This window comes from Panthera leo, chromosome C1, assembly GCF_018350215.1.
Source record: "Panthera leo isolate Ple1 chromosome C1, P.leo_Ple1_pat1.1, whole genome shotgun sequence".
NCBI classification, from domain to species: Eukaryota; Metazoa; Chordata; class Mammalia; order Carnivora; family Felidae; genus Panthera; species Panthera leo.
This window is the reverse complement of record NC_056686.1, coordinates 19,361,775-19,470,360: the sequence shown is the minus strand read 5'-3', so window position 1 is coordinate 19,470,360 and position 108,586 is coordinate 19,361,775. Positions and strand designations below refer to the sequence as shown.

Genomic DNA, 108,586 nt, shown 5'->3' with positions numbered 1-108,586 from the left:
ATATTGCTTGTTCAGTTGACTGAAACTGGTATTCAACATGAGGTGTATTTAGGGAGGTTGAGATGTCGGCATATCTCTGGTGAATGTGTCTCATGTCTAAGAAGATAGGAATGTTGCAGAAGATTTATCATGTGAAATTGTATATGTTCCCTAATCCCACTGAGTACATCCCCCTACCCCCTCCCCCCACCCAGAGGGCTCAGAGGGTAGTTCTTCACCTCCGTGTTGAGATAAGCATAAGTGAGAACACCAGGATCCTTGGAAAATTTCATGGTGGATGTGCTCTGCCGTTGGGGTATATTGGGAGAGGAATCACTGAGATGGGTTCCCCTGATTTCATTAGGGGTGATGGGGTCCTGGAGGAGGAGAGGCCAAGTGGCAGGGCTGAATTGCCAGACTCAAGGTGGATGCTTTCGCTACAGGATAAAGTGATCACCAGCATGTTTTGACTTGCCAGGATCTTTGATCAGAGTGTCCTAGCAGTGAAATAGACGAGCAGCTTATTCAATTGATACCACTGACTTATATAACAGAAACACCTCCAGGTCTTATGGCCAGAAGCCAAAGGTGAATTGTCACCATGGAGCATCTCAGCCTTGTGTCCTATGTCCAGATCCAAGCCAGTTCACAGAGCTGATGTCCTGATTGAACAGGAGGCCAGGTCCCTTAAGGGAGGACCCTGTAGCACTGCCATAGTGTATAGTGTGTGTCTTTCTCCAAGGAAGGGGGAAGGAAAAACTCAGACCTTGCAGGAATTACTAGACATTGACTTTGAATTGACGCTAACATCTGGGAACCCAGGATTGAACATGTCTAAAACTAACCTCCTGATCTATCTCTTATCACCCCAGATCCATTTCAGCATCCTTCCGATTGCTCAGGCCAAAACCTTGGAGCCCTCTTGGACACATGTCTTTCCATCACATTCCACATTTAATCCATCAGCAACATCCGTTGGCTCTATCTTCAGAACACATCTGGATTTATGTCACCTCTGTCCCACTGCACTCCTACCACCCCGGTCCAAACGGTTGTCCTCTCTTGCCTGGATCGCTGCAGTGGCCTGTAAGGCTCCCGTCTAACCTCATCCCACTCAGCAGCTAGATGAGTCCTTTGCAAGTGGAAGTTAATTACCTTATAGCTTCTCTGCTCAAGTTCCTGAAAAGGACTCCTCCCCGAGTGAAAGCCAACGTCCTCAAAGGCTCACAAGGGTTTACATAAGCCCACCTTATCTCTGGCTGTCCTCCCTCTCAGCCACTCTGCCCCAGATACTTTGACCACACGACCTTGTCTACCTTAGGGCTTTGAGCCACTACCTGGAATGTGTTCTCTTTAGATCTCTGCTTTGCTGACTCCTTCACCTTGTTTTAAGCCTTTGTTCAGCTCTCAACCCAGTGAGATCTCCCCTGACCATTTTATTTAATAATTCTCCAGCATCTTTCTGAAGTATTTGCAACACATTTTATTCTGCTCTTTTTCTTTGCATCTACTTATTTTTTTTTTAACTTAGCACATTCTAACATACTAAATAATTTACTTATTTACGTTCATAAATATCTCCCCCACCTAGAGTGTAAGTTCAGTGAGGGAAGGGACCTTTGTTTTATTCACTGATATATCCTGAGTACCTCGAATCAGGCCTTGCACTCAGTGGGTGCTCAAGATACTTGTTTCGTGGATGGATTTTGAAGAAACCCTGGAGAGACTGTGGAGGGGGCTCGAGAATGTCCCTTGAGAGGGTAGGTCTTGGGACCGAGTGATGCAAAATTCAGGTCCCAGAAGGCCTTCTAAAACCATACAATTTCCCCTTCTGGCCAGTGAGACTCGAGGGAAAGTCTGCTGCAGGAGCCTAGGGAAGTTTTCCCGCTCTCAAGGAGACCCAGGGAGAAATGGTCTCTATCCTCCTCTAGGTGAGCTGTCTAGATGTGATTCTTATAACTATTTTGGTTGTCTGGGGCCCTGAGGAGAGCAAGTCTAAGGAAAAAGCAAACAGTGGGTGTGTGTGGATAATCTGGGTCCTTTCCTCATAATGTGCCCTCAAGGAATGGCTTACTGTCCCCACCTGTGGGCGGTGCGGTCAGCCAACCATCGGTGCTTGTCACCTCCTTCAGGGTCTGCCTCTGCTGCTGAGAGCCCCTTTACTCAAGGACAAGCCCTTCCTAGGGTGGCCCCCCAACTTGCGATTGAGGAAGGGGAGGGTATCAAGATCTGGCCTTTTGGCCCCAAGTGGTACATCAGTGACACTGATGGGCAATTTTATTCCAAAGCATTGACCAACTCAAAGACTTTTACGTGACACTGTGTCCCCATAGGAAGAAAACAGGAACCGAGGGGTGAAAGCAGGAGCTATCCCATTTGCTATTATTCTAATAACCCAGTGAAGACCTTTTACGTCCCAGCCCTGCCACTCTGGGCTATGCTGGGTGAGAGGTCCTCGTTCTCAAAAGGATTTGCAATCCTTTTGCCAAAAGGATTTGCATTGAATTATAAGCTCCGTCTGCCTCCTGGGTGTTCTGAGCTTCTTGTATCTAGGAACCAATGGTTAAGAAAAGGGGTCACTCGGGGCGCCTGGGTGGCGCAGTCGGTTAAGCGTCCGACTTCAGCCGGGTCACGATCTCGCGGTCCGTGAGTTCGAGCCCCGTGTCAGGCTCTGGGCTGATGGCTCGGAGCCTGGAGCCTGTTTCCGATTCTGTGTCTCCCTCTCTCTCTGCCCCTCCCCCGTTCATGCTCTGTCTCTCTCTGTCCCAAAAATAAATAAAAAACGTTGAAAAAAAATTAAAAAAAAGAAAAAAAGAAAAGGGGTCACTGTCATGGCAGAGGTGTTTGACCCTGTTTATAAATAGGAATAAAGCTGCTGTTCCATAATTGGGACAGTCGATTCCAGGTGACCTACCTGGGCGCTTCTTGGTGGTCCCCGGCCCAGTTGTGACTGTAAATGACCAGGTAATGCAACCCTGGCCTGAGAAGGCCCTGGCGACCAGGGGTTCAGGCTCCTTGAGGATGAGGGTCTGGATCATGCCACCAGGTGAGCCACTGAGACCAGCAGAAGTGGCAGCTGGGGGCGGGGGGCAGTGTGGGCGGATCTAGAATGGACAGAAGAGGAGGGACATCAGGAGTCTCCATTGTGGCCCTGAGAGCAGCAGTGGGGGATCTAGTTCGTCCCACGAAAATTCCTCTTCCGAGTTTCTCCTCCTGGGACTCCCTGGCCAGCGGACTCCCGAAGGAGCTGCCTTTCGAATGTTTATGGGGAAGTGGATTCAAGCGGCTCCACGATGGTCTGTGGTAGACCCCAGCGTTCTTTCTTTTTGTATTTTAAGTTTATTTTGAGAGAGACAGAGACAGCGTGAGCGGGAGAGGGCAGAGAGACAGGGTGAGAGAGAGAGAATCTGAAGCAGGCTCTGCACCGTCAGCACGGAGCCCGATGCAGGGCTCGAACTCATATGAAACCGTGCGATGCCGACCTGAGCCGAAACCAAGAGTCAAAGCTTTAACCCACTGGGCCACCCAGGCACCCCGACAGTAACTTTCAAGAAAGGGCTTGCTGCCCATCTGTGGCAGGTGCAGTCGGCCTGAAGCTGTCGCCTCCTTTAGGGTGGGCTTCGCCTGCTGAGAGCCCCCTCACACAAGGTCATACCCTTCCCGGGGCAACCTGTGTGTGGTGACCAGAAGAGATGGGGTGTGAACGTCTGGCCGTTCCAGCCCGATGCAGGACACCGACTGGCGATGCTCACGCCAGAGCTCTGTGCCAGGACCTCAGAGCGAGGTCTCGCCAGCCTGCATCGCAGTTCAACTTCTTCCCCTGCCTGAGCCTGGTTCCTGCCCCTTCTTTCATAGGGGTTGTTGCCGAATAAACATCTTCTGCCTGAGCTCTGTCTCGAGGTCTGCTTTCAGAGAACTCAGCAATGTGTTATTCTTGGAACACACCCAGCCTCCAGGAACAATTTGCTGTCTCCAGCCCCCTCCAGAGTCCACCTGAAGGGGGGGGGGGGCTTCTGAGCAGCTCCCCCAACACCTCTTTCTACTCTATTTGAAATTTAGCTCTACTCTGAAATAATTAAGCACCCACTAGTTCCAGAGCCTTGATAATTTTTTAAGTGCCTTCCAGGGAGACTGGGAGTAAATATTTTCTCCATAAAGGGCCTAGACCCTGAGTGGTCGGTTCCCCCTCGGCCTCCTGAGGTTTCAGCCACAGGTAGAGTGGCCATCCTTGCCAGCCCTAGTGATCTGAAAGAGATGGCTTGTCAGGAGCCTAGGCCAAGTCCCTTCCATGACATCTGTGGTTAGTCACTTAAAAAAAAAAAATTGTTTTTTAATGTTTATTTATTTCCCGAGAGACAGAAAGAGTGTGAGCAGGAGAGGGGCAGAGAGAGAGGGAGTCACAGAATCTGAAGCAGACTCCAGGCTCTGAGCTGTCCGCACAGAGCCCGACGCAGGGCCGGAACCCACAGACGGTGACACCTGACTGACTGAGCCACCCAGGTGCCCCTGCGGTTGGTCACTTCTTAGAGACTGCCCCCAACAATACTCTGAGATTAGGTGAGCTTGGCACCGTGAGACACAGGCCACAGTGATAATTTTGTTTCCAAATTATCCCACTCTACCCTCCAATGTTTACAGGAAGCAGGTCGGTTGAGTCAAGGAGATGTAGAGGCTCAGACTGGGGAGAGGTTTCCCAGGGACACGCACAGGGCACCTTGCCTTTGAGCAAAGTATCCCAGGCTCATCCACCAGAGGGCAGGCTTCACCCTTCAAGGAGCCTTTCTGATTCGCCTTCACCTTGGGACTCTCTTTTCCAACCTCCAATCGCCCCAGGGTCCACACGGCTGCCAGGCATCTCTCTGCACATCCTGGACCTCCTTAGCGCTGCTGTTGCCCCTGGTGACCACTCTGATAGTTGTTTACCTGGACGCTTGGTGTTTTGTAATGCCAGTTAACCGGTAAGAGCAGTAATTCCTTCATTTCTATTTTTTTTTTCCTGTAGTTTATGAAATATCTTCACATACATTATCTCATTTGGCTTGCAAAGCAACTTGGAAACATAATTTATTATATGGTCACTTAAAAAATGTTTATTTGGTTTGAGAGAGCGAGTGAGCGGGGGAGGGACAGAGAGAGAAGGAGAGAGAGAATCCCAAGCTGGGTCTATGCTGTCAGCCCAGAACCAAGGCAGGGCTCAACTGCACGTGAGATCATGACCTAAGCTGAGCTGAACTCAAGAGCTGTATGCTTACGCGACTGAGCCACCCAGGGGCTCCTGTATATGGCCACTTTTTGGAAGAGGTAACTGAGGTTCACAGAGGTGAAGCGGCTACACTTTGTAAAGTCACATAGTGAGTTTCTGGTGCTACTATAATTGACATCTGTTAAGCATTTGCTATGTGCCGAGGATAGTATACAAGCTGGCTTGTAATTTACTTAATTACTTAATTTAAATTTAAATTAATTTACTTAATTTACTTAATTAATTGAATATATCAAGGTTATTTTATGTTGTGTGTCTGATGATCCCAATATCTTTGAAGGTCTGTTTCTACCATCTCTCAGTTCTATGTGTTCTCCCTCGTGGTGCCTTGTTACCTTGTGTGTTTGGTTATTTTTCACTGTGAGCAGCTTGCATTTCCCTAGAAGTTTGTAGGAATTATTTGAAGCCTGTGTTGACATTGACAATATGCATTTATTTCTGTCAATAATGTGCTGGTACTACCCACCCACACCACTTTAAATTCTTTGTTTAAGGATTTTAGGATTACATAAGTAATGTGATTTGACTTCGGATTTCAGAAAGGGGTTGGCTTGCAGATTGTGAATTTTTTTTTCTTTTTTTTAGAGAGAGAGAGAGAGAGAGAGAGAGTGCTTGTGTGCAGGAGGAGAAGAAAAAGAGAGAACCTTAAGCAAGCTCCATGCCCAGTGCAGAGCCCAACACAGGACTTGATCCCATGACCGTGAGATCATAACCTGAGCTGAAATCAAGTCGGATGCTTAACCAACTGAGCCACCCAGGCGCCCTGACAATTATGAATTAAAAAAAATTCTTTAAACGTTTATTTTTGAGAGACAGAGAAAGACAGAGCATGAGTGGGGGAGGAGCAGAGAAAGGGAGACACAGAATCCGAAGCAGGCTCCAGGCTCTGAGCTGTCGGCACAGAGCCCTACAAGGGGCTCAAACTCTCAAGCCCTGAGATCGTGACCTGGGCCAAAGTCTGATGCTTAACCGACTGAGCTACCCAGGCGCTCTGAGCCTGTGCATGAGAGCAAATGCTAGAACAAAAAGACACAATAGTTTTTTTTTTTTTTTTTTTTTTTTTTTTTTTTTAGCTCTGATCACAAATTTGTATTCCTCTGCTTGTCTTTGAGGACCTTTCATAATCTGATCACATTGTATTCACCCACTCTCTTTTCCCTGACATACGTGCCCCGAAATAGTCCTTCTGGGCATCTTCATGATCTCTTTAGTTTGTGACTTGCCACAGCACAGTGAAGAAGCAGTGACCACCGTCGTGGGCCCTCAGAGCCTAGGCTCAGATCCTGAGAGAGCTGTAGACCTCCGGCAGGTTACCCACCCTCTCTGGGCTTCTGTTTCTTTACCTGTAAACTGGCAAAGAACAGTAGGCACTTTGCAGGGTTGGGAGATTCTATGAGTCAATGCAGGTAGAACAGGTGAAGTAGGGCCTGGCACATAAAATGCAGGTGTTGGGGCGTCTGGGTGGCTCGGTCAGTTGAGTGTCTGACTTCAGCTTGGATCATGATCTCATGGTTCATGAGTTCAAGCCCCACGTTGGGCCCTGTGCTGACAGCTCAGAGCCTAGAGCCTGCTTCCGATTCTGTGTCTCTCTTTCTCTCTGCCCCCTCCCCCACTTGCACTCTGTCTCTCTCTCTCTCTCAAAAGTGAATAAACTTTAAAAAACATTTTTTTAAGCTGCAGGGTGTGTTTTAGCTGTTACTGCTAATCTCCCCTATGTAGTGGGTTGTTATTAGTTCCCTATAGCTCGTCTGTAAACTGGGAGAGGATTCTTGTGAATAAAATAGTTTTATTATCACTTTTAAATTTTTTATTTATTTTTAAAAATGTTATTTGATTATTTATTTTGAGAGCGAGAGAGACACGGAGAACACAAGCAGGGGAAGGGGCAGAGACAGAGGGAGAGACAATCCCAAGCAGGCTCCGCGCTGTCAGCGAGAGCCTGACGTGGGGCTCGATCCCACAGACTGAGAGATCCTGACCTGAGCCAAAATCAAGAGTTGGGTGCCCAACTAACTGAGCCACTCAGGCGCCCCTAGTTTTTTAAACCAAATATTGTCACTTTGGTTTTTTTTTTTTTTTTTGTAATTTCAAGTTTTTATTTAAATTCCAGTTAGTTAACGTACATAAATAAAATAGTTTTAAAAAGTACCTAACGGGGTTGCCTGGGTGGCTCCGTTGGTTGGACGCCCGACTCTTGATTTTGGCTCAGGTCATAATCTCGCAGTTGGTGGGCTCCAGACCCCGGGGCAGGCTCTGAGCTGACAGCTTGGAGTCTGCTTGGGATTCTCTGCCTCCCTCTCTCTGTGCCCCTCCCCCACTTCACGCTCTCTCCCTCTGTCTCTCTCAGGATAAATAAATAAGCTTAAACAAAAAAAAGTACCTAACACAGTGCCTGGCACATAGTAGGGCTAATTTTCTGGAACAGCAGTTTTCCTGCTGCCATTTTAAGAGGGCGATAGCGCCCTTATCTCCTGAGGTCTAGGGCTTCGTTCGTCCCAGTGGAGAGACAAGTGCTTTGCGTTTCAAGTCTCAAGGGCAACGAAATGGCTCAAAGTGTTGAAAGACAGAGCAATGAGCAACCCTACCCACCTCAGCAAAGGTAGTAACTAGCTCCTGAGACCGAGGGGATGGACCGGTGGCTGATTCTGTGAGAATTGAGCTCCGACTGACCCATGGGAGCAAGATTTCTGACTGGATGGAATGTGACTCCGGCTCCGGTGTTTAAATAGGGCTGGGCTGTGGGGATTTGGTCCATAAGCATCTTAGTGGACAGCGTGAGGATCAGAGGCCTTTCTCCAAGTCTTAGGGATAATTCTGGAGAAGTTCCCTCTAATCTTGGCTGTTTGAGGAGGATGAAGAAATATGATGCTTCCTATCTCTTGGTGTCTTTGAGGAAGTTTATAGTGATACACCGTATGTTTTATTTTCTCAATGGAGGGCAGGGATGTGCGTGACCTTCCTCTGTAAACCTCACAACCCTTTTCATAAGTACTTTTCCATGTTGAATTGAATCATTACATTTTAGAACTGGAAGGGCTCGTAGAAATTATCCCAAGTTAGTACTGACGGTAATGAATTACTCTGAAGGCCAATGATACCATCCAGTTGATTCTTTTTGTCCTATGTGTCTAAAAGAAATCCTGAAGTCAGGAAGTTTCTTCTCTAAGGACTGGGCTTAGGCTGAAAGGTGGGCCCAGGTGAACATGTAATTTATCTCCAAAGAACATTTTCTTCTCCACAGCCCATTGTAGCCCACGGGCACTGACGTTCTTTTGGGAAAGACTAGGAGAACCACTGCTTTTGACGTGATGACAGCAGAGGGGTTGAGGGTCCACCAGATTGCACCAGCTTCCGGAAGTCCTGCCTGCTAGACTGGAAAAGGCACGGCCCAAGACAGGTCTCTGGAGCAGGCCCATTAGTTAGCCAGCTGGAGAAGGACCAGAGCCTCTGCAGAGTAGTGTTCTGACATGTAGACCTAGCCAAGAATGGTTGTCAACCAGTCAACTCCAGCCTGCCCTGGGCTCATCTGTGACTTAGCTTTCCAATCTCTTCGGTGTCCATTCTTTTCCTTTCAATATCCACTCCATTTTCCCTGCACCCAAAGTTCTCATGCAATAGTTCCTTATGTGCCCCTTTGTTAAGGGGCGCCCTGGGTGGCTCAATCAGTTAAGTGTCTGACTCTTGATTTCGGCTCAGGTCATGATCTCATGGTTCATGAGTTCGAGCCCCGAGTTGGGCTCTGTGCTGACAGCGTGGAGCCTGCTTGGGATTTCTCTCTCCCCCTGTCTCTCTCTGCCCCTCTCTGGCTCTCTCTCTCCCCTCTTCTCTCTCAAAACTACACAAACATAAAAAGAAGAATTTGCTATGTTAGGAACTGTTCTTATGAAACAATGCTTATTCACATAAAATTTTGCTTACAATTCTAGTGGGTCCACTGACAATCCTGGATTCCTTTGTTGGATTCCTGCTTAAGAATACCCACCCTTGAGTAACGTACCTGATAGTGATTCAATGCATCACCTCTTCTGTTTCTCAGAAACACAGCTGCTGTTCTACTAGGAGGTAGACAGTCTGAGAGTGAGGATAGGGACTTGAGTTTGGGATGGGGTGCTGAAACGGGTCTGTGCTGTTGGTTGTTAGAGGAGGTAAGCGAATCTAAAAAACACTAGGATTTATTCTGCCTATCCCACAGTCTGAGCAGTATTGTTTCAATTGCACTATTTTAACCTGTTTTCACATTAGAATTACTAATACTTAAAAAATATTAACGTGCATGCCCTACTCACTGAAATTCTCATTTTATTAATATGAAATGGATCCTAGGCATCAGCGTTTTAAAAATTTAAATGGCTTTATTGAAGTATAATTGATGTAAAATAAAGTGCATAAATTTAAGTATATAGTTTGGTGGATTCTATGTATGAAACCCATGAACGTACCCATCATCCCCAAAGTTTCCCCTGAAATTACAGGCAGACATTTTCCTGAGGAAAGTAATGCCTTCATCACGTTATCCCAAAGGGGAGAAGAATCAAAGCCACAGCTGAAGACCGGCTTATTGGGAACCCATTCATTCATTCAACATATTGTCAAAATCAGAACCCCAGTTAACAATAATGGCGACGATTTGAGAAGTTAATGTACCAGATACTATGCCAGGCACTTGATGTGTATTATCTCTGACCCATACAAAAATTCTGAAATGTAAATACATCATGTCAGTTTTACAGATAAGGGAACTAAGGCTCAGAATGAAGTGACTTGCCCAGTGCCACATATCATGTAGGTATTTGCAAAAGCGAGTGTTCGGTAGATCTGCTACAGTGAACCTGTGCTTCAGCCTCTAGGCCATGATGCCTTTAGTAATGCCAAGTTACCTAATTCTGCTCAGAACAAGTTAAGCTTGAAATACCAGGGCTGAACAGGAAACGAAAGAGTGAAGTCAAAGATATCTTTTTTTTTTTTTTTTTTTTACAATTCTCTTCTAACCAATGAGAAATCATTACAAAAGAGAAAGTACTGCCTTTAAAAGACGCAAGACAGCACTGTGCCCTCAAGAGGTGTGGTAGGTTTTCTCAAGTTGTTATCTAACCACAAACCAACTGTCTATCATTACACTGCATTTTAGAGGACATCTATGATTGGTTGGCTAAGAGAGCAACATTTAAATTTAAAGACCAAAACAACCAGGGGTCATTTTCAGTGAGAAAGATAAAGCTTTGTTATTAGAGAAAACTCCAGCTGGAGTCTGAGATTAGGCATTAAAACCCTTACCATCACCTCACTAACTGGTGTGCTACTATTAATTTCTTCATCAAGAAACCAGCCCCTATTTTAAGTAAAACCCACTGCAAAGATATGTTAAAAGCCATGTGAAGGCTCTTTGTAAACTGCAAGGGATTACAAACGAGCTAGTAAATACAAATATTTATAGCTTAAGATTTAATTAAAAAATTAGTCTCAAAACAGAAAGCAAAATTTGCCTGTGTACAAAGGTTATGCCAGGAGAAGGTGGCAGAGTCAGAAGCAGCCACAATTCCTGATGCCTAAGTTCCTACTTGCCGCTGGATCACAGGCAGCGTTAATGTTTTCTGCCTCCAGTTTTTCCCTCTGCTGGTCTATTGGGCCACTAAGTGCACTGTATCCTCAGTACTCTGTTTATTCTGGAGAAGACATACACAATAAAACCTATAAAAGAAAAAAAGCGGGCCAGATGACTTTATAGAAAGGAAACCATGGTTTCAAGTTATGGATTGAAAAATGACTTCCTCTTGGTACATTTACTGTACTTCATTCTGAGTCTGGGATGCATCCTCAGCTTAAGGAGATAGAAAGATTAATGGAAAAAAAACCATTTATTTCAGGCAATATAAGTTCTTCTGACAAATACAGCAAGATAGTAAGCATTAAAATTTTAGAGAACTTGAAATGCTGAAATTCCTATAATCCAATCATCTTTTCCTCAGTAATAGCTTCTATTACAGAAAGTTTCACTTAATAGATAAGGCTGAAAATGACATTGTTTCAAATTTTATACCCTCTATTTTATGTTCATGAAGTAAAGCACTACAGAACTATACAGAGCCACCAAATCAGCAATATAGAATTTCAGGGTTTTTTTTTTGTTGTTGAAACTCACTTTATTTAAAAAAAAACAGTCATGAACAATAAATTACAATCATTTCCCCCTTTTATAAATTCTTCATAAAATATATTTGACAATTTTAAAAGAAAATTTCAAAAGTTGCTTTCATTTTTGAAGTGCTGATGACTTATTTTTTGACCATTTTGTCATGCTGGTGAATTATTTTGTAGCTGCTACAATAGTTTGATTGATAAACATTTTACAATTAAAAACAACAACAACAACAAAGAGGAAAAAACAGACCAGCAGAAAGAACTATTCAGTGTGCTATTTATCTGACACTTAACACTTACTTCATCATAATGACAAAGTATCCCTTAGCACCAAAAATCTACAGGAACCCCATCTTTCTAAGTGACATCTAGTGCAAAATAACATTCTAGGAACTAACTGTACAACCCCATATTTTAACTGGCCACAGCTGCCTATGAGCTTATTTGAAATATTTGGTCTTTTTTCAATTAAGACAAATTTCATAAAACACTATAAACCATGGCAAGAGACTCTGAGGAATAGTAATTGTTTATTGAGTACCTATCATGGGCAAGGCACTGTGCACAAATTCTTGCTTTCGTTTTTCCTCTAGCAAATATCCAGGAATTTCCAAGTATCGCTAACCTTTTATTTCTTACTCCTGGCTGGAAAAGGCTTGTAGGGTTATATACCATTTTTAAACTGTCATTTTATCAACTGACCTTTAGTGCTGAGCTCACAGTAGGTACTTAATAAATACCTCCTGACCAAAAGAACAAATAGAGACAAAGAATTTACTATCATTTTGCTTGGTATCATAGGCTATTTTAGAATACAAGGACTGAGAAAATTCCAGAAGAAACCTCCTGATCACCTCATACCTTTGCTGCCAATGAAGGAAAGATTTCCACTTCACAGGTGAAATCTTTCAAAGTAAGTAATTGTTAGCTATTTTAAATGAAGCAAGACCAAAACTATGTACTTAGGGAACCATGACTCTAAGCACATAGATATTTGAAGAGCAAATGAAGCACCGGCATGCTATCACCTGAATCATCATGAATCTCTGCTGAAGTGCCACCTTACTGATGTGACACTAGAATACTTTTCACTTCCAATAACTCAATCCCCTTGGCCAGATCTGTGTTATAGTAATTTGGTGATCCAGAGGGTCAATGGTCATGAGGTTCCAGTGTATTTCCACCTCTAATTTCCAAAAAGTTTCTTGTATTTATTGGCTTGAAAGTGATGTTAAAAGTATATGATTTTCTTATTTTAAAAGGTTTATTAAAAAAAATAATAAAAGGCTTTAGTTCAATAAAGCCTTTCAGTCCAAATTTCAAACTTCCAGATCAAGTAACGCATAGTTCAGAAATTTTACATACTCTAATTTTTTGTGCTTTTTCACCTTCTCTAGTCCCCAAATACACTTTAAATAAGGAAAAATTATGTTAGCAAAATTCCAAAAGTTGTAGAAGTTCAAAAAAACTGAGGAGACACATTGGGTGCCAACTATGCTTCAATTAAAAAAAAAAAACTCAAGAAAAAAAAAGCGAGGAGACTATGAAACTATTAACAATTTCAGTATTCTAATACTTTTTTTTTTTTTTTTTTTTTTTTTTTTTTACTTTGACCAAAGATTCTAGTGCTTTATAAAGACTAACCTAGATACAATGGTCTTAAAGTCTATCTAACCTTAAAGGCTAATATTCTGTTTTAGGAAAACTTTCCTTAGACTTTAATTCTCTGCATGTATATAGGAAAACAAACTGGAGACAACCATACAGGGTTAAAAATCAAACTAACTTCAAGAAGAGTAACAGTCTATTGGTTTTTTACATAGACCATACCAAGTGTGATTGTATAAAATCAATAATGTTTCTACTTGAAAGATATAATTGATGCCACAATATTTTATCCATTTGTCACACTGTATAGGTATCATCTCCCACTTTAGAAAAAGGTGATCAACATTTAACACAACCATATCACTATCATTACTGTGTCAAATTAGACAAGAGAAAATAGCATTAGTGCTAAAACGAAAGGAATTCCAGTGATTACACAAGAGACCATATCAGGGCAGGCGATGTGAGGGTAGATTTCTTTTGATTTCTTCAACTTTATGCTGAGGCTTAGACAAAGTCTTGAAATCAAAAATTAATATATCAAGTAGGGCAGTTCATATATAGCAAAGTTTTCAGAAACAGAGGAATCCTGTGTTCAGATTTATATCAGATTGCAGATGCTCAAGTGCAGACATGTTCCAGTGCAGTGGTTTAATTGGTTAATTGAATGCTTGGTTACTTAAAGAAGGTGATTGAATCAAGGTCCTTGCCAACCTGCTACCACATGATTGCATGGCTAATTCAACTCCTGCAGCTATAGGGCACTGGAGAGCTCAAACATACTTCAGCAGCTTTGGATCACTTAATTTTATGTTTAGTTAGATAATTTTAGACCCTCCAAAATGATGCCTTAAAAAAAAGCTGTATAATATTACAAAAATAAAAAATGTGGTATGATTTCATTAGAGGGAAGGACAGGGTAGGAAGATGAGGGAAGGTTCTTTTATTTTTATCACTGATTTCACCAGCAAATCTCAAAAACCCAAACCTACATCAAATAATTTAAACAGAAGTGGCATTTTCTTCATATGGAATGCAAAATGCACACATTCACATACTTACATATACATAAATATATACATATATGTTTCCTTTACAAAGCTTCAAAGGTTGCATTACCAGCATGCAAACCTCTTCTTCCATGGAAATTCCTAATACTGACAAGGAATGTCTAAAATACTTAGAGACTTATTTCCAGAAAACTGGACTTTCTTCTCCTCTTGGCTCTTAGAGAATTTTCCTGCCAAACTTCCAATGATCATTTTAAAAAATGTACACCCACATTGGTAATACACACTTAAAACATACTAACAAAATGGCCAGCTTGGACTTAAGAAAAATGAAAAAAAACACCCCACAATAAAATCTAAACCCTTAGAAGGTGGAGTTTAGCTTTTTATATTCTTTTTCAGCCACATTATGTTGTTGCATCACTGTGAAAACATAAGCAGCATACCATCCGAGATATTTGCAAACAATGTATGTGTCACGTTTCCCAGCTGCTATCTTTAAATGCAATTTGTACTAATCTGAGTTCTAGTTCAAAAGCATCTGGGCGATCCTGAGGGTTTGCAGCCAGCATTTCCTTAATCAGTTGTTTCATTCGCCCATTCATAGACTTTTTCTTCACAGGAATGAGAAGTTCCATTTTGGGATTTTCCAGAAGCGCCTCTCCAACGGGCACAATCTCAGTTCCTTGTTTTACATAACTCCCTAAGAGTTCCTTCTTTGTCTCTGTGTCTATGAATGTGATCCTTTCCAGCATTGCCCAGATGATAATCCCCAAAGCAAAGATGTCAGCTTTTGCTGTGTAATGTCCCTCCCACACTTCAGGTGCCATGTAGAAATCTGTTCCACACGCTGTGGAAAGGAAACACTTGTTTACACTGACAGGTTCTTCTGGGTTCTGCCCAGAGGCTGAACAAACTTTACTGAGACCAAAATCGGCCACTTTCAGTGTGGGTTCCAAGTCACTGGTATCCAACCTGCTTTGAGAAATCAGGATGTTATCAGGCTTAAGATCTCGGTGGATGATCTGGTTTTTATGCAAGAAAGCCAGAGCACTGCTCAGCTGAAGCATAAAGCTGGTGTTAGTTTTACGATTGGGTTTCCTGGACAACAGATACTCATTCATATCTCCGCCGTCGCAAAAATCCATCACAAACCACAAGTAATAGGCGCTTCTGGGATCAAAGGCAATTTCTCCTTTTAATGAAGTCTCTACAAGCTATAAGAGGGAAAAAATAAATGGATTACAATCATCTGCACAGTTTATAAAATTCAGCTATAGGGGCACCTGGATGGCTCAGTTGGTTAAGGGTCCAACTTCAACTCAGGTCATGATCTCACAGTTTGTGGGTTTGGGCCCTGCATCGGGCTCTTTGCTGACAACTCAGAGCCTGGAGCCTGCTTTGGATTCTGTGTCCCCTCTCCCTCTGTTCTCCCCGCTCACGCTCTCTCTCAAAAATAAATAAAAAACATTAAAAAAATTAAAATTCAGCTATAGAAAATAAGTGACTGGTTAAGTGAGACTACCAATTTTAAGTGGAAATTCCACGAATGTTTTATTTGGTCAGTGCTTTTATATGTGCATTTTATTTTAAACTTCAGTACTTCAAACTGTCATTTTGCTCCTAATGAATACCACCAAATCTCTAAGTCAAGACATAAAAATTTATTTAAAAATAAAATGGCGTGGGGTCTCTGGGTGGCTCAGTCGGTTAAGCATCTGACTTGGGCTCAGGTCATGATCGCATGGTGGGTGAGCTGGAGCTCCGCATCAGACCCTGTTCTGACAGCTCAGAGCCTGGAGCCTGCTTCCAGATTCTGTGTCTCCCTCTCTCTCTGCCCCTTCCCTGCTCATGCTCTCTCTCAAAAAAATAAACATTAAAAAAATTTTTTTAAAAAATTAAATAGCTTTAGGGGTGCCTAGCTGGCTTAGTTGGTAGAACATAGGACTCCTTATCTCAGGGTCACGAGTTCAAGCCCCACATTGGGTATAGAACTTACAATCAATCAATCACTCAATCAATAGCTTTATTTTGAAAAGCGTCCAACTGGCTATACATTTTGTGTGTGTGTTAATGGAGCTGAACTCTACCCACCTAGCTAATAGCTTCATGAAAAAGTCAAAGTTTTTGGGGCGCCTGGGTGGCTCAGTTGGTTGAGCAACCGACTTTGGCTCTGGCCATGATCTCATAGTTCATGAGTTTGAGCCCCGCGTCAGGCTCTGTGCTGACAGCTCAGAGCCTGGAGCCTGCATCGGATTCTGTGTCTCCCTCTCTCTCTGCCCCTCCCCCACTCATGCTCTGTCTCAGAAATAAATAAACATTAAAAAAAAAAAAAAGTCAAAGTTTCAGCAGCCAGATCTGGGAGACTGCCAGCTGCGATATAAACATCCATTAGGAATTTCTATTCAATTAAATGGCCTGAAATAACTTTCTTGTTCACTGGACATACACTATCAAATAATCTGTGATATTAAGAGAAAAATGATCAAGGAACACTAGTTGTTACAGAAATAAAGCCTTCCTGTAGTCACTGATAAAAATAAAGACTGACATCATTGCTTCATAAACTTCTACAGGCAGAACGCAAATACATTGGCAATCACTGGAGGCTTCTAAAACCAATTTATAAAAAAACATTTACATTTTGAAATAAAAATTCAAATCTGAGTTTGTAGATTTCTTTTATACAAGCTGAAAACCTAGAACAAATTGCTATTTCATTTGTTATGATTATCTAACTATAACTCTATTACCTTAAATTCAAGAATATTAATTACTTCACTGAATATGAATTGTCATTCTAAAATATAGATACAGTGCTTTGAAAGCATTTGTCCCATAGTGTCCTTTTCAAACCCACTGAATAGAAGCTCAGTAGGGAAGATGAAGAGTTGTTAAAGAATGAATGAACTGGTGGGGCACCTGGGTGGCTCAGTCGGTTGAGCCTCCGACTTTGGCTCAGGTCATGATCTCATGGCCTGTGAGTTCGAGCCCCTCGTTGGGCTCTGTGCTGACAGCTCAGAGCCTGGAGCCTGCTTCAGATTCTGTCTCCCTCTCTCTCTGCCCCTAACCCACTTGCATTCGGTCTCTCTCTCAAAAATAAGTAAATATTAAAAAAAAAATTTAAAAGAATGAATGAACTGCTAATTTTACGTTTAAGTCCACTAGTACGTCCTCTTGTCATTTTGGAGGGCAGAAGCAAAGAGCACCTTTTCATGCCATCTCCCCCAATGGCAAACAGCTGTAATTGCAACTGTGTGCAGATGTCTTTGGCATGCATTTTCTTTGTTGTATGTGTTTGCCAGTGAGCCAGAACGGTCTAGAAAGGTACAGATCACACAATTATTTACCAAGTGCACTATTACTAAATATGCTGAGATTAAAGACCAGCGTCATCACTCCTTCATTTCCTCTCTTCTGTCTTTACTCTCAAAATCAAACTTCCTAAATAGCTTTGAGCAATGCAGAGTCCTAGCATTCAAAGAATGGTTTAGAATAAGGCCAGATAAGTAAATATTTTAGGCTTGATAAGCCACATAAGGTCTCTGTTTCATATTCCTTTTCATTTCTTTTCTTTTTCTTAAAAACTCTTTAAAAATGTAAAAACTGGGGGCACCTGGGTGGCTCAGTCAGTTAAGTGTCTGACTTTGGCTCAGGTCATGATCTCATGGTTTGTGAGTTCAAGCCTTGCACCAGGCTCTCTGGGCTCTCTGCTGACAGCGAGGAGCTTCTTTGTCCCCCTCTCACTCTGCCCCTCCTCCCCACACTCTTTCAAAAATAAATAAACATTAAAAAAAAAAAAAAACAACGCTAAAAATTAGGTGTGCCTGGTAGCTCCGTACATTAAGTGCCTGACTGGATTTCAGCTCAGATCATGATCTCACAGTTCGTGGGACCGAGACCCACGTGAGGCTCTGCGCTGGCAGAGCGGAGCCTGCTTGGGATTCTGTCTCCCTAGCTCTCTGCACCTCCCCCGCTCACATTCTTTCTCTCTCTCAAAATGAATAAACAAACTTAAAAAAAAAAAAGTAAAAACTATTTTTAGCATCTGGGCCATATAAAAACCAGCTGAGGGCTATAGTTTGAGGGTCACTGGTTGAGAGCTATAGAAGTACAGTGCCCAATCTGCTTATTTCCACGTGTAGAGGATGTCATCAGCCATAGATTCTCTTGGCTCAAGTCCTTCAATAGCTTCCCTGATCTCTTAGGATACAATCTAAGCTCTTTAACATGGGCTATGGGATCCTCTAACCTTGCTGATATTTCCAGTCTCATCTAAAACAACTCTCCCAGTATAGTATAGCCTTATTATCTTCTTTCACTTCTTAGAATGTTTTGTACTTTTTGCTTTAAGATATTTGTACGTACAGTTCTTTCTGGCTGTGAAGTTTTCTCACTCACTCACCTGGCTAACTCCTCTTTATCTTTCATGTTTCCACTGTTTCAGTTGAAACAGTTCCTGTGTGTGTGTATGTATGTATATATATTTGAGAGACAGTGGGGGAGGGGCAGAGAGAGAAGGAGAGAGAGAGAATCCCAAGCAGGCTCCACACTGTCAGTGTAAAGCCTGACGTGTGACTCGAACACACAAACCATGAGATAAGACCTGAGCTGAAGTCAGAGGCTTAACCAACTGAGCCACCCAGGTATCCCTCAGTTGAAAGTTCATAATTCCTGAGCCCCAGAATTATGTCAGGTTCTCTATCATATGCTCCTATATCATCCTGTACCTCTCATTCACGACACTTATTATAAATTATACAGACTGGCCACTAAGTTCCTACGTTGAGACTACATCCTCTGTTAATTATTTGTTTTACATTTTCTTCTAGGTAAGGTTTTTGGCTATTAGGAACTGGTTTAATCATTTAGAACAAGGAAAATACTTAGAAAAACACAGAGAAAAACAAAAATTCGTGTAAAGAATGGAGAAAGCCAGGGATAGGGACTCTGTGGTCACATTATAGATTTAATTGTTTTTATCAGACTTAAATTAGGGAAGGTATTTGCTAAATGTGTTGATCAATGTCTGGTGAACTAAATAAATCCATAGAAAAGACAATTTTAACAATGACCTACTATTGAGTACTTCCTATGTGCCAAATACTATACCTGCATCATCTCTAATTTTGACAACTCCCATGGAAGGTAAAAATTATTATTTCTATTTTACGTCTGAAGATACAGATGCTAGGAAGACATGAGCTATTTAGCCAAGGTCATACAGCTAGCAAAAGTGCTACAAGTCGAACACAGGTCTACCAAGCTTTGAAAGATGTAAGAGAGTACAAATAAAAAGGTGCTTTAGATTAAAAAAAAAAAAAAAAATCACTGAATCAAGTCTGGAAGTACTTTACATCTTAAAGCCTTGAAAGACCACCTAATGCCTAGTTACTATGAAGGTTGCTAGATCTGGATGAAGGATACCATCAGCAATAAGTCGTTTATTTAAATGTCTTTGTATCTGTAGTCCAAGAGAGATTATATACCTTGGTCTCCAAAATTCAACGCAAAGTTCAGCAAGGTCCTATTCACTTTTTATTTTTTTATTTTTAACATTTATTTATTTTTGAGACAGAGAGAGACACAGCATGAACAGGGGAGGGGCAGAGAGAGAGGGGAACACAGAATCGGAAGCAGGCTCCAGGCTCTGAGCCATCAGCCCAGAGCCCGACGCGGGGCTCGAACTCGTGGACCGCGAGATCGTGACCTGAGCCGAAGTCGGACGCTCAACCGACTGAGCCACCCAGGCGCCCCGGTCCTATTCACTTTTAAGAGGGAATGTGGTGAGACTGTTTCTAATATTTCCTATCAGTGCAACTGACATAATAAGCACTTTTAGAAATGTAAATAATAAATCAAATAGAGGCTAAATAGTTGTGCTTTATAGTCACTGCCTTAAGAGGTTTCATGGCAGAGCATGCTAAACTACGATATAAATTAGGTTCTCAAGATTGATATTTGTTTACCATATGATGAAACCTGCAGGTTTCTAATTACACAGATTAATGTGTTTGTCTTCCTTGTTGTTCCTAGTCCAAAAGCTTTTGTTATTTTAAAATCATACTTCTGTACCCTGATGGTAAATTCTGAATTTAGACATACTCATAGAAAGTTATTTCTTTTTCCAAGAATGACTGGACTTAAGAAATTTTCGTCTGGCCTTTAACTACCTATGTTTTAAATACCTTTTCTATGCAGCAAGTATAGGCCTCCTAGAGATTTTGATCTATGTCAGAAGCCAACCTAAAAAAATCTAGCAAATCTTTTCTGTTTTCCTATGTTAATGCTTTCTCCAGGTCTACAAAAAAAGTAATTTGGAGGCAAGAGTAATTTGGAAGTTAAGGGAACACAAGTTTTAGCAGTCAGATAGTCTCCTATATTCAGCTTCCAATTCTGTCACTTGCTAGATAGGCGACTTTAATAAATTCATTATTTATTCTAAGCCTCAATTTCTTCATTTGTAATGATGATAATAATAATACCACCTTCACAAGACTGTTCTGAGCAACTGCCTTTAAAGCACTTAGCACAGAGCACAGAACTGAGTAGGAACCCAAACGTTAGCTATTAGCACTATTAATAACATTCAAGTGCTATGCCACACACCTCATGAACATTAACTGGAGTTGCATGGTTAAGAAACCACGTAACCCTCTAAAACAGCAGAGGCTTTTGTTCAAACTACTGATTTATAAAGAAATGCCCAATTACCTATATGGGTACTGCTATTGATTGTGGAGTTTTCATTTTCTTCTGTCTTCAGTTCCCCAAAAGAGTGATTTCAAATAAATGAATTTATTAGACTCTGATCTCAATCACTTCTCTAGTTCCTACATTGCCCCATTCCCATGCAGATTGGCAAGTATCATGGCATAACAGGTGGCTTATGTTATTTTTAGGTATTTGCATCATAGGTTTAAATAAAACCTTGTTTTAAAGCAAACATCTACTCAGTTCTTGGCAGACCCCTATCTACTCCTAACTATATAAACACCTGCATTTAAAAGTACAAGTTTATCTGACGCTTTTATTTCTCTTTTTGCTGACCAATGCTATGTTCAAGTCACTTCTATTTCCCATTCAACCACACATACCTGTAAATAAAGGGAAGAATTAGAGCCATGGGACATTTTTTGCACCATCCCATCTTTTTGTAAGATGCATTCCTCCAAGTGAATCACATTTGGATGTTGGCTCTTGATACTGCTTAGGGCCCAGAACTCACGCAGGGCTAGTTCAACATTTTCAGGTGCATGGCATCGAATCTTCTTCACTGCCACCCGTGCAGAGGTCTTTCTGATGACTGCTTCATACACAACACCGTAACTGCCTCGGCCTACCTCCCGTATTAGATCGTACTTTGGCTGGCTACTCACCATCTTCAAGGTCAAAGTTTCTGGAAAAATCAACAAAGTTTGCTCTGTTGAAATTAAGTATACTTACTGGCTTATATACCTTCTTATGTATGATTTAGTTATCTGTTTCACTGTTTGTACTGCTTGAAGGGTAACTGTTATAACTTAGGCAAATCTAAATATTTTAATAATAATAATAATAATAATAATAATAATAAATCAGCTAACACTTAGGTACTACTTACCATGTATCAGGAACTGTTCCAAGCACTTTATAATATTAAATTCATTTAATCCTCACAACAATATTTTGAAGCAGACACTATTATGGTCATTTTATAGATGAGAAAACTAAAGCACAGACAGTTTAAGCAACATGTCTAAGGTCAAACAGCTACCAACTGGTGGACCTGGGATTTGAAACCAGGTCATCTGGCTCTGACCCTCATAACTGTAACCACTACGTTATAACTGCTTCAAAAATTACTGTTACAAACAAACCAAAAAATTTGTTTTTTCTTGATCAGTAAGTAAAAATGATAAAACTCCAGCTTCTCCTTAAAGCTGACACACACACACAAGTTCATAAAAATGTCAAAACAAAAACAAAAAACCCCCACAGTTAGAAATACAAACACCTGGCTTGGGCTTAAGGACTGAAAGTGAACCACGTTACATATAGAACTGAAAATGTGTAGTTGTTCTTTTTTTTTTTTTTTTCTTTTAGTAAACTGTCAAACTGTATATGTCCTTAATTTAATTATATGTTATTTCCTCATTTCTTGCAAAATAAATGAAAAGAAAGTTTGTGGAGAAAAATGGTCTTTTAAAAATAAAGCAAGCGCCTGGGTGGCTGAATAGGTTGAGCAACAGATTCTTGACTTTGGCTCAGGTCATGATCCCAGAATCCTGGGATTGAGCCCTGCATCTGGCTCTGCGCTGAACATGCAGCCTACTAAAGATTCTCTTTCTCTTTCTTTCTCTTTCTTTCTCTCTCTCTCTCTCTCTCTCTCCCTCTCCCTCTCTCCCTCCCTCCCTCCGCCCCTTTCCCACCCACGCTGGCGCTCTCTCAAAATAAATAAACTTAACAAAATAAAATAAAACAAGCTACTTAGAATATGGTTACCTTTCTGTTGTTGAGTTTGACAACGGCTATTTAGATCTAGACCATTTTTGCCACCAAAACCTTCTCCTCCATATGAAGGGGCTCTCTGGCAGAGATCTTTCAACTTGAAAAATCATTTAAAGGCAGAAGCAAAGGCCCTACCCAGAAATGCTCGTGAGTTGTATCAAGAGAGTCGAAAGCATGCCACCTCATTCTCCAAAAAATGTTGAGATTCTCATGAGCTTCGGGAACAAATCTCATTTGCAGATGGCCACGATGCGCAAGAGAGCGTGCAATCTTCATAGCATACAGTTTGGGGGGGGGGGGGGGTACAAGAAGCTACTGACTCTTGACCCTGAAAAACTGGGTCCAGCTACTCTGAGTCCATAGGAAAGATTTAATAAAGAAAATGAAAGCTTCTGAGATTACTTCTTCGTCCCACTTCCTCTAACTGGAACCCCCCCCGCCCCCCCCGTTCAAATTCCTATTGCATTTCCTAGTGTCTGATTTCCTGCCACGGAATCCGTGCCCCGGGTCCACAGCAGCCTTTCCTTCCCGCTCTCCGTGGATCGCCCATTACTATCTGTGTCAAAGTGGCTCGTGGCCTGCCAGGCTGGCCCGTACCCCCACACGAAAGGGCACCCCAATAAGCGGGAGGGAGGGCGTGTATGAAATCCCTGGATGCGAACCTGAGCGGCCGGCCGGCCCTTCCCGGACCCCCGCGCCGGCCCTGCTAGCCCAGCGCCGGGCCGCCGGCCGGCCCGGCCCCACACCTGCCGGGCCCGGGAAGGGCCAGCCCTGGGCAGAGGTGTTGCCCGACGCGGCGGCTCAGCGCCCCGCTCATTGGCCGAGTATCAGGCCCTCCCCCTCCTCGGCGGCGTCCTGACCAAACCCGGAGGGGATCCTCCCGAGGCCCTTCACCCCGAGGAGCCAGTCCTGCAGCTGCCCTGACTCCTGGGGCTGGCGGCTGAGGCCCAGAGCCTGGGCAGGAGGCCAGGGGCAGAAAGGGAGGCCGCAGCCGGGGCCGGTGGCCTGAGGAGTGCGGGCCGGAGGCCTTCCCTAGGAGGACTCCGCTGACAGGTCTGTGACAGGCCTTCCGGGGAGGGAGGCGCATGCAGGGCTCTCGGCTCTGCAGCAGGGCCTCTCTGCCAGGCCTGAAGGGCCAGATTTACCTCAGGGTAGCCGCCGCCGCTTCTCCCTCTCACGGGCTCTGCAGGCCGCCATTATCGGGCAGCTCGCGCCTCAGCCGCGGCGGCCTCCAGTCAGAGACCGGCGCGCGCCCCCGTGGTGCGCGCGGACACACCCCCTTACGCCGTGCGGCCCCGCCCCCCTCCGGCTTTCCGTAGCGCGAGCCGGGACGCCGAGCGCCATCCTTATTGGGCGCGCGCCCCGCGCTCCGCCGTCCTCCTCCCTCTCCCGAGGCTTTCAGGAGCCGGGAGTCGCCGAAGGTGTGCGCGCCCCGGAACGCACCACTAGTGCCCCTCCCCGCAGGGGTGGCCGGGTCCGGGAACGCGGAGGCCGCTGCACGCCGGGACTCGGTATCCGTAAAGCCGCAGCGGGCGCGCACGGCCCGCGGCCCCTGGGACGGTCTGCGGCAGCAGGTCCGGGCCTGGGAGTGCGCGCGCCCGGCGCGGCCTCCCCGCTCCCTCCCCGCCCCCCCTTCCCACCTACCGAGCTGCGGGCAGGTGTGCGGGGGTCGCTGGGGCGGAACGCCTGGTGCATCTTCTTCGGCTCGGGCCTGGGGTGCCTGCGGGACGCGGAGCTCTTCGGCGGGCCCGCGGGGAGGCGCGGCCCGAGCTGGGAGGCCTGGCGTCCGCCCCGCCGGGAGGGAGGCTGCACCTTTTGTCAGAGTCACTGAGCCATGTTTGCGGACGGTGCAGTTGCCCAGGCGGCGGCGGCGCGGGACTGGGTGCGATCATCTGGGAGGACGCCGTCCCCTGCCCCGCCGGCGCGGTGGTATCTCCCTTAAAGAACCCGGCGCCTCATTGTTCCCGGGCCCCGGCCGCCGGGAGTCGGGGGCGCCCTGCCCGGCGCCGAGAGGAAGGGGAGGCGGTGCCGGCCCCTGGCGCCCTGCCCGGCGGCTGCCCCCGCGTGGAGTCCGGATCCAACCCGCGAGCGGCGACGGGCGGCGGTCCGAGGCAGCCGGGGCCGGGATGGACAGCGAAGACGGCTGTACTCTCGCGGCCAGACTGACAGCGGTCCGTCAGATGCCGGCCCTCAGTCGCCTGACAGCCAGCCCGGGACTGTCAGCGACTCAGAGACTCGGACCAATCCATTATTCAGTTAGTTACACAGATCAGTAAGCGTCCGCCAGAAACGTCCGTTCCTTCTTTGTCAGTTTATTCTGCATCTACTATTTGTCAATAAAGTGGCTGTTCCTCCTCCCAGTGGTGCATTGGGACGATGTGCAAAGCATCCCTGTCACCAATCTCAAGGATCAACCACTTACCCATTTTATTTTCTGTCCTCTATTTATGGACCTTCTCCCGAGAGTCTGGGACTGGGTTAGGTCTTTAAATTAGTTTAGTAATCCTGACCAAACCTCACAAGGGCAGGCTTACTAATCCTGTTTTTACAGGTGAGGAAACAGACCTCTGCCTTATTTGACCAAATGGTGTGTTTTTGTGGGGTGTGTGTGCCTGCTTTGAATACCCGCTCTCCTGGTGTAACTGCCTCCCCAACCCCCCCCCAACCCTGCCCCAAACCCGACAATACCCGGCTCTATAATCGGTTCAGACTTTTGTTTTAAGTACCATCTACCATTCTTTAGCTGTCTGCTGGGAATACTGACGCTAGCCAAGGCTGTTTCTGCCCTTGAAAGTAGAGGGAAACTATGGAAGGCCTTATTACCTGTGTGGGTAACTGATCAGAATCAGGAGAGGGGTATCTCTTCTGGTCAGAAGAGCCTTTTTCCTTTTGTTGTGTCAGTAAATACAGGAATCCCTCATCTGACGCTGACTGCAGAACTGAGACTTGAAATCCATCCATCCCCAGAACCCCCAAAGATAGGCAGTGAGGTGAAATCAACGTGTTACGGAGGCTGAAGCTTAAATAATTTGGGGTATCTCTTTAGGAAAAACATTACAGAATGGCTCCATGAACACATTGCTGAGACCTTGGAAAGTGCCTCTATAGGGGACTCAAGCTTAAGCTTCATTAGCTTCAGGATAGATCTGCCTGGCTTATTAAGTTACAACATTATTTGTTTGCCCATAGGACTTTCACTAGACTGAGTTCCTGGGGTCAGGAATCTTATCTATCTATGATTCATCTCTGAAGCCTCCTCTATCTGATCTGGGACCAAAACACACCTGAGGATAGTACTACATTGCTTGTGAGGGGACAAAACGATGTAACTCATTAAGAAAATCTGGCAACACATAGCCACTCTATGTATATATTTACTATTTCACCCAGCAATCCTAAGCCAAATCCTAAACTTCTTAGAATCAATCCTAGTGATACATTGGCAAAAATACAAAAAGCTGTGTGCACAAGGCTATTATTCATTATGGCATTTTTTAATAGCAAAACACTGGAAACTGCTCACATGTCAATAAAGAACTGGCTGAATAAATTACAGTACATGCACAGGATAAAGTGCTAGGCAGCTATAAAAAGATATATGAAAGACTTCTTACATATACCAATAAACATACTAACCTGGAGTGATGTCGATACATATTGTTAGTGAAATAAAATGCATAATAGTGTTTAGATGCTACCTTCTGTATAAGGAATGGAGTGATATAAATATACATTAATTGCTTATATTTACAAGTTAGACAATGGAAGAATAAACCCCAGTCTTCTAAAAATGGTTTCCTTTGTGAGATGGAGAGGGCAGGGACGGAAATGAGACTTCTGTGAATGTACTTTATGATACAGTGACTGTTTTTGGAAACTTGTAAATGTTTTGCATATTTATAAAACAAAGTTAAGTAAAGAGAATAAAACACTCCACAAAAATAAAAAACAAATGGGAGCAAATGAGCCATTACATGTCAGATTGGTGGCAAAACTACACGGAGAAAATCATTTCAAGTGGCTTTATACGTATTTTGACTGTACTTCCCTAATGGGATATAGTCGAAGGACAACTAGAAATGCATGCAAATATTAAATTGCACTTACTAGTCTCGTTGTTAGTAGTAATATTGACACTGCTGTTTTGAAACTATGATAGATATTTAAAGATAAAGCAAATAAGCATGTTAATGTCATTAGGCATCAAGAATTTCAACATATGAGAAACAGTTCAAAATATTAAACAAGCCTAGGATAATTTCAGATCTGAGTTAGATAGCAGAATGAACAAAGTACATATTGTCCTCTTAAAAAATGTGTTTTCTAGCTCTCTGCTGAAAAGGCCTAGAAACAATCACGAACCCAGTAGTAACAAACACCCCTAATGTGCAGATTTGATCTCCACATACCATTTTCCAGTTTCAAAAAAATTAAAAAGTAAGCAAAGAGAATCAAGGCTCCTTAGATAAATGGCTGGTTCCAGATCTGGATCATCTCATGCCTGGAAGCCAGGAAGCCATCAAAGACTATTGGGGTCACGTAAGGATGACTGAGGAACCGATACGAAGGGGTCCCACTGGCCAAAGATGGAACAATTTCGGCATTAAAAGAACAATGATGACTTCAGTAGATTATAACACATAAAATATATAAAAACCCATTAGTTAATAATAATGATACTTAAGGAAAACAGCATGTTTGTTACCCATGGAGTTTTATAGGGAGTCAACTAATTACTGTGAACATTGATAAAGGGAAATAAACATTTTTTTTTTTTCTGGTCATTCCTCGATCGGTTATATTGTAGGTAGGCAGATAGGCAAAAGTTATTTTTTTGGTAGAAGAATTCTGGCTAATAAATGCAAAAGAAACGATAGGATTAGAAAATCATGATTTTGCAAACCTTAGTGAAGTAATGAGTCTGGGTGAGGATCATGAAATGATGCTAAAACACTTGGATAAAAGGTGTTGGGGAATTTTGTAATGGAAAACTTAGGCTGACAGTGCCTGAACCCAGTGATCAAACTTAACATCACCAGGAGGGGGATTCAGCGCTCTCCAAGAAATATTGTTGCCTTAAAAAGCAAAAAAGAAGCTAAGTCTAATCAAGCCAAGATCTAATTACCGGTTTACCAGAAATAAGGGAGGTAGACAAATCAGCCATAATCAGCCAAACTCAAAATGTGGGACATTCTACTACACAAGTGACCTGGTTTTTGCAACAAATTCATGGTGTGAAACTTAGGAAGACAGAACGTTAAAGCATAAAAATCAAGACACTTGCCAAATGCAATAACCTCATTTGGATCCTGATTCAAGCGAGCCACTGTCAAAAGACATGTTTGGTACAATCAGGGAAATTTGAACATGGACTGATAGATTAAATTAAGGAATTATTGTCCTTTTTCATTAGGTGCAATAATGGCATAGTGCCTGTGAAAATAAAAGCCTTTTTCAATTAGAATAGCACATGGATGTGTTACGGATAAAGTGTAATGAGGTCTGGGCTATGCTTTACAACCCCACAAGCAGTATAGCAAACAAAAAGAGGGAGGAAGATTGGTAAAATGTTGATAGTTGTTGAAACCTGGTGCTGGGTACATGGGGTCCACGATCCTACTTTGGTATATGAATTTTTCCATTATAACAAGTTAGACAACTATGCTCAAAAAATTAAATGACGGTTTTAGACAGGTGGGAACTTGGATGTAGCAATCCTGCCCCCTTGTGGCAGATTCTATTAGTACAGCTGGTGCCCCAGCCTTTAAGGCAGGTCTGAATTCCCAGACGGGTCTAGAGCCACGTTGTAAAATCTCACAAGAACCCTGGGAAATGAGTAGTATTAGTACACCATTTCTAAGCTGAGAAAAGGGAGACTCAGAGGAACACAGTAACTTAAGTTCCTAAGAAGTCATTGGTGGACCCAAGACTCCAGGTCCAAGTCCTATAAATTGCTGTGTTTCCAGACTTTACTTTTCCCACAATGCCCATGTGTTTTTTAATTAATTTTTTGAGATATAGTTTGCATACAGTGGAACGCTCACATCTTAAGAGTATAACAATTGTGTTTTGAAGTTCAACTATTTTAACTATAGTATCCTGCTTGTCTCACTTTTAGCATGGATAGAAATATTAATTTTTTCATGGATAGTTTTTTTTTTTTTTTTTTTTTTCCTACGTAGGCATGGGAGCCATGAAAGAGAAGAAAATGGTCAAGAAAGGAAGCTTGCATGGTAAGGTCAAAGTTCACAGTTCTGCCTAGAGCTGACCAGCCCTCTGATAACTTTTTTTTTTTTTCCTTATAGGAGAGGGTGGCTCCTATTTTTATCTCCTGTCTTCTTTTAGAAGAATCTCCTCATGCCCTCTCAGCCAGTTAAACATACAATTAAGATCATACAATGGATCTCAAATGGGTCAGGTTGCCTTTCAGGGCCATTTGGCAGAGTGTCTGGAGACATTTTGGTTATCACACTGGGAGGGTAGGTGCTGCTGACATCCAGTAGGTAGAGACTGAGGATGCTGCTACAATGCACAAGAGAGTCACCCACTGCAAAGAATGATCCTGCTTAAAATGTCAATAGTGTGGAAATCGAAGTAACAGCAGTAGACCAACTATGCAAATGCAGCTTCAGGGCAAGTCTCAGTCTCCTTTCCCACCAGGCTGCTGGCCCTAAATTCCTCCTCTGCAGAAATTCTGGAGGCATGACTGATGCTTTATCAGAGACATGGTACCCTCTGAACTCATCTCACCCTAGGCTAGTCACAAGGTGTTATCAACATACTACTAAATTATTAAGGACGACCAACCAGGCCTACTAGTGACTGTTTGGGGAACAGCTCCTATCTCGCCATAGCAGGGAGAATCCCCATCCGTGTTCTCTCCCCTCTCCTTCCCAGCCACATCTCTGCAGGGGGAGGCTGATGGAGAAACTCCTTTAAGGAGAGTGCCAGCTCTGGCACTAACATGCTTTGTGACCTTGAACAAGTCTCCCTGTTCCGTGCCTCAGTTTCTTCATTATACATAAGGAGGGGACCAGCTCATCTCAACAGATCTTTCCAGCTCTGACACTCTGATTCTTTAGTTCTATACCTCCACCAAGCAGATTGAAATGCTTATTTCTGATCTAGCCCCCAAACAAGTGATCTAGGGTACCAAGAAGGTCGTGGGCCAGGCACAACTTCAGCTGTTTTGTCTTTGGATGGGTCCTAGTTGTCTCCTCAGTGAGGACTGAGAACAGCTGAGCAGCTAGTAGTTAGGACCAACCTCCCCATCCCCTGTCCTTGGTGCCAAGAGCTGCTGCTAGGCGGTGTCCCCCTCTGACAGCCAATATGGTTGAGGAGGGCCACAAGACAAGGTCCCAAGAGCATCTCAAACTGAGGATCCATTCAGCTCCTCAGCAGATACTAAGATGTTGGAGCTTTGGCTGCCCCCGACCTTTCTGGAAGTTGTGTGTTACAAGGGCAGAAACCCAATCAAACTGACTTAAAAGGAATAGTTGGCAGGTGTGCCTGAGAGGAACTGAGATGGGAATACCAGCTTCAGAAAAGGTTTGATCCAGCAGCTCACATATCACCAAAGACTCAGCTTTCTGTATTCTGCCTCCCACTTTGCCGACTACAGCTTAAGGCCGGCTTCTCTGATGGGCCCAGGTGGTAGGCAGCAGTCCCAGGGGTTCAGCCTCAGGAGTTTGCCCCTGCAGGAAAGAGAAAGTCAGCCCCTCCATTTCTCAGCAACAGTCCTGAGATTGAGTCTTTGGATCTGATTGGCTCACTAAGGATTGTGGGCCTTCCTTGATCAAGCTCTGTGTCCTGGAAAATAGGGCTTATTTACTGGTGGGGGCAGTTAGCAAATATCACTTCACAAACTCCTCCCAAAGAGTTAATCTGTGCCTGGGACATGGTGGGCACTATATTCATCCATTAAGTCAACAGCTATTTAGTGAGCAACTACTATGTGCAAGAAATTATGCTAGATGCTGGTGAAAAGGCAGTGGACAAGAAGACAAGGTCCCTGCCCTCATAGCCTAGCCAGGGTGACAGATACCTAAACAACCGAAGATAGTACAATGTCATTTAGTGCCACAGGGGGTTACATGAGCCCAGAGGAGAGACCCAAAATTGTTCTTACATGAAAGGGATACAAGGTCAGGGAAAGCTTTAAACAAGAAGTGACATTTAAATTGAGATTTTTGGGGCGCCTGGGTGGCTCAGTCGGTTGAGCGTCCGACTTCAGCTCAGGTCACGATCTCACAGTCCGTGGGTTCGAGCCCCGCGTCGGGCTCTGGGCTGACAGCTCAGAGCCTGGAGCCTGCTTCCAATTCTGTGTCTCCCTCTCTCTCTGCCCCTCCCCCGTTCATGCTCTGTCTCTCTCTGTCTCAAAAATAAATAAATGTTAAAAAAAAATTTTTTTAAATTGAGATTCAAGGGGGCACCTGGGTGGCTCAGTCGGTTAAGCATCTGACTTCAGCTCAAGTTATGATCTCATGGTTGGTGAGTTCAAGCCTCTCGTTGGGCTCTGTGCTGACAGCTCAGAACCTGGAGCCTGCTTCAGATTCTCTGTTTCCCTTTCTTTCTGCTCCTCCCCTGCTCACACTCTGTCTCTCTCAAAAATTAAACATTTAAAAAATTTTTAAAAAGAGTCTTTTGTGTTTTGTCCTCTTCTGTTTTTATATTACTTTTGCTTTCCTTTCCTTATGTTCATCTGTTTTGTATCTTAAATTTCTCATATGAGTGAAGTCATATGATATTTGTCTTTCTCTGACTGACTAATTTCGCTTAGCCTGATACCCTCCAGTTCCATCCACGTAGTTGCAAATGGCAAGATTTCATTCTTTTTGGTTGCCGAATAATACTCCATTGTATATATATACCACATCTTCTTTATCCATTCATCCATCAATGGACGTTTGGGCTCTTTCCATACTTTGGCTATTGTTGATAGTGCTGCTACAAATATGGGGGTGCATGTGCCCCTTCGAAACAGCACAACTGTCTCCCTTGGATAAATGCCTAGTAGTGCAATTGCTGGGTTGTAGGGTAGTTCTATTTTTAATTTTTTGAGGAACCTCCATACTGTTTTCCAAAGTGGCTGCACCAGTTTGCATTCCCACCAACAATGCAAAGGAGATCCTCTTCCTCTCCCTCCTCGCCAACATCCGCTGTTGCCTGAATTGTTAATGTTAGCTGTTCTGACAGGTGTGAGGTGGTATCTCATTGTGGCTTTGATTTATGTTTCCCTGATGATGAGTGAGGTTGAACATTTTTTCATGTGTCGGTTGGCCATCTGGATGTCTTTGGAGAAGTGTCTATTCATGTCTTTTGTCGATTTCTTCACTGGATTATTTGTTTTTGGGGGTGTTGAGTTTGCTAAGTTCTTTATAGATTTTGGATACTAACCCTTTATCTGATACGTCATTTGCAAATATCTTCTCCCATTCCATTGGTTGCCTTTTGGTTTTGTTGATTGCTTCCTTCACTGTGCAGAAGCTTTTTATTTTGATGAAGTCCCAATAGTTCATTTTTGCTTTTGTTTCCCTTGCCTCTGGAGACGTGTGGAGTAAGAAGTTGCTGTGGCTGAGGTCAAAGAGGTTTTTGCCTGCTTTCTCCTCTGGGATTTTGATGGCTTCCTGTCTTACGTTTAGGTCTTTCATCTATTTTGAGTTTGTTTTTGTGTCTGGTGTAAGAAAGTGGTCCAGGTTCTTTCTTCTGCATGTCGCTGTCCAGTTTTCCCAGCACCACTTGCTGAAGAGACTGTCTTTATTCCACTGATATTCTTTCCTGCTTTGTCAAAGATTAGTTGGCCATACGTTTGTGGGTTCCTGTTCCTGTTCCTTAATAGGGCCCAACCCCAGTTGAAGGGGGCAGAGGTGTGCTGATCAGCCTTAAACGTCCAACATGAGGCAGGAGCCAGATCCTGCAGGGTCTGGTAGACCCTGTCATGGATCTTGAGATAAAAGTGAGTCATCGAAGTTGTTTTTTAAAGTTGTGGTAAAATATATATAACATAAAGTTGACTTTTTTTTTTTTTTTTTTTTTTTTTTTTTTTTAACCTTAAGTAAGTCTCCACATCCAGCATGGGGCTTGAACTGACGACCCCGAGATCAAGAGTCAATGCTCCACTGAATGAGCCAGCCAGGTGCCCCAGAGTTGATCATTTTTAAGGGTACAGTTCAGTGTTAGGTACATTCACAGTGTGGCACAGCCATCACCATCCATCTCCAGAACTCCTTCGTCTTCCGAAACTGAAACTCTGTCCCCATTAAGCACTAACTCCCCATCCCCTCTCCTTCTCAGCCTGTGGCAACTGGCATCCTACTTTCTGTCCCTATGAACTTGCCTATTCCAGGTAACTCACAAAAGCACTGTATGATATTTAAGAGTATTTGTCCTTTTGTGTCTGCCTTCTTTCACTTAGCATGATGCCTTCAATTCATGCATCCAGCGTCAGCATTTCCTCGTGTTAAGGCTGAATAATCTTCCATTGTATGTACACACCACATTTTGCTTACCCATTCATCCTTCCATCACCGACGGGGTTTAAGTAGAGATTTTAAACATGATCAGATTTCCAGTTTAAAAGATCACTTAGCTGCCAGGTGGAGGTTGGACCAAGGGTGGCGGGAGGAACGGAGGGAAGTTGGCTGCAAAGGTCTAGGCCAGAGGCGATGGGTGGTGGCGTAGATGAGGCTGTGACCAGGAAAGAGGGGACAATTAGACTGAAGGGCAGGTGGGAGATTGTACAGGATCTGGGGTTTGGAAATTTGACATGAGAAGGAGGAATTGTCGAAGAGTGTGGGGCTGACCTCAGTTTTCCTTAAGGACCCAGATCTGAGGGAGTCCGCTGAGCTGAAGATAAGATGTCCTCTCCTCACATGTCAGAGCTTCCTTCTCACCAGCCCTACCTTCTGGGGAACACAGACTGAGCCACCGAGAAACTTTCTCATAAGCTGGCTTTCCCTGCGGCCTTCTAACAGAGAGAGGGCACGCCGGTATGCACATTCTTGTTTCCCTGACTGTTCAATGTATCTTGGTAAATTCCTAGATTGAGATCTGCTTTAGTGATTGAGTCTGCCTCTGCCGCTTGGTTTTTGTTAATCCATCGGTGAAAGGTGAATTCCCTTTCAGTGTGCTTCGAGAAGTCATGGTTCTGATGTGGTAAAGCTCAGCCCCAAACTCAGGACCAAGAGAGATCCTGCCTAGTGAGCCTTTCTCATGCCCGTCAGACCTCTGTCGCACTGTATTATATGCCGGGAATTCTTAAAATTCTAGGCGATTCTAGCCAAGAAGGCAGGTGCCTGAGCTGCACTCTGGTTATGCTGTGTGGTCGTAGCTTGCTCCTCCCACTGCTGTGGGACCCTACAACATTCTAGGGAAGCAACCTGTCAATGTTTACTAAGTACCCTTTCAAAAATCAATCCCATTTCTGAGAGTCTAGGCTAAGGAGGTAATCGAAAATGCGACAGTCCCTGTAGCATTATTGATAACAGTGAGAAACTGAAAGCAAAATATGTGTCCAACAATATATCGATAGGATGGGATATTCTGCAGCCATTAGAAAGTAGGCAGTCCCAAAAGAGTAGGTCCTCTTCTTAAACAGGTGAGACTAATCTTTGTGGAAGCGGGGTGGTTATTGATGGGGAAGGTGAAGGAGTCTTCTGGGGTGATGGAAATGTTCTGGATCTTAACCTGGGTGATGGTGACGTGGATGAGTATATATGTAAAAATTCCTTGAACTCTGCACTTCCTGTTTGTGTTCTCTGTTTGTGTGATGAGACCTCGATGGAAAAGAATGAGTTCTGAAGGCAATGCCCGCTCGAATGTAAGCTCCTAGAGGGGATGGCTTTGTCCGTTCCCGCTGGTGGCCGTGTGCCCAGAGCCCAGAGCCACGCTCAGCACGGACCAGGCCCTCAGGTCAATCCTATTGGACGATTATAGAAAACGTTTGGGATAACACGTTAAATGAAAAACAAGTCCCAAGGCTGCACGGCTTTTCAGTATGCTGTAACTGTCGAGTTGTAAAAATGATGGACAGGAGAATAATCGGAAGGAAATGGAGTAAAGTGACGTCAGTGGTTGTGTTGAATGGTGCAGTATGGGAGAGGAGTTTTTAAAGTTTCCTTGATGAACGTCTCCTTTCCCTTCTGTTATTCTGCACGGAACATCGCTTGGAAATAGCCAATGATGGAGTGTAACGCTGATTGAGCGCTTATTCTGTGCCAGGCTTTTTAAGCTTGCAGAAATGTACCCTTTACTTTTATTAACTCGGTTGCTTTTCACAACAACCCTATGGACGTGGGCGTTTCTCCCTGTTTTACAGACAGGGGAACAGAGGCACAGAGCAGTTCAAGAACCTTACCGAAGCTCCGCAGCCCTAAGTGGCAGACCCGGAAGGGAGGCCCAGCAGTCTGGCGGTAAGTGGTTAAGCAACCACTGTGCCACGCCGCCCCTCGAAAGCTAATGCCAGACGCCTAGATTTGAGGCCTTTGTGACTGCGAGCCCAGGGACAAATGGGCCTCTTTGCTTTCCTGTCCCTGTGATTGACTGTCTCTCCCAAATAGTCAAACACCTCAAAGGAGTGAAGAGAGGTGTGAGGGATGGAGAACCAGAACCGCAAGAGAAGAGGTGAGCAGAGGGGTAATCACAGGCCTGGTTTCCCTGTCACCCGACTCCCCACACCGGAAGCCCCCGGGGAGACCACCTCCTCTCCCAGGCTGGCTCTGGCCCTGCCCCTCGGACGAACAGGCCCTGTCCTGCCTGGAAGCTCATCCCCTCCCATCCCCGGTACGCGTTAGCTCTGCTCCTGGAGGCTAAGGGGACTGGGCCACCTACGCATCAGCTCTGCTCCTGGAGGTTAAGGGGACTGGGCTACCTATGCATCAGCTCTGCTCCTGGAGGTTAAGGGGACTGGGCCACCGTGTTTACCGGGACTCGAGCAGGACACACGTCTTTGGCTCCGTCACCCTCAGGAACGCTTGCTGCTGTTGGCAGACAGTTTTGAGTCCCTGCCCAGCTGCTCCCTGCTGTGAGGCCTGGGGCAACTTACTTGACCTCTCACCAGCCTCAATTTCTCCGTATATTAATTGGAAGTACTAAAAGTATAGGTAGGCATTGAACGCAACAGTGTGGGTGATGCATTTGGCACGGTGGCCCTCAAAGCAGGGTAACTGGTACGTCATTATCATCATCATCATCATCATCATCATCATCATCATCATCATCATCCTGCCACCCTCATCCTCTTCAGGGTCATGGGAGGCTTGGAGAGATGGGCTGAAAGGCATTCAGAGGTCTTGGCTGCCAGGATGCCTTTCTAATCGGCACCAACGTCAGACTCCAGCTATTAATACCCAGCCAGCCCCACCAGTCCGTAGATGTCGCGTTCCAAAGAGGAGGTACAGAGGTGGAGAGGGCAGATCTGGGGAACAGGTGGCTGAGGACTGGAGAAGGAGCCGTTTCTCTGCGGGAACAACCCTTCCCAGCCTCGCAGGCCGACTTGGCCTGTCCCCCAGACACCCTCCACCTGTGGTCTAGGGTCTGGGAAGGTGTGAAATTCCTGCCTGAAGCTGAGCTGCAGGCAGTCAGACTCTCAGTCCCCTAAGGGCACAGCACTGTCCTTCCAGGAATCCAATGTCCCGAGGGAGCAGGGCCCCCCACTTGGGCCTCCGGAAAAGACAAACCAGCTCATGGCAGTGTGGAACGTGAGGGCGGAGAGAGCCCCCGGAGCTCCCAATCTCTCCTCCTGACTTAGAGCACAGCCTCCCATACACAGCTGGGTGACGGGGCAGATGGACGCGCTCCAGCCTCAGTTTCCTCCCGTTCCCTGGGAATAATCATTTTCAACCCTTTCGCACCATAGAAGCATTTTCACTCGGCTGTGGAAAGAACAAATGGAATGATTCACGTGGAGCACGGGGCTCAGTGCACAGTAAGTGTGCGGTGAAGAGAAGAGAGGCTGTTGGGAGCCCAGTTTCTTCATCTTATACATGACTTCTTGTTCCTTCCTGCATGAGCGGCGGCAGACCTCAAGGAGCAAAGATCTTCCGGGAATTTCCCAGTCCCCCACCGGAGCTAACAATTATATCCATGAATGTTTCTTTGTTTTCTTATACTGATTTAAAAAAAAAAATTTTTTTTAATGTTTTATTTATTCTTGAGGGAGAGAGAGACAGAGTATGAGCGGGGACGGGGCACAGAGAGAGGGAGACACAGAATCGGAAGCAGGCTCCAGGCTCTGAGCCGTCAGCCCAGAGCCTGACGCGGGACTTGAACTCCTGAACCGTGAGATCATGACCTGAGCCGAAGTCGGATGCTCAACTGACTGAGCCACCCAGGCGCCCCTCTTATACTGATTTTTGAAAAATGAATAACCTATTTTTAATTTTTTAATGTTTATTTATTTTGAGAGAGAGAGACACAGAGAGAGAGAGAGAGAGAGAGAGAGAGAGAGAGCGTGAGCAGGGTAGAGGCAGAGAGAGGGAGAGAGAATCCTGAACAGGTGCCACGGTGTCAGCAGAGCCCGATGCGGGGCTTGGTCCCACTAACGGTGAGATCATGACCTGAGCTGAAATCGAGAGCCAGATGCTTAAATGACTGAGCCACCCAGGCACCCCTAATAACCTATTTAAAAAAAATTATTTGTCTATTAAAAATTTTTCAATGTTTATTATTTAATTTCAAGTGAGAGAGAGAGAGAGAGACAGAATGCGAACGGGGGAGGATTATAGAGAGGGAGGGAGACACAGCATCTGAAGCAGGCTCCAGGCTCCGAGCTGTCAGCACAGAACCTGAAGACGCAGGGCTGGAACTCATGAACCGTGAGATCATGACCTGAGCCGAAGTCAGATGCTTAACTGACTGAGCCACCCAGGCACCCCAATAACCTATTTTTTAGAGCAGTTTTACATTCACAGCAAAATTGAGCAGAAGGTGCAGACAGTCCCCATATATCCCCTGTCTCCCCCATCAATATCCGCCACCATCAACATGAAGAACCAGTGTGGCACATTTTTACAATCAATGAACCCACTTTGACATGTCATTATTACCCAACGTCCTTAGCTCACATTACAGTTCACTCTTAGCATGTAAGAGTTTCTATAAATGTATATGACATGTATCTACCATTATAGTATTATACAGAATATTTTTACTACCCTAAAAATTCCATATGCTTCACTTATTCATCTCTCCCTTTCCCCAACCCCCTGGAAACCACTGAACTTTTTCCTGTCTCCATATTGCCTTCTTCAGGATGTCATAAGGTTGGAATCACATAATATATAGCCTTTACAGATTGGTTTCTTTCACTTAGTAATATAATATGCCTTTCAATTTCTTCCATGTCTTTATGAGTGGCTTGATAGCTTGCTCTCTCTCTCTCTCTCTCTCTGTCTCTCTCTCTCTTTGTGCTGAATAATATTCCACTGTATGGTTGTACCATAGTTTATTTATCCATTCACTTGCTGGAGGACATTTGGTTGCTTTCAAGTTTTGGCAATTATGAGTAAAGCCTCTATAAATATTTACATGCAGGTTTTTGTGTGGGCATAAGTTTTCAACTCATTTGGGCACATACTGAGGAACCGGATTCCTATATCTTCTGGTAAGAGTATGTTGAGTTTTATAAGAAATTGCCAAACTGGGTTCCAAAGTGGCTGTGCCATTTTACCTCCCCCCAGAATGAATGAGAGTTCCTGTTTCTCCACATCCTTGCCAGCATTTGGTGATGTCAGTGTCTTGAATCTGGGTCATTCTAATGGACGTGTCATGGTATCTCATTTTTGTTTTAATTTTCAATTCCCTAATGACATATGATGTTGAGCATCTTTCCATATGCTTATTTGCCATCCATATATCTTCTTTGGTGAGCTCTTCAGATCTTCTGTCCGTGTTTTAATTGAGTTGTTCATTTTCTTATTGTTGACATTTAAGCGTTCTTTGCAGACGTTGGGTCACAGTTCTTATCAAACATGTCTTTTGCAAATATTTCCTCCCATCCATGGCTTGTTTTCTCATTCTCTGGATTGATTTTTATTACTGATTCTGTTTTTTTTATTCTTGCGATTGAAAAAAAAAGTATTCTTATAAGTATGTGTTACATGAATAGCATGTAGCTTGGTTTTGCCAGTGCCTTCCTTCATCTATGAGGGACCCCACTTTTGTCAGATGTACCAGGCCGTCTGCATGTTCAGTATTGTGGCCCAGAGAGGGAGCGTTACTTGCTTGAGATCGCACAGCATGTTTGCTAAGATGATATATCCCTCTCATGTGCTTAGCCTTCCCAGTAACCAGAGAACTGTCTTCTTTGGTCTGTGTGAGACTCCTGGAATGCTGCTTCTTTTTTCTTAACTTTAAACGAATTAGGTAGACCGTCAGGTAACAGTAGCAGGTATTTTTCATAAAGGAAAAAAGAAATTAAAAAGGCCTCATCATCATGCCACCTCAATAAATCTTTTTCACTATTCTGACAGTTTTGTCTGTCCGTCTAGCAAAGGCTGGGACGAGGTGTGCACAAAAACTGTCATAGTGATCATCGTGGTTTCTTCTTTTTTATGTTACCTTTTCCCAGGTTTTAGTTTGCAAAATAATATTTGAGAATGGCTGCTTAATATATTTTTTAATTTTTTTTATATTTATTTTTGAGAGAGAGAGAGAGAGAGACGGAGCATGAGCAGGGGAGGGGCAGAGAGGGAGACACAGAATCCAAAGCAGGCTCCAGGCTCTGAGCGGTCAGCACAGAGCCCGATGCGGGGCTTGAACCCACGGACTGCAAGATCATGACCTGAGCTGAAGTCGGATGCTTAACCGACTGAGCCACCAGGACTTATATCTTATTTGAAGCAACCCCCCTGACTGTAAGTCTCACTCCATCCCACTGTCCTGTTTTCTTCTCTTGATAGTATTTATTACTCTCAGAAATTATCTTTATTTATTTTCATGTCTGTCTTCTCCTAACAGAGAATGTAAGCTCTGTGAGGCCAGGGGACTTTTCGATCTCACTTGCTCTGTGTCTCCAATGATTACAACAGTGCCTGGCACATAGCCTATCAATAAATATTTAATTGACTCAAGAATTCAGAAGACCACAGTTTTCTGAGTTGGTCATTGACTACCCATTTTTTTTTTTACTGACTAGTCGACTTGTTAGTTTATTTCAGGGGAATCAAGTGGTTGGGGAGGAGAGTTTTGGATTCCTCTCTCCCCTTTGTCATTTATTAACTTTGTGACGTTGGCCAGTATATTTAGCTTCTCCGAATCTAGGTTCCCTTATTTGTAATGAGGGTAATATCAGTGCCTGCCTTGTAGCCACTACAAGGTAGTTACCGTGAGGATTTAATAAAAATAATACGTGGCAAGTGCTTAGCACAATGCGCATGAAATACAGCACGAGTGACATTAGCCGTTCATCACTGGCACCCTAAGTACTCCCCAGGTGTTGTCTCATGTGATCCTCAAAACTGCCCAGATTACAGGACCATATTTGTGTGTGTCTGTGAAAATCCACTGAGTTGCACATTTATTTGTATACCTTTCTGTATTTGGATTGTAGTCGATAGAAAGTTTGCCTAACAACAACAAAAAGCCAATGAGGTAGGAGCTGTCATCATCCCCATTTTACAGATTGGGAAACTGAGGGTCAAAGAGGTAAGTCACTGGCTCAAGATCACAAGAGAGCTGAAGCTCTGGGACCCGTGCTCTTAACAACAGCTCTTCATGCCCCCACGTGCTGCCTGGCCTGTTCAAACACTCAGTAAACAAACAGTAGCTTTTTTTTTTTTTTTAATGTTTTATTTATTTTTGAGACAGAGAGAGACAGAGCATGAATGGGGGAGGGGCAGAGAGAGAGGGAGACACAGAATCGGAAGCAGGCTCCAGGCTCTGAGCCATCAGCCCAGAGCCCGACGCGGGGCTTGAACTCGCGGACCGCGAGATCGTGACCTGAGCCGAAGTCGGCCACCTAACCGACTGAGCCACCCAGGCGCCCCAACAAACAGTAGCTTTTATTGTGGTTAACATTCAACATTTTTGTTGTTGAAAATTTTTCTTCTATTTTCTTTTATTTTTTTTAAGTTAATTTATTTATTTGTTTTGAGAGAGAGAGCAGGGGAGGAGGAGAGAGAGAGGGAGAGAGAATCTCAAGCAAACCCCGTGCTCAGTGTGGAGCCCAACGTGGGGCCCAACCACGACCCGAGCTGATATCAAGAGTCGGATGCTCAACCGACTGAGCCACCCAGGCACCCCTACATTTTTTTCTTCTATTTTAAATAATGCTTCAGAGTACATCTTTGGGCATTTTTGGCTTTTCTCTGCTTTTGAATTATTTCCCTTAGATAAAACCTCAAGGATAGAATTAATGGCGGGAAATGCCTAGAGAGCTGAAGTGACTTTGCTCAAGGTCACATATAAGCAGTGGTGCTTGGAGTAGGGCCATCATGCACAGTTGTACAGGTTGTTCACTTCACAAGGGCGATTGATCCAGGGATAAGTGGGCTTCCCAGAGGAGGTCCAGGAGGAGCTGAGCCTTTGGCAATGTTTGAAGGGGCAGAGGTAAAAGGGCATTCCAAGTAGGGGCACATAGGAGAAGAGAATGAGGAGAGCGTGATGGGGAAACCAGTTTCAAAGGAGCAGAGAATCAGAAAAAGGGGGATATGAGGAGATAGGCAGGGCTGGGTCATTCATTCATTCCCTAAGTATTTGCTAGGCTCCTACTGTATATTGGGAGCTGTGGATACGGCAGTGAACAAGCCCATCCAATCCTGGTACTCATGGAACAGGTACTTTATTGGGTGGGGGTGGGGACAAACAATTGACAAGGAAATTGAGTAAAACAATTATAGATTTTGAAAAATAGTTGGACAAAGTAGGTGCTGGGTCCAGGAACAATGCAATGGGGACCTATTTAAATAGAGTGCTAAGGAAGGCCTCTTTGGAGAGGTAACATCTTAGTTGAGAAGGGGAAGACTATTCCAGGCAGGGCACCCAGCACATGCAAAGGCCCTGAGGTGGGTGCTACAGAGAGGACATTCAAAGCCAGACACGAGAGGGTCTGGAGGAGTTGTAAGTTCAGAAGTCATTTCAGACAGTCTCGAGCAAAGGACTCTTGTCTCCATCCCAGTCTGATCTTTCTTCTAGGTTCAGTTTCATTTTGTCTACTGGTTGACCCCACAAAGCAGTCACCTCAAAGTTACACATCTTCCCCAACCAGCTTTCTATCTCCAGTTGTCCTTCTAGTTCTCCACACTCTCCCAGACTGTTGCTAAGCTCCTTGATTGTTCCTTCCTCATTCCCTCACTTCTATCCCTGCTTTGGCCACCTTCCTAGACCAGGGAAGCAGCCAGGCAGTCTCATGCAGGGGGCCACACACACAACAAGCACTTTGGAGGCATGCAGACATGGGTTCAAATCTCAGCTCTGCCATTCAGTATATTTCATTGGGGCTTGGTTTACAGGGAGTTAGTTATATGGTAGCTAGGGAGTCAAATGAGATGATGATGTAAGTGACAGCAGCTGGCACACAGTAGGTATTTGATAAATGACAGTGCCTTGCCCTTTCCCTACCAATCTTGTTTTCTTCATACCTTGACTCTTCATATTTGGGAAGCAGAGAGATGGTAAAGGTCGGGGTAACCACCAACTCCCTAAATACCTCTTTGGGGGAATCAAATCCCCAAGTATCCCCTTTTCCAAGAATTTTAAACAGATAGCTTAATTTGTAAGTACAATACCTACTATTAACTGAAGGTTTACTATGTGCTGGTTACCGTGCTAAGTGCCTTACATACACTCTTTTCTTGTCCTCATGACAGACCTGTGAAGGTATTTCCATTGCTATCCCCATTTTATAGCTCAGGAAACAGATTCAGAAAAGTAAAGTGACTGGTCTAAAGTCACAAAGTTCAGGGATGAAATTGGGACTTGAGCCCACATTTTTCTGGCACCATAAAAACCTGTGTGCCCAACCACCAGGCAATCCTGCCTCATAGCCCATCCGGCTAAAGCAGGGAGAACCAACCTGTTTCATTTCTTGAGTGCAGAAGGCCCAGAGATGAGAGAGTTCCTGAATCCCGTAATGGACAGGACACTAAGCTGCAGACCCACAACTGCCCCAGCAGAGCAAAATCGGTGGTCTAAGACCTCAGGGTGGCCTAGACCTTCATCCCTAGTGCTGGAGGACCTCCCCACGGCAACAGAGCCATAAACACAAGCAGCTCTTTCAACAGGACGCTGAGCCTGAGTCATGGAGTATTTATAGATGGGCCTCTACTCTTCCCTCAGCTCTGCCAGGATTTATCAGGTTCACTTGGGGCTCGGAGGGTGACAACTTGTTTATCATCCAAGGTGCCCAAGCGGGCTGTTGGGACATTCTCCGAGAACGAGGTCTGGTGGCCTGCCCGTGTTTAGACCTGACCTGACCCCCATACATCAGACTGAGGCAACATCAGCTGTTCCACCTTCTCCCAAATACCCCCACACCCAGCCCTCCCACAACCACACCCACACCCAGTGAACTCACAGTCTCAGGGTAAAATGGGACGGAAATGTTACTTCTCTCGGGAAGACATCTTGGATTGCTCTGTTAAGGTTAAAAATGTTCCCTAGCCCCACTGCTCTTGGGAAGTGAAGCCTCACATTGGTCAGATAATTGAATTTGTCATAATAATGTTAACTAAGGACCTTCTCTGTACCCGATACCATGCTAAGAGTTTTTTTGTTTTTTGTTTTTTTAATTTTTTTAACATTTATTTTTTTTTTTTTTTGAGACAGAGAGAGACAGAGCATGAACGGGGGAGGGTCACAGAGAGAGGGAGACACAGAATCTGAAACAGGCTCCAGGCTCTGAGCTGTCAGCACAGAGCCCGACGCGGGGCTCGAACCCACGGACCGTGAGATCATGACCTGAGCCGAAGTCGGGCGCTTAACCGACCGAGCCACCCAGGCGCCCCCATGCTAAGAGTTTTAACATTACTTTGAAAAAGCCTCAGAATAATGTTACAGGTTGGATATTAATTTAGTATCACCTTTATAGATGAGGCAACTGAGGCTCAGAGAGGTCAAGTAACTTGCCCAAGACCGCCAATCAGTGGGGCGAGCCTCAAAAATCTAGGTCTTCCTTGGTTCCAGAGCCCAAGCTGTGGGTGACCTTGGGCCAATTACTTCCCCTCTGAGCCTCTGTTTCTTTATCTGTAAAATGGAGCACTAATACCTACCTCTCATAGTCGTAAGGACTGAATAAAACTGGTATGTCGTAGGCTCCCAACCACTGATTGCGGACCCTAGCCCCCAGCCTCAACAATCAGTAATTTGGCTTGTTCTAAGCCACTTAGGACAATTAAGCAGGTCACACTGGAGTCAAACTTCAGGGACTTGAATCCAGGACCCAGACTCTTCCAGTCACCACTGCCCCACCCTTTGTTCCTTCCCAAGAGTAGGGGCAGAGGAATGAGGGAGTAGAAGGGGCGTTGGGAGGTTAGGGGGTGGCTGTGCTCAGAGGCACAGAGGACAGACCATGCTCTCACTCTTGGGATCCGTGCCGGGCTCCAGGCTGCTGGCAGCCAGAGCTGGAGGTCTCAGTGCTGAGTTAACAGAGCAGCCCCTGGGGCCATATTTAGTGGTCGAGTGCTGACCCCAGTTGGGTGGCTTGGCTGCAGGCACTAGGCAGGACCTGCATTTATAACCCCTAATAGGTGGCCCCTGCAAAAAACCGGTGGGCTGGCTTTCTGAGTCTGAGTCTGAAGGCAACCCGCTCCTCTCTGCTGTCTTGGGCCCCTCCCTCCCCAGCCCAGTGCAGGGCACCCAACTCAAGGTTCAGACAGATTTGGGTTCAAGGCCTGGCTCTTCCACTTACGACCTGTATGACCTTAGGCAAGGTACTTAACCTTGGCGTCCTGATCTAGAAATGATCATCACACATGCTTCATAGGGCAGTGATGATTAAATCAGGTCCCCTTCTTTCTTCCCCTCCCCCACTACCACTAGGGCCCATGACCTCTAAATGCACTCCCTAAGGCCTTGACCTGGGTGTTCCAGGGGTCCTAGGCTGCTCACCTCTCACAGTGCTTCCAGAAACCCTACTCCTAAGTCCCCTCTGGCCTGTTGGCCAGGGCCCAGCTCTGACAGAGGTGACGGCCCAGCTTCCTCAGTTGCAGCTCAGATTTCCTGCTGGACCTCAGCAAGAAGCCCCAGCTCTTTGAGACTTAATCCATAGGAACGGTGACTTTTTAAAAAGTGGGATTTCTTTCCAGCCATTTTCTATGCCTGTACAACATTTCTGATTTCTACGCTTCTTTACGTAAACATAGATATAATCTTAACAGAAAAGAATCAGATTACATACAAACGACGTCTGTCTTTCTGCTTGTGGCTAACAATATATTGCCGACATCTTTTGACACTGGTATTCAATATAGAAAGCTCAAGGTCATTTTTTAAAATTAGAGAAATACTTATGTATATATGTACTTTATGCATGGGCAGTCGGAATTCTTATTGGGGTATGCTTTGTTTTATTTTTAAGTAAACTTTTCCTTGAAGTATAACATACATTCAGAAAAGTGCACAATTCACAAGGATACAGTTCAAAGCACCCTCACAAAGGGAGTGTACCTGAATAGCTCAAACTGAGATCAAGAACCAGATCATGACCAGTGCTCCAGAGTCTGGCTTGTGACCCCTTCCGGCCCCTGCACCAAGGGCAGCACTCTCTTGATTTCTAACAGCTCAGATTAGTTAGGGCTTTTTTGAACTTTATAAAGACAGAATCATGTATGTACTCTTTTGTTCAACATTCTTGGAGGTTCATCTATGCTGTTGCCCGTGGCAATATTTGTTCATTCTCACTGCTGTATAGCATTCACTGTGTGACCACACAATTTATTTGTTCGTTCCACTGATGGACATTGGAGTCGTTTCCAAAGTTTTGCCACTACAAGCAACACTGCAAAAAACATCCTTGTATTTAAATGGATCTATGGATCTGATTATCTATTTAACTGTCTCTAGTTGGCTAAATATATCTTTCTGTCATTATCTTTCTAGGATTTTGATAAGATAGATGCCTCAGAATAGAACTGCTGAGTCACATGTATAAATACTTTACAGTTTGATTTTGTAAAATCGTACCCCCGCCCCAAGGTCAAGGGTAGTGGCAGTGTCTATTGCCCTACACTTTCACCAAAGTTGTATATTATTAATTTTTAATAGTTTTGCCAGTCTGGTAGGGGGAAAATTAGATTTTATTGTGGTTTTAATGAGATTTTGAAAATTAGTGAGGAGAAGCCTCTTGCTTGTTTTTGTTTTGGGCGAGGGGGCATTGTCATTTATTCTCTTGTGCATTGCCTTTTTGTATCATTTGCTTATTTTTAAAACTTTAACGTATTATGGGTATTGACACTTGGTCTTTACGTGTGTTTCTACTGTTCCCAATGGTCACTTGTCTTTTAGCTTTGTTTATGGAGCAACTGCCAGTTTAAATATAGTTTGTTTTCCTCCTGCTTACTGTTTATGATCTGGATCGCCCTGAGGGTGTGTGTGGCAAACCCCAGGTTCAAGCTGGTGGGGGGAGAGCAGCAGGCCAGGTGGGGTGGGCAGGTGGCCCCCAAGACCGTCTCTCTGGAGTACAAGTACCTGAACATTCGGGTCAGCACTGAGCCCCCGGGAACCTTGAGTTTGCTGCAAGCCTTCCAAATGCCATCTGGACCCCACTGTCAGGGGAGTCTCTCTGCACAGCCCAGGGCCAGTGTTAACTGGGCCATAGAGGGAGGGCAAGTTTGAGAGCAAGGGTAAGCAGCCCGCCTCTCTGAGTTCAAGTCCTGTCTTCTCCTGCTCAGGCTGCCATAACAAAATACCACAGGCTGGGTGGCTTAAACACCAGAAATTTATTTCTCACGGCTCTGGAGGCTGGGAATCCTAGACGAAGGCACAGGAAAGGTGAGCTCCATTCTGAGGCCTCTTCTCTTGGCTTGTAGATGGCTGCCATCTTGCTGTATGTTCACATGGCCTTCCCTCAGTGCATGTGTGTGAGAAGAGAGAGAGAGAGCGAGAGCAGGCTCTTTTGTGTCTCTAAGGCCACTAGTCCTTACCTCCCAAAGGCCCCATCACCAAATATGATCACACTGGTGTTTAGTACTTTGACATGATTTTGGAGAGACACAAACAATGCCCCAAGCCATTTCCTAGAGGTGTAACCTTAGGCAAGTTACCTAATCTCTGTGGGACCCAATTTCCTTATCTATAAAATGGGGATGATAGCAGTGTCAACCTCATGAATTAATAAAGAAATTAATAGCTATAAAACACTTAGAACAGACCGTGATAGCTGTTCAAGATAGCTGTCAAAGTTTCTTGCTTCCTGGTATTCATGCCCATCTGTGGTCCCCTCCCACACTGTATCATGGTTGGTCTGTGTGACCAATAGAGTATAGTGGAAATAATATTGTGTCGTGTCTGAGGCTAGGTCATTAGAGAACCTTCGCTCTGTTGGATCACTCCATCTGGGGGAAATCAGCCACCATGCTCCGAGGATACTCAAGCAACCCTGTGGAGAGGTACACGTGCTAAGGAACTGAGGCTGCCCACCAACTTGCCGACCATGTGGGTCGGCCATCTTGGAAGTGGATCCTCCAGCTCCAGTCAAGTCTTAAGATATAAGCTGCACTGCAGCCCCAGCCAACATCTTTACTGCAGCCTCCTTAGAGGCACTGAGCTGGAACCACTCTGCTTAGCTGCTCCTGAATTCCTGACCCACAGAAAACTATATGAGATAATCAATGTTTACTATTGTTTTAAGCTGCTAAGTTTTGGGAAAACCTGTTGTGTAGCCATAAAGAATACACAGACCATGGGGTTATTCATAGTAACTGTTCAGTAAATGCCAGCCGGTGTTATTCCCTTGACTGTGAAAATCTTAGCCACGGTGTTTTTCAAGCGTCTGTCACGTGCCAAGTATGTGCCATATGCTGGGCATATGGACTCCTATCTCTGTGCCATCAATTTTCAGCAAGGCCTAGAGTGCTGGGGGCAGACAGTCACCCCAAATCCTAGACTCTTGGGGTTGAAAGACCCAGAGCTATCGTTACTCAACCCAACTCTCATTTTCAAGGTGAGCAAACTGAGACACAGAGGTCGTGTAACCCACCGTAGGTATCGGAGCTGATATAGAAGAGCCTGAACCAGAACCCAGATCCACTGGTACCTGGGCAGCCCCTTTGTTGTTACTCTGCCTTCTAATAAGGGGCCATTGCATCTTACAGTTTATAAAGCCCTTTCAGTATTTTATTTTGGGATCATCAATGCAGAGCCCCCTCCAGACCCTATTGGTATCCATATCCCTAGGGCAGTCTATTTCTCTAAAGGTCACCCACTCCCCAGAGCCCTTATAGCTGCCCACAATGGCTGTCTGGACCTGGAAACAACAGGAAGAGGCCTGTGGGGCTCCCGGCCCTGAGTGGTGAGATCCTGAAAACACTCTGCTCCTCTTCCATGGCACGTGGGCTTTACCCTGGCACCTGGGTCGTTGCATCACAACCCCAGATCCCACTGATCTGCCTCTGCCAACTGTTTGGTCTTTAGCTTCTGGATAAAGGACCTATTGGTTTGATCCTGTGATTTGGGATGACTCTTTGTTGAGGATGACACTGAAGCATGTGACAGAGAGCTCAAGCTGTAAGAAAAACAGTCTTCGTCCCCCACTCCCCGCCCCCCCCCGACTTCTGAGGATGTTCAGGCACCACAGAGGCTCCAGGGGAAATCCAGAGGAAGAGGCAGGGCAGATCCACCCTCTGGGACAGTCATAGGGGCCAGGGCAAGAACAGTACATGCATGGAAGGGATCCATGGTGTACCAAGGAAACGTTTAAGCAAGCCCAAGCTATGCAGAAATGAAAGGGGAAACGGAGGATTGCTTCCTCTCCAGCATCGCCACCCCCAGGCCTGTGTCAACCAGTCACCCACCCCTGGAAGTCTTCCTCTGAGAACCAGGCCACTGAGGACATGGGGACCCTCGGGGATCATTTCTTAATGGTTGCTCCATTTGGCAAACAAGAAACTGAAGGTGGGTGTGGCTGGCTGGGCATCAATCACATTGCTGGTCTCTGGCAGTTTTCTCCTCCAACCAAGAGGTCTCAAAATCTCAGGTTTCCAGAAAGTTCCCTCTCTAGTGATAGTCAAAAACAGCACAGACTTTGGGGTTAAATCGTCCTTTCAGCTCTGCCTACACTAACTGTGGGACTTAGGGAAACTCCATAATCAATCTGTGCCTCAGTTTCCTCATCTGTAAAATGGGGATAAGTATGACCTACTCATGGTTGTTGTGAGGACTGAATGAAATAGTACCATGAAGCTTTTAGCAGATGCCCAGACTCTTGCAAGCAGTATATCAATCAAAAATAGTGTAATAATTGGGAATGCAAGCTGGTGCAGCCACTCTGGAAAACAGTATGGAGGTTCCTCAAAAAACTGAAAAGAGAACTACCCTATGACCCAGCAATTGCACTACTAGGCATTTATCCATGGGATACAGGTGCGCTGTTTTGAAGGGACACATGCACCCCCATGTTTATAGCAGCACTATCAACAATAGCCAAAGTATGGAAAGAGCCCAAATGTCCATCGATGGATGAATAGATAAAGAAGATGTGGTATATATATACAATGGGGTATTACTCGGCAATCAAAAAGAATGAAATCTTGCCATTTGCAACTACGTGGATGGAACTGGAGGGTATTATGCTAAGTGAAATTAGTCAGTTAGAGAAAGACAAAAACCATATGACTTCACTCATCTGAGGCCTTTAAGAGACAAAACAGATGAACATAAGGGAAGGAAAACAAAAATAATATAAAAACAGGGAGGGGGGCCAAACAGAAGAGACTCATAAATATGGAGAACAAACTGACGGTTATTGGAGGGGTTGTGGGAGGGGGGATGAGCTAAATGGGGAAAGGGCATTAAGGAATCTGCTCCTGAGATCACTGTTGCACTGTATGCTAACTAAGTTGGATGTAAATTTAAAAAAATTAAAAATAAAATTTAAAAAATAGTGTAATAATTATTATTACTTCCCATCACCTCTTTTTATTGTCAGGTCCAGACCATTGCCCCTGCTGCTTTGCCTAACCCCTACCCAGCTGGGACCCCCTTGGGTACTAAGCTCCTCCCACTAGTAACAGACTTTGGGGGCAGTCCCAGATGAAGTCTGTCTCTTAGCTGGGTGATGTTCAGCAAGTTACTTAACTTCTCTGAACTTCAGTTTCTGATATGTCAAAATGAGGATCATAATACCCTGAATCATTCTCTGACAAATCAATGGCACAGAAGAATGGCAGAGAAGGCAATTGCTATAGATTAAAAGCCATTGATGAGATGAAAACAGTGAATTATCATGTGGAAGGCCTTATTTGGATCTCATTTGTAAAACTAACTGTAAAAAGACGTTTGAGACAATCAGCATCCTCGGAAGATGGTTTGGAAACTAGATAATAGTAAGGAATTCTTGTTATTTTTGTTAGATGTGATGATGGCATTGTGATTATGTACCAAGAAAATCCTTAGCGGTTAGAAATGCTTACTGAAGTACTTATGGATAAAATTGCTTGATGTCTAAGGTCTGCTTTAAAATATTTCAGACAAAAGAAGTGTGTGGGGTATTAGATGAAGTAAGATTGGGGAACTGTTGGTAACAGTTGAAACTGAGTTTGGTTATATGAGTTCATTATGCTATTCTCTCTACTTCTGTGTGTTTAAAAATTTCATTAATAAACAGTAAAAATAAAAAATAAAAGCATAAACAGAGGCACCTGGGTGGCTTAGTTGGTTGGGTGTCCAACTCTTCATCGCAGCTCAGGTCTTGATCTCTGGGTTGTGAGTTCAGGCCCCATGTTGGGCTTCATGTTGGGTGTGAAAAAGCCAATCAATCAATCAATCAATCAATCAATCAATCAAACAGTAAAAAGTAAAAATAAATAAGCAAGGAGACATGAAGGGAGGGAAGCAGTAAAATGTAGTCGTCAAAAGCTCTGGGCTCAGATGCACCACTGGTATTCTGTGTTTGTCTTTTCATCTGTCAGGCCATAGCTTTCTAGTATGTTCCAGTAACTGGTAATGGTACTGGTTTATAACTTCCTGGTTCTGATCCTGGCTCTGCCACTCACTAGCTGGGGTACTTTGCCAAGTGACTTAACCTCTCTGAGTCTCTTTGCTCAGCCGCTTTTGGGAAAATCATGATCAGTGCCTCACTGAGTTATTTTGAGGACTGAACAAGGGAGCGTGGATGGGAAGGGCTTGGCATGCCTGGCATGCAGTAAGCACTCAATAAATGCTTTGGTGTGAGGAGCACAGGTTTAGGAGTCAGGCTACCTTGGATGTGAACCCAGCTCTGCTGTGCCACTTGTGGCTGTGTGACTTTGGCCAAGCCAATTAATTCTCTGAATCTTGTTTCCTCCTGGGAGAACGAGGATCATAATACCTCCCTTGCAGATCTGTTGTGAGGATTAAATGGCAAGATGTGTTTTGATGCCCAGCATGGCCCACGTGGGAATTCCCCTTCCTCACCCCTTGACTTTCAGCAGTGCTGGCCTGGCCAAGGCCCAGGCTGGAGTCGATCCCACTGTCCGTTTGCGTGGTTTTTGCACCTGGACTGCCAACTGTGGCTGGGGAAAGTCAACAGAACCATGTGAATGGCTCCTCGCAAATAGCAGAGCCGGGTTATGAAACACCAGCGAGGCTCTTCTGCCCTTGCACAGCCCTTCTATCCCTCTCTGGGGGACTTCCTCTTGTGCTTCGCACTGGCTGGGCCACCCACTCGTGCTACCCTTCCCCCTGCTTCCCCCTCAGAAGTGGATCTCAACTCCCTCTTGACTGAGGTCATCAATATGAGCACCTTTCTCTCCACTTCCCAGTACCGGATTCTCAGTTTCATCCTCTCCTCTTTCCTATCCTCCCAACTGAAGACAAAGCGTGTACTTCTTTTCCAAGCCTGTAGCATTTGCTCAGTCACCCTCCTCCCAATCTTCCAGTACTTTCTTTCCAATGTGTCCGTCAAAAACAAACAAGAAATGCTCAAATACCTTAATCTTTCCCAAGTCTAACAGCGATCCTGTTGTTCCCTTACTTAACTCACTCATTCAGTGGGTGGCTCAGTTGGTTAAGTATCTGACTTCAGCTCAGCTCACGATCTCATGGTTGGTGAGTTTGAGCCCCGAATCCGGCTCTGGGCTGACAGCTTGGAGCCTGGAGCCTGCTTCAGACTCTGTGTCTCCCTCTCTCTCTGCCACTTCCTAACTCACACTCTGTCTCTTTCTCTCTCTCTCAAAAATAGATAAACATTAAAAAAAAATTTAACTCATTCATTCACTAGTCCACTCATTCAAGAAATATTTGTTGAGTACCTACTGTGTCACTGGGGGTACAGAATCCACAGAGACAGTCTTTATCCTCAAAGTCTTCAAGGTCCAGAGGGAGAATCATATTCACAAGCATATAATGGTAAGATAACAAGTGGGGTGCAAAGATCGACCATGCTTGATGCAGAGATTGACGAGGTGTGCAGTGGGGGGCAGGGGAGCCCAAGGACAGCTCTCAGCTTTCTGGTCTGCACAAATAGGTGAACGGTGGTGGTGTTCACAGAGACATGAGACTAGGAAAACACAAGGAGGAGCTAGGTGCTCTGCTTGGGGGTCTGATGAGTTTGAGGTGCTATTGGAACATCACAGCAGAGATCTCCAACAAATCTTCAGCTTAGGGGAGAGAGAGATCTGAACTGGAATTAGAGATCTGAGGATCATTGGCACATCGAGATGGAGTCTTGAATGTATATAGAGTGATCTCTGCTGCAAGTAACAAGAGTAATTACACGATGATGCCCTTTGTTATCTCACATCCTAAATAGTCAGGGGTGGGGGGAAGCTCCAGGGGCAGGTAAACTGGTAGCACAGTGATGTCATCAATGACCAGGGCGTTATCTATAGTACCTTTTTGCTGTTTTCAGGGAGTGGATGTCTTCCTGAGATTTGCCCACCATCTTGGTTGCAGGATAGCTGCCCTACCCTCTTACAGCCCCATTCAAGGCAAGAATGAAGCTTTCCTTTGGAATTTCACTTTTCATCTGGGGGCGGGAGGGGAGGATCCTTCATCTTTAGCCCACTTCCGTGAGTCCTTGGGTCTCCGAGGCCATAACTGTGTCACTTAGGCAAAGGAGAATGGGATTATGTTGACAGGTTTAAGGCTTCGTCTCCTGGGGCCTTGGAGAAGTCCACCTCCCTGGAGCACGGTGCTGATGTCTGAACAAGGCTGTGTGAGCAAGGAAGGAGAGATGGCCTCTTTTCAACCCTCCCCCTTCTTCCAACCAATAGCTGACTTGGCAGTGTTGACCTGCAGTTCAGTAGAGTCAAGCACATGTAGATTCATATCCTAGAGCCCTTTCTTCCAATCTGCGTTACTTCATGTCAATTATTTTATTGTTTGTCCTGGAGTTTCCTTATCTGCGGAATGGGAATAGAACAGTTCTTACGTTGTTGGCTGTTGGGGTGCTGAAATGAAACAACGCATGCGAAGTGCTTGACACAGTGCCTGGCACTTGGCAAGTGCTCAGCAAAAGCTAGCCGTTAATATTTTGGGGAGGGGACCACCCTCTCCTTAAAATTCTCCGGCCTCATGGGGTGCCTGGCTGGCTCAGCAGGTGGAAAGCGTGACTCTTGATCTCGGAGTTGGGAGTTTGAGCCTCACGTTGGCTGTAGAGATTACTTAAAAAAAGATTCTTAAAAAAAAAAAAAAAAAAGCTAGGTGCTCTGCTTGGGGGGTATAATGAGTTTGAGGTGCTTTTGGAGCATCACGGCAGAGATCTCCAACAAATCTCGTCCTCCTGTCCTCCGGGCCTCTCCTTCTTCTGTGACTGGTTACTCCTCTTCTTCTCACTCCCATTTTCTTCCCTTCCCAAAGTTGGTTGGCTCCTCTGCCCTCACCACTCACTGGGCCTTGTCTCAAGGTTCCAAGGCTCTTCTCCAGGCTGAGGTGATCCAACCTACCCTCCTACCGCCCTTTTTTCATGAGACCCTGGACACTGCTGTATGTTCTACAGCCTTTTAGGCTTATCCTGAGGCCTGCTGTCACTGCTCCCGCTCTCGTCCCGGCCCCTGACACTGGCTGGCCCCATATCCCTTTGCATGAGATCCTCCCTTAAAAATAGTCATTGGAACTGCTCTAATGACTTCCGTCTGCCACCACAGAAGATGTCCAGAAAAACATAGAGAAAAATTTAAATTTGTGCAGAGAGGAGAGGGGAGCATCTGGATAACCTCTACGTGTCCAGGTAGGGTTTTGTGGCCCCACGTGATGGCTATTTCTGCTTGTGTCCCTCCCTAGGCTGTGAGCTTCTCAGGGCAGGAAAAGCATTACTCACCCATCTGTCACCCTGGTGTCTGCTGTATAGTTGGTACTCAGAAAAATGTCTGATGAATGAAAAGGATTCGTGGCTTTGCCACTGGCTTTCGAAGTGACTTTGAATAAGGCCCTTTCTTTCCCTAGACCTCAGTGTCAAAATCTATAAAACAAGGGTTCTGCACTGTGTCTCAAGGAAGCCCTTTCATCATTAAAGTGAACTTAGTGGTCAGTGGACGCAGGAGGGATGGGCTAGCTGGCGTGGGGTCTGAAGGTCTCTAGCAACATGCTGTGCTCAGGGATGGGGTCAGAGAGAGGGACTGCCCAGACTCCTCTTCTTGAGTACTTGGGAGCTGGTCAGTACTCTAGAGGAGGGGATTTAGGGCAGTGAGGGATCACCGGCTATTAACCCTGCAAATCCCAGTAGCCCACTCCTTGGGTCCCATAGCTGGCTTACCAGGCTGGTATGGGAGGAAGACTAGTTTCTGCAGGAAATTCTGGTACCCACTCCTCCCCCCACGCCTGCCCATGAACAGGCTGTTCTTGTTTACGACCCTCCTCCCAGGAGAACAGTGATTGCTCATCCCTACATGTGATTTGAGAGGGCCGGTCTTTCAGGCCTGGAGGAAACTCAAGCCCCAGCCAGCCACTTGGCATCGGAATGTTCAGCTGGTCCCCTCCTGGGGCTCATGTGACCAGGACCCAGCTATAAATATCAGAGGGGCCGCAGACCAAGACAGAATTCGGGCGCCAGGAGAAGAAGGCAAAGAGGCTCTGGCTGGGTACTTTGTGACAAAGGCAAGACCCCAGGTCTACTTAGAGTGAGGCAGGTGACGGAGGCAGCCAGGTGAACCCCCAAACCTCCTGACAATATGGATTATAAGTCAAGCCTGATCCAGGATGGGAACCCCATGGAGAACCTGGAGAAGCAGCTGATCTGTCCCATCTGCCTGGAGATGTTTACCAAGCCGGTGGTCATCTTGCCGTGTCAGCACAACCTCTGCCGGAAGTGTGCCAATGACATCTTCCAGGTCAGTGCTTGGGCACAGCCCCGTCCTGGGGCCCCAGGTGGCCGCTCAGTGTTCCTGTGGTGAAAGCCGTTCTCTCTTAGTCTAGGACTTCTAAACCAGGGCTGGTTTTCTCCCGTCTAGAGCGAAGCCCCTGCAGAGGCCTCTGGGCTGGGGGTGGGGGTGGGGGGGCTCGGAGGCGGCTCTGGCTGCCCCATTCCTTCTCCATGACGCGTGTTTCCCCTCCCCACCCTGCCCGCAGCCCCCACCGCTGCCCTGAGCCCGCAGTTGACTCTCCAATCAGGAGTCAAATGCCTCAAGCGATAAGTGGGAGAGGCAGGAGAGAGAAACCAGACCCCTGAGGCTGGAGCCAGCTCCCTGGTGGCAGGGGGCCCAGAGCTTTAGGAGGAGGGTGGCCAGGAGGCACTGGGCAATAGAGGCACCTTCCCTTTCAAGTCTGTTGCCGGTAATAAGGGGCTGGAAGGGATCCATCTTCTTAACAAAGGAATGGGAGGGGCGTCCTGGCTGGGAAGCAGCCCTTTACAAAATGTTCTCTTACTCTTCTATCTTTCAAGTAGAGGCCTACACAGTTGGCTGTAGAGATAATGCCCACTGCATGAATGGGTAAACGGAGGCTTAAGAGTGAGAAGGTTGCTTGCCCAAAGTCATTCAGAGGATAGCCGTGGCTTGAACCTAGGTCTGCTGACTCCCAAACTCGCTGACTGCTATGTTCCTTCTCGAGTGTTCCCCGTGTAAGTGGGCTGGCTCTCATCTCAGGATGGGGAGCTCCAGGTCGAATGGTTTGACCAGAATGGTTGAGGGAAGCAGGAAGAAGGACGATGGGAGATCGTCCCAGGCCTCACCTCTGCCCTTGCCGCCCGCAGGCCGCAAATCCCTTCTGGACCAATCGGGTCGGGTCTGTGTCCATGTCTGGGGGCCGTTTCCGCTGCCCCTCCTGCCGCCACGAGGTGATCATGGATCGTCATGGAGTGTATGGCCTGCAGAGGAATCTGCTGGTGGAGAACATCATTGATATCTACAAGCAGGAGTGTTCCAGGTCAGTGTGCTTTGCTGCCGGGGGCCCGTCCTTCCTCCCCAGATGGCCAGTGCCCAGCTCTCCCAGGCTCCTTCCCATCGGCCCAGGATCCAGTGCCCTGGCTGGAAGAGACACACTGGTCAGTCCAGAGAGCCATGTCCGGCTTCCTCAGGCAGAACAGAGGCTCATTCCCATCTCCAACACAGGCTCTCGGTGTCACTCAGTAAATGGGAAGGGGCCCAGACACCAGGCTGCCCTCCTGGGAGAGACTGAGACAGGAACCAGGGGAAGGCCGAGTTGTGAGAGGGAGAGGAAGACCCTGGGGCCAGCTAGTGGCTGTGACAGGCAGAGAAAAGGGCCCAGAGAGAACGCGGCCAGTTTCTCCATAGCGAAGGCAACAGCTACCATCCCAGGCCCCGGGGATGCTTCCTCCGGCTGCTGCACAATAATCCCGTGGATCAGGCATGATTTTTATCATCCCCATTCCACGGATGAGGAAGCTGAGGCTCAAAGAGGCGAAGTCAATTACCTAAGCTTTTTCCCAGCTGGGGAGTGGAATGGGCTGGGAACGGGCCCTGCAGATCTGGCCCCAGGTCTCCCTGTTTGTAAAACAGCAGCTCTGTCTCAGGCAGAGAGAGACAGAGACAGGGAGACAGAGACAGAGAGACAGAGAGAGACGGCCACCAGGGAGATCTTTACAAATCCAGACACCTGACAAGACTCCCAGGCTGCTGCCCTCGCATCCTTTGGTCCTAAACCGTCACCAGGTGCCTGCCTGCTGGCAGTGTCCTACCTAAGGAGAGGTGACAGACCAATGTCAGTGAGAAAAAGCCCTGCCCAGGGGAACTGTCTGCTAGTCTGACTCTGTCGCTAATCTACTGTGGGAATCTCCGGTGAGTCTTTGAGCCTTCATTTCCCCTGTCTGCAGAAGGGGACAGTGAGGTTTGTTACTGTGGCTGTCAAATAGGGCTTTGATGGGAAATGTTAAAAATATCAAATATTTATTGAGCACCTCCCGTGTCCAGGCACGGTACTAAGCATCTTCCATGCACGATCCCTATTTAATTCTCACAGTAATCCATACGGCATTCTTAGCCGCATTTTCCAATGAGGAAATGGAAGCTCAGAGAGGGTCAGAGGTTTGTCTAAGGCTCCTCAGCAAGTGTGAAGCGGAGAGAGAGCCTGTCTGACTCCATGGTGAACACTCCTGACTGCTGTTGCCTCTCGTGTTGCTGGAGTTCAGCACTGCAAAAGTGCATATACATTACTGATCATTATCATGGTAACGAAATCAATATTGCATCTAAACAGTAGCCTCCCCGCCCCCCAGTGTCGACCTATGAAGAGCATGTTATGTTTGAAACCTTCAAGGCCTTTCCACATCGTTGAATGGCAATGGTAGCCGCCCTTTTTGGGGGGGTCTGCTCTGTGCCAGGCTCTACACGCTCATTGCAGACAACTGCCATGATCCCAGTGGCTCTGGGAGAAGACCAAGCCTCAGAGAGGTGAAATCACTTGCCCAAGGTCACAAAATGAGTGAATGGAGGAACAGTCTGGATTTGAACCCAGATGCTGATGCCTGGGGTTGGAAGAATGGGCATCTGGGATGGCAGTGGGCACAGGCACCAGACCCTCAGGGTCTTCCCTCACCTCTGCCGCTACAGCCATTCCAGAGCTCGATTCCCTGGGTGGGTGGGTAGAGAGTGACCCCTGCCGGCGTTGGGTGGGGAGGGCGCTGGGTTAAAAGACGGAAAAAGACAAGTCTGGAGAGGGGTTGATTTAAGAACCAGCGGAGACAATAATGTCTGGGGGTGTGATCAGTTGTCCAAAGCTGTTCAGGGGTGAGGCACTGGCAGGGACGGGGGACAGTCGCCATTTGACATTTATGAGATGCTTGCTGTGGTAGGGGCTGGGAAAGCAGAGGTGGTGTAGACACGGTGTTGCCTCTAAATGAGTGTAGTCTAGCTGGGGAAATAGGAGCTGGACCCCAAAAAAACTGAACCTCAGGTAGGAAGTAACCGATACCCCAAGAGAAGCACAAATAAGATGCCAGAGTCCCTAAGTAAAGAAAACGACCAAGGGAGAAAGAATGTGTGTTTGGGAAGGAGAAAACTGGACGCTGGAGAGACTTTCTGGATCGTAAGCCAAGGCTCAGGCTGGGCTGTTGGTCATCCCTGGGCTGCCCTTTTTCTGATTGGGTGACTTGGGGCGCGCACATTTCTTCCTCCTCTGAGCCTGATGACACCCTCACGGCATACTTACTGATAGATTCTCTCCACCTGTTGAATTACCACCTCCTCCAAGACACGTACCGTACCCTGCAAATTCCGGGGTGAAGAGAATAGACGGGTTTCCCTGCTGTGGTGGAGGTTACAGTCTGGTGGATTAAATATAGAATTCGGTGAGGCCGTGAGTATAAATTGCTTTGTTCAGGTCAGGCCTGTAGTAACCAAGAGCTACGGGGACTATAAGTAGATTAATGCACTCTTGCCTCCCCTGCCCTGACTTGATGGGTGACCTTGGGCAAGTCAATGCACCTTTCTGGGGTTCAGTTTCCTCTTCTCAAAAATGTCCCCGGTTCTGACTCTGGGATTCTACAACGTTTCCCATGTCCTGCACTGGCAGGGTCCTATGGCAATTCCATCACCCAGAGTTTGGGGCCAGGGATCTGAGGACAGACTTGGTGTCCCCGGCTTTCCTGGTTCTGGGTCCCCAGAAAATGAAAAGGGTTGGGAACAGCCAATGAGTGAGAGCTCAGGCCATAGATCTGGGGGTGGCCCCCTGGAGCTGGGGAGGAGGCAGGGACTCGGAACGCTCACCGTGTGACTTGCGACTCTTCTCCGCTGCAGTCGGCCCCTACAGAAGGGCAACCACCCCATGTGCAAGGAGCACGAAGATGAGAAAATCAACATCTACTGTCTCACGTGCGAGATGCCCACGTGCTCCATGTGCAAGGTGTTTGGGGCTCACAAGGCCTGTGAGGTGGCCCCGCTGCAGAGCGTCTTCCAGGGACAAAAGGTACTGGCTGGTGCCACTTCTACCCCCAGCCTGGGTCTGCCAGGCATGGCCAGATGATTCAGGATGTGGATGTGATCCCTGTAGATCTGCTGAGCCGGCCTTTCAGGAATAGTCCCTCTGGAGGGACTTCCCAGGCCACAGGGACAGCAGCTCCTGCCTTCCTGGGAGAGGTGGCTGAGCTCATGGGTTATACTTAGAGCCACTTGAGAGCATCTGGGTGTGGCCACAGGGGAGAGACCGGACCCCTGGGCCAGGCCACCAGGGTCCTCTCAGGCCACGACCTTTACATCCCAGTGTGCTTTGGGCCCAGATACCCCTTCCTGTGCTGGTGACCTCTCCTAAGCAGGGGGTGGCTGGGAGCCCTCTCCCTTGGCCTCCAGGCCCGTGGGAGCCCTATCATCCTGTCCATGCAGTAAGCTGTGGCCCCTCTTTCCGGACACTTCTTCCCTGCCTCCCACCCTTCTCTTGATCTCTCCCTTCTAGAACTCTCCAACTCCGTTTCTTTCCTGCATCCCTTCTTTCCTAGAAACAAGCCCTTCCTCTGCCAGAATGTTGCTGTGCTTTTTCCTCATTTCCCCTTTCTGGGCCTCATCTGCAAAATAAGGGATGCGGTGTTTCTCTGATGCTCTCTGCTCTGGCCCTGAGCTGCACCTCAGCAAGAGGCTCTTTCTAGCAGAGAGGGGAGTGAGGGTGCCACCCCCAAGAAGACAGGCCCTGAGACTATTTTTGTCTCTCCTCCCCTGATCCCCCATCCCCTCCCCCCATCTAGACGGAGCTGAGTAACTGTATCTCCATGCTGGTGGCGGGGAACGACCGAGTACAGACCATCATCACTCAGCTGGAGGACTCCTGCCGAGTAACCAAGGTGAGGGGAAGAAGAACTTCAGACTCTGGGGGTCCGAAGCCTCCTGGTGCAGCCTGGTCTCTGGGGTGAAGGCTCCCCTGTGGGTTGTGGCTAATGGTTGGGGCCTGGAGGCAGGGATGGTGGAGGAGGGACCGACTAATCCATTCATCCACTCATTTACCAAATGCTTCTGGAACATTGTGTCAGGCCCTGCCAAAGGCACTGGGGACGGGGTGGTGAACAAGACAGACCTGGTTCCTGACTTCAGGAGCATCCCAACAATAATTCTCAGTATTTATTCAGCACTTGTAGGTTTCAGAGCCTTGTCTTTGATATGCTGTAGACTAAAGCTTCTCAGCCTTGAAAGTGCATTCAAATCCACCCTGGAATCCTATTAAAGTTCAAGTTCTGATTCAGTAGGTCTGGAAGGAGGCACGAGATTCTGCATTTCTTTGTGCCCCAGTTGCTGGTCCATGGACCACAACACAGTGAGTAGCGACACTGTAGAGGCAGAAGGACACTTTTCTATCCCTGTAAAAGCATCCGTGACTTTCCACTCCACTTGATGTGGGGCCTGGGGATGAGAAGGGGGGGGAATGGATCATCATACTCCTAGGGGAGGAAGAGCTGTGTGAAGGATGGCCTCAAAGGAAGGAGGGAGACATCGTTGCTACTCACGAGGTGCTCCCAGTCTGATAGAGGATGCTAGAGCCCCCATTCTTATGAGATACTATGATTATACCCATTTTACAGGTAAGGAAACTAAGATGTAATAACATCTATGTCGGAGAGCAGGGAGCCTCAATGAGGAGGCCACTAGAGGAAGAACTGTTTGCCCCTGCAGATGTAGAGCTTCCCAAATCCAGTCTTGGTTGTAAAATGGGGGGAGGGGGGGTGGGAGGAGAGTGGCTTGGGAGCACACAGGAAGCCCAGAATCCATCATCCCACTTGACCCTGGAGTCTATTTTTGAGGAAGGGGCTAGCTTTCTCCGTGACACCAGCCTCCAAACGTCACTGGTGCGCTAAGTAGCTATGACGCCTCGGCTAGGCCTTCAGCTTGTCTTCTGTCTTCCAGCCACGGACCTGTTATTCCTAGCGCACCCGTCCCAGGAGGGAAGTGCTGGGGATAGAGAGGAAGACCCCACAGGATGTGACTCTGAGGTTTCTGTCCCCAGGACAACAGTCACCAGGTGAAGGAAGAGCTGAGCCAGAAGTTTGACGTACTGTACGCCATCTTGGACGAGAAGAAGAGCGAGTTACTGCAGCGGATCACGCGGGAGCAGGAGGAGAAGCTCAGCTTCATCGAGGCCCTCATCCAGCAGTACCGGGAGCAACTGGACAAATCCACTAAGCTGGTGGAGACAGCCATCCAGTCCCTGGACGAGCCTGGTGGGGCCATCTTTCTCTTGGTGAGCAGGACTAGGAGGGTGTGGGCAAGTCGCTTCAACCCACCAGTTCTGTCTAAGGTGTGAGCCACGCTCCATCACTGGTCACCCACGTGCCCCGGGGCAAACCACTTAAAGCTCTAAGCCTCAGTGTCCTCGTCTGTAAAACGGGCCTGCAACAATTCCTACCTTCCTTCCTCTTAGCTGATTTTTAGAAGGATCAAATAGGAGGGTATTTGTGAAATGGCTTTGTAAGCTACAAAATGTGGTATTCATGTGGAGGCCATTTGTTGAGCACCAACTGTAGGCCAGCCGCAGAGAGGACTGAGACACAGCCCTGCCCTAAGAACAGCTTGTTGGGGGAGACAGAAAAGGATCAGCTTATAAGGCACAAAGCCCGGTCCACAGTATGTGCTTAGGAAATACAGGAAATTTTTCTGTAGAAAACAAGACATTGGGTATAAAAAGGTGACTAGGGTATGATTCTCATCTTGGAGGTTTGGGGGTTTAAGAGTGTTTCGAATGATACCCCTAAAATCCAAGCTTCCTGCCACGACAGTGGATGGGTCCTAGGGTGATGACCAACACCTGTGCGGACCATGAACCGAGGGAAAAGGTACAAGCTCCGTTCAACTCGGGGCAGGGAGCAGGTCACAAGGGGGCTAGGGACTGGCACCAAGTGCCCATCTGTGGCACCGTGACTGGTTTTGCTGACTTCTTGGGGCTACTTCTTCTGCAGTCCTAACCTTTGCTCTCTCTCTTTCCTCCCACAGAGTGCTAAGCAACTCATCAAAAGGTCAGTGTCTCTCTAGAGCTCTGATCCTAACTCCCGCCTAGCTCCTAGCTCCCACCAGGGCCTCTCACTTCCGTCCAGTGGGTCTCCCCCTTTGCATTAGGTCTACTGGGAGGGTCTACCTCGGGCTAGCTTTCCTGGTCTTTGCATCCCCTGTCTTCTCGGACCACCCATTCTGCTTGTGACTGGAGAGGAAACACTCCACCCTCCAGGGGGAGCCTTTAGGTGCAAGGCCTGGGTGTGGGCACAAGTATGTGCACAGGTGCGGGTTGGAGCTGAGACACCCTCTTCTTTCACTGAGGCCCAGAAATCTTACCCTGTGCCCCCGCCCCGTTTCTCTCTTCCTCCCTCACAGCATTGTGGAAGCTTCCAAGGGTTGCCAGCTGGGGAAGACAGAACAGGGCTTTGAAAACATGGACTACTTTACCTTGGACTTAGAGCACATAGCAGACACCCTGAGGGCCATCGACTTTGGGACAGGTAAAGGAGGTGGCTGTGCCATGCACGTACTTTCCCGCTGGACCCCTGGAAACTTGCTTCCCTTCTACTGAGCCCCGTGTGCAGGCAGATACACTAGCAAACTCTCAAACTCATATAGCCAACTTCTGGATGAGCCCAGAGCCTAGCACAGTGCCTGGTACATAATTGGTGCTCGATAAATTATGTCTGGATCCACTGCACGGAGGCATGGGGCAGTAGAAAGAGCATGGCAACTGCAGTCTGGCAGATTAAGTTCAAATCCTTGTTCTTTTTTTTTTTTTTAAATTTTTTTTAATGTTTATTTATTTTTGAGACAGAGAGAGACAGAGCATGAACGGGGGAGGGGCAGAGAGAGAGGGAGACACAGAATCTGAAGCAGGCTCCAGGCTCTGAGCTGCCAGCACAGAGCCTGACGCAGGGCTAGAACTCACGGACCGTGAGATCATGACCTGAGCCGAAGTCGGACGCTTAACCGACTGAGCCACCCAGGTGCCCCTCAAATCCTGGTTCTACCACTTGTTATCTGTGTGACCTTTGGTGAGCCCCCCCCACCTCTCTGAGCTGCATTTTCTTTCTTAGTTTCTTTTTTCTTTTCTTAGTTTTTCTTTCTTTCTTTCTTTCTTTCTTTCTTTCTTTCTTTCTTTCTTTCTTTCTTTCTTTCTTTCTTTTTAAATTTTTATTATTTTAAGTAATCTCTACACCTAACGTGGGGCTCAAACTCATGACCCCGACATCAAGAGTTGCATGCTCCTCTCATTGAGTCAGCCAGGTGCCCCTGAGCTGCATTTTCTAACTTCAAAATGAGGTTGAACATGGGCCTATGAGGGGCACCTGGGTGGTTCAATTGGAGGAGCATGGGACTCTTGATCTCAAGGTTGTGACTTTAAGCCCCATGTTGGGCATGGAGCCTACTTAAAAAAAAAAAAAAAAAAAAAGCCACGGACCTACTAATAGTGACCACATCATGGTGCTGTTGCAACAAATAAGATATTAACACAGAGCAGCTTGTCAGATACTAGACATGTCCTAGTGATTGCCTAAAGCTGGTCTTCGCTTCAGCTTCTTAATGCTACATCTCTGATACTCACACACCTTAATTTACCTGTATTATATCCTCATTTCTGTTTGTAATTACTCTGTCATAGAGTATCTATAATAATTGTAGCAGCGTCATCGTAACAATAATAAGGGAGAAATAATAAGGGAAAATGAGGAAAGCGGATAAAGAGCAAAGATTTAATAATTTGCTCAAGGTCACACAGCTGCAAGGTAGCTATTTAGCAACAGAGAAAGAGAGTGGATCCAATTTTGCTGAATGTCGTACTGAGTTGAGAGGTGATGCTCCGCTGACCAACTGAGAAAGACAGAGCTGGCACCTCTCCCACAAGCTTGTAGAATCTGGTGTTGAATCTGTGCTCAGAACCCCAAAATACCACATTCACGGGTAAGGACTAAGTGCGTCCCGAAGCTGAGATGCCAAAGGACTTGGGCATGTCCATGACTGTGGATCATCTGCTCCACTCTTACCCTCCTTAAGCTAAGACAGTCACGAGTGGATCGCACTGTGTGAACAGCACGACACTGTGGGACCCATGCTGCCTTCCACGATCGCCCCAAGGCTCAGGTCTTTCATAGTGAGGGTATATAAATGGGGGAGTGCATTTATCGAGCACTTTCTATGTCCCAGGCACTAAGCCTGTGACCTAAATTCTGTCATTGAACTTCATGAGGTAGTTTCTGTTGTCATCTCCATTTGTGGTTAAGGAAATAAAGCCAAGGGAGGGTCGGTAATTTGCTGGAGTCCACACGGCTAGTAAGTAGCCCTGTGGACTCCATCAAGGGCCATCTGGCTCCCAAGACCCTGGTGAGGATTCTCTGAGACAATGCATCTAGGCTTGACATGGCGCTTGGCACATAATATGCACGTAATATGCGCCCAGCACAGGCTGCTAAGAGTAGTTACATTGTGATAATTAAACAGCAAAACCAACAGAAACCCCTGGGTTATGCACAGACCCCCAGCTACGCAGCTGGAAATTGGGCTGACCTGTTGGAGGCATGAACTCTTTCAAACCTCTCCCTACACACTCTGGACAAGTGCTCTGGCTCTGTGGGTGATCCCCTCAGGGCCCCAAAGCATCGAGGAAGTGGCTCGGGCGAGGGGGGTAGAGAACAGAAACGTCCCCTATTAGTGGAGCTTGGAGGCAATGTCCTGCAATGGGAAGGTGAGGACACAGGTTTTGCGGCTCAGTCACCGCCTGTCTGGGGCTCGCTCCAGAGAGCTTTGGAGCGGATGGCCCCAGGAGTGTCCCCCACCAACACAGCCACCCCTCTGTAGGCTGTGGAATGAGGAAACCCGGACAGGGAGTGCTAGGCAAGCAGATTTCAAAGGCTGAGCAAATTCCTTCAAGACAAGGACTCTGATCCCTGAGAATTCGAGTTTTTTGTCCATTCTCTCCAGGTGATACGTACCTGTCTAACTGAGAGATGTGCCCAAGCACAAGGTGTGCTTTCCCAAAGTCCCCTCTGGTCACTGGTAGGTCAAGTGATAGGAGCCGCTGTTGCTACCGGAGCAAAGGAGCGTCTTGAACCCTCTCCCTTGGAGGGCTGTGGGAAGCGAGGAGGAGGAGGCCGGGGGAAGGAAGAAGGAAGCAGGGCTCTCTGCAGCTTAGGCTTGGCGGGCTCCTCACCTCAGGGGCCACTGATGTCGCTGCATGGCCACGTGGCCCTAATGGGGGAGGGGGGGCATGGGGAGGGGTTTGGAGAAGTGCGGTCTCCTGCCTGGTGCCCCTTCGAGCGGCTTCTCTGAGGAACCGGCCTCACCCTAATACGATTGTTCTTTGTCACGTACAGATGAGGAAGAGGAAGAGTTCATTGATGAAGAAGATCAGGAAGAGGAAGAGTCCACAGAGGGAAAGGAAGAAGGTAAGACATCCATCTGCCTTCATTCATTCGTTCATTCATTCATTCATTCATTCATTCAACAACATGAAGTCCTGATGGTGTGTAAAATGCCACGCGGGACCCTGGGAATGATGCCAATATAGGGCGATGATGCCAATACGTGTTTGACGCCTTTGTGAAGGCAAAGTCCTGTTCCCTTTAACCTTAGAGAGAGGAAAGAAAAAAACCTAATCATAATAAAAAGCTCCCATTTTATATCTAAATGACCTTCCTGAGTGGAGAGCAATACAGTGTAACAGACACCAGGCTTGGCACTGAGGTGTTTTGTTTGACCAGCAGAATGCTGAAATTTAAAAAATTTTTTTAAATATTTCTTTCTGAGAGAGAGAGAGAGAGAGCGAGCGAGACTGAGCGTGAGCAGGGGAGGGGCAGAGAGAGGGGAAGACACAGAATCCGAGGTGTCAGCACAGAGCACGACACGGGGCTTGAGCTTGGGAACTGCGAGATCATGACCTGAGCCCAAGTCAGCCGCTCAACCGACTGAGCCACCCGGGTGCCCCATACTGGCAGTATAATCCTGACCTGTTCCCAACGTTCTGAGTCTTGGGCTACTCATCTGTACATGGGGACAAAATACTACTGACCTCAAAAGGTTATGGTGGAGAGTAAATTAGATGATCATTTAACACAATGTCTGGCAGCTAGAAGGGACATGTTTGCTAATTAGCACATGTGTGCTAAAATTATTTTTCAAGCCAATTTACTATTGGAACTAAATTCCAATCCAGTTGAACAATATGGGATACTCTTCTGGAGTTTTGCATTTGATGGGCTATCCACGGTGTTTTGACAACTAAATTCTGTTTGGGTTTAAAAAGAAGAGGCCAGGCCGGAACTGGAGTCTGATCGTTTTGTCACCGCGGCTTGGGAAGCCCGGGATCCCCCTGTGCCCTGTCTCACCTTGTGTTTCCCGGTCTTTTTCTTTCAGGACACCAGTAAGGAGCTGGATGAGGGAGAGACCTTCTAGATGCAGAGAGACTGGGGAGGGTGGGGATGGGCCCAGCTGCCTTGGTGACAGGCCCAGGGTGGGAGGGGTCGGGGCCCCTGGAGGGGCAATGGGAAGGTGTATCTTCTCTCTGCTCAGAGAGCAGGGACTGGCAGTAGGACCCCCACCACGGTGTCCAGCAGCCACTGAACCAGAATTGGAAACGTGCTTGAAACAACCACACGGGACATTTTTCCACGTTGGTGCAAAATGGAGTATTTTGTACATTTTTTAAATGTGATTTTTGTATATACTTGTATATGTATGCCAATTGGTGCTTTTTGTAAAGGAACTTTTGTATGATAATGCCGGGTCATCGCGGGCCTGGCTGTTGTTAGGAAGAGGGGAGGGGAGCCGGGCTGACACAGCTGCCCTCTTCCTTTCCTCCGAGGGAGGGCTGGGTGGCACTCCCAGGCCTAGAAAGGGATACTGTACTGTACAGGTGTCGATGCCTGTCCCTGACACAGGGGACGGCAACTGAGTTTGTGTTATATGTCGTTTCAATAAACGCACAGCACTCTCTTTCTGTTATTACCGTAAGAGCTGGGGTTTCATTCGCCTCGTTGTTCCCGAGAGGGGAGCGCGGAGAGGCTGGACAAACGAACGGATGGAAAATGTGCAGCAGGAGGCAGACAGTAAGGGCCACACTAGATGTCCAACGCGACAAAGAAGGAATTCTCTAAATTAGCATTTCCCAACGGGAGCTTCATGGAAAATCCGCTCGGAGAAACAGGTTCAATGCTTTGTCCTCTGGTTCTTCAGAGACTGAAGCAAAGAAAGCTTCGATGCTTTAGGGGCGCCTGGGTGGCTCATTCGGTTAAGCGTCTGACTCTTGATTTCGGCTCAGGTCATGATCTCACGGTTTGCGAGTTCGAGGCCCGCATCAGTCTCTGTGCTGATGGCGCGGTGCCTGCTTAGGGTTCTCTCCCTCTCCCTCTCTGCCCCTCTCCCGCTTGCTCTCTCTCTCTCAAAAATAAATAAACAAACATTAGAAAAAAATGCTTTAGTCTAGGAGCGATCCCAGGGCAGCCAGAATGAGAACCAGTAGAAATGAGGCAGGAAAGGAGGGAAGCAAATACAGAGTGTCACATAGCTGAGCTGGCCACAGCTCCACCAAGAGGACCCCCCACCCACCCCCGCCCCTTGCTCAGTCACGTGAGATGTTTCTAGCAGGTCATAACACAATACAGCTCAAAGCAGTTCATCAGAGGGAAGAACGAGGGAATTTTGTCTCTTGTCTCAGAATCGAAGTGGCCTGCCAGAGGGTTAATTCCCTTGAACTTCCAGGTTTCACCACTTGACCCCTTGGGGCAGCTTCGGGGGAGGCCGGGTACCCCTGGGCCTACAGGTGGTGGAGTAAGCAGAGCCCCAGCGGTCCAGTCGGGTTGGACACGGGTGCTGGTCCCACCGCAGTGGGCACAACAGTGGCTCTGCTGAAGCCCACCAGACTTCATCCGGGGAAGGCCAAGGCAGCCAGCCACCAGTGCTAGGGGATGAGGTAATGACCAAGGCCAGAGTAGCCACCCCCATCCCTGCCGCCGGAGGGGCCCAAGGGCTAGGAGAGAGGTGAAGCTGAGCGGATCTGAGGAGACACATTAATTGGGTCTGAAGCCCTGCAAACTTATAAATCTGAGGAACGCTGTCGAGGATGTCCCATTTTTACGACATTCAGAACACAGCAGCAAAGTAAAGGCTCTGAGCAGTCCTGCCATAAAGGAAACTATAACTCTAGACGATGATTGGTCCATCTGATTCATGGTGTTTGAAATACTGCCTCTTCATTTTTTCTTTCATTTTTTTTTTTTTTTTTTTTTTTTTTGCAAATTAAATATCTAACACAGTATTTTCCAACTTATCCATTCATGTGACATCCTCCAGAACTAGTGTCCTGGGGAGCTCACTTTACAGAAAGTATTTTATTTTTATTTTTATTATTATTACTTAAAATATTTTATCTGAGAGCGAACGAGTGCATGAGTGGGCAGGAGAGGGGCAGAGAAAAGAGAGAGAATCCCAAGCAGACCCCACAGTCAGCACGGAGCTCTATCCCACAACCCTAGTATCATGACCTGAGCTAAAATCGAGAGTGGACGCTCAACCGACTAAGCCACCCAGGTGCTCCGAGGCATTATTTGTATATGGAATTGTTGGATTCTAGAAGAGACAAATTTAATAAAGAGATTAAAGAGAGGGGGACCAGTAATTGGAGTAGGAATATTGAGGCCAGGGGCCCTAAGAAGGGAAGGAGTTAGGATAGCCATGAACAGATTTCTTTCCAGGAAAACCATCCTTAGGATGCATGGCCCCGAAGGTGGAAACCAAAAGGTTATGATAAGAAAGACAAAAATTAGCCCCCAAAGGGGATGAGGATTGTATTGTGAGAGCAGGACATCAAGGCTGGGGGGAAACTCCAGGTAAGTTATGATTTCTGATCAAGTAGATTTGGAAAGACACCCTGAAAGAAACAGTTGAGAATGAAGTCTTGGAATTGGGAAGGAGAAATCATGTGAGAGTTTTGGGAGGAAAATATTTAGGGAGTTTATCTAAGGACAATATAGAATGATTGAATGAGAGAGATTGAATGAGGCGATAGGCTGGATTCATGGGCTTCTAGGCCTCTGGGTGTGTATCACCCAAGTCTGGTTTGAATAACAGGTGTAGATCTCCAACCAGCTTAGAGCTGTACTTAGCCAAGGGTTCCTCATCTGGGGCTAGAGCAGTCTCGATTCTAGAAAGATGGATCCACGCGGAGAAGCCGTGAAGTTTTTCCACTGTTGGAGTGTTTAGGAGGACTCAACAGGGTCCAGTCCTGACAGGTGCGAGTAGCTTTTTGTCCTGCAAAGAGTCACGATACACTCAATCCCTGGATGTAAGTTTTGGATGTATGTTATGTGAGAAAGAGGGATCAGGTTTTGGGTTGTAATGGTTTTGATGGTCATTAATGGTGGGGACAGTTTGCCCTAGGGATATAACATACTGTGTAATTAGAATAACAAAAAGAAAAAGAAGCCCAACGAAGAGCCCTTTGATAGTTGACAAAAATCTTCCTCCAGCCCAGGAGTTGAACCAATCATTAAAGGAGAGAGAGAGAGAGAGATCGTTTAAAGCGCCAATGTGAGTATTTATGTCGGTTAGTAACCCTGTCATACTTTTGCGGTAATCTGGAGTACATACATAACACTGTGTTTTAATAAAGCATAGGTTCCTCCTTGAGCTGCAGTGAGGATATCAAGGATCATCGATTTTGGAGGGCTACCTTTTGAATTTGTGGATAACTGTGAGTTGGGCTTGGTTAAAGATGGCCATTGTATGCTTGGCTAAAGTTCTATTTGCAATTTTCTATCAATAGAGGTAGTTCCCGGGACAAATATGGCTAAGGGATAAAACCATCAAGAAGAGCTCTTTGTTTGAGGTCTAGCCTTAACAATATCCTAATTACGAGGAATCACTGGCAAGTGGGGGAAGGCTCATCTGGGGGTATGGGCTTCCCCAAGTGCATCATCCAATCCAATCGTAAAGAAAGTGGGGCCATCCATTATCTTCATAAGTCCATAGTTAACCCCATGCCGTGGGTATGCTCTGGCTTTTAAGGAGGGATTTTGTCATCCCAGCCACACAGCATCGGTCAAGGTGCTACGTGAGTTACACAGTTGTCGGGGAAGCCATTCCATTTTCCAGCTGTTCAAATAATCATGTGTCAGGGCACCCCAGTGGCTCAGCTGGTTAGGTGTCGGACTTTTGATTTCAGCTCAGGTCATGATCCCAGAGTCACAAGATTGAGCCCTATGTCGGGCTCCAAGCTGGCAGCGTGGAGCCTGTTGGGGTTCTCTCTCCCCTCTCTCCCCCTCTCCTGCTTGTGCTCATGTGCACACACTCTCTCTCTCAAAATAAATAAACTTAAAAAAAAAATCATATGCCCATGGGGTCTTGTTGTAATCCCCACAGAATACCAAGCACGAAGACTGTCTAATCATGAGCTATTGTGGCAATTTCTCTCTGAAGTTTACCTCAAGCTGTCTAGCTTAGGCAAACAACAAACACAAAAGTTCAAAGACAATCAGAACTAGAATTTAGCATCCATAAAGGTGTGTTATTGAAACGTAATTTTTCTTTCTAAAATCACCCTTGGGTGCCTGGGCAGCTCGGTCAGTTAAGCTTCCAACTCTTGGTTTTGGCTCAGGTCATGATCTCACAGTTCATGATACTGAGCCCTGCATCGGGCTCTGTGCTGGACAGCAAGGATTCTCTCTCTGCCTCTCCTCCTGTCCCTCTGTCCCTCCTCCACTTGCACTCTCTCTCTCTCAAAGTAAACTTGAAAAAAATAAAAAAATAAAATCACCCTTATTTCTTGAGATAGCCAAATCAAGACTAGTTTGTCCAAAAAACAAGTCCAATTTTAACAGACTTGGCCTAATTATTTACATAAACTCAACAAGAATAGTGATTGATCATAAAGATCTTTCAAAATTTGCTTTGCTGGAACTTTTCATAAGGAATCTCAATTGAACTCTTAGTAGCCTTTCTAGGCCAGAAGCCAAGCCAAATACTTGCCATCAGACATGCCTGCAATACCTGTAGATTTGGGTGAATTCCTCTTCTCTAGGTCCCCCAAATATCCCAAACTTCCTGCACCTGCCAGAAGTGACATTCTTTACTCACCTGCTAAAGGCTCCTGGGAAATCTGTAAGCAAGGTATCAGGCCAACATTTCCAAAGGGCTTTATTAAGCCTCCAGGGGCACCTGGGTGGCTCAGTTAAGCGGCTGACTTCGGCTCAGGTCATGATCTCATGGCTCGTGAGTTGGAGCCCTGCATCAGGCTCTGTGCTGACAGCTCGGAGCCTGGAGCCTCTTTGTATTCTGTGTCTCCCTCTCTCTCTTACCCTACCCTCTCTCTCTCTCTCTCTCTCTCTCTCAAAAATAAATAAACATTAAAAAAAAAAAAAAGAACCTAGTTCCAAGGGGCTTTATTGGATTCATGTTTCAATAAAGTCAATCTTAGTTCCTTAAAGCTGTCTGGTCATATCTGAACTATGTATGTCTCTCTCAAATATGAAATTCTAGTCAAAGCCTTTGTAAAATAACCAATGTTTCCAATGGTGTCCTGTTATAAGGAGAAAAGATTCTTATTGAACTTATGTAAATAACTATGCTTGTCATGAATGAAAGAATACTTACTGAGACTTTTTGAATTTCAGAGGGCTCAGGTAGAGACAGAAAAATTAAAGGCTTCAATTGTTTTACAAATGAATACTTTATCATATTTCTGTGAGTCATAGATATCTCATGAGAAAGTTTCCTTAATCTGGAAGAGCAAACATTAGAGAGCCAGCAATATTTTAAGCAAGTCACAAAAACCATAATCATTTTCCTCAGTTCATTTAGTTCCATGCTACTAATTTTTGTTCAGTTTGAATGAAGCCTTTTAGTTAGTTCTGGAAGTTCTTAACCATTTAAATTTTATGAACTTAAAGATACCAAATACCTATATTTGTCAACATTCTTATGAATCTCCTTGAAGATGAAACATGGTTCTCAAGAGCATCAGAACAATAACTATAAATACAAGGAACTCCAAAATGGACATTGTTAACAATCTGATACGAGAGTTTATTATGATGGAATTGACAAGGAAATTCAGTTATTTCTGTGACACATTGAATCTCTGGGTTGTTAAAAACCTTAGAAAGTTTTAAAGCACATGCCTAAATAGGATTACAGATCATCAAAGACCTGATAAAGACAAAACATAGAAACTGGTTTTTCTGGGCAAAGAAAAGAAAAAACAACTTTGTTCACATTTTCTTATCAAGAGCAGATAACAATCCAAGAAAACTTTGTCTTTTTATGTTTTTGAGTTTATTTATATATTTTTGAGAGAGAGAAAGAGAGCAGGGGAGGGGTAGAGGGAGAAAATCCCAAGCAGTCTCCTCACCGCCAGTGTGGAGCCTGATGTGGGGCTCAAACTCATGAACCATGAGATAGTGATTTGAGCTGAAATCAAGAGTCAGGTGCTTAAATGGCTGAGCCACCCGGGCACCCTGAAAACTGTCTTTTTAACAGAGCGAAAGCAGAATTTCAGTCTTATGCCAGTGTACTTTATTTTTTTAAATGTTTATTTATTTATTTTGAGAGAGTGTGTGAGCAAGGTAGGGGCAGAGAGAGAAGGAGAGAGAGAATCCCAAGCAGGCTCCAGGCTGTCAGCACAGAGCCTGATGCAGGACGTGATCCCAGGAACAGTGAGATCATGACCTGAGCTCAAATCAAGAGTCGAACACTAAACTGATTGAGCCACCCAGGTGCCCCTTTAAAATTCACTCATTTTTATCTTAGTCCATCCTGACCACACGTAAAATTCCGTTCCAAAGATTTCCCTTCACAAACCCTGTGCAACTTTCTTTTGCATTCAGATTTTGTCCCAAGCCATTTCTCTCCAAACAACCAGTCTCATTTTATGACAAAATTACTTTCTTTTCTTTCAACAAAAATATATTCCCGTTCCCTAATCTTTCTTACACATTTCTTACTTTCTGACATAGTTTTTCCCCCCTTATTTCCATCAGTCTTAAATACATTTAGCAGAATTTTGAACTAAGAGAACCTTAGTCTTATGGAAACCAATTTGACAACAAATTTCATATTTAAAAAAAAAAAAAGAACCTTAGTCTCCAGTGAAAACTAAGTAGTGACCAATGGTGAATTGTTACACCAGAATTGTTTAGATGGAAAATTTATGAATCAATTCAGCACAAAGCATGTTTTTCAACACACTCAAATATCCTTAGTTCCTCTGCAATAAGAAGTGAAAAACACAAACCTACTTTCAGTAATCAATGCTTTAGCACTCCATTCTATGAGGAAAAGACCTAGATGTCCAATGAATTCAATCCAATCTATCATCCAAGCAAAACTTTAAAGTTTCAGGTTACCAAAAACGATTTTAACAATTCCCCGTGAAAACTTTGAAAGAGACAAGCCATCGTTTTGCTGACAAACTGCAACAGAGTTAACATGAGCTTACTTGATCTTCAGCAAACCTTGGTAGAATAAGTTTCAATTAGTTTAAATGTTGAATTGTGTTCCACTTTGGTCCACTTAAAAGTTAAGCCGTTTGTTCTCCATTGCCAGTTTTTACCCGGGGCACTGGTGGGGAAATCTGAAGTGAGGGGTGTAAGTCCAAGGGCGTGCTCTTTGCTCCTTGACAGCAAGGGTTGAAGGAAGAGCCAAAGGCACCATAAGCACCAAAAATGGTATACGAACCAGTTGTTCAGGCTGCACCCACGGTGGTGCAGGAACAGGAGGAGGAGAGGGAAGAAGAGGTGAAAGTGCTGCCAGAGGGGAGAGAAAGAGGGTTCCCCGTTCTAAAGCTTGCCAGATGAGCAGATAAGGTCAGATAGATGAACAGACGCCATGTTTTTTCACCAACAAGAAGGAATAGGCAGTTCCTCTCAGGCCAGAGAGGACAGGGAGCTTCCCTGAAACAAAAGGAGTTTCGGCAGCTGCTTGGGAATATTCCTTAGGGTCCTCTTCCCTAAGTAGACTAACCACAGTTGGCTCTAATTATCATAGCTGTTAACCCAGGAAACGAATGAGGGAAAAGCCCCCACATACAGCCAGAATAACCTGGGTCTATGGGAAGGAGGAACAGTGAGAGTCAGTAGCCAGTATCTCAAGAGATGACTGGTTAGCAGCCAAACATATTCTGCAAGAGGCTCTTAGGTCAAGGTCCCGATTTAGGGCCATGAAACCGAGCAAGACCCAAATGGAACTCCCGACCATTTGGAGCTCCAGCAAAGGAGGTCAAGCTGGGGAATAGTATCAGAAGAAACAGTTCTGTCAGAGGGCTATACCTCTTGATCTGGGAGTTTGTCAAATTTGTTCCAGCTTTTCAGAACACAGCCCAAGGGTGAGTCCAAAGAAAGAGAGGAGGTTGCATAGTGGGAAAGACTGGCTGCCAATTCTCAAAGGAGTGACCTGCTGGAGGGAATGGAGCTCCCATGCGTGGTCTCAATTTCATTCAGGGCATCCTGCTGACCTGGAAACAGACTGGACCTATAACAGGAGGACTGACCTTTCTGGTGGTGTCCCACCATGGAAAGGGGTTGAAGCAAACAGCATGGCACTTCCTTTTGGGGTGTCCCCTGGTAACAAGTAGAGCCAAGACACGGTTTTGTCCAGACTGAGTGGAAAAAAGGAGGGGGAGCACTCACCACTTGGACTAGGAGCATGTTTGCCTTCAGATCAAGATGATGCTGGATCTGTGGGAACACAGGAAAAGGGGCACAGGCCGAGAGAAGTGAGGTGGCTGAGAGTCAGCCAGTGTCGGGAAAGGTCCCACCTGAGTCCATAAGGTGTGTGGACTCGCTCTGAGTGAGCAGCCAGTTGCACCTGACTTTGGGAACAGGCCTTGGGGACAAAGTGAGAAGGCATTGGAAAGGGGTCCTTAGCCTTTACCAACACGAGCAGTCTGATCTGTTCACTCTCACACCTTCAGAACACACCTGGAAGCCACCCTAACCAGAGGGCTTCGGTTGTCTGGGAGGTACTGGGGTTAGGCTACAACGGCTGAAAAGAGAAAGGAAAGGGAGGAAAGGGTCCCTACAAAGAGCTGAGGGGGAAATCCCTCACATTTTCAGACAAGGGCAGTCCAGCCGGTTCTGTCTCCCAGCTTCGGATCCTCACCAAGCAGTAACCCCTGCCCAGGTCCATCAGTTCCCCAAGGAGTGCTAGAGTTGATCCACCAAGGGAAAGTCCCGACAAATTCCTGGAGAATCCGGGGAGAGTTTCAGACTGGCAAAGTCTCCTTGTGCAGTGTTCCCCCAAATGTGTGCGAGGGCGCTACAAAATCTCCCCGTACGAGCCACCAAATGTGGTGTCTAAATGGGGGTGTCTTTCCTGATCAGATGAGGGTCCCCAAATGTGGGGTTACTGATTGGGTGGATGTCAGTGGCCCACAAGGTGACAAGAATTCACCTGAGGCAGAACAAAGGTCATAGAAGTTTATTGAATACACCTGCAAGGAAGTGGTGGCTAGGACAGCAGAGGACAGGCTGTCTTTAAGGAGGCAGTGGGTGGGGGCTGTTTTTAAAGGGGAAAAGTGAGGAGGTATGGTGACATATGGAATCTTCCCCTTTTTTGATAGCCGTGCCTAGTTGTAAGTAGCTCATTGGTCAGGTTAGGGCCTATGGATATTTGAGGTGGGTCACCTGATGGACCTGTCTGTATTCAGCCAGGTGGTTGCCATGGCCCTTTCTACATTCTGTCACTCAAACCTGTTTGCCTAAAGGCAGCCTCTAGACACAGGTGTAACATATTATGCACAACTAAACAAAACAAGCTGTAGAGTTTAATAAACTATCCCATAACGAAATCTTGTGTGGTTACTGTTCAAGTCAAGAAAGAGAACACTGCCAGCCCATAGAAGCCCTCATGTGGCCCCCTCCTTGGAGGTAGCCATGATCCTGTCTTTTTTTTTTTTTTTTTTATCTTTATTTATTTTTGAGACAGAGAGAAAGAGAGAGAGAGAGAAACATAGCGCAAGTGGAGGAGGGGCAGAGAGAGAGAGGAGACACAGATTCCAAAACAGGCTCCAGGCTCCAAGGTGCCAGCACACAGCCATACACGGGGCTCGAACTCAGGAATGGCGAGATCATGACCTGAGCTGAAGTCAGTTGCTCAATCGACTGAGTCATCCAGGTGCCTCTCTCCTGTCTTTTTGATAGTCACACACTTGCTTTTCTTTATAGTCCTAAAGTGTCTTCCTATAAAAGACCAAAGGAATGTGAAACCAGAAAGAGAGAGGTTTTCATCATTTTGAAATCACAAGAATCAGTATTACAACCTGTCCATATTCTGCCCCCAGGTTTCTTCTCCAGGTTACTGATAACGTGAGAAACAGGCATATCAGTCCACTATCTCAACATTTATCAGAGAGAGGAGGAAAGGCAGTCAAGGCTAGTAGTCAGTTAAAGTTTAAATTCTAGGGAGGTATCTCTTGATTGCACATGAGAAGATCTCCACCTTGCCACACAAAGTGCTCTGCTTATCCTTCCAAACCAGAACACTTAAGGGTGGTAAAAAGGGTTATTGATCAAAAGATTCCTTTAAGATCAGGCTGTAAGAGAGGAAACAGTCTTCTGAGGGGTTATTCCAATGAATCTTCAACACGGTTCCATAGGCTGCTGCATTAGAACCACCAGAAGAGGTTTATTTTTCCCTAAACCTCTAATTCTGGAAAATTTCAAACATGGAAAAGTAGAGGGAATAGTATCACCTACCCATCGGTCAGTTTCGACAGTTATTGACATTTGTTTCTTCTCTATCATTACCCACTCCCTACACTGGTGTTATTTGGGGCAAATCCCAGATATTGTATCATTTTATCCTTCAATAGTTTAGATAAAGGTTCTTTAAAAAATCAAATGACTACACCATAAAAAATGAACAATAATTTCACAACAGCATCGAACACTGAGGTTTTAAACATATAGATTCTCAGATTCCTCCCCAGACCTACAGTCAGACTTGCTGTGGAATGTGGGAACATATATATATATATGTGTGTTAAGTTTATTTGTTTATTTTGAGACAGAGAGAGAGAGTGTGCAAGCATACTCGAGTGGGCTTGAGTGAGCATGAGCACTGGGAGGGGCAGAGAGAGAGGGAGAGAGAGAACTTCAACCAAGGTCTGTACCATTAGCACAGAGTCCAACATGGAGCCCTATATATATATATATATATATATATATATATATATATATATATAATTTTTAAAATTTTTTTTAATGTTTATTTATTTTTGAGAGAGAGGGAGAGACAGTGCAGGTGGGGGAGGGGCATAGAGAGAGAGGGAGACACAGAATCCTAAGCAGGCTCCAGGCTTTGAGTTGTCAACACAGACCCTGATGAGGGGCTTGAACCCACTAACTGTGAGATCATGACCTGAGCCGAAGTCAGGCGCTTAACCGACTGAGCCACCCAGGCGCCCCGTGTATGTATCATTTTTTTAAATTAACTAGGCTCCACGCCTAGGGTGGAGCCCAAAGTGGGGCTTGAACTCATGACCCTGAGATCGAGACCTAAGCTGGGACCAAGTTAGACATTTAACTGACTGAGCCACCCAGGCACCCCTGGAGTCTACATTTATTTATTTATTTATTTATTTATTTATTTTTAATTAAAAAAAAAATTTTTTTTTTAATGTTTATTTTTGAGACAGAGAGAGACAGAGCATGAACGGGGGAGGGTCAGAGAGAGGGAGACACAGAATCTGAAACAGGCTCCAGGCTCTGAGCTGTCGGCACAGAGCCCGATGCGGGGCTTGAACTCACGAACTGCGAGATCATGACCTGAGCCAAAGTCGGCCGCTTAACCGACTGAGCCACCCAGGCACCCCTGGAGTCTACATTTTTGAAACAACATTCCTCAGGTTGAGGTATGAGAACTGCTATGTCATTCACATAGGCCTTCTTGGCGATTTCTGGAGCCAGGTATATAATACAAATGGGCCTAGTGCTTCTGCAGTATATCAAAGTCTTGACTGGTCAAACTTCTGCAAATCAATTAAAATGCATCTTGGGAAGTTTTAATTAAAAAAAATTTTTTTTACATTTATTTATTTTTGAGAGACAGAGCACAAGTGGGGGAGGGGCAGAGAAAGAATGAGACACAGAATCCGAAGCAGGCTCCAGGCTCTGAGCTATCAGCACAGAGCCCAACATGAGGCTCGAACCTATGAACCGTGAGATCGTGACCTGAGCGGAAGTCAGATCCTTAACCAACTGAGCCACTCAGGTGCCCCTTGGAAAGTTTTAATTGAAAGGAAATCTGGCAGGGAAGCCTGGATAGCTCAGTTGGTTGGGCTTCCGACTCTTGATTTCGGCTCAGGTCATGATCCCAGAATCCTGGGATCAAGCCTTGAGTTGGGCTTTGCTCTGAGCACTGAACACGGAGCCTGCTTAAGATTCTCTCTTTCTCTCTCTCTCTCTCTCTCTCTCTCTCTCTCTTTCCCCCCTCCCTCTGCCCTGTGTACACTCTCTCAAAAACAAAATGGAAAAAAGAAAAAATAAAAGAAATATGGCATATTTTTTAAAAATAAAATGAATATATTCATCTGGGTCCAATTTGTAAATCTGCATTTATTGAAAATTTACAATGTGCTCTGCACTGAAGGGAACAAGAGGGATGTTTAAAAATGTGTGTTTTTAAATTTTTTTAAAAGTTTATTTATTTCCTTTTGAGAGAGAGAGAGCGATCATGAGCAGGGGAGGGTCAGAGAGAGGGAGACACAGAATCCAAAGCAGGCTCCAGGCTCTGAGCTGTCAGCACAGAACCTCACATGGGGCTCAAACCCACCAACCACGAGATCATGACCTGAGCCGAAGTTGACATTTAACCAACTGCGCCACCCAGGTGCCCCTAAAAATATGCTTTTTAAGCGTAAACATTTTGCCAACAAATAAGTTATAAGATTCAGATTGAGTTGATTTGAACCTGCATTTTAACACCTTTTCCAGGTAATGCTGGGCCTGCTGGTTCTTGGACTATACCAGGAAAGCTAGGAAGTTAAGGTAAAGGTTTTTCTCACTCAGAGTCCAGAGAAGGTAGAAAGGCACTCAGCGGGGACCTGATCTAGGCAGGCATGGTCCTGCCACCCTCACTCCCTTCACTTAGCCCCCAAATAATATTACTCTTGTCGAGGAGAGACTGAAGGAACCCCTCTTTGTTCCCAGTGGTATGGGCAGGAGGTTTGCACCCTAGACTCTTGTCTCTGAGAAGGGACATAGCCAAGCTATGGTCCTCTAGACTGAAGGCACTGGGGATGATGGAGTGACTGGCCAGGGAGGTCACCAGTCCAAAGTTCTTTCTATATAATGGGCCCCTATCAGAGTCCAGCCATAAGGCCAGGCCATAAGGTCCCTACCTCCCAGGAACCGCTGTGAGAGGACCAAGCTTAAAGTGGGCGAGGCACCAAGCCAACAGGCCGGCTTCTCAGGCGGGACATTAGCACGGCACCTTTCCTGGGGCACCTTCCTGGCGCTCCTGTGAACTGTTGCAGGGCAGGGAAGGGAGGATGGTGGTGGTGTCCACTCGGCGCACATGGTGACCGCTGCTGAAGGGCCACAGTGCTCTACATAGGGGTGGGGATAAAGCCACTGCAGATTCTAATCAGGGTGCGCGGGAGGGCAGGAACTGGCGCTGCTTCGTTGGCTAGGATGGGCCGATCAGTCAGTCACAGCCAGTCCTAAGAAGGGCTCCTGTCCCAGCCCCAGGGCAGGCATATCCGGCCCCCAGGAGACCCCTAGTCTGAGCGGAAGAACGCAGCCGACCGCAGGAGTCTCCAGTCCGAGGGGAAGACACACCAAGCCTCAGGAGCCACGTTCTGGCTCTCAGGGGACCCAAAGCAGATTTCCACGAACCGAGGTCCGAGAACTTCTCGGCGGGATGCGGCCAGCTGCGCGCGGGGAAGAGTGCGCGCAGCCGTCGCCCAGTCCTGAGTCAGGCCCTGTCGGCTCCTCGGGCCCCAGGGGCGCCGGGGACGGGGTGCTCTGGGGCAGCGCCGGGGCACTCTTTGCAGCCGGTCACCCCTCCCCCTTCCCCGCGGGCTTTTGCACACGACGCGCCGCGGGCCGCTTCACACGGGGTGGCCGGGGCCGGATAAAGCGGGCGGGCGCGGGGCGCAGCGGCGGGCGCGGACGGGCTGGAGCGGCCGGAGCTGCAGCCGGACGGCCCCAGGGCGGCCCGGGCGGGAGCTGCCGCGCCAAGCAGCGGGCGGCCGAGAGGCGCGGGCGCAGGGGCCCCGGGAGCGGCGCGCGGGGCCCTCCCGGCAGGTGGGTGCGCGCTGCGCAGCGTCCCGCGCGCAACTTCCAGGGCACCCTGGGCCCCGAGGCCGCGCGCGGCTTCCCGGACCCAGCGCAGGGCGCGCGGGGCCGCATGGAGCCCACGGAGAGGCAGCATCTGATGGACGCCAGGCCCGGAGCCCGGTAAGGCGAGAGCTTGGGGAGGAGCGGGGATTTGAGCGGCATCGGACGCATCTCCCGGTTTGCAGTTTCCAGTGGATGGTTTTGCGGGAGGCTTGAAACGGGACCACACAGAAGGGACGGGAGGTTGGGGGAAGCGAGGGAAGGGAAAACCGAGCGTGGGCACGAGATCATCCCTCCCTCACGGCTGAGCACAGATCCTGACCCCTCGCCCGTTAGTGTGCGGTGGCAAGCCTGGAGCCCCGCCCCTGGCCCGACACTTTGCCCCCGGGCAGCCCCGCCCTGGGAGGCCCTGTGTCCCCAAGTGCGCAAGAGGAGGGTCTGCCCTTCTCCGGAGCCTGAACTGCCTTCCTTCTCCGTGCTTGATTGCACTGGCCCCGCCCCTTGGCCAGTTCCCAAGGTCTTTGCCGCCTCCAGGCGCTGAGAGAGGTGGGGGAGGAGGGAACACCGTGGACCAAGACCCCAAGACTCCTGGACTGGTCATTTCCCCAGCACCCCACTCCAAACACGAGTTTCTGGTTACTCCTCAGAGACTGTCGAGCTTGGAGTGTCCATAACTATTCTTTTAATTGGACACATGGGAACGCCAAGGACTGGAGTCAGCCCTCCTTGCCCCCATCTCAGAGCTGAGTCTCCCCTCTCTTTTCTTCCTTGGCCAGGTCTTACACTGGATCTCTGTGGCAGGAGGGGGCCGGCTGGATCCCTCTGCCCGCACCTGGCCTGGACTTGCAGGCTATTGAGCTAGCCGCTGAGAGCAACCATTACTGTCATGCCCAGAAGGGTCCTGGCAGTCACTTTGACTCCAAGAAGGAGCAGGCCCGGCGACAGCTTTATGTGGCCTCTGCCATCTGCCTGGTGTTCATGATTGGGGAAGTCATTGGTAAGGACTTTTGTGCTAATTAAATGAAATTGGGAGCATGGATAGTCTGGATGATCCAAAAAGCTTTTCTCCTGGATGTTCCTAGTAATATTAATACTAATAGCCCCAGGGCGCTGGCTGGCTCAGTTGGTAGAACATGCAAAGGCACAGATGGGCTGGAGCAGCCAGAGCGGCAGCTGGAGGGCCCCAGGGTAGCCCTGGCTGGAGTCTCAGGGTCTCAAGTTCAAGCCTCATGTTGGCTGTAGGGCCTACTTAATTAAAAAAACAAACAAACAAACAAAAAAAAACCAAACCGAATAGCCCCATTTATTGAATGTTCATATGCTGAGTCTTTTATATACACGTTATCTCATCCAGTCCTCACAACTTTGTACTGTCACGTGGGTGTTAATATTCTTATTTTACAGATGATGAAACTGAGGCACATTAGGGTTGAGTAATTTGCCCAAGATCATGCACAACTTGTGTGTAAGGGATGGCCTGAATGCCTAGAAGGAAAGAGCATTTACCGAGTGCCTACTATGCTTTCCAGGGCATATTTGAACTTGATTTTCACAGTCACCCTCTAAGTAGATCGTGTCCGTCCCATTTCACAGATAGAAGTTGAAGCTCAGAGAAAGTAAGTCCCTTGCCTATGGTTCAACAGCTAACGGGTGGAGAGGTCCCAAATCCACGGTCTTTTTCCAGAGTCCATGGTTTCCCTGCTGCACACACAGTCTGGGAAGGTGACTTCATGGGGGAGCTGATAAGGACCCCCCCATGTCCCTGGTCCTGCCCTTGCAGGTGGGTATCTAGCACATAGCTTGGCAGTCATGACCGACGCAGCCCACTTGCTCACTGACTTTGCCAGCATGCTCGTCAGCCTCTTTTCTCTCTGGATGTCCTCCCGACCGGCCACCAAGACCATGAACTTCGGCTGGCAGCGAGCTGGTGAGGACCCTGGTCGGGGTTGCAAGAGAAAGCCGGTCAAGACGTGGGTTCTTTGGTGGCTGCAGTAGGGTGGGTCCCTGCGCGAGGCCAAGAAGGTGATGGGTTGGGGATGTCAGTCTCGGCTTCTATCCTTTGGTAGCTCCCGGTCCAATGGGGGGGCCCTGGTTCCCTGTCCTCTTGGAACTTCTAGTCTGCAGGGAAGGAGAGCTCACCTTCCTAAGAAATGAAATGGTCACACTTCAAGAACAAATGACCATGGCCTTAACGCTGCACATAATTCCATGGGTCAACTCTCGGGGGAGGGAAAGGTCCTCAAAGCCTTCTGGAAGACAGAGGCTTTAAACCCCCTTTAGTCCATCTCTGGGCTGCACTGTCATTCTCCTCTTGGTGGGAGATGGCCTAGTCTCTCCTCAGAAGCCTCAGTTTGTCAGCTGAGCAATGGGTACCTATTGTAGTAAGTCAGTTTCTTTACATGTAAAACAAAAGGGGTTGACCCAGATGACTTCTTAAGGTCCTTCTAGCTCTGACATCCTCTGATGTATGAGTGGTGAGGTAAGGTACAACCATGCCAGCCATACCTTTAGCGGAGTCCCGGTGGACCCAGGCCCTGACTTTGTAGGGAGGGGGCTGGTGGATCATGGAGGGATGGGGAGGCCTCCTCAGTCTTAGGGCCCCATGCTAAGATTGGTGGTGGGGTTTGGGTTCTTTCTCAGAGATCCTGGGAGCCCTGCTGTCTGTACTATCCATCTGGGTCGTGACTGGAGTGCTGGTGTTCCTGGCAGTGGAGCGACTGATCTCTGGGGACTATGAGGTCGAGGGGGGCACCATGCTGATCACATCGGGCTGTGCTGTGGCTGTGAATATCATGTGAGTGTGACCTCGGTTCCCTATGAGTCCCCCGTCCTCGTGCTTTTCACGCACACATCTGCATGCCTGCTCTCAGTGGAAGGAGGCCACGGATGGGCCACAGGACCAGAACTTCTCAGGTGGTCCGAGCTCTGGCAGCTGGGACACCTTAGTCCTGCCTTAGGCCAAGGCTGAGGCCACTGAGGGCTCTGAGTCTGGGGCTGCATCAACTCCACCACTAACCCCTCCCCCCATATGTGTGAGTGAATAAACTGGGAACCTTCATGTCTGAAATGGGGAAGGTGAGTCTAGTTCTTATAGGAGCACATTTTCCTAAGGGCCCTTAGGGGTCCAAGTCCTTTTTCGAAGCTGGTGTGCCTGAAGTTGGTCTCGGTGAGAAGCAGGGTGTGTGGAGCACGGGGGTCTTGTTTGGGCTTTCTCTCCGTTGCTCAGTGGTCTTGGGCAAGCCACTTCCCTCTCTGGGCCTCAACTTCCCCATCTGTGACATGGGTGGAGGGAACTAGATGACCTCCATGGTGTCCTCCTGTTCCAAGATTTGGCATCTTTGTGCCCAGATCCAGCCTGGCACTGGAGCTGAGCCCATTCTCCTGTGGTGCTCTGGACCAAGGCAAGTGGGTTGGGCTCCTCACAAGGCAAAAGGAGCAAGCAGTCTGGGGGTGAGGATTTTTGTCCCACAGGAAGGCCAGCCCTATGGGTGGCCTCTACCTGCTAGGTCAGCGAGCCCCTCGGCTTTGTCTCTGCTTCTGTAGAATGGGGCTGACTCTTCACCAGTCTGGCCACGGGCACAGCCACGACACCAGCCAGCAACAGGAGAACCCCAGTGTCCGAGCTGCCTTTATCCATGTGGTTGGAGATTTTCTGCAGAGCTTAGGCATCTTGGTGGCAGCCTATATTTTATACTTCAAGGTCAGAGCTGGGGACAGAGGGAGGTGGGCCGGGGGGTTGGGGTGGGCAGGGGAGTGTAAGTTATCCGGGGGCTCCTGTCTACACGTGGCCCTTTCCAGGTTCTAGCTCCCTCCCAGCTGTGTGGGGAGAGGGAAGGAACATTCACCCAAATGCCTTCCAAGCGTCAGTGATCTTCACAACAATCCCGAAGAGCGGGTGGTGGTGTTTTCGGCAGCTCGGAAAGGCTCAGTGACTTGGATGGTGTCACACAGCTGGGAAATTGTGGAGCCAGATTCAAACCCAGGCCTGCGTGCTGCCAATGCCTGGGCATTGTCCATCACATAGCGGCCGAGTGATGTAGTGGAAAGAGCCAGGCATTGGGGTTGAAGCCTGGCTCCACTCTTTGCTAGCCGGGTGATGTAGTCCTTTGCTCTAACTGATCTTCAATTTTTCCATCTATAAAATGAGATGTTGGGCCATTGGCATCAAGATTCCTTTTAGTTCCGTCCACATCTCAGTCCCTTGGGTAAGGAAGTATGGGAAGGGACCGTGCCTTATCCTGAGCTGTGATCTGTCCTGTCCCTTCTTCTGGACACAGGATAAAAGGTGGAGAACTGGGAGGCAGAGCCAGGGTGAGGCTTGTGCCCACCACGCAGAGAGCACCCCTCTCCCTGACTCAGCACTGGGTGGGAAGGGAGAGGGAGGCTGAGGTGTTGAGTGATGAGACCAAGCTCCGCCTTCCCCTTTTTCTGCAGCCAGAGTACAAGTATGTAGACCCCATCTGCACCTTCCTCTTCTCCATCCTGGTCTTGGGGACGACCTTGACCATCCTGAGAGATGTGATCCTGGTGCTGATGGAAGGTAACCTGGGCGTGGGGCTCCCCTTTTGTTCTTGGCTCTCCAGCTCTAACAGGTTTGGGGGGAGAGGGCAGGGGAGTCCCAGCACATTGGCAGGGAGCCAGGGTCTGGAGCCTGGCACAGGCTGGAACACCTCCTGGGGCCCCAGGCCAGTCTTGGCATCGAGCTGAGCCCTCAGGTGTGGCTGTTCCTAGAAACGTCCCTGGGACCAGACCGTGTTTTCCTTCCCTCTAGCCCCACGGTGTCCCCTCCCTGCTGGGATGTGTCCTCCCTGCCTAATCAGGTAACTTCTAAGTAGCACTTGGTGCTCCGCAGCCTTCCCTCAGGCCCCTCCTCAGTCATTGACCTTCCCCGCGGCAGAGAAAGGGGCGAGGATTCTGCTTCCATTGCAGAGGAGGCACACTGACTGAGGCTGAGAAAAAAAAGTGGTGGGTGTTGGACAAGCCTACCAAATCCACTCCAGCTTAGTGCCTTCCCTTCTGAGGCCTCTGCCTCGGGAGCGGATGGCCGGGCTCTAAGGGCTTCCTTAGCGCTGACCGATGGTCTGCCCCGAGTTTCCACATTCACCAGCTTTCTTGTGCCCCAGGGTCTTGGGTCATGGGGCTCAGTGTGGCCAGGGTCAGTCTGAAGTTGGATGCTGGTTTGGAGTCAGCACGAGTTATCTGGCTACGGGTCAGAGCATTTTCTCCAAGAATGTGACTGACCCAGATACGAGTGATAATGCTGATGCCTCATGTGGGTGTAGGGGTCCCCAGTTTGCCTTCTGTCTTTCTTCCTTCCATTCCAAAAAAAAGTTTTCACTGGGCACCTGTTATGGGCCAGGCACTGTTCTAGGCACTGAGGACATGGTGGTAAATAAAACCGACTGTCCTGCTCTCATGGAGTTTCCATTTTAGAGGGGGGCACAGGCAGGAAACGAACAAGATAATTGCAGACAGAATCAAGTGTGAAGAGAAAATACAAAAGGATGATATGATGGAGATCATTTGGGAGGCGGGGCAACACCAGATCTGCTGGCCAAAGCGGTTGTCTCTGAGGAGACAACACGTGAACAGCAGAAAACAGCACTGGGGGTGGGGGTGGGGGAGCAGTTTCCTTCAGCCCCTGTCCCTGCCACCCTCAGGGACCCCCAAGGGTGTGGACTTCACAGCTGTACGGGATCTGCTGCTGTCCGTGGAAGGGGTGGAAGCCTTGCACAGCCTGCATATTTGGGCACTGACCGTGTCCCAGCCCGTGCTGTCTGTCCACATCGCCATCGGTGAGTGGTCAGGATACTCAGGGCAGGGTGAGCGAGAGGCTGCCAGAGGTCTGGGGCCATCCCCGAAGCAGCCAACGACCTCAGATGTTTGCTGGTGTGCATTGAACCTGGCCCCATGCTGAGTACTTTATAGACATGATTTCATTTGATCATCACAACCCCATTTATAGATGAGGAGGCTGGGGCTGGGGCTGGGGTGGGTGGTCAAGTCACTTGTCCGGGCTTTTACAGCTAACAGGTGGCAGAGAAAGGACTCTTAGCCTTAAATAAAGCCAGTGCTTTCCCTGCTCTTGCAGGATTGCGCCAGGTATGGGGACCGGGAGGTTGCCTGATGCAGGAGTGGCCTCTGGGGGTTTCTTGATGCCTGTATCCTGTGCTGCTGGGGGTAGGGAATGTGATAGCCTCCCGATTGCTCCTAAGGGCCCAAGAGTGAGTAAATGTTCTCTGGTCCCTCCCCTGGGGTGTCCTCTTGGCCCCCAGCTCAGAATGCAGACGCCCAGGTCGTGCTGAAGGCAGCCAGCACCTGCCTGCAGGGCAAGTTCCACTTCCACACTATGACCATCCAGATTGAAGACTACTCTGAGGATATGAAGGACTGTCAGGCGTGCCAAGGCCCCTCGGACTGACTGCCTGGCCAGGTGCCAACGGAGCCATGGCCAGGACCTGCAGGTGGTGGGGCGGAGTGTCCCCCAGGCCCAGCCAGAACGCTGCCTATCCTGGCTGTGTTATAAAGCAGGTCCCTCTCCTGACCTCTGCTCTGTGTTCAGCGTGGAGGAACTGTTTCCTGCTTCCCCCATCTGACTATAACCAGTTTAAGGATGAAGACGGCAAGTGTAAAGCTACTATGACCCAGCCCTTCCAGCTTCTGGATTGGTGCCTGGCAGGGCTGGGTCTGGGCCTAATCCTCAGCTAAAGCTTTCCTGCCACCAGCCTCAGGAAAGGTGGTGAGGCACAGTGAGGAGTGACAGAGGGGAGACTGGCCTCAATGTCCCCTTGCCCACTGTCTTATTCCCCCCTTCAGTCTGTCTGGCCTTTGCCTTATGGATCTATGCAGAAGCCCCGGGACAGTCTGTCCCTCTGCCTATAACGATATGGTTTAAGGAGACCTTGGGGGTTGGGAGTTGAGAGCACCCCGCACGCTTACACATATCCCCCCTGAGAAGGGGAAACCGGGGGGGAACCTGAGGCCTGTCTGTGCCTTCGTCACTTCAGCTGTGAGCCAAATGTGTCTCTTTCCTGGAGGGAGGAGGCTTCTGACCAGGTAGGGACCTGGCTGCTTTCTTCTTTCCTTATTCCTCCAGCTCGGGCACATGTGCCAACACAATGATGCCTTTGCCACTGGTGGGGGGGGGGGGCAGCAGGGGCTTCAGCTTGGGTCCTGCCCTAACAGCCCCACAGCCCCTGGGCCAGCTCTGAAGCTGGCCCAGCCTATCCTGCTCAGAACTTGAGCATGGACGACAACAGATGGGGAGATGGTGGCTTCCTGAGGTGTATGCAGACTCCCAAGTCAGGGGTAGCTTGTGTTTCCGAGACGAAGAGGGGAGACCTGTGCCCAGTCTCCCAGGGAAGGCAGAACACCCAGTCATATGGTGGCCCTGGGTTTTACAAGCCAGTGCCCTCATCCGAGAATAAGAGACTACGAATGAACCTACATCACAGGGTTGTTGCCAGGACTGGAGCCAAAGCCTTTTAAGCCCGTGGTGTTCCTGGAAGAGCGGTTACTTTGATCATCAGGCTGGAAAGGTGCAGCATGAGGCTGACTCGCCGGGGAGCCAGGTGGGCTGCCCAGGGGCAGCACTGACTTGATCTTGACTCTGCCCGGATTCAGGACTGGAAGAGGAGGGGTTGGTCACTCGCCTTCCCCTGTGAACCTCTTTCTTCCCCTCTGTGAAATAACCGCTTTGTGCCTTTCAGGTATGGCCATCCGGGCTTACCTGTGATCTAGGTCAGTAGGTTCTTCAGCCCCTCAAAATCCGTGGGAAGTCATGTGGCTCGGAGGTGTGTGTGTGTGTGGGGGGGGGGGGGGTACTGCGGATGGCTGTGTTCTATTCTACTCCAATCTCTGGAGAAGCAAACCCTCTCTCCCCTGCAGCCACTGCAGGCCCCAGGAACCTGGATCTTGACCTCTACTGGGTGTCAAATCCTTACAGCCCTCTCAAGAGAGGGTATTTGTGGTATTACACTTGTACAGATGGGAAGGAAAACCAAAGCTAGAGAGGTGGAGTCACTTGCCTAAAGGCCCATGGCCAGTGTAAAGCAGGTCTGGGGTTTCTACCTCAGTCACCCCGGCCTCCCTTTACAGCAGGAGCTGAAAGCCTGTTCTGGGCTGCATGTTGGTACAGTGTGAGCCCTTGGGCCTGGCAGTGCCCTCCGTGGGTAAGGCTGTGCCAAGCCAGTTCAGTGTCTGGGTGCTGTAGCTGTGAGTGGGGAGGGGAAAGATGCCTCCTTCCCTTGGCTGGGCCTGGCACTCAGAGCCCTCCCTGCCCTGGGAAGGCTGCCTGGGCCACAGCTGTGTGCTCCCTCACCCACCTTCAACTGTTCTTGATCCTGGGCCAGAATGCCTTCCCTCCTCAACTCCCAGCCGCCCCCCGCCAATACTCTGGCAGCCCCATGCCTCCCAAGGGAGAGCCCTCTCTGCACCCCAGCTGTGACTGGTTCCAGGGAGGACCTGAATCATCCAAGGGCCAGAGGTCAAACTGGAGAATGGGGGTGGGAAGCCTTGGACAGCATGTTCTCGCTGGCCAGGGTGAGCTGATCACGAGAGTTTCCAAAGCTGTGAGGCCATCAGAGCAGGAAAACACCTGACACCCTGGACCTGGGCTGGACCAGCCACCCCCACCTCTCTACAGTCGCCCCAGTCCCAGGCGAGCCCTGAGTCCCCCTCCCCCGCGCAGCTGCTGGAGGGGTATTTATAGCCCGAGCATGAGGGGGCAAGGACACGCGTTTTATTTCGGAAGTGATAAGTCCAGTTCCAGGTGGATGAACCCTGGAGAAACCAGGGCCCCTTCCCCCACTCCACTGTCACGGCCAGGGTGCTCGGGATAATCCCATCTCCCACCCAGCCCACCTAGAAATGGCTCCTTCTCAGTCCTGAGTGTGTGGGCCAAAGGAGTGGGTCTCTTTTTTCAAATTCAACCCCCCCCCCCCCCCCCCCCAGTTTTCAGATCCTGGGCTGCACTGCACCAACTCTCAACGTCCCCTGACCCAAGGGGCGATAAAACTCCGGGCCCTTTCCCAGAGGGAGCGCGGTGTGGCGCTGACCTCTAGTGGTCATGGCTGGTAGTGCAGAGCCACGGCCCTGCCTGAGCTGAGGGTACCACTGCCCCCCGCCACCCCCGGGCTCGGTTGGGACGGACCTCCTGCGTTCTCAGCCCCTTTCTCCCCGGCCCCATGCTCCGCCAGGTCGGGAAGAAAGCCCCGAAACTAGCTTCTCAGCTCCTCTTTGCTCCACTGCTGGGGTGCGAAGATCGTGCCTGGCAACACAGGCATCTGCGGGTAGCTGCCTTCCTGCCGGACTGGGAACCCCGTGGGCCGGGTGGAGGGGCGGGGAGGGGGGGGGGGAGACGGAGTTTGGTCTCACTCAACACACTGTCCATACTCCCAACTACGGCACAGGGCCGGGCACGCAGTTGATGTCTCTTTTATCTGTTCGTCAAATATTGGTGTAACACTTGCCAAGCCAGAGAGAAGAGGACATGGCCGGGGCTCCCAGGCTAGTCCTGGGGCCTGACCGTGTACCTTGCAAAGCCGCGCGAACAGTGTGGGAAACACCCGGCTGTGAAAGCTCAGAGGATCCGGGTCAGGGATGGGGGTCAGTCAAATCCATGGAGAAGGCGAAGATCTGAAAGACAAGTAGAAGTCAGTTCCGCAGAAGCCGAGAAAGGCATTCCAGGCAAGGGGTCAGCGATGGCAGAGGCGCCGCAGCAGGGCAGGCGCCTTGCAATTGGGGCCTGCCACTCGCAGCCGGGCTGGAGGGTGGGGCGGGGCCCCGCGCCTTGGGACGCTAGGGCCGTGATTGGCCAAGAGAGATCTGACGTGTTAGCTAACTGGCTGCCTTGATTGGGTCTCCCGTTGTTCCAAGGGAGGGAGCTGATGCACCGCCTCCCCCGCCCCGAGCAGGTGCGGCGCCCGGTGGGAGCAGGGCTGGGGGCTCCTCTGACCTCTCCTAGGGCTTCTCCAGGCTGCGATACTTCTTGCGCAGCACGGACACCGGGTCCTTGAAAAGCACTGGGTCCAGACGCAGGCGAGAGGAAACCAGGGGCATGTAGCCGAAACCCGCAGCCATCTGGTTGATGCAGTCTCGGGCTGTCGGCTGTGGCTCCGGACCCCCAGGCACCTAAAGGGGAGGAGAAACGCGTTGGAGGTCTCCTCTGTCCTTCCGAACCCCCCCCCCCCCCAACGCCCCCGAACCCTGAAGCAAAGAGGATTTGGGTTAGACAGTGAGAGGGAATCCCTTCCCCAGCCAGTGCCCTCCCAGTGCCAACCTGTCCCCCTTGTTCCTCACCAGTGGAGGTGTGGCCTCAAAATGCTGCTTCCCATAGGGCACCTTGATAGGGGGCAGCTTGGTGACTGCTGCTACCAGGAAGTTCATCAGGATGTCCACACAGGTGGGTGTTTCATCGGCCAGGGTTCTCAGAGCCTTGGGCAGGGAGTGGGTGAAGAGGGTGTGGTAATACCTGGGCAAAGGGGAATGACAGGCAGAGGCTGCAGCCAAATTCACACACCACCCCTCCCCACCGGGCTCCATTCTCCTCCCTCCTGACGTCACTCTCCCTTTGACTTCAATCCCCAAGGCTCTTTAGAACCCTCTGCCCCCCTCTCTGAGCCCTGGCCATCTCAGAGAGCTCACACCAGAAATACAAACCTCTCTCTACTGTTCTGTGCTCTGTGGTTCTGACATCTGTGCTCAGCAGATGGTGTACTCCTTGCCTTCTCCCTTACAGCTCCTTAGGGCCCCCACCTCTGGGCTCTGAAGTCTGAACTCAGCCAGAATGAGGTGGGGGATCAGCTGGTTCCAAGGCCATTAAATATGGCAGCTCCAAAGACCAGCTTTGGGAAGGCTGTGGATTAACCAGGCTGATATTGCTCTGGGTGAGCCTTGCTTCACACAGTCCTCCTACAGGACAACCTAGGCCCACCCTGCAGACCTTAGGGGTATTCTTCACTCTGCTGAGAATTCCCTGCAGAATCTACTAGAGGTTCCAGGTTACACATACTTGGTTTAAACATGTCTAAGGAACCCCTCTAAAGGGGCCTTCTAGAATTCAGTCCCTGCCCCAAAGACAGGTGCTTCGGTCAACTTCTCAAAGGTCTGGGACAGTCCCCAACCCATCACACACACATTTATAAAGCTTCAGGATCCTTCTCTTGTCGCCACCATCACCAAACCCAAACACTGTCTATACCCTCTACTTAGCTCTACTTAAAACAACACTAGCTACCATTTGTTGACCATCTGTGTGCCAAGGCCTTCATAGGGCTTTCTTACCTGATTTTCACATCAGCCCTGTGAGGAGAAGACATTTTCCGGATAACAAAACTGAGCCTTACAAGAGGTGAGGAGACTTGCCCATCACACAACTGGGATGTGGCAGATCTGGGCCTTGACCCTGGAACTCCAGGGTCACATAGTGACTGCTGTGTTCACTCCCACACCACCCTGCTTGTGGTTCAGAGAGGGGGGTCTCTGGCCCTCTGCTCCCAGGGCCAGGGCCTCCATCTTTACCTGTGGTAGAAGGCAGCTGACGTGAGAACCATGGAGAACTCGTTGGCCCTCTCAGCAGTGTAGCCCCAGCCACCCTGGGCCTCATCCCAGAAGTGGTTCCACGTCAGAAAGCCCACCATCCGCTCGGGGAAGCTCTGCCATACCAGAAAAGCAAAGTCCACCTGGGGAGATAGTTAAGTGAGGTCTGAGGAGGGACTTTCCGACCGGCTGGGAACATCCAGAGATATGGAGGCAAGGCCGGCCTAGCTGGGGGGACTCAGGGGAGAGGAGATGCGAGCATAAAATTCTCCAGGAGTGCTTGGGGGTGGGGGTGGGGTGTCCCAACTGGGAGAAACAATGCTTTTTCAGTTGGGAGGCGAAAATTGTTTTCAAGAGTCTGTGGAGCACGAGGGTGATTGGCTCCCTGGGATCGTGTCAAAAGTGGGAGGGTTTACCTCTGCTCTGGTCCTTTGCTCCTCCCCCTTCCAGGAATCTGAGGGGCTTCTGGGGCCCTCAGGCTCTGTCCCCGCTACGCACTGGGCTCCTCTTGGGCCCAGCCCTCACCTCACTTGTGGTAACACTGCTGTGCGCATCGAGACTGAGGATGGCATCCGTGCTGATGGCTCTGTGCGGGAAGAAGCGGTCACTGACCTGCAGTGGGAGGGAGGTGAGGCCACCTCAGCCGTGGGAACCGTCCCCAGGCTCCCACGGTGACTGTCTGCGTATCTGCTAAGCAGGAGCCCCTGCGGACGGTGCTGTAGAAGGAAGGGCAGTGCAAACAGCAAGGCTTCCTGGACTTGGGACCTGGAACTCACTCGACGTCTCTGCACTTCAACCTCTCCTTTGGTAAAATGGGGCAGTTGGTATCTAGGGGCCCTTCCGGTTTCAACACCTCAAGATTCCTCTCTTGTCACATTGCATGTTTACCCCAACCCTGGGAGGGGTAGTCAGACATCCTTCATTTGAAAGAAACGGGTCCGGAGAGATGAAGGGCCTCGCCCAGAAGCACATAGCACACAGGTGGCTCACAGCATCTGGGGTTCTTAGAAGCCACCCTCCTCTGGCCCAATTTGCTGCCATCTCTCCCCATTTCCTTAAGGTCCCAGGTTTCTCCTCTAGCTCATCCAAGACGGCCGACATTACTCCCTCTGCCTCCTTTCATCACATAAAACCCCCGTTCTCTGGAAGCACAATTCAGAAGGGCCAGGGATGGAAGAGAATCATTTCTATTAGTTCTGCCGCTGAAACCCACGTCAGACCATCAGCTCCAGGAAGCTCTGCCACAGCACGAGAACAAAGTCTGCCTGGAGAGATACTTAAGTGAGGAGTAAGGGAGGACTTCCTCACCAGCTTCAGGCCTAACTTGAAGTCCAGATTTGGCTCAGGCCCAAAGAGAGTCCTCTGTGTGTGCCCTCCCCAGTTCCCAGCATGCAGGGGCAGAATCCCTCCTTCCTGTGCCCCCCCTCTGCTCCTCTCCTCACCTTCCTCTGCCCATCCATGACTGTCAAGGGCACTGCTGTCTCAGGCCACCTGGATGGGGGTGGTTTCTCACTGCTCCAGAGAACCAAGATCTAGGAGGAAAGGGGGGTGTTCCTGAAGGGAGAGCAGCTGTGTTTGTGAGTTTGGGCAAGAGTTTAGTTGGAGCCAAGGTCTTTCAGTGCTGCCCTGTTTTTGCCTCTGGGGTTCTGGAAGGCAGAAATTCCAGTGACGCGAAGGCAGTTACCTATAGCACTAGAACTGAAGAGAGTCAGTTGTCGGGGCACCTGGATGGCTGTCGGTTAAGCGTCTGGCTTCGGCTCAGGTCGTGATCTCGCAGGTCATGAGTTTGAGCCCCACGTCGGGCTCTGTGCTGACTGACAGCTCAGAGCCCGGAGCCTGCTTCAGATTCTGTGTCTCCCTTTCTCTCTGCCCCTCCCCTGCGCATGCTCTATCTCTTTCTCAAAACGAAATAAACATTTAAAAAAGGAGAGTCAGTTGTGGTAGCCCCTAGCCTGGGCCCTGATCCCATGTCCCATCCCCATCTTCTCTCAAAAGGCTTTCATTCTCTTCTGCTCCTTTATCGTTCTCAGCCCAGCTCAAGTGTCGCATCTGTGGATCTCCTCTGTCTGTTGCTGGCTGAGTTAAGTGCTTCCCTCCCCTGTGAATCCAAGTCTACGTGGCTTCTCTGGAAGTGAGATTTGACAGTGTGTGCCAGGGAAGGGAATGCTGACTGAATCTGAATCCAGGGCAGAATCCTTTCCTGCTTTTTCTCTGCATCCCCAGCATCAAGCCCATGGCCGGACACTCAGAGAATGACTGATGGGTTAACACATGAATGTATGTTTACTTCTCCAGCCTCCCCAAGGGGCACCTGCTTTTTAGATGATTTTGTCAATTTCCATGAGGGAAGGAGGGAGGAAAGGAACAAGAAACTTGGGACTTAAATAGGAGGGCAGGGATGTGCCTCCCCGCAAAATGTGTGGTTATGCTTGGGGTCTAGATGGTCTTCAAGGGCCCTGACCTTGTCCCGGCCCCCCACCCTGGATCCCAAGACCCCAGCGGGCAAGGGGACAGACCTGGGCACAGTTCTGGGAGCCTGCCACCGCCTGGATGAGCTTCAGAGGGGGCTGACCTGGGGCCCCCACCCAGATCAGGGCGCTGAACCTGCCCACAGGGCGCGAGCCTGAGGGAATGAGACACGGTTGTTAGGGTAGGAGGGGACGGGACCGCCTAAAGAGTGACCTGAGCTGGGGACTCTGGGAGCCAGGAGAGCTGTTGGAGAATCAGGGAAGGGCTTGGCGGGACTGTATGGTTGAGGCTGGGACAGACTGGGAAAGAGTTGGTGAAGGGACTTCAAGTTGTCCCACCCCCAGGACGTACCCCATTGTCCCACCCCCAGGGCGTACCCCGTTGTAGGTGGTAGAAGGGGAAGTCCGAGGGGCTTGTGGAAAAAGTGGGCAAGGCCAGGAGTGCACCCGGGGGGCTGTTCCACAGTAGCGAGGCGTGAGCAGATGCTCCAAAGATCCGGTCCTGAATAATCTGTGAAATGAGAGGGCTGTGCAGAGGCAGTGGCCAGCGTGGCTATGGGCGGGGTCTGGGGAAGTGCGGCCGGGGCCCTGGCGGAGCCCCGCCCCTCCCCCTCCAGGCTCCAGGGAGGGCAGCAGCTGCGTCACCAAGGGGTTCAGGCGCAGAAATCCAGAGTAGGGACACTCAGTGATGGTGTCCGGAGTTGGCGGATGACGATGTGCTTGCTCCCTCCCTTTCTTTCCTCACTCACGGCAGACATCGCTAGCAAGTTGTGACATTCTTTGTGGACCCAGAATCCCTTTTAACCCAGCACCCCAGGCAGCCACTGCCCGTCACCTGGCCTGGCAAGGTGGCACGTGCTTTGAAATCTATTGACCAGAGCTGTCCTTCTACAGATGGGGAAACTGAGGCCAAGACTGGAGAAGGCACTTGTCCAAGAGCTCAGAGTCAAGTCTCAGATTCATCCTGAGGCATCTTCAAGGGGGACGTCCAAATACTGGGGCAGAAGAAGTGTCCAGAGAGAGGGGTGCGGAGAAGGAGCAGGGGAGAGGCAGGAGCCAAGCACCATGGCCCCCAGCATGTAAGTGCCCCTCACCTCCAGAGTGGTATGCATGACCTTCTCCACTGAGGAGAAGTAGGCATCCCATAGAAACTGGGTCTGCTGACGCAGGGCAAGGACCCGCGTGAGGGGCATCTCCTGGAGGGCAGCGAGGACCTGAAGCACGGAGAGAGAAAAGGAGAAGTCACGGGGCCTTGTCTTTGACTGACTCTGGGGTGGGGACAATCCAGGTTGGAGGTCTGGGAACCAGAAGCCTTCTCCCCACGGTTTTTCAGGTGGGTTAGCTGCAGCTACCCTTGGCCAAGTCCCAGGTGACTTAGCAGTCAAGAGTTCAAGGGTCACACAGAGCTGGGCCTAAATGCCACTTAGTAACTGTGTGACTGCAGACAAACTACTTAACCTCTCTGAGTCTTTGTCCTCATCTGTAAAGAGGGGATGGTAATAGTACCTGCCTCATAGGGTAAATTGTGAGGATTAAATGAGATAATACACAGTAAGTGCTTAGCAGATAGTAGAGACTAAGCGACTGGTAGCTATTATTATTAACTGCCATACCGCTCTCACTTCTCAGGGAATTCAAGCCTTATGCATACGTTTTCCAGAACCAGGCAGGTTAGTTTCATCAGCTGGAAAAGTCACTGTGCATTTTGTTTTCCCCACCCCAGCCTCCATGGAGGCAGTCAGATTTGGGATTTTCTGTGGCTTTCCTTTAAGTTAGTCCAGTCATGGACCAGTGGAGCTGGGCCCATGGAGATCATCTGATCTAACCTATCCCATTGTACAGATGGGGGAACTGAGGCTGGAAAAGGCTCACAACTTGCTCTTAGTACCCTCAGGAGTTCTGATCCTCTGGGAGCCCCAGAGGCTTGGGGTTTGGGGCAAAATCATCAATATGCACATAAGAGGATAGGAATGAGGACTGAGATCAGTCTGGGGGCCAGTCCCCATCCTGTAGGCAGGGCCCTGAGCTACCTGAAATGGGAGCCTCTCATCAGCTACAATGGCCGCCTTGGTCCAGTCGATGACCTCGGAGAAGGGCAGCTCCCACCGAGGGCTGAGAAGCACAGGGATGCAGCCAGCCTGGGGGAAACAGGAGTCACTGCGGAGCCCAGTCCTATATCCTAACACATTCCCCCTCCCTTGGTTCCAAATTAGCAGCTGATTTGGTTGGGGGCAAGGGGCAAAGAAGAGAGAAAAGTGGGTTATTCTACAGAGGGTGTGGTGAGTGTGGCTGTAGGCACGCCTGAGTCCCAGAGTAAAGGAATGGGCTGCTCCCTGCCCCTTCCCGTTGGCCTGAGTCCAGAAGTACCCTGCCAGCTCCGGAGTGTGGGGGACAGGGACAGGGGATGCCTAAGTTGGGGTTGTACCTGCAGGGCTTGAAGGAAGTGCAAGGCATCAGGACGGTGGCCGGGGATGAGGCAGAAGGTGGCATTGGGTAGCGTTCCCCCAGGGTGGGTCCTAAGGAGGTACAGGAAGGGGTCCCACACATATGAGGCCTGAGACAGCGGCCCCTCACCCCACCTGGCTCCCTGGATGGTTCCCCAACCCCCCACACGAACACTCCCAAATTCAGAACATGCAAGCCCATCATCCGTGCTTCATACATTAACCCTCATGCACACACACAGCCACACACTGAACACTAACACACACCAAGCTTCACACTTGCCCCTCATTCGTGGTTGGGCTAGGAGGCAGGAGCCCTGGGTTCTAGTTCTGCCTCTACCCTTGGAGGTCTTACACCTCTCCCCTTCTCTTCTCTGGATCTCGGCTTCCTCATTTGCAAAACGGGAGGTAGTGGGACCAGCTGTTTCCAAGGCCTGGTCTGACTTGGGCAGGCACACGTTTGCCAGCCCACTGCTCTGCCACACGCAGATTCTGGGGCAGCCCTCACCTGATTGGCCCCCTTGCCCAGCCTTCCCCCTAGCCCGAGAGCCCAGGCCCATGAAAGGCTCCTCTGTCAGGAGGTGGGCTGGGCCCCCAGCCTGGAACCGCACAGGAAGCTGCTGCCCAGAGGCCCCCTTGCCCAGAGGACAGGCCTCCTCTGTTCCTCCCACTTTCTCCCCCCACCCCCTGGGCCACACTCAGGCTGTGTGTATTTGTGGGGGGATGGGCAGGAGCCACCTCCCTGCAACTGCCCACCCAGGGAAGCAGTGCCCGTGACCTACTACTGGGAGGTGCAGGGAGGGCCTGGAGGGGCAGGACTCCTGGGCTCACACGCCTGCTCAGAATGGGACTGATGAATATGGCCCCGAGGGTCCCAGACCCTCCTCAGCTACAGCCTATCTGGTCTGAGTCTGAACCTTCAAGAAGCAGTCCTTGGAGCGCTTAGCTTCTGGACTAACCCCCACTGAACAGACGGGGGGACTGAATCTCAGAGAGACCCAAGGACTAGCTGAGGGTCTCAGAAAGGGTTGGAGCAGAGCTGGAACTAGAATCAAATATGCTAACTCCTGCCCCTGGGTTATCTGAACTACCCCACTGCTGCTGCTTAGGGGGTCTCCCAGGGTTTCCGCCTCCTGCCTTCTGTCTCCACTGCTCAGGTGGCCACCAGGCTTCTTCTGGGAGAAGCCACACGTTAAACAACAGGACATTCTCCACCTCATTGGTGCCACAGCACCAGCCAGCCACAGCCCTCCTCCCCTCCCCAGTAAAGCCCTTGGAGGCTGAAAACCCATAAGTTTATGGCTTCAGAGAACCCAGAGACAAAGAGCTTTCTGAATAAACTGTACCCTCAGTCCTCACAAACCTCCACTGTCCTCTCCTCTGTGTCTCTGTATATCCTTCTCCTGAGGGAGTGCCTGGGACACCCCTCTCTGCCTTATAGCCCAAGGAATTCTTCCTACTCGATCTTAAATGTCTAAGCTCAAACTTCGCCTCCTCTGGGAAGCCCTCCTTGATCTTTCCAGAGATGGCTCCCTCCTCTCTGCCCCCACGGCTTCTGTGTGCACCACAGTGGTAATGAGCCATGCCAGCTTTTACCGAGCATGTACTTTGTTCAGGCACTACATGCTTTACACATATTAACTCACTTCCTTCTCACGGCAACTCCCTCAGAGATGGGAAGTACATGCTGTTAGTGCCCTGTTTGCAGATGAGGAAACCGAGGCCTAGAGAGGTCACATAGCTCTGAAGTAGAGGAGACACCAAGGTAGCCGGCACAGCATCTCTCTGCTTAACAATGTGTGTCATAACCAGTGACTTATCTGTCTCTCCCATAAGACCGAACAACTTAAGGACAGGGGCCGTGCCTTCCTCACCTTAGCATCCCCAGGGCCTAGCAGAGCACCTGGCAGAGAATGGACAGGTAATGGGTGCTAAACGAATGAACGTTCAGTGTGCAATAAAGGATAGACGCAGGACCATGGACCAAATGTCCAAAAGGTCATTTTCAGCACAAGTTCTAGTAATGGATCTGGCAGAGTAGTGAGTGGGCGGCCTTGAGAGATGGTGAGATCCCCATTGGTAGAGGTAAACAAGCAGATCTGGATCAGCACCTGAATGGGTGTGTGAGTGTGTTACGGAGGGGGCTTCATGGTAACTGCCAGTGAAGTCTTAGGGTCCTGTGACCATATAAGGTACTTGCCCCAGACTCAGGGTCTCAGTGCCCAAGATGGAGTCAGTGTGGCTCCACCACGGCCCCATGGCTCCACTGGGCTCTGTTGAGACCTGGCTATAGCCAGGGCCACGTTGTGACCTCCATGTGTCCTAGGCACTTTGGCCTTTGGGGCCCCTCTGCTATTAAAAAAAAAGGGGGGGGGGGTGGCTCAGTCAGTTAAACATCTGACTTCAGCTCAGGTCATGATCTATATCTGTATCTCTCTCTATATAAATGACATTTGATCATTGTTGGTATAAAAATGAAAATACCAGAGTACCTGGCTGTTTCAGTTGGTGGAACATGTGACTCTTGATATTGGGGTTGTATGTTCAAGCCCATGTCAGGTGTAGAGATTATTTAAAAATAAATCTTAAAAAGAGAAGTGGCACCTGGGTGGCTCGGTCAGTTAAACGTCTGACTCCTTTTTAAAAAAAAAAATTTTGCGTTTATTTTTGAGGGAAAGAGAGAGCAACAGAGCATGAGTAGGGGAGGGGCAGAGAGAGAAGGAGACACAGAATCCGAAGCAGGCTCCAGGCTCTGAGCTGTCCCCACAGAGCCTGATGGGGGGCTCAGAGTCATGAACTGTGAGGTCATGACCTGAGCCGAAGTCAGATGCTCAATCTACTGAGTCACCCAGGCACCCCTAAGCGTCTGACTCTTGGTTTCAGCTGAAGTCATGATCTCACAATCATGAGATTGAACCCTGCAGTGTGTTCTCCGCTGGGCGTGGAACCTGCTTAATTAAGATTCTCTCTCTCCCCCTCTGCCCCTCCCCTGCTTGTTGGTGCGTGCTAGAATCCAAAGCAGGTTCCAGGCTCTGAGCTGGCAGCACAGAGCCCATCGTGGGACTCGAACTCACAACCTGGGAGATCACGACCTGAGCTGAAGTTGGACGCTTAACCGACTGAGCCACCTGAGTTGAAATCAAGAGTCAGACGCTCAACTGACTGAGCCACCCATGCACCCCAAAACATTTTCTTCTATTTAAAAGTGCATTTTTTTTCTTCTGATTTTCAAAGAAATGAAAATGTTTTCACGGGTCCCTAAAAGTGTCATGGGCCCTAGGCACCGCGCCTCCGATATCCAAAGGAGAAAGGCCAGGGGACTTGAAAACATGAATTGAGTTTATGTTAAAGAAAAAAAAAACAAAACAACCCAAATGGGGGAGAGCACATATACATGTTGATTGTGCACACACAGAGTACCTGAGAAATTAGAAACGGTGTTTGGCTCCAGGAAGGAAAACTGGGTGGCCAGAGACAGGGGTGGGAGAGAGTTTTGCTGTATACCCTTTTGTGCCTTTGGAATTTGGTACCATGTGAATGAATTCCCTATTCATAAGAATAAATAAGTAACAATTTAAATGGGTGGAGGCTTATTCCAAAGGAACAGAAGACTGTTCAGCGACGGTGGAAAAATGTGGGCTTTGTGGCCAGAAGTGCACGGTTTAACCCCAGACTCCACCGCTGCCGCTGACGCTGTAGCCCTCCCATCAGAAACCTGAGGGAGGCCGTGGTGAATCACCAAAGAGCCTCGGCTGGCTCCCTCCCCCCTCTCGGAGCCTCAGTTTCCTTTTCCCTGAAATGGGAATAATAATACCTCCCTTGAAGGGTACTTGAGTGGGCACGACTTGTGCAAAGTGGCTGGCGCAGCACCTGGCCCAGAGCAGGCTCTCCCCACGTGTTGGCTTCCGCCCCTCCCCCGCCCAGTGAATGTGGGACAGTGGCCGTGGGATGGTGGCAGAGACTATGAATTGCCTCTTTCTCTGGCCAGTACTTGTTTATTCAGGCCACCCTCCGAGGGCTGCCCCGTGGCTGGTGGCCTCCCTCTCTCATTCCGTCCCTATACTGTCTGGCTGGTTCAGGCAGCTGCGCGGCACCTCAGGGAAACTGAGGCTCCAGCTACTCCGGAGATTATAAGTCCCGTCCCCTGCAGGTGGGCTGAGGCCAAAGAGAGAACTTCTGGAAGTCCAGAGGGCAGTCAGAGGCTGCCAGCCATCACACCTTGGGAACACGCTCATCAACAATGCTACTTAGAGGGTGGCCCCCACTGATTAGGAAGCCTTGACCAGTTCTGGCCAATTTTGGATCAATCGGTAAACATTCAGCGAGTCAACAGTTCACCTACTGAATGTAGCTCCTTTACTGTCGGTTTCTCAACGCAGTTCAGACTGAAACAGCTTTCAGATTCACCAGTCAGCAACTGCATACAGCAGTAACTAAAGTCAGCTAGAACTTCCTCTAATCAAGAATAGCTAAGTGCCGGGGCGCCTGGGTGGTGCAGTCGGTTAAGCGTCCGACTTCAGCCAGGTCACGATCTCGCGGTCCGTGAGTTCGAGCCCCACATCAGGCTCTGGGCTGATGGCTCGGAGCCTGGAGCCTGTGTCCGATTCTGTGTCTCCCTCTCTCTCTGCCCCTCCCCTGTTCATGCTCTGTCTCTCTCTGTCCCAAAAATAAATAAAAAACGTTGAAAAAAAAATTAAAAAAAAAAAAAAAAGAATAGCTAAGTGCCTAATCAGAAAGTGAGGCAGGGCCCTGGCGAGCAAGAGAAACTTGTTCATGGAAGGTAAGCTCTGTCTGAGCTCTGAGTTTGAGGTGCCTGGAGCAGGGGGGGGGGATCCCCAACTTTTCAGGTCACTGCTGAGGATGCCTGCTAGGGATGGGTCCAGGCAGAAGGGCAATTCCATTCCTACTGGTGGCTGTGGGGCTCCCTGGAGGCCATGTGCCTTCAGGAGGGAGAGTGATTGCATTCCCATGAGACCCCCTGAGACGCAGAGGCAAAAATGGAGCTTGGCCACGTGAAGAATTCCTAGGAGGGAGGTAGAGCTGAAAATAGCCCATGTTGTTCTAGCAGAGAACAGGGAGATACCTGAGGGAGGGAGCGACAGAAGGACACCAGACTGACAGGTTCCAAATCGGGTCTGCTCCAGAGATGGAGAAGGAACCCTCTGCCCCAGGGGCCCCGGACAACCTCCAAAGGGCTCTGGTTCCTGCCTGCTCAACCAGCCTTTTGGACACCGCTGGGCTCCTGGGGGTGCAGGAGGGGTAGGGTGCTTAGGGGTTAACTGCCCCATCACCTGAAGCGTGTCACCCCAACTAGCCCAGGGAGAGAGCAGTTTCTGAACAACTCTCCACGTCCCATAGGCCACCATGCCCCTTATACGTCTCCAGGTGGCAAGTTCTTCTGGAGGTCTGACCCCATTCATATTTGTTGTAACCCAAAGCTGTTTCCTTAAGAGGTTAATCCCCCAAATTAGACACAGGAACAACTTCCATCTGTGACCAGCTCTTAATCTCCACGGCTCTGAGGCATTTGATGGGTTGATCATAAACTCTTGGTTAAAACTCCGAATTCTAATGCTTCAGGCTTTGGAAATAAGCAACTCTGGATGTAAACACTGGCTGTGCTCTTGTTGTCTGGATGGCCTCAGACAAGTTACTTAACCTCTCTGAGCTTAGCGTCTGGTACACAAACAAATGACAGCAGTTAGTATTATTTTATTGTAACTATTATTTATAACTTGGGACAGAGTGACCGCTATAGATGTGTGTGTTAAAATATTAGGGAAGGAGGAACCGGATTAAGAGAAAAAGAGTAAGTAGGAGTGAGTCATGTTTTTGTTTTTAAAGATTCCCCCAAGGGAGACTCCAGAATCCACTTCGGACACCCCTTACGGCAAAGCACCCTCTTGGTGGTGTTTTCTCTCTGTCTAACCTGATCCCCTCCTGTTGCAGCTGAGGCCAGTCCGGTTCTCCCATCCCATCTCAATCCTGCCCTCCACCCTGCCCTCTGAGCTCATTCCCACTGCAGACCCTTCCCACCCAGCCCCCAAGGGTAAAGGTCCACTTACTGCTCGGGTCCACGGTCCTGCTCACAGCGCCCATCCCAGGGACAGGTAGAGGGGTCAGTGCCTGCTGTGCGCCACCCGCCCCTCTCCTCTGCCAGGGCTAGCAGGGGCACCCCGGGGTGGGGGCTGTGCTGTCGCAGCTGGCCAGGTGCCCCACCTCGCAATGGGTGGGCTTCAGGGAGAAGCGGAAGGGCCACGTCAAAGCCAGGCCGGAAGGTGTCCACTGTGGGGCTGGCCTTGGCCACCATCGCCCGTTCCAGCTGGAAGGTCTGGGGGCAGGGGGCTGGGTGGAGATCGAGGACCAGATGGTTCCTTCCCCCATTCCATTGCTGGGGCACTGGGCTGCACTCTCCAGCTGGGACTTCCAGGCTGAGGAAGAGGAGGAGGCAGGCCTCCTCAGGGCTGGCCGTGTGGTAGCGGGAGCTCTCAATGGAAGCCAGGATCTTGCGGTGAGAGGCGGAGATGGGTCCAGCCACCGGGTGCACGAATACCTTGAGACCACCAGTCCTGCACTTCGAGGCGTCAAAGCAAGCCCCCCAGTCGCAGCCGCCACCACGGGGTGCTTGAGGAGGTTGAGGGGCATCTTCTGGGAGTTCCCCAGGCTGGGAGAAACTCGGCAGGAGCTCTGTATCCAGCCAGCGGGGCCAGCCTTGGGGGGCACTTGCCCAAGGTCTGGCAGGCACTGCCAGGCGGAGAAGGGGGAAGACTCTCAGGAGGACGAGGAGCCAAGAGGCCGAGAGTGCCAGCCAGAGGGACTTGCCTCTCCACGACTGCATGTGGCCACCCGCAGCCAGGGCTGGGGGAAATCAGGAGCAGGGGCTTGTGGGTGGAGCTGGAATCAGCCTTCTAGTTCAGCGTCTTCATTGTTGTAGATGGGAAGACTGAGGCCCGTGGAGAGCAGGCTGCCTGTGTGAGGTCAAACAGCAGGTCACCAGCCAGGCACAAGGAGCCCAGGTAGGACCCGGCTTTCTGGCCTTGCCTTCCTACAGTCAGGAATCTGCTTCGTTGGCCTTCGGACAGCCAAGGCAGCCTTTGCCCTCTCAGCAGGGCCCCTGCCCCTGGGCACTGCTCAGCTGATGCAACCCTGACCGCACTGCAAGGCTGTGTCCTTCTGTCCTCCTGGCTGCACCCCCTGACCTTGGCCTCAAAGGAGAGGCGGGCAGTCTGCCAGGCCATGGGGGACCCGTGGGGGCTCTCACAGGAGGTGGCTTGGCCAGCATGCAAGGCTGGCCTCCCCAATCCTCCCCTTGCCCAAGTGGCCTCTGAGTAGCCCTGGCCGCCCCTGTGCCCACTGGCGGGCACTTCTGGGCTGTGGGCCTAGTGGCTGGAGCTAAAATTAGACCCTGCGCCCCATGTGGGCTATCAGGGTCAACTGAGGTCAAGGCCGACCGAAGCAGTGCCCTCCGCCTGGGGGTCGGGAGTGCTCTGGGTCCTAGTCTTCTCCCACCCTGCCCCTGTCCCCCCCAGCTCAGGGAGCTTGACTCCTCCTCCCCCACCCCTAGCAGCCGGTCCTACACCCTCTGGCTTGGAGCTATCTTGGTGCAGAGGCCAGGGACCCTGCCCCACGCCCCTGTTCCATGGCCCCCCCCGCCGCAGCCCTGCCGGTGTCTTTTCCCGGTCCCTCTCAGGGTTGCATCTGGCCCCGACTAGATCTCTTTCCCAGCCTGGCTCCTCCCCTGCCAGCCTGGATTCGCTCCTGCCTGGGAGGCAGGGTCTCGCTTTAACCCCTTCCAAACCGGTTTCCTCAATGGCCAATAATCCTCAGCAGCAGGACCCACACCTCACAGTTTGCCTCAGGCTGTCACAGCCTGAGTCTCTGAATTCACACATCCGCCCTCCAAGGAAGAGGTCGAAGAGGTTGTCATTCTTTACAGGTGAAGAAAAGTGAAGCTCAGAGAGGAGAGTGGTATCTTCCTAAACTAAGAGGTGGCAGAGCAGGGATTTGAACCCTGAACTCCTGACCCTACTCCTTAGAGCTTCCCCCTGGCCACCCCAGCTGGGGGTATGTTTGCAGGGAGTCTATAAATCAGCTGATGAGAAAGTCAACAGATGAGAAAAGTGAAGCAGGAAGGGGTGGGGGGAGGCAGGGGGAGGATGGGAGGGGTGGGTGTTGTTGGGTAAGATGCTCTCAAGGATTCCCAGGATCGGTCCCTCCTCCTTCAGCACCACCTCTCAATCTCATCTAGCTGCAGCCTTTTGGGGCCCACTCCTGGCACCTCTCACAGGTGCCCAGGTCTGCCTTTGTCTAGAGCTCTGTAGGAGAGGTCTTGGTGCTCATCTTCCAGTCCATATGGTAAGTTTTACCTGTGGTTGAACTTGACTGTCTGTTAGTCCACAGCCATTGAGGGGTTCCCTTGCTCAGTTTCTTCGTCTGTGCTCTGAAAGGGGAATCAGGAATGGGTGATGTCACCCACTGAAGAATCACCGAGGCGAAGAGGGAGACACAGACCCTGGCTGCCAGGAACCCCTGGCTGCCAGGAACCCCGGGCTGACCCTCTGGGAGGGAGGCCACAGGGAACTGACCAACTTGGAGTGAACTCTGCCTCTACCTCTTAACAGCTGGATGAGGCGGGGCCTCTGTCCCCTTATCTCTAGATGAAAGTAAGGATCTTCACCATGAGATGGTTGGCAGGTTAAATCCAGGCCTATCCCATGGGGTCCTTCCGCAAGTGGCAGCCTCCTTTCCTTGCTGGCCTTCCTTTGATCTGAGAGGGCCACCGATCTGACCAGAGAGCCACCATGCGCAGCCGGTCTGAGGGAAGAACACGGTTCATTCACCCAAGAATCTCCCCAAAATGGCCAGCACAGGGGAAACCTGGCCTCTTTGCCCACAGTGTCTGTCCCTAGGGATGGACTGACTTTCCCTGCACGCATCAGGCTTTGCCACAGGAGAGAGGCCTTTGCTCTTGCTGTCTGCTGCCCCTGCCATTCACCTTACTCAGCTAACTCCATCTCATCCTACAGGAATCAGCCAAAGGCTCCCCTCCTGCAGGAAGCCTCCTGACTTTCCTGGGGCTTGGTCTGATTACTCTAGGTTCTCATGCCGCTTTTCATCCTTCTATCCCCGTACTCATTCATTCATTCATTCATTCATTCATCGAACAAATACTTAATGAGTACTAAACATGGGCCAGGTTTTGTGCCAGGCAAAGAACAATAACGGCTAACATTCATATTATGCTTACTTTGTGCCTCGCACAACTCAGTGCAAGTGTGTTAGCTCATTTACTCCTCTCCTAGGGGGACTCTGAGGAAGGTACTGCTATTGTCCCCATTTTACAGATGGGAATGCAGAGGCCCGGGCAGTTAGGTAACGTGCCTAAATTCCCACATCTTAGCCAGGCTTTGGATCCAGTCAGTCCATTCCTTTAGCCATTGTACCTGTCTCCTGAGTGAGACAGGTACACCCCCATTCTTGCAGAACTGCACCTTCCCTGAGAAATACCAGGATGCAGGCAATTACAGAACAAGGGGAGGGGGGACTGAGGGAGTGCACAGAGGAGCTGCCAAATGCCGGGGCCAGAGAAGTCATCTCAGGCAGTGACTCCTACCCTAAGACTTGACAGACGAAATATGTTTTTTTAGAAAAACCACTGTGGCTACCCCTATGGGAGCAGACAGGAAATGGCAAGAGTGGAGGCAGGGACCACTTTTGGTTTTTTTATGGTTCATTCATTCACTCATTCCACAACTACTTAAGGAGCCCTCGCTGCGGGCCAGGCAGGATCTAGAAGCAGGGAACAAAGCAGACGGAATCTTGCCCTCATGGAGTTCACATTCCAGGGTGGCGAGATTGGCAATGAACGAAAAGAAATATCTCCTGTTATTTGGCAACAAATATGGAGAAAGGGAGGGGCTGCAGAGTTACATGGGACCAACAGGGAAGGCTGGCTGAAAAGCTGGCATCTGCGAGGGAGTGAGTGGAGAGCGTGTGCGAGGTCAGGTCACTCCAGCAGCAGGGGAGAAGCCAGGGCTCGGGTTCTGGGGTGGGGGCGGGGTGCGTACATGCGACGTGAGAGGCATGGTCTGACTTGTCTCTGTGACACCTCTCAGACTTCAGGGAAGAAGCTGGCGTCGGGACAGAGACGGGAGCGGGGAGCCCCGGTGGCCCAGGTGAGCCACGCAGGGGAGCCCTGATGGTGGCTAGGAACCAGGGTGGCAGGGGTGAGAAGTAGTTGGATTCTGGGCATATTTCGAGCTAGGGCAAAATGACAGATTTGGTGATGGACTGGACATGAGATTTGGCCTGAGCCATGAGCAGGATGGAGCTGCCCTCAACGGGGATGGGGAAGACTGAGTGGGGAGCCAATCTGGGGGAAAAGGTCAGGAGTTCAGTTCTGAGGCTTTAGCCTCACTCATGCTTCTCATCCCAGCACTAAGGTAATAAATGTCCAACAAATACTTGTTGAATGAGTGAATGAATGGATGGGCAGACAAAGCTGGCAGGGCTAGGAGGTCAGGGCCGGCTGGTGCAGGGCTCGGTAGGGGATGACTGCTCCTGCTCCCCCCGCCCGGGCACCCTGGCTGGCTTCTGCCTGTGTCCACACTTGCAAACACACGCAAGCTGACCCCTACCTTCGGCCCTACGAGGGAGGCTCGCAGGCTGGCTGGGCCCTGGGCTCGTCTGGCCTGCGATTCACATGGTCGCCCTGCAGCTTGGATGGAGGAAGAGAAGGCAGGGCATCCTGGCAGGCAGGACTGAGCTGGGCTCATGCTAAAAATATACTGCTGGGCTCTTCCAAAAGCTCTGGGGCCTCCACCAAGCTCTTCAGAGCTCATCGAAGCCACCAGGGGTTCCTGTCCCATAGCTGGGCTCTGGTCAATGGCACAGTGGCCGACACTTTGGGGAGATGGGGGGTGAGACAGGGCAGGAGGGAAGGGACAGCAGTGAGGAGGAGGAGAGGGAGAAGGCCTGCGCTCTGGTTCAGCGTGGGGAGGCTTCTGGGAGAAGGCAGAAGTCTTGTTTTCTGCAGGGTTGAAGCAGACCTTGATGTGGATTGGAGTCGAAGCGAGCTCTGGATGGCATCCCGGAGCTGGAGCACTGCTGTGTTTGCTTTGTAGCTATATGGTGGTGTCACGCTGCCTGGGGGCTGCCTGAGCGTGGGCTTGCTTCCTGCCCGAGGTGCCAGGTAACATACTGGCCAAGTGCCCAGGCAGAAAGGGGGGACTAGCACCACCTTGTTCGATCTGGAGCATTCCCTCTTTGCCCCCCGCTTCTGCCTCCCTCCCGTCTTTCCTTCTCTGGAACGGATCTGAAATTTCTAGATGGGATGTATCTAGTCTTCCAAGAGGAAGGGGTCTGGAGCATTGGCTCAGGTGCTCTTAACAAGCTGTGCGCTCCTGTGTAAGTTGCTTCACCTCCCTGTGCTGCTGTTTCCCTCTCTATAAAATGCTGATAATAGCACACTCCTCAAAGGCTTCCTGGGAAGGGGATTAAATGAGATCATGAATGGACAACCTTCCACACACCATGCCTGGCACAAAGCAGGCAGCTGACAAATGGTCTCCTCCGTCCTCCTCCAACCCAGGGGGAGGTGAGTGGGCACACACCAAGCTGTCCCTCCGGGGTGGATCAGGGCCAGGACTTGGGCTTTCTCTCCTGTGCCCATGTTCTTCCCCTGCGCCCCCATCTCTGTTCAGAAAGAAAGAGTCTTGGAGCTCCAGGAGGTGATCACCATGGCAACCCATCTGCTGCTTCTTGTCTGTTGCTGTTTTTTCCTCCAGCCTTGAGCTTTCTGGGTGTCTCACTGCAAAATTCACAAGTGTTGGGGGATGGATGCCACGAGAGGCTCTAGGGTCCCAGCTCTCACTTGCTTGAGCACAGATAACCCCCAAACCATGGTGAAT

General features: G+C 48.7%; 4 protein-coding genes across 7 annotated transcripts; 2 read left to right on the top strand and 2 right to left on the bottom strand.

The window, feature by feature from the left end:
* Positions 1-12,956: 12,956 nt before the first annotated feature.
* Positions 12,957-24,153, bottom strand: PDIK1L (PDLIM1 interacting kinase 1 like). Of its 4 annotated transcripts, none has more exons than XM_042952196.1 (3): positions 24,133-24,153; positions 21,096-21,397; positions 12,957-15,215 (listed from the first exon to the last, which is right to left on the bottom strand). In XM_042952196.1, the coding sequence occupies exons 2-3, from the start codon at positions 21,378-21,380 to the stop codon at positions 14,475-14,477; spliced, it is 1,026 nt and encodes a 341-aa protein (XP_042808130.1). In that variant the 5' UTR covers positions 21,381-21,397; positions 24,133-24,153; the 3' UTR covers positions 12,957-14,474. The 4 variants fall into 4 exon arrangements, with proteins under 4 accessions (XP_042808130.1, XP_042808127.1, XP_042808129.1 ...); XM_042952193.1 differs by lacking the exon at positions 24,133-24,153 and adding an exon at positions 23,634-23,721; XM_042952195.1 differs by lacking the exon at positions 24,133-24,153 and adding an exon at positions 22,624-22,860.
* Positions 24,154-54,535: 30,382 nt separating this feature from the next.
* On the top strand, positions 54,536-66,901 carry TRIM63 (tripartite motif containing 63). Its single transcript, XM_042951625.1, has 9 exons — positions 54,536-54,887; positions 55,748-55,920; positions 58,749-58,917; positions 59,687-59,782; positions 60,937-61,170; positions 61,920-61,942; positions 62,295-62,419; positions 65,273-65,344; positions 66,312-66,901. Exons 1-9 carry the CDS (start codon positions 54,729-54,731, stop codon positions 66,320-66,322), a joined length of 1,062 nt encoding a protein of 353 aa, XP_042807559.1. The 5' UTR covers positions 54,536-54,728; the 3' UTR covers positions 66,323-66,901.
* Positions 66,902-79,808: 12,907 nt separating this feature from the next.
* On the top strand, positions 79,809-86,752 carry SLC30A2 (solute carrier family 30 member 2). Its single transcript, XM_042953688.1, has 8 exons — positions 79,809-80,347; positions 81,004-81,224; positions 82,008-82,154; positions 82,868-83,021; positions 83,771-83,927; positions 84,662-84,767; positions 85,888-86,022; positions 86,503-86,752. Exons 1-8 carry the CDS (start codon positions 79,809-79,811, stop codon positions 86,646-86,648), a joined length of 1,605 nt encoding a protein of 534 aa, XP_042809622.1. The 3' UTR covers positions 86,649-86,752.
* Positions 86,753-89,806: 3,054 nt separating this feature from the next.
* EXTL1 (exostosin like glycosyltransferase 1) lies at positions 89,807-103,777 on the bottom strand. The gene is made up of 12 exons (XM_042953160.1): positions 102,743-103,777; positions 96,659-96,749; positions 96,264-96,371; positions 95,328-95,447; positions 94,612-94,744; positions 94,282-94,388; positions 93,208-93,297; positions 92,291-92,377; positions 91,748-91,908; positions 90,527-90,698; positions 90,183-90,358; positions 89,807-89,863 (listed from the first exon to the last, which is right to left on the bottom strand). Exons 1-11 carry the CDS (start codon positions 103,513-103,515, stop codon positions 90,188-90,190), a joined length of 2,013 nt encoding a protein of 670 aa, XP_042809094.1. The 5' UTR covers positions 103,516-103,777; the 3' UTR covers positions 89,807-89,863; positions 90,183-90,187.
* Between the last annotated feature and the right edge of the window lie 4,809 nt (positions 103,778-108,586).

Coding starts and splice junctions, on each gene's coding strand:
- PDIK1L (XM_042952196.1), bottom strand. CDS start 21,380: ATGGTGAGTAGCCAGCCAAAGTACGATCTAATACGGGAGGTAGGCCGA. Junction 15,216..21,095: donor ATTCTTCCCTTTATTTACAG/GTATGTGTGGTT, acceptor TCCCTCTTATAG/CTTGTAGAGACTTCATTAAA.
- TRIM63 (XM_042951625.1), top strand. CDS start 54,729: ATGGATTATAAGTCAAGCCTGATCCAGGATGGGAACCCCATGGAGAAC. Junction 58,918..59,686: donor GCGTCTTCCAGGGACAAAAG/GTACTGGCTGGT, acceptor CCCCCCATCTAG/ACGGAGCTGAGTAACTGTAT. Junction 61,171..61,919: donor GTGGGGCCATCTTTCTCTTG/GTGAGCAGGACT, acceptor TTCCTCCCACAG/AGTGCTAAGCAACTCATCAA.
- SLC30A2 (XM_042953688.1), top strand. CDS start 79,809: ATGCGGCCAGCTGCGCGCGGGGAAGAGTGCGCGCAGCCGTCGCCCAGT. Junction 81,225..82,007: donor CATGATTGGGGAAGTCATTG/GTAAGGACTTTT, acceptor CTGCCCTTGCAG/GTGGGTATCTAGCACATAGC. Junction 83,928..84,661: donor CCTATATTTTATACTTCAAG/GTCAGAGCTGGG, acceptor CTTTTTCTGCAG/CCAGAGTACAAGTATGTAGA.
- EXTL1 (XM_042953160.1), bottom strand. CDS start 103,515: ATGCAGTCGTGGAGAGGCAAGTCCCTCTGGCTGGCACTCTCGGCCTCT. Junction 94,745..95,327: donor TCATGCATACCACTCTGGAG/GTGAGGGGCACT, acceptor CTCATTTCACAG/ATTATTCAGGACCGGATCTT. Junction 94,389..94,611: donor CTTCTACCACCTACAACGGG/GTACGCCCTGGG, acceptor TCATTCCCTCAG/GCTCGCGCCCTGTGGGCAGG.